This window comes from Rhineura floridana, chromosome 9 (assembly GCF_030035675.1).
Source record: "Rhineura floridana isolate rRhiFlo1 chromosome 9, rRhiFlo1.hap2, whole genome shotgun sequence".
NCBI classification, from domain to species: domain Eukaryota; kingdom Metazoa; phylum Chordata; class Lepidosauria; order Squamata; family Rhineuridae; genus Rhineura; species Rhineura floridana.
In genome coordinates, this window is record NC_084488.1 from 127,752,950 (window position 1) to 127,897,128 (window position 144,179).

The window sequence follows — 144,179 nt, forward strand, 5'->3', positions numbered from 1 at the left end:
GGGGCTTCTGTGGCTTCAGGGAGCAGCAGAGCTGCTATTGCCAGTCTGAACTTTGGATACTGCAGCTGATGCCCAATTGCAGGCTGTACATTTTACAGACTGTCTGCAAGCAATGGTTGTTTACAGTAATCCACCAATCAGCTGCAAACTTAAAATGTGAAAAATCAGCCCGTCTATTCATAGGACTGAGATTGAATAGAAAAGCCAGTGGGCAACAGAAGCTATCAATACTCCATTGAAATCAGGACCCGTTAAAAATGCTGAGGAGATCTTAACTGGTTCAAATATAAAACCATTCTTGTCTTCAGTCTGCTACTGAAATAGAAAATGTTCTATATTCCCATTTCTAAATTGAAAAAGGAAAAAAAGCCCACCCACCCACCATCATTGAAGGGAAACATTTTTAACTGCACAGTCTCATGCTGCCTTCAAAAGCTCACAAATGGGTTCCTTGGCTGAAGGAAGAGGCGATGCTAGCGGTGATGCCGGGAGCTGAGGGTCTGGATTTGGCTTGGCTCCCTGGGATGTTTTTCACCCATGAGTGTCCCAATATCAACAGCTCTGGGAGGGCCTGGAATGCTTGGCTAGCAAAGAGACTTTCCTAAAGAGATACCTTTATGGCCAATGGTCCACCTGGCTCAGGTGAGCACCTGCATGCTGAGGGCTTTGCTTTCTCTCAGCACTGGGGTCCTTTCTGGAAGTGGAGATCCCAGCTGGAGCTTCAACTGGATGCCGTCTGTTTCTTTCGCTGGACGCACCAGGCTGCTTGCCTATAATAAGTCCAAGTGTGCAGCATTCACATTAAGCCACCCCCACTTCGTCCTTTCCTGAGAGAGACTGGCACCTGAGGCAAGCAAGGGCCACTTAAGCCCTCCCTCCCGGCCCTTTGGAGTCAGGGCCTCTCTGCACTGCAGCCTGAGGCATGTCTGGGCCAGACTCTTGGTCAACTAGCCCTTCCCGAGCAATACCTCGTTCAGTGACCATGCGCCTGGTTCGCCGGGGACTGTGCATGCTCAGAACTTCACTCCCCTCCAGTGCTGGGGATCGTGGCAGCGGGGATTCTGGCGGCAGCAACAGCAGCGGGCTGGGGGCTCTGCTTTCACACTCGCTGAGCTGTTTCTCTTTGGGGTGGGGGAAACACACAGTGTTAACCTCTCAGTCTACACACACACACACTTTTTATGGCCAAAGCAGCCCCACCCCAGCCAGGCATACTCAACCATAATGCCTAACTTTGTGCCAGGTTCCTGGAAAGGGACAAATCAGGGCCCATCTCTGTGAGGTTAGTACAGATCTGGAGAAGGGGCGGGAGGGTGAGCAGGGCCACCCAGCAACCTCCTAACTGTGACAACTGTCAACAGTGACGTGCCACCATATCTTCATAAGGGAGCAGTGCCCTGCCAGTCTGCTTCCTGCCCCCGTGTTGGCAAGCAGGGAAGGGCGCCCTCAGCCACAGCTAGAGAGCCCTTGGTCCACCAGCTCAGTAGAAAGGAAACAAAGGAGCCCCTTCCCAGTGTCTGGTGCTTGTGATCCTGCAAAAATAAAAAAGGCCACCTGGGCTCTTCAGAGGTCTAAAGGGTGCCCCTTCTCTTTGGGCAAATGCTGTGCCCCTCCAGTGGCCCAACAGAGTCTTTGGAGCACAAGCACTGGTAGCCTGTGACTGCTTTGGATGGCTGCTAGGATGGGTGGGCTCAGTCCATGTCCCTGGCAGACTGCTCGTGGGGTGGGGTGGAGGTGCCTTCTTCACAGCATCTCACTGAGGTGGGGGTCTTTGTAGCTTTCTCCACCCTTTCTGTGCTTCTCTTCTGAGGTGTGCTCTGTATGGCACCCAGATACATTCAATGTACAGGAGCTCTCCCTCGCACGTGCGCGTGTGGGCTCTCTCAGCGCTGACCAGGTTGCACATGCTGCAGCCAACTGGTATCTGGTCTCAAAGCTGCAGAAGGTGGGCTCTGCCGAGTGGGCAAGGAGGCTGAAGGCCTGGCCCTTGTCATGGAGCTTTGGTGCTGGGCCTTGACTCTCCCCAATGCCTCTTGCCACTGGGCTTGTCGTCAAAAGTAGGAAGGTCTTCAGCCAGCCTTCTGTCTCCCAGATAGCAGCCTAGTCTGCAGCCCTGGCTGGCTGAGCACTTCTATTGGTTAGGCATATCATCTGTGTGTCTTGCTGCACCTGGAATCCCCGGGGGCCTATACAGGTGGCCCCAGGCAGTCCTCAGCAGCACCTCAGGTCTGAGCTGCCTCTCAGGCTCACCTCCCAAGCCCACACCCTTTCGGGAGACACCAGTGGCTTGGCTTCCTCAGTGATGGAGGATGCAAACCAAGTGTCTGGCTCCCCCTCAGGGGGCCTTAAACCCTCCCCAGGTCCTGCCTCCAGTGTGGGGTGGGAGGTGTCAGCAGTCACTAGAGGGCCTCCTTGGCCCAGCCAGAGCGCCATCTGAGCAACCCCCAACAGGTGGAAGGAATGGGGTGCAGCTGGGCGGGCTCAAAGGGGCAGGGGCATGAGCAGGGTCTCACCTCCACGGCTGCTGTCAGTCACTTCAGCACTCTTTTCTCCAGCTCCAGTGAGCCTGTGGAGGAGACACCACTTCACTCTCTCCAGCAGTCCTCTGGAGAGGAAGGTGCTGAGCAGGCTTCTCTGGGCACCTTCCCTGTTCTTTCAGGCCTCTCATGCAAGTCTGGAACTGTGGCCCTTGGCAGCCTAGCCCTCCTCCTCCTCCAAATACAGTTTACTAATCCCCCCCACATCCACCAGAGGTGGAACCAGGCAGAGTGCCCTCATGTCACGCCTTGGGCAGTCCCCTGCAGTCATACCTCTGTGCCCCCCCCCCGGGACAGTGTCATGTTTGTGTCTGCACAAGCACACACCATTGTGCAGAGCCCTCAGGCTTATTGAAGCTCCCCACATTTCCTCAGTAGCTTTCCTTATACTGACTAAGGCATTATTTGGACCTGGAGGGGCCCCACCTGCTTTCCTCACTGCTTACCTCCGTTTCACAGACAGTTTCTGCAAAACCACCCGATACGTTTTTGCAAAGTGTACCATGCTGGGATCTGGGCTTGCTTCCATCTCCTGGAAAACTAGAGCAAAGAGGATGGCAGGTGATAAAGTAGGATTGTGTTGGTCCCTGCAAGTGCTAATAACCCCCAATCACTTTGATGTTGCCAACCATATCAACAATTATGGCCCCATCTCCCCATAGCAACCATAGAATGGCCAGCCTCGCGTACCACATACCCTCTTGGAGGCTCATGCTGTCAGTCTGTGTATAAGGGACTCACTTTTGTAGACCCTTCATAGATGGGAAAAGCCTTCCTCCCCATTGCGTTCCACCCAGGACCACCCATCCAGGGCCAAGCTCAAGCCCTTTTTTCATGTCTCAAGCTGCTTTCTCTGTGAGGATATAACATGTGGTGCCTCCTCCAGTGCAACAGCCCCTTCCTTCCACTTGGTGGCCAGAGATGGCCTCTGGGCATGCTTCTGGGAGCAACAACAGCAATCCTTTCCTCCACACCACAGTTACACTGGCCCATTGGCTTTCCATGAAGAAGCAGAGGAAGGTGTGACTCACATCCCACAGCTGCTGGACCCCACCTCTTCCCCTGGTTCTTTTATTGCAGAGATCTGTGGATCTAGAAGCTCAGGGTGTCCATCCCTGCTGCCTCAGCTGCTAGTGATGCCAGGTGAACTGGACTTCTCCAGTGTCTCACCTCCTATTTTCAGGCTAGGAAATTATCATGGCTCTTGGGAATAGGATGCAAAACCTTGCCCTTCTCTTCTTCAACTAAACACCCTGCTGTCCTTCCCCTAAAGCAGAGATAGGGAGCCATCGCCCTCCAGATATTGCTGGACTACAACTTCCATCACCACCATCATCATCCCTGACCATTGGCCATGCTGGCTGTGGCAGCTGTTGGGAATTCAACATCTGGTGGGCCACAGCAGGACCTCCAGCCCAGCCCAGCATGTTGCAGACATTAATTTTTATTTAAAAGCATTTATAAACTGCTTGATATTTAAAAATCTCTAAGCAGTATAAAAAATTACCACATAAAAATAAATGATACTGTGTATTGTTTTTATGTGGTAATTTTGTATACTGCTTAGAGATTTTTAAATATCAAGTGGTTTAGAAATGCAGAAATACAACATAGAAAACTCAGTTGTTATGTGCCTTCAAGTAGATTACGACTTATGGTGACCCTATGAATCAGCAACCTCCAAGAGCATCTGTCATGAATCACCCTGTTCAGATCTTGTAAGTTCAGGTCTGTGGCTTCCTTGATGGAATCAATCCATCTCTTGTTTTGGCCTTCCTCTTTTTCTACTCCCTTCTGTTTTCCCCAGCATTATTGTCTTTTCTAGTGAATCATGTCTTCTCATTATGTGTCCAAAGTATGAAAACCTCAGTTTTATCATTTTAGCTTCTAGTGACAGTTCTGGTTTAATATCTTCTGACACCCAATTATTTGTCTTTTTCGCGGTCCATGGTACGCGCAAAGCTCTCCTCCAACACCACATTTCAAATGAGTTTGTTTGTCTCTTACCCGTTTTTTTCACTGTCCAACTTTCACATCCATACATAGAGATTGGGAATGCCATGGTCTGAATGATCCTGACTTTGGTGTTCAATGATACATCTTTGCATTTGAGGACTTTTTCTAGTTCTCCCATAGCTGCCCTCCCCAGTCCTAGCCTTATTCTGATTTCTTGACTATTGTCTCCATTTTGACTGTGCCAAGGTATTGATAATCCTTGACAAGTTCAATGTCCTCATTGTCAACTTTAAAGTTATATAAATCTTCTGTTGTCATTACTTTAGTCTTCTTGACATTCAGCTGTAGTCCTGCTTTTGTGCTTTCCTCTTTAACTTTCATCAGCATTCGTTTCTGGTGACTCGGCTTTGACCATTCCGCCTTGGGTGCCCCTGCTAGGACTCTAGCCTCTTGGTCTAGACTCCTGACGCCATCGCTCTCAGCTTGTTCAACACTCTCAAACCCCCTCTCCATGTTAAGGTGTGCATCCTAGAGGATGCCATAGAACACAGAATCATAGAATTGGAAGGGGCCTATAAGGCCATCGAGTCCAACCTCCTGCTCAATACAGGAATCCAATCTGTTATCATTTTGCCATCCTCTCTGAGTAGCTGTGCCACTGTTTCTTTTATCTCTCTTTTACTATGCATGTACTTGAAGAAAGCTGTTCTGTTGCTTTTGGCATCTCTCACTAACCTCAGCTCATTCTCAGCTTTAGCCTTCCTGATGTCATTCCTGCAATTCCGTGCTACCCATCTGTACTCTTCCTTTGTGGTCTGGCCGTCCTTCCACTTCCTGTATGTGTCCTTTTTTGTTTTCAGGTGATCTCTATGCTTTCTGTGAAGCCACATTGGCTTCTTCTGCTGTCTTCTCCCCTTTTTCCTTGAGGGAATTGTTTGCCATTGTGCCTTTATAATTTCCTCTCTTAGAAACTCCCTTCCATCTTGGACTCCTTTTCTTGCTAGGGTCACTTGCCACGGAACCTTACTTACCATTGTTCTGAGTTTATTAAAATAGGGTTTCCTGAAGTCCAGGGTACGCATATTACTCTAAGCTTTTGCTTCCTTTAAAATTAATTGTTGTAAACCGCCCAGAGACCTTCGGCTATGGGGGAGGGGGGTATAAAAATGTAATGAAATAAATAAATAAATAAAATAAAATCAAGAACTCTAGTACAGCATAGAGAGCCAGTGTGGTGTAGTGGTTAAGGTGTTGGACTACAACCTGGGAGACCATGGTTCGAATCCCCACATAGCCATGAAGCTCACTGGGTGACCTTGGGCCAGTCACTGCTTCTCAGCCTCATGAAAATCCTATTCATAGGGTCACCATAAGTCGGAATCGACTTGAAGGCAGTACATTTACATTTAGAATAGCATGGTCACTTTCCCCAAATGTTCTTGTAAATGCCACTTCATCCACCAAATCATCCCTATTGGTTAGAATCAAGTCATGGAATCATAGAATCATAGTGCTGAAAGGGTCCTATAAGTCCAACACCCAATGAGCTAAGCGGAAGGCACATCAAGCAAATCCTCATTGTGACCACCTTCCATCTGGAAACCTATGTCCTCACTGTGGGAGGCTGTGTGGATCCAGAATTGGCCTCCACAGTCACTTACAGACCCACTGTTAAAGACCTTACCCTGGAAGACAATCTTACTCGGCCACAAGTGATCGCCAATGAATGAATGAATGACCGCTTGAATGCCTCCAGTGTTAAGCCCACCAGCTCCCTAGGAATTGGTTCCACTGTCATACCGCTCTAACAGGAAGTTTTTCCTAATGTTCAGTCAAAATCTGGCTTCCTGTAACTTGAGCCCATTATTCCATGTCCTGGACTGTGGGACCATCGAGAAGAGATCCTGGCCCTCCTCTGAGTGGCAACCTTTCAAGTACTTGAAGAGTGCTATCATATCTCCCCTTAGTCTTCTCTTCCCCAGGCTAAACATGCCCAGTTCTTTCAGTCTCTCCTCATCGGGCTTTGTTTCCAGTCCCCTGATCATCCTTGTTGCCCTCCTCTGAACCTGTTCCAGTTTGTCTGCATCCTTCTTAAAGTGTGGTGTCCAGAACTGGACACAGTACTCAAGATGAGGCCTAACCAGTGCCGAATAGAGGGAAACCAATACTTCATGCGATTTGGAAACTATATTTAGTCAAGGATAGCTGAGCCTCTAGTTGCTGCTTCCATTTTCTGTAGGAGAAAGTTATTTCTAACACAAGCCAGGAATTTCTTGGAGGGGCTGTGTTTGGCAGAATTTGTCTCCCAACAGATAACGGTGTAATCCCCATTACTACTACATCATGCCTCCTCAAAACATTGGCAATTTGCTTTACAAAGTTTCATCCTTGTCTTCTCCTTGATTGGATGGTCAGTAGTAGATGCCAACCACCACATTCCTTTTATTCCTTGCCCCATTTGTTTTAATCCAGATACTCTCGGTGGAGCTACCAAGCTCATCCTCCTGTCATTCTGTGCAGGGATATATATTTTTAACATATAGCACGCCTACGCCTCCCTTTCTATTCCTCCTGTTCTTTCTGAATAAGTTATATCCTTAAAATGCTGTATTCTAGTCAAGGGAGTTTTCCCACCAAGTTTCAGTTATACCTATAAAGTCGTATTTACTCTTCTGTATTAAGTTTTCAAGTTCATCATGTTTGTTTCCCATACTCGGGGCATTAAATACATCAAGGACTATGTGATTTATGGCTTGGCTTCCTTCCTACATTTTTATGAAGAGCATTACTGGGCTCCAGTAGAGCCTTTCTGTCATTCCTGTTACTGTGCACAAGCCTTCATCATTTGTTTCTGCCAAGTGCACATCTCCCTTCCCCTTAGGATTCAGTTTAAAGCTCTCCTGATGAAGTTCTCCATGCTATGGCCAAACACATTGCTGAAGAAGGGTGATCAGGTAAGTGTCTGTAGTAGTGATCATAAGAGTTAAATCATCTAGTCCAGTGTGTGGACTTTGCTTCCCATATAGCAGAAAGTCTAAGGCCAGCACTGCATTTACAGAGGCAGCTAAAACAACTCTCTCAGAATCACTCGTGAATATTTGGTTCCTCTTTTTCCCCAAAGCCCGCCATGAGCAACACTGAAGGGGGCCCTCTCCAACCTTACCTTTGTTCAGGTAGAAAATGTCCTCCTGTTCAAGGTTTTTTGACAGCTCTGAGCTGTAATTGTTGAGAGTGTGACCTATACAGAAATGAACATAATGAAACAGTTTTGGCTTGTCCTCCGAGTACCACTAAAGACTCCTCGGATCATAGAATCACAGAACAGTAGAGTTGGAGGCGGCCTACAAGGCCATTGAGTGCAACCCTGCTGGACACAGGAATCCAACTTAAAGCATACCTGACAAATAGTTTGCAAATGCAAACACACACACATGAGTGTGTTGAAGGCAACATTTCAAAAGCAAAGTGTTCTTTTATTCTCATGTGGCTAATTTTCATATTAAGGCAGGAAACCAAATAAATGTTGGTGTCAATTACGCATTTCATAGGAGTTTGCCAGGACTGAAGCACATGATGCCTGGCCTTGCCCTGTCTGAAGCTCACTGCAACTTTCACAGGACAGGGCCTTGCAACTGCCTGGACCCCTTGCTGGGATAGGCTGCTGCCCATAGCAGCCTGTTGTGTGCACCGCAGGTACCCACAGGGATCCATTCAGTGGCATCTGCACACACCCTTCAGGTAGTCCAGGATGTCCCATTGTGCTCCCTTTTTTACCCTGCTGTGTCCTCACTTGTATTTGACTGCCAATGCATGACCCTTCAGGGCAGGACTTTCCAATATGTATTTCAGGGAGGAAGTCCTTGGATGCTTATTAGGAGTTCCTCAGTGAGGAGATCAGTAATGGCAGACAGCCTGACTTGAAAGACAGCTGGGCTCCCCCTGCAATATGTAGCTGCAGAGGGAGAGCGGGCATATTCTTCAAGGCAGGACAGATATGCACACACAGAGCTATTGCCTATGGAAACAGAAGCATATATATATATATAATTCTTGGTAACTCTATTCAAGTTTCATTCTCTGTGTAATTCCACAAGCAGAAGGCAGCTGAACTATTACTGTCTTATAGTTATTCATAGCTTCAAATGTCAAAATGCAGTTGCAATAACCTAAAAATTGCATGCATGCAGTTGCAAAATGCATGGACACTTTTTGCATATTTGTAAGGAATAAAAGTCTTCCTCTCTGTTGAGACATTTCCCCCAGCCCCAGTCTGCTTTGATGTTCTTGCAAAGAAAGGAGCTGCAACGTTGTGCAATGGCCTCTTCCCTTTAGCAGCTTCTGCTGACCACCTGATGGGTGGGAGGGGACCAAGAGGGCCAGAATGGGGCCCCAAAGGCCTGGCCAAATGCACCTCACAAGCCCTTGTAACACTCAGAGGTTCTCTGGCAGACAAATTTATTTATTTATTAAATTTATATCCTGCCCTTCCAGGAGGAAACCATCGGCCGAAGGTAGAATCAAAATCACTTCTCTGTGCCATCACCAAAATTCAGGGCAAGAAGTGACAGAAGTGCGTCTCTAGGCTTGAGAACTTTCTATCGTTAGTAAGGCCACAATGATGGGAAGGGAAGAATGTTTCTGGGGGCAGTGAGGCACCGGGGCACAGCCCTCCTAAGGATTGCCAAGCAATTCTTTTAACTCCCCACCCAATAAAAATCTCAAAGCTACACACTCTTTACTATTCCACACACATTTTACACTTCTATGTGAACTCACTGAAGCAAACATTTCTGTCAATCTACTATTCTCTGGCTAATCAGCTTCTTGTTTCCTGGCCAATCAGGTCTCTGCAACCAAGTATAGCTATGGCAAAGAGGTCCCTCCCATATGTCTCTAAGTGGAAAACCCATGTGAGCGACATTAGAATTTTAAGGGGACTGCCTGTTTTCTGCCTGGTCTTGGAAGGCTCTTACTCCATCTGTTGCTATGAGGAGTAACCAGCAGTCTCTGTATAGGCCTAGTAGGGCTGTCTTGATGGGCAGTCTGAGCATACTCAGAGCTGTTCTCTTGAAGCCAACACCTCAAAGCACATTCTTTGTAGTTAGCCAGGAGAAGGGTGTGGTTGCTAGTTGAGCAGATTTTTTAAAATTAGTAATTGTTAAGAGAGAGCAATGGTGGACAGAGTGTATGAGTATTTTTCTATAATATCTATTTTTACTTAATCATTTCCATTAATTTTGTGAATGGGAGAGAAATTGTTGCAACTTTTAACACGCTAGAACTGTAGAGTTTGTGTATCTAGGTCTGAGAGAAATATGGAGGTTCTGCATTCCTGTTTTCTTCAAGTTTAAAAATGCTCTGTGTGCCTCTGTTGGTATTTAATTTGGAACGGTAGCTAAATATGTGTCTTTAGGTTTGAGAGAAGTGCAGAGGTTTTGCATTCCTGGTTCTCTTGAGATGAATTTGTTTGGCTGGCTACTGTGAGAACAAGATGTTGGACCAGATGGGCCTTTGGCCTGGTGCAGCTGCCTCTGCTACTGTGGTGATTTTATAAGAGGTATTGTTTAGGCAAAAGATACCTGTTGCGGAATCACCTTATTAAAAACAAACAGAGGTTCCCCATTGGTGAGGCAGGGGCACCCTGTGCATGTTTATGCCATTTATCTCTGCTGATTATAGTTCCTAATCATGTCTCCTCAGCACAGGTCTGTGAGAGGAGGCTATGTTTGCGAGAAGGAGTTGGTGGTGCTCATAGTTAAACCCCTTAGGTTGCATCACACTTTGATTGGATAGAATAGTGCCTGCACATTTGTCCTTCTGAGTAAGTCAATTGGCAAGAGCCTCCTTGTCTTTATACCTTTAAAAAAACAAGCACACCAGAGGACTTGGAGACTTAGGGTGCAATCCAGCTTGCCTTTATGCTGGGCTGAGGGGAGTTGGATGTGGTGGATCTCCAGCTGAGCCAGCTGGGTCCCTCAGCCTGGCCTGGCTCAAGTGGAGCTGGTGTAAGCAAACGTAAGGCCTGAAAAAGCGGTGTGCCTGAGGTGTGTCAGGGGAGGGGCCGCAGGAAGGGTGACAGGCCACATCCAACTTGTGTTCAGAGTGCTCCTGCAGGTCCCAATCTAGGTAAAAGTTACCCTGGGGAAAAGGTTGGTGTAAGAAGATAATTGCAATAGAAGTCAATGAAGAGGGCTTACTCCCTGGTAGGAGTATTTGGGAGAGCAGGCTTTTACTTTCTGGTTCCTATTTGCAGCTGCTGGCTGTGCCAGTGTACAGCCAACCCAGAGGCTCCTGAATAGTAACTGGATGCAGTGGAACTTTGTGCCAGCATCTCTGTCTTGCTCCAACACAACTTAAGCTGACTTCCCCTGAGTTGGATTGCTCTGTTAACTTAGAAATCCTTCTCTTTGTCACTGGCTGATTGTGTGGTGTTGGGTGCATTACTCTGGTATCTTTTCAATCAAAGGGGCAGCCAGCCAGCCATGGCTTACAACAGAAATGAAACGATACTCAAGTAGCACTTTAGAGGTTAGCAAATACATTATTCCATACACTTTCATGGATTACCAAGAATGATACATCTGATGAAGTGGACTGCGGCCCCCAAACATTGTTGAAGGTGGTAGCACTGTTCTTTTTGTTGTTTTGCTAAACTTGTACTGCTTTACAGGGTTGTTGTGAGGATAAAAAGACTATAAAACACTTTGGCAAACTTAAAGTATTATTACAAACAGTAGGACGGTTCAGAGGAGAACTCGGTGTGCAGACCTTTCTGTAGTAGGAGATCATGGATTGCACCCTGCCTGCACATCCCATCCAGGCAAGCTTGTCCTAGCAGACAGCCACACACTGGATTTGCGAAGGACCTACATGTGAAGTCCAGTGCTTGTAGGCCTGAATATCCTAGCTGTGTTCCAGATTCTTTTTTCTTTGATTTTTAGGTAAAGCTTTTTTCATGAGTGCAAGCCTGGGTCCCTTCTACTAATTCAAAATTGGGAGCTGGCAGACTGGAGGGAAATTTTTTAATTTTGTTTTTTCCTTATTTATCAGTATTATGTTTATATCCATTCCACCCTTCTTCCAGGGAGCTCAAGATGGCATTCATGGGTCTCCTTTCTCCCCATGTTATCCTCACAGCAACCCTGTGAGGTAAATTAGACAGCAACAGTGACTAGCCCAAGGTCACACAATGAGTGTCATGGTTTTTAATCCTGGTTTCCCAGGCCCACTTAATATCCCTGAACCTTATTCCATATTCTGGAAAAAAGATGTAGAAGTTAATAAGTTGGGGAACGGGAATAATCTTTTCCAATAGGCCTGGAAATTTATGTTAACTGTCCTGTGCAGCACTTTTAATATTAACCAATTCAGGCTGCAGTCCTGTACATACTTATCAGGGAGCAATCCCCATGGAAATCAGTGGGGTTTACATCTGAGTAATGTACAGTTGCATTGACATGAACCCACATTAGAAATTATGACAGCAGGGAGCCCTTTTGACACAAGTGCTAAGTATTAATAAAACTCCAATCTTTAAGTGTCCACTGTTTCTTTACAAAGGAGGAGGCTAGGGAAACAGGTGGGGGGCATGCAACATTTCTCCCAGAAGAGAAGCAACTGTGAAAGGAGGGCCCCTTCTGAACCAAAGTAAGACACCTTTCAATTTAGGAAGCTTCTAACTATTTGTAAAATTGTAATACTTCAGTGTTCATAGTAGCTTTGTGAGGAAGGAGGATAGGGAGAAAGCCTCAACAACTTGACCGCGCCCCTGTGGTTGCCATTGGCCACACCCCTGTGACCTAGCAACCAGACCAGGTCTAGTGTGCACAAGCTGGAATTGACTAGAGGACTCTGGTAGTTGATGCCCATCTGATCCTGTTCTCTAATTGAGCTGAAATTCAATCTTTCTCTGTGTGTAATTTTGATGAATTACAAAATTCACAATTCAGTTTTTGATGTTGATGTTTTATCCCAAAATTAAACTCCTGATTTTTTAAATTTGACATCAAAGTACAACTATTTAAAAAAAAACCTCCCCCAATTAAGGGGCAATTCCAGATTGATTAAATGAATGGATGAATGCGATACAAAATTTACTAAGGCCTATAATGTCCTATGGCTAGACTCATAGCAGGGTCACCCAAGGCGGAATGGTCAAAGCTGAGACACCAGACTAAGATGCATCCAAACTCAGAGGAAGGCAGTGGTAAACCACTTCTGAATACCTTTTACCATGAAAACCCTATGAACAGACTATCCAAAATGCAACATGAGATAATGCTGGAAGATGAGACCCCCAGGTCAGAAGGCACTCACCGAGCTACTGGGGAAGAACACCAGACAAGTACGAGTAGTGCTGTGACTAATAACACCACTGGGTCAAATCCGAAAGAAGTTGATATACACAGATGCGAAAGGAGAGTCTGGAGTTGTACAGTGTACACAATAGGAACATGGAATGTGAGAAGCATGAACCAGGGAAAGCTAGAAATTGTCAAGCAAGAAATGGAATGCATCAACATTACAATACTTGGTGTGAGTGAATTAAAATGGACGGGAATGGGACATTTTCAATCAGGCAGCTACAAAATATTTTATGCAGGAAATGAGAAATTAAGAAGAAACAGAGTTGCTTTAATTGTGAGAAGTGATGTAGCAAAATCAATTAGGAGCTACAACGCAAGGTCTGAGCAAGTTATATCAATGAGATTTAATGGGAAACCTATTAACATAACCATCATCCAAGTCTATGCTCCAACAGCAAATGTAGAAGAGGAATTGGAGAGATTTTACGCAGAAGTACAGGAAGAAGCTGATCACACACCAAAACAAGATGTTCTGATAATCATGGGGGACTGGAATGTAAAAGTAGGGAACAGAAGAACTTGGAATTGTGGGGAAATTGGTCTTAGGAGATAGAAATAAAGCAGGAGAAAGACTTACTGAATTCTGTGAAGCCAATAATTTGTTTCTTGCAAACACATTTTTTGAGCAACCAAAAAGATGACTGTACACGTGGACATCACCAAATGGTCAATACAAGAATCAAATTGATTATATAATTGGTAGCAGAAGATGGAGAAGTTCCATACTTTCTGTGAAAACAAGACCAGGAGCATACTGCGGTACAGATCATGAACTGGTAATGAAAATCAGAGTAAAGCTAAAGAAGAACAACAAAGCAATCATAATACCAAAATACAATATAAATAACATCCCAGAAGAATATAAAGATCAAATACAGAACATATTTGAGGCTTTAAACTTAGTTGACAGAGAACCAGAAGAACTATGGAATGAAGTCAAAGACATTATCAGGGAAGAATGCAAAAAGACAATACCTCCAGTTAAAAAGAGAGAAAGACTTCAATGGATGACTGAAGAAACTCTTAAAATGGTTAAAGATAGAAGGAAAGCAAAAGAAAGAGAGAAACATGGTTAGAATCCTAAATGCAATAATACAGCAACTAGTACGTAGGGACAAAGAGAATTACTAGAATAATTATTGTACAGAAATAGAAGATAATAAAAAGGTAGAACAAGAGCCCTATTCCAAAAGAGTAGAGAAATCAAAGGGAAATTCAGACCAAGAGTAGGGATGTTGAATAATCAACAGGGGAACACACTGACTGACCGAGATGAAATAAAAGGAAGATGGAAGCAATACACTGAAGAACTCTATAAAAGAGATGCAAGGATGACAAATTCATTCACGGAGGAACAGTATGAAGAAGAACCAGAAATTTTAGGATGTGAGGTGAAAGCTGCTCTTGCAATACTTGGAAGAAACAAATCACCAGGAATAGATGGAATACCAACTGAGCTGCTATAAGTTACTGAGACAGAATCTGTCCAAATTTTGACAAAAAATTGTCAACAAATAAAGAAAATAAAACAATTGCCCACAGACTGGAAGAGTTCAATATACATCCCAATTCCAAAGAAAGGGGACCCCAGGGAATGCAGTAATTATCAAACTATTGCCTTAATATTCTATGCAAGTAAAGTAATCCTCAAGATTCTACAACAAAGGCTCTTACCATATATGGAGTGAGAAATGCCAGATGTCCAAGCTGGATTTAGAAAGGGAGGAGGCACCAGAGATATTGCAGACATATGCTGGATCAAGGAATTTCAGAAGAAAATCACCCTGTGTTTTATAGATTACAGCAAAGCCTTTGATTGTGTAGATGATGAAAAACTATGGAATGCCTGAAAAGAAATGGGGATGTCATAGCATCTGATTGTTCTGATGTGCAACCTATACTCTGGCCAAGAGGAATATGCAGACACCAACTAGTTGTCCATCGGAAAGGGTGTGAGACAGGAGTGTATTTTATCACCCTATTTGTTTAATCTATACACAGAACATATCATACGGAAAGCGGGATTGGACCAAGATGGAGATGTGAAATTTGGAGGGAGACATACCAATAATTTAAGATATGCAGACGATACCATACTACTAGCAGAAACCAGTAACGATTTGAAACGAATGCTGATGAAAGTTAAAGAGGAAAGCACAAAAGCAGGAGTGCAGCTGAACATCAAGAAGACTAAAGTAATGACAACAGAAGATTTATGTGACTTCAAAGTTGATAATGAGGACATTGAACTTGTGAAGGATTATCAATACCTTGGCACAGTCGTCAACCAAAATGGAGACTATAGTCAAGAAATTAGAAGAAGGCTAGGACTGGGGAGTGCAGCTATGAGAGAACTAGAAAAGGTCCTCAAATGCAAAGATGTATCACTGAACACTAAGGATCATTCAGACCATGGTATTTCCTATCTCTATGTATGGATGTGAAAATTGGACAGTGAAAAAAGTGGTAAGAGAAAAATCAAATCAATTGAAATGTGGTGTGGGAGGAGAGCTTTCCACATACCATGGACTGCGAAAAAGACAAATCATTGGGTGTTAGAACAAATTAAACCAGAACTGTCACCAGAAGCTAAAATGATGAAACTGAGGTTTTCATACTTTGGACACATAATGAGAAGACATGATTTACTAGAAAAGACAATAATGCTGGGAAAAACAGAAGGGAGTAGAAAAAGAGGAAGGCCAAAACAAGAGATGGATTGATTCCATAAAGGAAGCCACAGACCTGAACTTACAAGATCTGAACAGGGTTGCTTACAACAGATGCTACTGGAGGTTGCTGATTCATAGGTTCACCATAAGTCATAATCGACTTGAAGGAATATAACACACACATAATGTCCTATAAACATTTACCCATTGAACTCAAATAAACATGTAAAGCACTGCACTCAAAATTTGCCAACTTCAGCCTCAAGATAAAGTCAAATAACAAAGGTTTGTTGGGTATTCATGCATTCAGAAACTTTGTGAAGAATATTAAGTATTCAAATGGGAGTGATGGCAGTGGAGGGGGGCAGAGAGAGAGAGAGATTAGTTCTGACTGTATTGCCAGAGGGACTGACCGGCAGTAGAGCCATTCCTCAGAAGGGGTGAGGAACATCATTTCCTACATACCTGTAAATCGTGCTGCTGCATGCCTGATTTCTACCAGGGGATGATGGAGGTATCCCAAGGCCTGGGATATGAAAATGTGTATGTTATCGTGGTTGTTCCTCATCTGCAGAGGAAGAAAAAAGAGGCAGGCACACATTACAAGTGAATGTTTGCTTCCTTGGCCGTTTTGGAACTATCCCTATAGACAGGTTAAACTTTAATTTAATTTAATATTTAATTTAATTTAATTTAATTTATGTCCTGCCCTTCATCCCAGAAGGATCCCAGGGCAGCAAACAAAAACACTAAAAAGCACTTTAAAACATATTAAAACAAAACATTTTTAACGACATATTAAAACAAAATATTTTTGAAAACATCTTTAAAAAACGTCTTTAAAAACATATTAAAAAGCAATTCCAGCCCAGACACAGGCTGGGATAAGGTCTCTACTTAAAAGGCTTGTTGAAAGAGGAACGTAGCATTTGCTATGCATTGGTGACTTGCTTGTTAAACTTAAGCACTACAGCAACAGTGGAAATGCCTTGAGGGCTTTTGCAGAGCGCATCTTGGGTTCTGCAGTTGCAGGGGAGCCCAGAGATAAGTAGCACTTTTAGGGAGGCTGTTAGGCCAATGGGGCAATGCACAGCATCAAATGACCTTCCACTGACCAGGCTGCTATAGAGCAATTGATGCCTGGCCACAAGGAGGGCCAAGCAGCCATTCTCTTCCCATGCACTAAATCTAATCAAAGTCGGGGCTTCTACTGCTAAGTCTCCAACCTCATACTCTGTGCCAGGGATGCTCCTCGCTTCAGTGGGAGGAACCAGCCACACATATAAATTCAGAGCACCCTAGCGAGGGAGCCTGCTCCACGAGCTAGAGGGAGCCCCAGCTGACGAAGCATCAAGGCCCCAGCTGACAAAGCGTCAAGGTGAGTTAAGCAGCAGAGCGAGTTCAACAGCAGGGCGAGGAGGCCAGCCCCCCCCACTCTGCCCGTCTGTTCCCTGACCTCAACTAAACTGCAATTTCCAACCCATTGACGTAATAAACCTTAAACAAAACTATGCAGGTAAGAAGCCAGCAGGGGTGTGGGGGCTTTCCAGTGTTTTGCACTGCCTGCAGCATGTACGACTATCTGCCTGTTGGACAGAAGTCGTGGGTGTGCTCTCCGTGCAATGAGCTCCTGGCTCTCCAGGACCAGCCAGACAGGCACAGCTTTGCAGTCTCAATGCGTGGATGAGACAATGGTGTCGGGTGGAAGGGTTTGGATTTGTTAGGCACTGGGGAACATTTTGGGACAAGCCGGGCCTGTACAAAAGGGATGGGCTCCACTTGAACCAGAATGGAACCAGACTGCTGGCACTTAAAATTAAAAAGATGGCAGAGCAGCTTTTAAACTGACTGAGGGGGGAAACCCGACAGGAGCTGAGGAAGGTCTGGTTTGGAATAAACCTCCCCCCAGGATAAAGACCAAAGAAATGATGAAGTTTTAAAAGGGGTAGGCCTAGAAGTAGGCATTGTGAGAGCAGGGGCACAGGATATCAATTCAGAAGGGCAAAATTACCACAGGCCAAACCACAAGTGCCAAAGACACTTGAAGAGAGACACTGCTTACAAGTGCCTGTATGCTAATGCTAGGAGCCTCCGAACTAAGATGGGAGAACTGGAGTGCTTGGTCTTAGAGAAGAGCATTGATATAGTGAGCATAACGGAGACCTGGTGGAATGGAGAAAACCAGTGGGATACGGTTATCCCTGGATATAAACTATATCAGAAGCACAGGGAAGGACGTATTGGTGGCGGAGTCGCTCTATACGTGAAAGAAGGCATTGAATCCAGCAAGCTCGAAACCCCAAAAGAGGTGGACTCCTCCACAGAATCGTTGTGGGTGGTGATACCATGCCCCAGGAGGGATTTAATACTGGGAACGATCTATCGTCCCCCTGATCAAAATGCTCAGGGAGACCTTGAGATGAGATATGAAATTGAGGAAGCATCCAAACTAGGAAATGTGGTAGTAATGGGTGACTTCAACTACCCAGACATAGTCTGGCCGCATATGTGTTCCAGTCATGACAAAGAAGCAAAATTTCTAGATATTCTAAATGACTGTTCCCTAGACCAGTTGGTCATGGAACCGACCAGAGGGACGGCAACCCTGGACTTAATCCTCAGTGGGGACCGGGACCTGGTGCGAGATGTAAGTGTTGTTGAACCGATTGGGAGCAGTGACCATAGTGTTATTAAATTAAACATACATGTAAATGGCCAATTGCCAAGAAAATCCAACATGGTCACATTTGACTTCAAAAGAGGAAACTGCACAAAAATGAGGGGATTGGTCAAAAGAAAGCTGAAAAACAAAGTCCAGAGGGTCACATCACTCGAAAATGCTTGGAAGTTGTTTAAAAACACTATATTAGAAGCTCAACTGGAGTGCATACTGCAGATCAGAAAAGTTACCGCCAGGGCCAAGAAGATCCCAGCATGGTTAATGAGCAAAGTCAAGGAAGCTCTTAGAGGCAAAAATGCAAGAAGACAATAAGGGATGCTAAGCACATAGAAGAACAAGCCTTGCTGAAGCAGAGCCAGCATGGCTTCTGCAAGGGAAAGTCCTGTCTCAGTAACCTATTATAATTCTTTGAGAGTGTCAACAAGCATATAGATAGAGGTGATCCAGTGCACATAGTGTACTTAGACTTTCAAAAAGCGTTTGACAAGGTACCTCACCAAAGACTTCTGAGGAAGCTTAGCAGTCATGGAATAAGAGGAGAGGTCCTCTTGTGGATAAGGAATTGGTTAAGAAGCAGAAAGCAGAGAGTAGGAATAAACGGACAGTTCTCCCAGTGGAGGGCTGTAGAAAATGGAGTCCCTCAAGGATCGGTATTGGGACCTGTACTTTTCAACTTGTTCATTAATGACCTAGAATTAGGAGTGAGCAGTGAAGTGGCCAAGTTTGCTGACGACACTAAATTGTTCAGGGTTGTTAAAACAAAAAGGGATTGCGAAGAGCTCCAAAAAGACCTCTCCAAACTGAGTGAATGGGCGGAAAAATGGCAAATGCAATTCAATATAAACAAGTGTAAAATTATGCATATTGGAGCAAAAAATCTTCATTTCACATATACGCTCATGGGGTCTGAACTGGCAGTGACCGACCAGGAGAGAGACCTCGGGGTTGTAGTGGACAGCACGATGAAAATGTCGACCCAGTGTGCGGCAGCTGTGAAAAAGGCAAATTCCATGCTAGGGATAATTAGGAAAGGTATTGAAAATAAAACAGCCGATATCATAATGCCGTTGTATAAATCTATGGTGCGGCCGCATTTGGAATACTGTGTACAGTTCTGGTCGCCTCATCTCAAAAAGGATTCTGCATTTAGGCCACAAAAACAAAATGCACGGGTACAGGATGGGAAATACCCGGCTTAGCAGTAGTGCGTGTGAGAAGAACCTTGGAATTGTAGTGGATCGCAAGTTGAACATGACCCAGCAGAGTGATGCTGCGGCAAAAAAGGCAAACACGGTTTTGGGATGCATAAACAGAGCTATTGTTTCCAGGTCGAGGGAAGTAATAGTCCCACTATATTCTGCATTAGTCAGGCCTCATCTGGAATACTGCGTTCAGTTCTAAGCGCCTCATTTTAAGAAAGATATAGACAAGTTAGAGCGGGTTCAGAAGAGGGCGACGAGGATGATAGCCGGTATGGAGAACAAGTCTTATGAGGAAAGGTTGAAGGAACTTGGCATGTTCAGTCTGGTGAAGAGAAGGCTGAGGGGCTACATGATTACACTCTTTAAGTACCTGAAGGGCTGTCACATAGAGGAGGGTACAGATTTGTTCACTGCTGCCCCAGAGGTAGGACTAGGTCTAATGGTTTTAAGTTGCAGGAGCGTAGATTCTGATTTGACATTAGAAAGAACTTCTTGACAGTAAGGGCAGTTGGGCAATGGAACCGACTGCCTAGGGAGGTTGTGGGATCCCCTTCGCTGGATGTCTTCAAACAGAGGCTGGACAGCTATCTACGGGAGATGCTCTAGCTGTGGATTTCCTGCTGTGAGCAGGGGGTTGGACTCGATGGCCTACAAGGCCCCTTCCAACTCTATGATTCTATGATTCTAAGGATATTATAGAGTTGGAAAAGGTTCAGAAGAGGGCAACCAGAATGATCAAGGGGATGGAGCTACTCCCTTACGAGGAAAGGTTAAGAACATAAGAAGAGCCTGCTGGATCAGGCCAGTGGCCCATCTAGTCCAGCATCCTGTTCTCACAGTGGCCAACCAGGTGCCTGGGGGAAGCCTGCAAGCAGGACCTGAGTGCAAGAACACTCTCCCCTCCTGAGGCTTCCAGCAACTGGTTTTCAGAAGCATGCTGCCTCTGACTAGGGTGGCAGCATTTGGGGCTTTTTAGTTTAGAGAAAAGGCGGGTCAGAGGAGACATGATAGAAGTGTATCAAATTATGCATGGCATTGAGAAAGTGGATAGAGAAAAGTTCTTCTCCCTCTCTCATAATACTAGAACTCGTGGACATTCAAAGAAGCTGAATGTTGGAAGATTCAGGACAGACAAAAGGAAGTCCTTCTTTACTCAGCGCATAGTTAAACTATGGAATTTGCTCCCACAAGATGCAGTAATGGCCACCAGCTTGGATGGCTTTAAAAGAAGATTAGACAAATTCATGGAGGACAGGGCTATCAATGGCTACTAGCCATGATGGCTGTGCTCTGCCACCCTAGGCAGAGGCAGCATGCTTCTGAAAACCAGTTGCCGGAAGCCTCAGGAGGGGAGAGTGTTCTTGCACTCGGGTCCTGCTTGCGGGCTTCCCCCAGGCACCTGGTTGGCCACTGTGAGAACAGAATGCTGGACTGGATGGGCCACTGGCCTGATCCAGCAGGCTCTTCTTATGTTCTTATGTTCTTATGTTAGATGGGCCACTGGCCTGATCCAGCAGGCTCTTCTTATGTTCTTACGCCCTTGTACTGGCCTCCAGAGCCGCAAAAGCTTTTGCTGTGCAATCAAGATGAGCACATTTTGACTTGAGTGCTTAGGTGGCCTATATGAGCAAAGGGGAAGTGCAGCTTTTGAGGCTACTTTGGTACTGGTGTGTGTCTTGCCATTTTTATTGCAGAGAATGAAAACAGAAGATTAACATAAGCCTTCTCTTCTAACAAGTACTCCCTCCAAGATCTCAAACGGTATCTAGATTAAGATATTGGTCAGCAATGCTATCAGGTATGGCTTTGTGTCACTCTGTCATTTATTTACTTGCTTTCTAAACCATCCATCAGTTATGATCCCTGGTTGACAATATAGGGCAATAGGGATGGGAGGCATGTGGCCCAAGGGCCGCGAGGCATTTTTCTCACAGTCATGCCCACCAGCCCTGCACCCAACATCCGTCCCATGCCTGCCACCTGAGGCAGCTGCCTCATTCTGCCTGATTATAGGGCCAGCACTGGAAGGCAGGAAGGAAGAAAAGGAGAGAGGGTGGCTGAGAAATGATGCTGCAGAGAGACCTATGGTGATGCCAGGAGAGGAGGATGTTATGAAGTGTGTTCCCAGCCTTGTACATACTCTCTGTTCTTTGCTGTTCCCAGGTGCTGGTGCTCCTTGCCAAGTGAGGCTCTGTTAGGCACAGGTGCTTTTCTTCAGACAGGCCTTGGGCCTCATAAGCTGAGTGGTTATGGCCACTGAAAGTTTGCTGAAATTGTTTTCCCTAGTTGTTGATTTTAACAGTTTTATTTATGCATTTTACCTGTTTTGCTTTTATTTTTTTAACGTTTTTATTCTGTGTTTCACTGACGTTTAAGAAACAGATTAATAACAAATGCCATCTGGTTTCTCCATGATAGCTGAGGGCACCTTGCTATAGACACACACACAGAGTGTCCTGTGCTGAAGATATGCTTTCAGCAGGTCAGTGGATGACATGATCTCTTTCTCCAAGACTGCCTGCATGATGGAACTTGGAGTCTCCACTATGAAGCGTTTTTTCCTCAAATACTTGTTGAGCCTCTTCAAGCCTAGGATGCATCTGGTGTCTTCGTCATTTTTTTTTTTTTTAACAAAGCACAATATGGAGCAGACCTCTCCACTGGTGTCTGAGGCTGGAACTGTTCAGTGGAGTGCAGATCATTTGCAGGTGTTCAATTGCCAAAGAAACTCTTGGGGTGGGGGGCTGCAAGAGACTTGGATGTTGGGGAGGCTATGAATATATTCCTGTGGTGATGTGCAAATTCCAAGGCATAACCCCTGAGTCATCACCTCCTACACCCACTGGCCTGATGTATGTTGAGTCTACACATGCAAAGTGTGGCAGCCCCTCCCCCTGCCATCTAATGTTGAGCATCAGGTGGACGGGTGTTGCTTTGATTCCTTGCTGAGGGTTGAGGAGGAGGAGGAGAAGAAATATCTGGAAGATGGATGAGAGACTCTGCAGTTCCACTGCAGTTTACCGCCACACAAGGATCAGGGCCTAAGGCTGGTTTTGGTGGTTCTAAACAGATACTGGGGTATGACTTGCAGGTTCTCTTCTTCGCTATTGGAATGGTTTCCCATTCTGTTCTCCGCACCCTCTCAAATTCCTCTGGAAACGGCATTGTCATGGAGTTGGGGGGAGGCTGTGGGAAGGCAGACGTAGCAGGCTGAGCCTTTGGCATGGGCTGATCTTCCCCAGGCTGGAGCACATAGCACATCTTAGTAGCTGGAAGAGCAGGGTCATGATGACCCCAGAATCCAGCAGCAACAAAGACCCACAGTTGGAGACTGCAGAGGCAACAGCTAAGGGGCCAGACCAGGCTCAGGGCTCTGACCCGGCTCAGGGCTCTGACCCGGTTGCTGGAGATTGGGCTACCACTGAGGCTGACAGACAGGAGCCCACAGAACAACCTCCCAGACTACCAGGGCTGGTAGAGCAAGCAGCAGGCACTCCTGGGCACCTTACCCTGTGGAATCAAATGACTTCCACAGTATCTCACCAGTCCAGCAGTGCAGGAGCACACCAGGCGGGAAGCCTTGGAACGTAGGAAGAGGGCCTGTCTTCAGCCCAGAGGGATGGCTCTTCCAGAAACTTAAGTTCTTAGCAAGGGTTAGTAAGCTTGAACCTCTGTATGCTTGCTTGGACATAGCACCCACTGAGTGCCCCCTGAATTCAGTGGCATTTACTCCTACATAAATGTACATAGGATTACAGCCTTGGCAACTGAGCAACTTATTCTGGACTGGGGCCAGCATTAAGGGTACTTTTAAAAAAATAGTTTTATTTGTGCATTTTCAATAATAAATACAATCTTACTCAAAAGAACCCCTAGCTCTTCCCCTCCCCCCAGGCATTCCATGTATATATCATCATAGGCGATCACGCGTGGCCTACTAAGATTGTCTTCCAAAATATATATCATGTGTATATATATCATTCACAAAGAGGTAAGATTTTTAACAAGTTATGTGTAAGTATTGTGGTCAGTTGCAGGCTTTAGTTAATGTCATGTTCATTGTCTCAGCAGGTTACTCCAGCAATTGCCATGAGTTGATGGTGGTGTCCTAGACATGTTGCCTCTAATATGTTGAATAACAATGTACCACATTTCCGCAAAGTCATCTTTGTCTGACGTGTCTTTTAGAGCCTTAAGTTGCTTAGAGAGTTTTCCCATAAGCTCAACAGTCCACATTTTTTCATACCAAGCCTCCAGTGTCAGGTTAGCAGCTGTCTTCCAATTTTGAGTTAAGACCAGTCTGGCAGCTACCATAAAAGGGTTAATAATTCTTTAAACAATATGTCCTTTAAATCTCCAGTAAACAAGTTCAGTAATGTTAGCCTGGGATCACAAGGAAACTTCTGACCTGTAATAAGTCTTACTTCATCTATTATTAAGGTCCACAATTGTTGGACCTCCTCACAGGTCCACCACATGTGGAAATAAGATGCCAGTCACTGGCAACCTCTCCAACCTAGTGGGTTTGAATTTGCATGAATGGTACTTGACTCCATATAAGTTCATAAAAAATACACGGCAGAGAAAGTGCTGGGAGTGTACAGATATGGGAATGAGATAATACAAAAACTTGAAACATTCAGGTTCAATCCTGTTACGAGATCCTTATATGTAATCTTGAGCAGCACAGGCCTAGCATGTATGTTATGTTATCTGACTTCCACTAAAATGAAGTGGAGCCCAAGGCTGGCAAAAAGGAACCTCCAAGGACATTCAGGTGCTTTCTGTGTGGTGTACCTGTGAAGCGCCACAACTCAATGGAAAGAAGTGCACATAGGTGGGCATGTGGTGGGCATGGGTTGTGTGTGTGCGGTAGTGGTAGTCACCAGGGCAGATGGCATCAAAAGGGGCTCAGAGAAGTTTGGTATATCAAGGGCTGTTAGCCCAGAAAGCTGTATGGAAACCCTAAGTTCAGGGGGTCTATGCCAGCCTCCAGAGGGCAAAGTGGCGAAGGGCCAGTCTCCATGCTCTACTTGGGGGGCTTCACAGAAGCATCTCTATTTTGGTCTTGGTGGGAAAATGGGTGCTGGACAATGATGGGCTCCATTTGGTCTGGTCCAGCTGTTGCAGCATTCTTGGGGCATTTCTATATATGACTATTATAATGATAATTTACATTTTTTTATAATCAAAAATTTGTTATTTGTTGGACATTAAGAATTTTATAATTGACACATTAATGCCAGTCATTTTGTACTCTTTAAAAACTAGTCTATAGACCAAAAAACCCACTAACCAAGTACTTCCACACATTCACCACACAGTTCCGGATATCATCCCACGCCATGCTGCGGAACATCAGCTTCAGGTGAGGCCATCCGAGAAAGACCCCACAATGCAAAAGGGTCAGTTTGCACCTCTGCAACCAAATGGGAAGCCAGACAAGGTCACACAATGAGACACATGAAGGAGCGGCTACTGTGTGTGATCCAAAGAGAAGCTTCAGGCGATGGAGGTCCTAATCCTAGTTCTCCCCAGCAACAAGTCTCTCCTGTATGACAGCCTCCCTCCCTCCCTGTAGCCTGCCCAGATTCAGGCTGCTTGATCAGGAGAGATGCTAGGAACCTATACCAGTTGTTGGTAGCCACAGGAAGGGAGCGGGCTCCTTGCACTCAGGTCCTGCTTGTGGGCAACTGGTTGGCCGCTGTGAGAACAGGATGCTGGACTAGAGGGGCCCCCTTGGGCCTGATCCAGTTGCAGGTGCTTCTGATGTTCTTAATTCCCCTGGGTTCCAGGCAGCACCCTTTCTGAATACTACTAAGAGACACCAAGGCTGCACCCAGGACCCTCTGCCTGCCAAGTGTGTGACCACTGAGCTATGGTCATTTCCCTAAATATAAGGGATATTCCACTATTTATTACTCTGGAAAAATAGGAACATTTTTTCAGGAATCCACCTTGCACTGAGTCAGACCATCAAGCTCAGTATTGTCTACACTGACTGGCAGCCGCTCGCCAGGGCTTCAGGCAGGGAGTCTTTCCTTGTCCTGCCTGGAGATGCTGCTGGGGACTGAACCCAGGGCCTTCTGCATGCAAAGTACGTGCTTTGGCCCTCCCTCTGTGCTGGGCAGGTGGGTTCGAGGAAGGTGCTCGGCTCCTCCCCCCAAGGGTGCAGCTAGACTTGCCATGGCCACAGTGCTATCCCGGTCTTTCAGATGAAGCAGCAGAGGAAGCAGGCTGTATACAACTTCCTTCTTTAGGAGGGCCTTGTCAGCTTCTTTGGCTCTCATCACCAGCTGCCCAAACAGGGAGACGGCAGTCGCACGGACACTGGCTCTCTCCTGATGGCGACAGAGAGAACAAGAGGCATTGAGCTGCAGTGCCCTGGAGCATTGCTATATGACACCCCGAGAGAGAGAAAGGACACTCCTGAGGCCACTTTGCTCTGACATTGTCATACTGGCTAGGAAGCTACAATCCTGCCCAGAGCTAGATGTACTGAAGGCCACTGAGACCAAGGGGCCAAATTAAAATTATTACTGATTAGACTTGTTACACAGTGGTCTTCAAGTGCCTTACAGCATATTTAAAAGCATAAGCACAAGTAAAAATATGTCAACATATTCACCCCAAAACACATGCAGTACATTAAAACACACGCACACACAGAAGAAGAAGGAGAAAGCATTTGATAGCACACTAATAGGAAAACATCATCACTGTAGTCCATCAAATGTCTGGGCAAAAGGTGATTTTTTTAACTGGTGCTGAAAATATGCCAGTGAAGGCACTGGGTGGACTTCAATGGGGAGACCAACTTAAAATGCCCTCTTCCTTGTCATCACCCTCTGAGCCTCTCTCAAAGAAGTGACCCAGAGAAAGTCCTCAGATGAAACCTGAGGGTCTGGGTAGGTTCATATTGGGAGAGGCGTTCCAGAAGATATTGGGGTCTTGAGCTGGAAGAGCTTTATAGGTCAAAACCCGCACTTTGAACTGGTCTTGGAAGTGTACACCCAGGTCTGTGCTGGACTGGATTTCCAACATCCACAATGTGGAACAGTGAAAAAAGATTGCAATAAGGACACATGAATTCAGGTTTTAGACAGCCCTCCTGGATTGGCTGAGAGTGAAAAATAGAGCATGGAAACTATCCCTTTACTCCATGCCTTCCAGTGGCGTCATATCAATTTTCACTATTATGGGTGAGAAAGTGAACAACCCCCAACACACTCACATACCCCCTGCCCAGGTTGCTCCCAAAGTACAGAATAATGGTTCTTCCCTATCTCCTGGTAGCATCTTAACAATAATGTGTGGAAGCCCATATTTACACAGGCGATGGGGTAAAAGTGTGTTCTACCATGTTAAATTGAAATTACCCTACCATGCCCTTCTGATGGTTGGCATAAGCACAAATTGCAATGGAAAATAACATTCCTTGCACCATTCGACTCAGAAAAACTTGCTTAACAAGCAAGGTAATTTCAGAAAATCCAGGGAGAATTCAGTGGTTAAAGTAAAAACATCAGTCTGAGACAACCACTTTCTTTCCCAAGCACAACGGTTGATTTTTACTTAATTAAAAAAAATTAACATAGGACCCTGTGACTATGCGCCACATGTGCAGATTGATCTGCTCCACCCTTCACTTTCCCCCTCCTGGTGATCTAAAAGCACAGACAAATGGCTACTGGATTGCAAATGTCTGAGTTTCTGTTTCTGTTGAGTGTTTGTGAGTTGAACAGTATAGTTTTTGTAAGGTTGCCTTGTGAGTTGCGCTTTGTCAGCTCTTCACTGAGACAGCAGTGTCGGTGGGGGTGCAGGCAGGGCTGGAGATTCCTTGGTAATTGCCAGGCCATAAGTCCTCAGCCGGCAGCTTGGCTATAAATCTGCCAGGCTAGCAAGGAGGAAGCAAGATAAGGGCAGAGGCCGTTCAAAGCTTACGTGCCAAGCCAGAAATCCAGAAGAGACGTCAGTGAAGGTCCGGGTCTAGTTTGCCGAGATATCAGTCCAAGTCAAGGTTCAGGGGATAGGAAGACACACAGTGGTCACGCCTGACGTTGTAGTTAGCAACAAGCTGAAGCCAAGGTTTGACTTTTAAGGAGCAGGTTTGTCAGCAGGTGTGAGCCATCAGCGTTTTGGCCTTAAGTGGACAGGCCTGCCCCTCTTCTGCCTGACCTTCTGCTGTCTACGTTCTGCAGGTGAGGGGGGAGTATCCTGTTCACTGACTGCGTCTGGCTGAAGGGCTTCAGCTGTGTCTGGGGTGCTCTGCAGCTGAGGGGGAGAAGGAGCTGGGTTCTCAGGAGTTTCCTCCGTTTCTCCTTCTGGGTCTGCTGCTTCTGGGTCTGCTGCTGTTACTCCTGAGTCATCCTCGTCTGATGAGTCCTCTGACGGGGCCATGACACGCTTATGCAAACCCCTAGAAGAGTGGGGGTGGGGATTGGTGTTTCAAATTGACTGAAGAAGATGGAGGAGCTGGCTGTAGTTTGTCACCCTATAGCACAATGGGGAGGAGAGCCTGGCTGGGAGTCCAGAGTCCGTGAGTTCAAATCCCTGCATGTGTCTCCTGGGTGTCAAAGGCCAGCTAAAGATCACCCCACAGTGAGTGGCTCAGGGGTTACGTGCCCTGCCACTTGTGCAGCCCAAGGAGCCCAGTTGCCCCCCAGCTGGCAGTTGCGGACAAAGAAGGGGCTGGCTTGTGCAGCTGTGGCAAGCTGAGCAGGCCCTAGCCAGCCAGGGAGGACTAGCCTCAGAGGGAGGCAATGGCAATCTCTGAAGGAGCTCCTCCTCCCACATTGCCCTGCCCAGGTGGGCAATGTCACTGCCACCCTTTGTCATTCAAGGGGTGGTGGCACAGGAGAGGGCCTTCTCTGTGGTGGCCCCCAGGTGGTAGAATATCCCTGTTTGGTGCCCCTGGGGCCATCATCCCTGTGTGCCTGGTTTTCCATGCTTGGCCAAAGCGTACCTCTTTCCCCAGGAGGCTGTTGGCTCAGCCTGCTGCGGTTTTTGTATTTTTCAATTTTAATATTTTAATAGTACATTGTACTTATTTTGCTATATTTTTGTAACTAGTCCTTGGGACCATTTGGTGTAAGGGTACCTGTTTAAACTCGTGCCTGGCAAGGGCGTGAGCAAAAGGGCTCCCGTCCCACGGCTCTCAGGAGGGGGTGACAGCCTGAGCACAAGATTCTGGCCCATAAGGCCTGACAGGAGTGTGCCAGCTTACTGGTGGGGAAGAAAAGTATAGTCGCTGGATGGTTTCAGCATGATGCACCTTCAAATCCCCATCCAGGGACATACAAAACTTTGTGCTACTGCCAATCACTTTGTGCATTATCCTCGAGGATGGTGCTACCCCTGTTGTTATGCGTGTTGTGTGCGGGTGGAATGATTGTGGGTCTCCCTGGTGAGAGGAGGGAGCTCCAGGGATGGGGAGTGTGTAGTGTTGCCCCACCTTTGGGTGAGAGCATACGTTTGGGTGGTAGCAGCAGAAGTGGGAGTGATGCTGCGCCCTGTACACACACATTCGTGTGGCTGGTGGGTGGGGTGGCTTTATCTTCCTGGTATATTTGTGTTTTAACCTGTTGGTAGTGATTATGATTTATTATGTTAGTTATTTTAAGTTTTATTAATATGTAAGATTTTTTAAAAAAATGTTTTGTATTGTCTTAAATGTGTAATTTGGTTCTTATGATGTTTATTGTTAATGTTAAGATGTTAATGTTTAAGATGGCTTCTTTTAAACATTTTGTATTGTTTTAAATGTGCAATTTGGTTTGATTTCCCCCCCAACACTGTAAACCACTTTTTGCAAGTATGACGTGGTATACAGTACAAATAAAATAAATAAATAATAATAATAATACCCCCCCCGAATACCGCTTACCATGAAAACCCTATTCACAGGGTAGCCATAAGTCGGGATTGACTTAAAGGCAGCCCATTTCCATTTTTCATAAAGTCAATTGAAAGGCTCAACAAGCTGACACTTTTAAATACCTCATGCAAAGTAACACTATAATAACAATGTTTAATGCAAGCCACATTTAGTAAAGGTTGAAAAGGGATGTGTTTAAATTGATTGACTGTGGGGTGGTGGGGTAAATCCTTCTTCAGGCTTCTAGCGAAGGGAGAAAGCACTTCAGTGGTCTAAAGCACTGGATTAAAGGTCCAGTCTCTTCAGAAACGTGGGTTTGAATCCAAGTGCTTCCAGTTCATGTTTTTCCCTATTCTTAATTAATTTAATTGAATTTCTTCTTATTTTTGCAGAGGGGAAGATATTAGTCCATTTATTTATGGGATTTTTTTAAAAATAACACCTTCTTATTGGGAAGAAGAGAGGAAAGGGAACCCCCTCAATGTGCCTACGATGGGCTGCTATCTGTGTTTCATTGTCAGTTTAAAACCTCAAAAATATCTCAACCAAAATAACACTAGAGGAATTAGTTTATTTTGTTGTTGTTATGTGCCTTCAAAGAATTGCACTGGCTGCCCATTTGCTACCAGGCCAAGTTCAAGGTTCTAGTCTTGGTGTACAAAGCCCTATACAGCTTGGGACCAGGAATCCTGAAAGACTCTCTTACCCCTTATATGCCCAGTTGATCACTGCGCTCTGCAGGTGGGGCCTCCTGCAGATACCATCATATCAGGAGGTCCGTTCTGCACAACATAGGACATGGACCTTTAGTGTACTGGCACCAACCCTGTGGAATTCTCTCCCCTTAAATATTAGACAGGCACCATCTCTGTTATATTTTCAGTGCGTATTGAAGATCTTCCTCTTTCAACACGCCTTTTAAGTTGAGACCTTATCCCAGTCTGCGTCTGTGATAGAACTGCTTTTAAATATGTTTTTAAACTTTTTTAAAAGTTAACCTTTTGTTAAGATGTCTTGAAAGCTTTTTTAAAAAATGATTTTAAAGATGTTTTGTTTTAATGTATTTTAACATCTGTTTTATTGTGTTTTAAAGTGTTTTTAGTGCTTTTGTTTGCTGTCCTTGGCTCCTGCTGGGAGGAAGGGTGGGATATGCTACCGGTTCCACGCGCAGGACCAGCCAGCCAGGCACAGCTTTGCAGTCTCAATGCGTGGATGAGACGATGGTGTCGGGTGGAAGGGTTTGGATTTGTTAGGCACTGGGGAACATTTTGGGACAAGCCGGGCCTGTACAAAAGGGATGGGCTCCACTTGAACCAGAATGGAACCAGACTGCTGGCACTTAAAATTAAAAAGTGGCAGAGCAGCTTTTAAACTGACTGAGGGGGAAAACCGGACAGGAGCTGAGGAAGGTCCGGTTCGGAATAAACCTCCCCCCGGGATAAAGACCAAAGAAATGATGAAGTTTTAAAAGGGGTAGGCCTAGAAGTAGGCATTGTGAGAGCAGGGGCACAGGATATCAATTCAGAAGGGCAAAATTACCACAGGCCAAACCACAAGTGCCAAAGACACTTGAAGAGACACTGCTTACCAGTGCCTGTATGCTAATGCTAGGAGCCTCCGAACTAAGATGGGAGAACTGGAGTGCTTGGTCTTAGAGAAGAGCATTGATATAGTGAGCATAACGGAGACCTGGTGGAATGGAGAAAACCAGTGGGATACGGTTGTCCCTGGATATAAACTATATTGGAAGGACAGGGAAGGACGTATTGGTGGCGGAGTCACTCTCTACGTGAAAGAAGGCATTGAATCCAGCAAGCTCGAAACCCCAAAAGAGGCAGACTCCTCCACAGAATCGTTGTAGGTGGTGATACCATGCCCCAGGAGGGATTTAATACTGGGAACGATGTATCGTCCCCCTGATCAAAATGCTCAGGGAGACCTTGAGATGAGATATGAAGAGGAATCTTGGACTGGCTTAAATGTTCTCCAAGGTATAGGAGAACCGATCAGATTTTCCACAAGACTTCGTTGAGCTGTCGGCGGCTGGAATTGATCAGGAAATCCCTGAGATAAGAAGGCATGCCGATCGGCTGAAGACGGAGTCAGGATTTCCACGCAAGCTGTACTGGAAAAAAGCGAAGCGTTTTTTTTTTCCTCTTCTTAAAAAAAACGTTCTTAACCAGCGAGCCTACTTCTGTCTAAATCTTATCATTTGGCTTAAATTACTACAATAAAAGGGATTTGTTTACGAATCAGCAACTGAGAAACCTGGGTGAGTCATACTTTTTCTCTTTTAAATATAATTAAGGAAGAAAGAAAATGTAAACAACTTATATACTTTTTTTACGACAAAAAGCTGGCCTGAATTTGGAGTTTTAAAGTTTAAAAACGGATGAGAGGTAATTATTATATTTTGGACTATTTTTCTCTTTGGACTATTTCTTTTTGGACGAATCTGCTGCTCGTATATGTTACTAATTGTTTGGTGTTGGCAACCAGAATTGTTTTGCATTCTTGGATGTAGATAAGAACTGTGCTGTGCTGGCTGGACTTCAATAACAGGCCTGGAATATTAACTTTTTTGTTGGTGGAGGAAAAAAAAAAAGAAATAGACTGCCTCTAGGTTTTGGAACAGTGATTAATATCAGAAATTAAAGGCTTTTCTTGAAAATGACAACTAAAAAAGCAACTAAGACCCAGGAGCGAAGAAGAAGTTCTACTGATCCACAGGAAGGGGTTATACCCCCAGATATGTTTCAAAAAATGATGGAAGGGATTAATGATATAAAACAGGAAATGAAAACTGAATTGACAGATATAAAAGACTATATTAAAACACAAGTGGATGAGATTAAAGGGACAATTGGGCAAATAAAGGAGGATGCAAAAAACACTAAAGAAAAGGTACAAATCTTGGAGAATAGAACAGATATATTAAATCTGGAATTAGAAAAAAACTTGGACTATATGGCTGTGACTGAAATGAAAAATAAAGAACATTGTTTGAGATTCCGTGCAATTCCTGAGGAAACAGGTGAAGACATCAGAGATAAAATTGTTAATGCTCTAGTAAAATTTCTGGATTTGAATGAAGATCGGATGGAATTTGAAATAGATAAAGTGTATAGAATTAATTCCAGATATGCAACAATGAATAAAATTCCAAGAGATGTGCTTGTTCATTTTATAAAGAAGACGACCAGAGATATGGTATTACAGCAACACTTTAAAAATACCTTTAAAATTGATGGTAAGGAAATACTGGTGATGAAAGAAATTCCTATTAGACTTTTACGTAAGAGAAAAGAATATGCTTTCCTTACAGAGAAACTTAAGCAACGCAAAATTCAATTTAGATGGGATGTTCCAGAAGGAGTGATCTTTACATTCAGACAACAGAAATATAGATTGAATACTGTTCAAAAAGCAAGGGACTTCTTGAGAAAAGCTTCAAAAGATATGGATGAAGATAAACTCAAAGATATGGATATAATTCCTGGGGAACAAAGTCAACAAAGATATGCAGAGGAAGGAAAGGAAGATGATGGATTAAAAGGAGCATCAGGCACATTTTAAAATACACGCTTAAAGATGGATTACAAATATCTAACTTGGAATATAAATGGAGCTAATACGGCGCAGAAGAGAAAGAAAGTGTTTCACTATTTGAAAAAATTAAAATTGGATATAATTTGTTTACAAGAAACTCATATTAAGAAGAAAGATTCCAAATATTTGATTTGTAAAAATTTGGGTGAAGAATTTATTTCGGCTGGACCAAAAAAAAAAAATGGAGTTGTTCTTTACATTAACCCACAATTGCTTCCTAAATTGGTATTACTGGATGATAGTGGTAGATTTGTGGGGGTTGAAATTACTCTACAGGGTACAAACATTTTGATAGTGGGTATCTATGCCCCCAATGAAGATAAAACAAGGTTTTACACAGGACTTATGGAAAAATTGTCAGAGTTTTCATATGACCATTGGTGCGTTATGGGTGATTGGAATGGGGTAATCTCACCAAAAATTGATAGGCTTTCTGAAAAAAATATCAAAGAGACACAGGGTAAATTACCGAAGATTTGCTTTGAACTGATGGAACATTTAGAATTGGTGGATACCTGGAGATATATAAATGATAATGCAAAGGAATTTACTTATTTTTCAGAAAGACACAAAACATTCTCGAGGATTGATATGATCTGGATGTCTAAAATTTTAGCGAAGGACACTTTTAAAATGGATATATTACCAAAAACTTTTTCGGATCATAACCCTGTGATATTAACTTTAAAAAAGAAAAATCTTGGATTTAGATGGAGACTAAATGAATCTTTATTACAGAATGACAAAGTAGTACAAGAATGTTAGAAGAAATTAAAAGAGTTTTTTGAACATAATTTACATAAAGGAACAAGTGAAAATATCGTTTGGGATACAAGTAAGGCATTTATGAGGGGATATCTTATTAAATGTAACTCTGAATTAAAAAAAAAGAAACAACAGAAAATGCAATTAATTTTGGAAGAAATAAAACAAAAAGAGGAAGAATTGAAAAAGAATCCAACTAAAGTTTCTACTGTAAATCAAATCAAAATGTTACAGAAGCAAGTATCAATGCTGACAGTTAGAGAAATTGAAAGAAAACTAAATTTTGCTAAACAAAGGACTTTTGAATTTGCAAATAAACCTGGGAAATGGTTAGCATATAAATTAAGAAAAGAACGTCAAAAAAATATCATTTTAAAGATACAAGAAGGAGATGAGACGTTGACAGATAATGTAAAAATTAAAAAGATTTTTCATCAATATTATTCAACATTGTACAAATGTCAGGAAATTCCATCTGAAAAAATAGAAGAGTATATATCTAAACAGAATTTGCCTAAAATTACAGACTTTCAGAGACAAGCTATTAATGGCCCTATTACGTTAAGAGAGATATCTGAAGCTATAAACAAAATTAAATTAGGAAAGGCACCAGGACCAGATGGGTTATCTGCAATGTATTATAAATGTTTGGAGGAAGAACTCTTACTACCTTTACAGTCTACAATGAATCTTACTCTGCAAGAGGGAAAGATACCGGATAGTTGGAAAAATGCTAATATAACATTAATACCTAAAGAGGAGCAAGATTTAACTAAAACAAAAAATTATCGACCAATATCTCTATTGAATAATGACTATAAAATTTTTACAATGATCTTGGCAGAAAGATTGAAAATAATATTGCAACAATTTATTCAGGAAGATCAATCAGGGTTTTTACCTAAAAGACAATTACGTGACAACGTCAGGAATGTCTTGAATGTCTTGGAATATTTAGAACAACGAAATGATAAACAAGCAGCTTTGATTTTTTTAGATGCTGAAAAAGCATTTGATAATTTGAATTGGAAATTTATGTTTCAGGTTTTGGAGCAAATGGATTTTGGAGACAATTTTATAAAATGGATTAGATCGATTTATACATCTCAGAAGGCTCAGATAATTGTTAACGGAGATTTAACGGATTCATGTGAAATACAAAAGGGTACAAGACAGGGATGTCCTTTATCTCCTCTTTTATTTATTCTGGTCTTAGAAGTGCTGCTTAGAGATATAAGGCAAGATAAAAGAATTTCGGGATTAAAGATAAAAAAAGAAGAATATAAATTGAGAGCATTTGCTGATGATTTGATAATTGTACTAGAAAATCCTTTGGAAGGAATTAATGTATTGATGGACAAATTAAAAGAATTTGGACCGTTAGCAGGATTTAAGATCAACAATCAAAAAACAAAGATGTTGGTGAAAAATTTAACTTTAAGGGAACAGAAAGAGTTAATGGACAAGACAGATTTTACAATAGAGAAAAAGTTGAAATATTTAGGTATCATTATGACAAATAAAAATTCAAAGTTGTTTCATAATAATTATGAAAAATTATGGACAGAGATTAAGAAAGACTTGCTAAGATGGGATAAACTACAACTGTCATTAATGGGTAGAATATCTGTGATAAAAATGAATGTATTACCGAGAATGATGTTTTTGTTTCAAACAATACCTGTAATATCCTCTGATTTACCTTTTAAACAATGGCAAAAAGATATCTCTAAATTTGTATGGCAAGGAAAAAAACCAAGAGTCAAATTTAAATTACTACAAGATGCCAAAGAAAGAGGAGGACTGGGATTACCAAATCTGAGACTTTATTTTGCTGCCTGCTGTCTAGTCTGGATAAAGGAATGGATCTTATTGAGGAATAAAAGACTACTGGATTTGGAGGGCCATAATTTGAAGTGGGGATGGCATGGATATCTATGGTATGACAAAGTAAAAGTAAATGTAGACTTTAACAATCATTTTATAAGACGTCCTCTGTTGAAAATATGGAATAGATATAAACCAAGGTTTTATTCGAAAATACCATTATGTGTCTCAAGCCAAGAAGCATTTTATAGAAGAGAAATGGCTGGAAAAAAGAAATGGTTAACTTATCAAGAACTATTAGAAAATGTACATGGAGAATATACAATGAAAGAGAGAGAACAACTGACAAAGGAAGGATATAGTTTTCAATGGTTTGCCTATTTACAATTGTTAGAAAGATATAAAATGGACAAGAAAATGTATGGGTTTGAAATAAGTAAATCTGATTTTGAAATAGGACTGTGTACAAATGATGAAAATATAATTGCGAAAATGTATAAACTCTTATTGAAAATGGATATGGAGGAAGAACAAGTAAAAGAGTGTATGGTAAAGTGGGCAAAAAATTTTGGTTATAATATACAAATGGATCAATGGGAAAATATGTGGAAAAAAGGTTTGAAATTTACACTATGCTATAATCTTAAAGAAAATTTTTATAAAATGATGTACCGTTGGTACATGACTCCAGAAAAGTTGTCAAAAATGTATAGTAATGTTTCTAATGTTTGTTGGAAATGTAAACAACAAGAAGGATCATTTTATCATATGTGGTGGTTATGTAAAAAGGCAAAATCATTTTGGGCACAGATAGGTAGGAAGATGCAAAAAATTCTAAAGATAAATATTCAGTCAAAACCAGAATTTTTTTTATTGGGTTTTATGGATAAACAAATAGAAAAGAAATATGGAAGAATAATATTATATATGATTACGGCAGCAAGATTATTATATGCACAAAAGTGGAAAATGGAATCAACACCAACAATGGAAGAATGGCTATTGAAATTAATGGACTTAGTAGAAATGGATAAATTGACATGTTTACTTAGAGAAAAATCGACGGATACATTTCTTAAGGAATGGAAGCCTCTCTTGGACTTTTTGTTGAAAGATCAAAATAAAATGATGATACTGGGATTTGACGATTAATTAAGACAGCCTATGGAGAAAAGGGATTCTGTATGTATATATTAAGGGACAGGTTTGATGTATATTATATACTTATAGCTGATCTGTGACAAATCGGAAGTCAACTATTTTATTTTCATTTTTTGTTGTTGTATTGTTATGTTTTTTTGACTTTGTTTTGTTTGTTTTTGGAAAAATTTGAATAAAAATTATAAAAAAAAAAAAGAGATGAGATATGAAATTGAGGAAGCATCCAAACTAGGAAATGTGGTAGTAATGGGTGACTTCAACTACCCAGACATAGTCTGGCCGCATATGTGTTCCAGTCATGACAAAGAAGCAACATTTCTAGATATTCTAAATGACTGTTCCCTAGACCAGTTGGTCATGGAACCGACCAGAGGGACGGCAACCCTGGACTTAATCCTCAGTGGGGACCGGGACCTGGTGCGAGATGTAAGTGTTGTCGAACCGATTGGGAGCAGTGACCATAGTGCTATTAAATTAAACATACATGTAAATGGCCAATTGCCAAGAAAATCCAACACGGTCACATTTGACTTCAAAAGAGGAAACTGCACAAAAATGAGGGGATTGGTCAAAAGAAAGCTGAAAAACAAAGTCCAGAGGGTCACATCACTCGAAAATGCTTGGAAGTTGTTTAAAAACACTATATTAGAAGCTCAACTGGAGTGCATACCGCAGATCAGAAAAGGTACCGCCAGGACCAAGAAGATGTCAGCATGGTTAACGAGCAAAGTCAAGGAAGCTCTTAGAGGCAAAAAGTCTTCCTTCAGAAAATGGAAGTTTTGTCCGAATGAAGAAAATAAAAAAGAACACAAACTCTGGCAAAAGAAATGCAAGAAGACAATAAGGGATGCTAAAAAAGAATTTGAGGAGCACATTGCTAAGAACATAAAAATCAACAACAAAAAATTCTATAAATACATTCAAAGCAGGAGACCATCTTGGGAGGCGATTGGACCCTTGGATGATAAGGGAGTCAAAGGTGTCCCAAAGAACGGTAAGGAGATTGCAGAGAAGCTAAATGAATTCTTTGCATCTGTCTTCACAGTGGAAGATATAGAGCAGATCCCTGAACCTGAACTAACATTTGCAGGAAGGGATTCTGAGGAACTGAGACAAATAGTGGTAATGAGAGAGGAAGTTCTAGGCTTAATGGACAATATAAAAACTGACAAATCACCAGGTCCGGATGGCATCCACCCGAGAGTTCTCAAAGAACTCAAATGTGAAATTGCTGTTCTGCTAACTAAAATATGTAACTTGTCCCTCAGGTCCTCCTCCGTGCCTGAGGACTGGAAAGTGGCAAATGTAACGCCAATATTCAAAAAGGGATCCAGAGGGGATCTTGGAAATTACAGGCCAGTTAGCTTAACTTCTGTCCCTGGAAAACTGGTAGAAAGTATTATTAAAGCTAGATTAACTAAGCACATAGAAGAACAAGCCTTGCTGAAGCAGAGCCAGCATGGCTTCTGCAAGAGAAAGTCCTGTCTCAGTAACCTATTAGAATTCTTTGAGAGTGTGAACAGACATATAGCTAGAGGTGATCCAGTGGACATAGTGTACTTAGACTTTCAAAAAGCGTTTGACAAGGTACCTCACCAAAGACTTCTGAGGAAGCTTAGCAGTCATGGAATAAGATGAGAGGTCCTCTTGTGGATAAGGAATTGGTTAAGAAGCAGAAAGCAGAGAGTAGGAATAAACAGACAGTTCTCCCAGTGGAGGGCTGTAGAAAATGGAGTCCCTCAAGGATCGGTATTGGGACCTGTACTTTTCAACTTGTTCATTAATGACCTAGAATTAGGAGTGAGCAGTGAAGTAGCCAAGTTTGTTGACGACACTAAATTGTTCAGGGTTGTTAAAACAAAAAGGGATTGCGAAGAGCTCCAAAAAGACCTCTCCAAACTGAGTGAATGGGCGGAAAAATGGCAAATGCAATTCAATATAAACAAGTGTAAAATTATGCATATTGGAGCAAAAAATCTTCATTTCACATATACGCTCATGGGGTCTGAACTGGCGGTGACCAACCAGGAGAGACACCTCAGGGTTGCAGTGGACAGCACGATGAAACTGTCAACCCAGCTGTGAAAAAGGCGAACTCCATGCTAGGGATGATTAGGAAAGGTATTGAAAATAAAACAGCCGATATCATAATGCCGTTGTATAAATCTATGGTGCAGCCGCATTTGGAATACTGTGTACAGTTCTGGTCGCCTCATCTCAAAAAGGATATTATAGAGTTGGAAAAGGTTCAGAAGAGGGCAACCAGAATGATCAAGGGGATGGAGCGACTCCCTTACAAGGAAAGGTTGCAGCATTTGGGGCTTTTTAGTTTAGAGAAAAGGCGGGCCAGAGGAGACATGATAGAAGTGTATAAAATTATGCATGGCATTGAGAAAGTGGATAGAGAAAAGTTCTTCTCCCTCTCTCATAATACTAGAACTCGTGGACATTCAAAGAAGCTGAATGTTGGAAGATTCAGGACAGACAAAAGGAAGTACTTCTTTACTCAGTGCATAGTTAAACTATGGAATTTGCTCCCACAAGATGCAGTAATGGCCACCAGCCTGGATGGCCTTAAAAGAAGATTAGACAAATTCATGGAGGACATCAGTGGCTACTAGCCATGATGGCTGTGCTCTGCCACCCTAGTCAGAGGCAGCATGCTTCTGAAAACCAGTTGCCGGAAGCCTCAGGAGGGGAGAGTGCTCTTGCACTCGGGTCCTGCTTGTGGGCTTCCCCCAGGCACCTGGTTGGCCACTGTGAGAACAGAATGCTGGACTAGATGAGCTCTTCTTATGTTCTTATGATAGAAATCAAATAAATAAATAAATAAATGTGCCTGTTTACTTATTGCAAATCCAAGATGGACCTTCAAGCTTCCCTCCCTTTCATGGAGATAAATCAGAATAGTAGAGTTGGAAGGGGCCTATAAGGCCATTGAGTCCAACTCCCTGTTCAATGCAGGAATCTATAAAGATGATAGAATACACCTGTGAAACATTTCCTAAGCAGATATGTGCTGTCTGAAGCACTCTCTTCTCTTCTGTCAACAGTGGATAGCTGGAACCAGCAGCAGCAGCAAAGGTAAGTAGCCAGAGGAAAAGGGGGGGTGACGTTGCCTCCCTCTTCTCCATTACCCTATCATGCTGGCTAACAACATCCTGGGCACTGGGAACAATTATAGGTGATGAAGTACTCCAAAGGAGCTGGTTGCTGTGAAGAATGACCAGCTGACCTAGAGGGATGTTTGTCCCATCCACCAAGGCAGTCTTGTGCTTTTTTGAAAGTCCCCCTTATCCAAAAATCCCAAACTTACATCTTCAAAAAATGAGCGAACATTCAGAGCAAGGTCAATACAGAGAGGCCCGATCCCTTGGCCATCCATCTCATAGATTGCCATCATTATATCCTTCAATCCCTCCAGGATGTTTTCTTCTTGTCCACTGAAGACAGAGTCAATCAGTGCTGGTAGCTCCTCTCGCAGAAGCTTGACCTGAGCAAGAGGAGAGAGAGCAAAGGTGGGGGCTAAGGTACCTCGCCATCAGATCGTGCGAGTAAGCTGTACCTGTGAAGGGTGTCAAGACAGCCGCTGGTGCCTCTTCCTGTGCCCAAAGGGGGTGTTGTCGTTACTTTTGTTAAATTGACTTTTACATGGCTTTACAAATCTTCCCCATGCAGCCTCAAACATCCCCTCCCAATAGGGCGTTATCCTTGTTTAAATTATTTATTTCCTCTGCTTGCATGCCTGGGGCTTTACAGCACAAGGAAATAATATATATATATTGGCTGCCACATGGAGCCCCCCAATGCATGACAGTCGGTAAAGAAAAGAGGGTGAGTGGCCGATTTCTGGCCTCAACATATGTTGAGCTGTGTGTCTATCCAGGCAGATAAACGCACATCCAATCCACACTTCATGTAACTAAAATCTTCAATTTTATTCATAAGCAATCTTGAACAGCAACTAATAAATTCACCAAGGAAACACTTAACTGCACAAAGATGATAAACAGAGGATTCACTTGAGCAAAGGAGGTAGAATGGATGCATGATGGAAAGATAATGCACAGCCAAGCCCTCCAAGCTGTGGAGAACCAGGCCTGAGGGGGGACGTCTGCCTTCTGGGAAGAACCACCCCAGACACAGAAGTGAGGAGTCTTTCCAGGAGCCAACTGGGGCATGATAACAGACAATAAGACCTGATCAGTTGCTAACATATTTGCTAAAGAGGATTCTACCTACAAGCTTGCAGACAGTATATTAAATTACATAATGCCCAGTTGGGACTGAACAGAAACTATATTGATTACTTTCTCAGTGCAGCTGCTGTGATGGGTTCATGCAACTTATATCACATTAAGGTGTTGGACTACGACCTGGGAGTCCAGGGTTCAATCCCCACATAGGCACGAAGCTCACAGGGCGACCTTGGGCCAGTCACTGCCTCTCGGCCTCATGAAAACCCTATTCAGAGGGTCGCCCATAAGTTGGAATCGACTTGAAGGCAGTGCATTAACATTTTTTAAAATTTTCATAATATTTGAGTTGCTTCATTTTCTTTAACTTCCTAAGATCATTAAACTTTGTACACCAAAAAATCTAGGATTCTACCTGCGTGCTTGCAGACAGTATATTAAATGACATAATGGCCAGTTGGGGCAGAACAGTCGAGGAGACATGAGAGAGAGCAAAGGCAGCAAGACTACGCTGGGCAGGCCTTGAGCAAAGGCCTTGAGGAGGAGGTGGAATCCGAGAAGGGAGAGAGAATCCTCCTGACGCCTGACCTGGCTGAACATGAAGGTCCCTCACACAGTTAGTGAAGCCATTGTGTTTGCTGTGGCTATGCTGCAGTTATGCCAGTAAAGACACAGCATGAAAGGCAGACAAGCTGCTCCTACTCACTGAGGAGCCCCCAACTGGCTGCACCTCCCAACCAGCTTTTCCTCACATGTTTAAGATCTCACCTCTGCCCTTTATATGTTGACAGCATGTGACTCAATTGGTAGGTAACATGCAAAGACAACTACCCTCCTTTTGGGCTGGAATTTCTTTGCACCCCATCTCAAAAGGGGGCACATTCTCTTCCCCCCTCATTTCTCTACAATAAGGATATGCTCCAGGGAAGCCCCACCTGAGCTGATAAACAGAGGCCAACATGGCTGCTTGCTGCCCCTGAGCGGAGAGCAAGCCCATTTCATTCCCTGGGCCCTCTTGAGGGCAGAGCATTCAGCAGCAGTAGTGCCTCATGGCTGAGGTTGTTCTCCAGTGACCTCTTTGGTGCTGGGAGCTGATGCTGCTTCTCACTGAGTGCCTCAGTACTCCTTTGGCCCTCACCTTCCCATGCTGGAAAACAAAACTGCTGAGCCCTTTCAGACAAAGGTCTTTTATGACAGTGCTGGAGGCTTCAGAGCCTTCCTCGAGATGGTCTTTGAGGCTGAACCTGTTCATCATCTTGACAGCAGATGGACTCTTGAGGAACTGAAGAGGGAAAGGCAATGACCAACAGTAAGATAGACTGTTTTTTACAAAATGGCTGTATATGGTGTACAAGGGCCACCAACCCACAAAGAGAGAGAGAGAAAGAGAAAGGGCATCAGCAGAAAAGTGAAGAGGGGGCCCAAGGAAAGCGGAGAAGGCAGGTGGCAAACATTTCAGTGGCAGGTGGGAAAACTCCTCATGCAAGATGCAGTTCCACCAAACCTGCTCTGCACTCAAAGAGTGCCCTTGCCTAGGAGCATCCTCCACAGACTCTTTCCTTATTCAGGATTTCTTTTGTGCCGTTCAGGGATTCTTGGGGTGCAAGAAGCCGGTGGCAACCTTTTCAGACTGGCTCCCTCCCTGCTTCTTTCTTACCTCAATAACTAGAGCCAAAGCTGTCATTTTCTTCATTTCGTCCTCCTCACTGTTGAGAATGAGAGCTGCCTCCCCAAAGATACCAGGGATTTGAGAACTGTCACACTCAGTCATGGCCCTGAGGAATTGAGCAGAGCCCATTGGTGGTGCATGATTTCAACGGAAGAGAAAGATCCACCCCTGTTGCCAGAATGTCCACAGTAGCCTTGAACAGGAGGCTGAACAGCCCACCGGGTGACCCAGGCAAGGTTTCCCAGTCATATCAGCTAGGACTGAGTCATTGCATGATACATGAAGTCTGTGATCAAAGCTCCCACAGCTTTTCCTTTAAAACAGCTGCAGGTGGATCCTATTTTGAGCAGAGCAGACGCTACTACCTGGGAAGGAGACTTTAGCCTTTCTCAACTTTCCTGGTTACTATTAGTCCTGCCATGAAGAAAATGCCAGCATGGTGCAGGCACCTGCATTTTGTCCCTCTGCAGGGCTAAAAGCTGCTTGCAGAGGAATGCGTGTACAATTTAGATCAGGAAAATGGTGCAGCTGTTTACTTTAGGAGAAATTTCAACCTTTTCATCCAGCTCCACTGCTCTGATCAAAATCACTGCCCTTCCCCACCAGAGCAGTTTTTAAAGAAAAGCAAACAGACCAGGGGAGGTGATTGCAGAGCTTCTGCCTCATGTGTCGCTAGAGGTTAAGCAGAGAGAGAAGATGAGGCCACCACTACCGCTTCTGCTTGCTCAATGTAGCTTTAAAGTCTATCTAGTGCAAGCCACATGTGGCATTGTGCCAGTGGGTGCCTCCTGCCCCACTGTGCATCTCCAGCTGATGGGAGTGGGTGATGGGCTGCATGAGACCATTTGTATTAGACAGACATTTGTGGGAGCATCTCCATTCATGCCCAAATGGAATGTTTGCAGCCCTGAAACACACATTACTTTCCAGTGGTGCCATCTTCCACATATTCACCAAAGAAAGAGCCATAAATTCTTCCGTTCATTTACTCAGAGTCACCAACTTAACATGCTTCTCCACGTAAAAAAGACAGGGCAAGGCCCCATGGAGCGCAAACTGTAAATTTCAATGGAGGGCAGAGCCCCCAAAAAGAAGAGAGGGGAAAGAGTGGCAAAAGCAAAACAGAGGAGGAGGAGGAGAGGGAATGGGCAGGTGGAGGGGAAGCAGAGCTAACGAGGGAGGGAGGATGGAAGCAGGAGGGCCCACAAGGAGGCGCTTCAGATGGGCATCTTACCTTGCAATCAGGCGTGTGCCTTGTAGGAACTGCTGCGGAGTGCTCAGCACCAGCCATCCTTGCTGGAACTCGATGCAGGCATAGACTGCCCAGTCCCCAGCCACAGAGAACAGATTTTTCATGATCTCTACCGAAGTGCTATTAATGTAAACCAGAAGTCAGACCTAACAAATACACACCCGAATTCTCCTCCCACAAGAAGTTGCCACCAGCTCTGAGAGGAGCAACGTGGCAGGCATCAAAGGCCAGAGGCATCCTCCAGGCTCCAGTGAGCTCCACCAGTGCCCTCCTGCCTCTGGGTCCTGAGGCCAAAGGCTCTCTTCTGCAGCCATCTCTTAGAGGAGGCCTGTATCTGAGGCTGCATTTTGCAACAGAGGTACCGTGCTGCTGTTGATGTGGCATCTGCAAGGGCAGGCAGGTAAACGTAAACGCACCAATTCAATAACATTGCACAGGTGAAGATGGAGCCACTCTGCTTTACTTGTAAACCCCTTCCCCTTTCTCATGCTAAGAACTACTGAGCACCTGATCCACACAGAAAGAAGGAAAGAAAGATGGAGGCACCTTGCTAAGAATGAGAAGGTTAATGGGATGCCTCCTCCTTTCCATTTTATTTGGGGATGAGATTCTCTCTCCCCTATCTTACAACTGGACCACATGACTATAATCACAGTGACTAAGATTTGCCCACTTGGCAAAAGGGTCACTGTAAAATATGCTGAAGGTTCCATTAATATTAACTGTGATGGAGGCTCCCGGCCTACATAGTTCAGCCTGAGTGTGCTCTTGGAGGCTGTTGGACCGTGCTGAGGTCCTGTTTATTCATTTATTTATTATTTGATTAATATCCCACCCTTCCTCCCAGCAGGAGCCCAGGGCGGCAAACAGAAACGCTAAAAACACTTTAAAACATCATAAAAACAGACCTTAAAATACATAAAACCAAAACGTTAAAAACATTAAAAAAGCTTTAAAAGCATCTTTTAAAAAAGGTTAAAACATATTTAAAAAACACATATTAACAAGAAATTTTAACACAGACGGAGACTGGGATAGATCTCAGCTTAAAAGGCTTGTTGAAAGAGGAAAGTCTTCAAAAGGCACCGAAAAGATAGCAGAGATGGTGCCTGCCTAATATTTAAGGGGAGGGAATTCCACAGGGTAGGTGCCGCCACACTAAAGGTCCATTTTCTATATTGTGCAGAACGAACCTCCTGATAAGATGGTATCTGCAGGAGGCCCTCACCTGCAGAGCGGTGATCGACTGGGTATATAAGGGGTAAGACAGTCTTTCAGGTATCCTGGTCCCAAGCTGTATAGGGCTTTGTACACCAAAACTAGAACCTTGAACTTGGCCCAGTAGCAAATGGGCAGCCAGTGCAATTCTTTCAGAAGCAGGGAGCCATGTTGCCGATACCCTGCCCCAATGAGCAGTCTCGCTGCCACATTTTGCACCAGCTGCAGCTTCCAGACCAACCTCAAGGGCAGCCCCACATAGAGCACATTACAGTAATCCAGCTGGAGGTTACCAGTGCGTGGACAACAGTGGTCAAGCTATCCCGGTCCAGAAACGGCCGCAGCTGTCTTACCAGTTGAAGCTGGTAAAAGGCACCCCTAGCAACGGAGGTCACCTGGGCCTCTAGCAACAAAGATGTATCCAGGAGCACCTCCAGACTATGGACCTGCTCTTTCAGAGGGAGTACGACCCCATCCAAAGCAGTCAACTGACCAATTATCTGAACTCGGGAACCACCAACCCACAGCGCCTCTATGTTGCTAGGATTCAGACTCAGTTTATTGGCCCTCATCCAGCCCACCACCGAGTCCAGGCAGTGGTCCAGGGCTTGAATCAGAGGTTACAGAGAAATAGAGCTGGGTATCATCAGCATACTGCTGACACCTCAGCCCAAAGCTCCTGATGACTGCTCCCAAGGGCTTCATATAGATGTTAAACAGCAGGGGGACAAGATGGAACCCTGCGGCACCCCACAGCACAGTTGCCAGGGGGCAGAAAGACAGTCACCCAATGCTATTCTCTGAGAGCAACCCTGGAGATAGGATCGGAACCACTGTAAAACAGTGCCTCCAATACCCATCTCACCAAGTTGGCCCACAAGGATACTATGGTCAATGGTATCAAAAGCCGCTGAGAGATCAAGTAAGAATAACAGGGTCTCACTCCCCCTGTCCTTCTCCCAATAAAGGTCATCCACCAGGGCGACCAAGGCCGATTCAGTACCATAACCACTCCTGACTGGGATGGGTCAAGATAATCTGTTTCATCCAAGAGTACTTGCAGTTGTTGCGCCACAACCCTCTCAATCACCTTCCCAAAAAAGGGGGTATTTGCAACTGATTGGTAGTTGTCACAAACCAATGGGTCCAGTGTGGGCTTTTTCAGGAATGGTCAGATCACCGCCTCTTTCAAGGCGGCTGGGACCACTCCCTCTCACAATGATGCATTGACCACACCCTGGATCCACTCAGTCAGACCCCCTCGGCAAGCTTTAATAAGCCAAGAAGGGCAAGGGTCGAGAGGAAACGTTGCTGGCCGCATCATCGCAAGCACCTTGTCTACGTCATCAGGCCGCATCAACTGAAACTGTTCCCAAGAAGTTGCAGCAGACATTGCACTGGACACCTCATTGGGGACTACAGTAGATGTGGATGAGGCATCAAGACTGCTATGGAGGCAAGCAACTTTACCCTCAAAGTGCCTTGCAAACCATTCACAGTGGGCCTCCGAAGGGTTTAAAACTCCATTTCCTGGAGTTGATGTCAACAGACCCCTGACAATATGGAAAAGCTCCACCAGATGGCTACTTGAAGATGCGATGGAGGCAGAGAAGTGAGCCTTCTTCGCCACCCTCGCAGCCACACAGTAGGCACAGTTATGATGTTTTACTCGTGCCCGATCAGCCTCACAGCACATCTTTCGCCACTTGCACTCTACCCATCGTCCAGCCTGTTTCATTGCCCTTAGCTCACTGGTGTATCAAGGTGTAAGCCGGGCTCCACAGTTCCGGAGAGGGTGCTCAGGGGCAACTGTGTCGAGAGCCCGATGCGCCTCGCTGTTCCACAGCGTGACAAGGGCTTCGACAGGGTCACCTGCTCTATCTACTGGGAACTCCCCCAGGGCATTCAGGAATCCAGTGGATTCCATTAGGCTCCGGGGGCAGACCATCTTAATCTGTCCATCATCCTTGCAGGGAAGGATCGGAGCCATAAATCTAAACTTCACCAGGAAGTGATCTGACCATGACAAGGGGGTCACATCCACCCCTGCTATCTCCAGACCACCCTTTCCTCCATCTGGAGCAAAAACCAAGTCGAGGGTGTGCCCTGCCCTATGTGTTGGGCCAGTAATAAGTTGAGACAGCCCCATGGTCGTCATTGAGGCCATGAAGTTCCATGCTGGAACACTAGAGGCAGCCTCCGCATGGACATTGAAATCACCCAGCACTATCGTTCTGGGCTCTTCCAACACCACAGCTGAGACGGCCTCCGCCAGCTCAGTCAGAGAAGCTGCCAGGCAGCAGGATGGACAGTACACCAGCGACAACCCTAGTTTACTGTCTGCTAGGCCCGACACCAGGTGCAGGCCCTCAGAGCCAGCTCCAAGACAGAGTGGTTTCCTGGTGACAGAGATGGAGGTTCTGTAGACCACAGCAACTCCTCCCCCCCCCGTCCTTTCAGCCTGTGCTGGTGCTGCAGAGAGTATCCAGGTGGGCAAATTTGAGTCAGATCAACTCCTCCAGGCTCACCCACCCAGGTCTCGGTAATGCACACCAAATTGGCACCCTCATCCACAATCAAATCATGTTTCCCCTGAAGAACCTCCCATGTTGAACTGATCCTTCCAACAGACTAGTCATGATGTGAAACAAGTCAAGCTCTGCACACACACCCTACATTTAAAACACATTCTCTCTCCACAAAAAAACATGGGAACTGTATTTTATTAAGGGTGCTGAGAACTGTAGCTATGTATGGGATAAACTATAGTTCCCAGGTTTCTTTCGGCATGGGGGACACTTGGCTCAGCAATACGACATGTGAGAAGGATCTTGGAATTGTCATTGATCACTGAATATGAGCCAACAGTGTGATGTGGCTGCAAAAAAGGCAAATGCTATTTTAGGCTGCATTAATAGAAGTATAGTTTCCAAATCGTGTGAAATATTAGTTCCCCTCTATTCAGCACTGGTTAGGCCTCATCTTCAATACTGCGTCCAGTTCTGGTCTCCGCACTTCAAGAAGGATGCAGACAAACTGGAACGGGTTCAGAGGAGGACAACAAGGATGATCAGGGGACTGGAAACAAAGCCCCATGAGGAGAGACTGAAAGAACTGGGCATGTTTAGCCTGGAGAAGAGAAGACTGAGGGGAGATATGATAGCACTCTTCAAGTACATGAAAGGTTGTCACACAGAGGAGGGCCGGGATCTCTTCTCGGTCGTCCCAGAGTGCAGGACATGGAATAATGGGCTCAAGTTGCAGGAAGCCAGATTTCCACTGGACATCCGGAAAAACTTCCCAACTGTTAGAGCCACATGACAATGGAACCAATTACCTAGAGAGGTAGTGGGTTCTCCGACACTGGAGGCATTCAAGAGGCAGCTGGACAGCCATCTGTCGGGAATGCTTTGATTTGGATTCCTGCATTGAGCAAGGGGGTGGACTTGATGGCCTTATAGGCCCCTTACAACTCTACCATTCTATGATTCTATGTGTGTGTTTGTGTTTGTGTGTGCATGCGTTGCGTGCTGTAAATGTATGGTTTGTACATAGCCTTCTTCAAGGAGCTCCCATGATTGGAATGCAGCAATTGAAAGTTATAACTTGTTCAAAAAGAATAGGGGGAATAGAAAGGGAGGTGGAGTTGCACTATATGTTAAAATATATATATCCCTGCACAGAAATACAAGACGATGAGCTTGGTAGCTCCACTGAGTATATCTGGATTAAAATAAATGGGGCAAGGAATAAAAGGAGCATGGTGGAGTCTACTACATGGTGGAGTCTGCTACAAACCACCCAATCAAGGAGAAGATGAGGATGAAACTTTGGAAAGTCAATTGCCAATGTTTTGAGGAGGCATGATGTCGTAGTAATGGGGGACTTCAATTACCCCAATATCTGTTGGGAGACAAATTCTGCCAAACATGGTCCCTCCGAGAAATTCCTGACTTGCGTTGGACATAACTTTCTCCTACAGATAGTGCAGGAAGCAACCAGAGGATCAGCTATCCTTGATTCTAACCAATAGAGATGACTTAATGGATGAAGTGGCAGTTACACGAACTCTGGGGGAAAGCGACCATGTTATATTTGAGTTCTTGATTTTACAAGAAGCAAAAGCTGAGAGAAGCCATATGTGTACCCTGGACTTCAGGAAAGCTTATTTTAATAAACTCAGAACAATTGTTAAGTAAGGTTCCATGGCAAGCGAACCTAATGAGAAAAGGAGTCCAAGATGGATGGGAGTTTCTAAAAGAGGATATTCTAAAGGCACAACAGCAAACAATTCCAGCAAGGAAAAAAGAGGGAAGACAGCAGAAGAAGCCAATGTGGCTTCAAGAAAAGCTCAGAGATGACCTGAAAACAAAAAAGGACACATACAGGAAGTGGAAGGAAGGCCAGACCACCAAGGAAGAGTACGACAGGTAGCACAGAATTGCAGGGATGGCGTCAGGAAGGCTAAAACTGAGAATGAGCTGAGAAATTGTGTTCTGCCCATTCCATGATGCCCTGTGCCTCCCAGCTGTAGAGAGCGAGATATCAATCCTCCATGTTTGTTCAAATGACATTTGGTTGAAATGTCAGTTAAGCCTAATACATGTTTGTGAAGGAGTATATGCCTGGTGTTTGAGGGCAAGGCCTCTGCCCTGAGCTCCAACCAATTTGTGTTGTAGCCTCTCTCCCCCATGCCCCAAGTTCCCTGGGCCGTAAGATGCAGGCAGAGGGTGCCCCACCCATGAAGGCTGGCGTCCATCATGAGCAGAAATCACTGGGGGGAAATTAGTGGAATTCCTTTCAGGGGGTGTCTGAGGGGCAACCACCACTGAAGAGATTGTTTGAGAGCTGCAGCCAGCCAGATCGACTTGTGCATTTTAGTTGCAATTGCATCCTAGTGGGGAAGAAGGAGCCACTGTAGCTGTCTGGTATGAGCTCAGGCCCACAGAATTATGTCTATGCAAGGTATCAGGAGGCCAAGCTAGTCTGGACTGTGGCCTGGATCTTGGCTATTCTATCTGGTGCAGGGGTGATATTCCCTGTGGAGGTGTCTGTCAAGGCTCCTAGGTGAACCAGATGGTGGGAAGGAACCAGATGGCTCTTCTTAACATTGATGAGGATCTGTGACTCCTCAGACAGTGCAGTGTTTGCTGAATATCACTTTGTGCCTGAAGCAGTGACAGGAGACCTGATCAAGTGATTGTCTAAGTATGGATAAATTGCTTGTTTTCTGTTGTGTGAAGTGTGCCATGAATGCTGTCATGAGCTTGGTGAAAACTTGAGGTGCTGAAGCAAGCCCAAAAGGCATGGCCTTGTACTGAAAATGTCTCTGTGCATAAGCAAACCAGAGAAATTTGCGATGGTCTGGAAAAATTGGGACATGTAAATAAGCCTCCTTAAGGTCTATGGAAGCAATGAAGACTCATAACTGCAATGCCTCCATGATGGACTTTAATGTTTCCATCTGGTGAAGGGTTTTTGTTTGTTTGTTTGTTTCTTGTTTTGGTATGAAGAGAGGAATAAAGGCTGGATAGAGATAAGATAATAGCAAGCCAGAAACAAAAGACAGAGAAGGAGTAAAGACATCTGCATGCGCTGGCAGGAATTCAAAACTGAGGAGACGCTGAGAGGGAAAGGAGGAGGAGGAGGATTCAGATTAACAAGGGAGATTTCCTGCCTGGCTAGAGAAGGCTGATAACCCAATGTGGGCTATGTGGGTGAGTCTCCCAGGAAAAGGGCCAATGGCCTGACCCAGCAGGGCTCTTCTTGTGTTCTTATGTTATATTTCACCTTTCTTCCACCATGGAATCCCAGGTGGCATGCATCTCCTTCCCAAGAGGTCTCCCATCCAGGCCCTGACCTGATTCAGACCTGCTGGGCCTCAGCAAGGCAATGGCCTCCTGTGCTAAATCAGATCCAACAGGATGACAGCAACACAGTTCCCAGGCTGCCAGACTACCTTTTCTCCAGAGGGCATTGTGGGAAGAGTCTGGTTGCCTGGCCAGTCGTGGTGCCAGAAAAAAGGTATGGAGAGAAGCCTAGCCTGTTGTCCCATCTGAAAGAGACATATCTAGATATTTCAACAAATTCCTGACATGCCTTGCTGACAACTTCCTCTTTCAGAAGAAAAATAAAACACAGCATGTCATTGTGCTGCCCCATAAGAAAAAAGAAAGAGAAAGACTGACCCGAACCTCTTCCTGATGTCTTGCAGAGCTGCTGCCAGTCAGAGTAGACGATACTGAGCAAGATGGACCAACGGCCTGGCTCCGTCTAAGGCAGCCTCCTCTGTTCCTGCAGAACAGCCTCTGCTGCAGCCACTGTGGCCTGATGCCGGGATGGACACAGCAGCAGATGCAATCAGCACCCGGAGGCAGGGAGCCGGGTTGGCACTGCGGGAGAACTGGGTCCTGCTTTGGTTACAAATCCCCAAAAGGAAGCCCTGCAGATTCCCACCTGCCCTGCATCCCCTTCATGCCAATCTCCGAGGTTTCAAGAAAGCCCCCGTCATAAGTCATGAAAAAGAATTAAAACTTATCTTCTTAATGAAGACTCCACCTTCAAGGGAAAAATCTGAACACTACAAGTGTGGTTGTGTCCATGGAGATGTCCAAGTCCGGCATATGAATACCACACAGCAACCCAGGAGGCGGCCTGAGAGATGTTTCTGTGTGGAGCAGGGTCCCAAATGTGCCCTCCTCCCCATGCTAGGGCTAATAATGTCTTTAAAGGTCTTGTGCACCATTCAGACAGCAATCCTTGCCTCTGTTTGTCCCTCCCTCCTGTCAGTCCTTCCTGCTCCGCGGGAGAACCAGCCCTACCTCTCTCTCATGAACAGACTTGCTCGCCCCCCTTCCTGCCTCTTTTTCACTGTCAACAGAGTCAACCTTCCAGCACTGATAGTTTCTGGTACCTCTGGAAGCTGAGTGCGCTGGAGTTTTCTCTGAGGATGATTTCCTGTCTGGCTTTTAAAGAATCAGGAAGGTCCAGCTGCATCACGTAGAGGACTTGCTTGAGCAGTGGGATGAATAACTGAAGGTGCATCTCTGCCAAGGCCCTCCGATATCCAGGGATGTGGAAGGTCTCATAGATGACGTTCATTGCCTGGAGGAGAGAAACCACAAGACGTCAGTCTCAGAGAACTGTTCCTCACTGGGTCTTTACACGTAATACACTTTTAAAGTGGAGTAGCTTATTATCTTAGGCCATTCTGTGGCTGACCTTCTGTGGCTGACCTTAAGGTCAGTATGATTCAAATGACAAACCAAAGGAACCTCCAGCATGAAGTACTCAGTTAGAATTAATTATAAAACTGATCCTGTTGCGCAATGGTCCATTATGAGGTGGAGGAGTTCATCACACCAGGTGCCTTGGCTACAAAAGTAAAGGAGCATCTAGTCTCTGCTTCTTCACACAATCCATAGTTAACCTCTGGAATCCATTACCACAAGATGCAGTCATGGCCACCAACTTGGTTGGCTATAGAGAGGGTTTGGACAAATTCGTGGAGGAGGAGGAAGGTGTATCAGTGGCTGCTAGAGAAGGCATGTAATTATAAGAGGACGGGGTGGTGCAAAGAGGGTCCTGGACAATAATCTGTTGGCCAAGGGCCCAGAAGAACCTGGATTTGGCCTTGCACATTGCCAACTCTAACCCCCCCCCCCAATAAGACCATTGCGTCCAGGGTCTAAAATGACCTAGCTGTACCATTGTTCCCGAGTGACATTGTTCTCCCCCAAGAGAATGAGGAAAAGGTTGTGCTTGGAGGTTTTCCTTTCTTGTCCAGAGAAGAAATTCCTCCAGCATGCCACACAAATGCAGCCAGTCAGGAAGACAGACAAGAGGCAGCAGGAAGGCCAAGCCGGGGGGGAAAGGCGCAGGTACTTACAGCTAGAGACATGGTGGTGCTTTCCTCATTGCCTTTGAAAGGATCCTTGACCTGGAGGTTCTTCAGTAAGAGCTGCAGGACTTGAATGGCCACTTGAGGGCCTGAAGCCATTGCTGCCCAGAGCTCACTGGCGTGCCTGTTAGGTCAGCAAGGTGAGACACAGGGATCGGTCATTGGGTTCACCTTGCCTTGGGACACGCCAGACTCCCAAAGGCTTTTAAAGAGGGAGGAGCAGCGGGGGAAGGACCAGGATAGTCAAGCAGCCTACCTGTTAACGGGTATTGAAAAAGACAGGCAGCTCTGCAACACCTCCTCCATGTGATAAGGGAGCATGAAGGCCAATGCCCTCAGCACCACCTTCCGGGTCCAGTAGGAGGCTTGGCGGAGCTGCAGGCACATGTAGATGGCTCCAACAATGTCTCTCACCTGGATGGAACAGAAGAAGGACTGAAGGCCTTTTGGAAGCTTTGCCTTTGGCCTTCTTCCCAGTAAAGAGTAGTGGGCAAAGCCAGGGCCATGCTGTGGCTACAGGGGGTGTCCCATTAGCCCTCCCCATGGCTTGGTGGAGGACAGCAGAAGGCTGCTGAGGGAAAGCACTGCTCATTCATTTGGCCCATGGCTCGAGATTTCTGGGGGCTCAATGTGGCTTTAGACCAACGTGGCTGGATACATCCCCCTCCATGGCCCATGCAGTTCTTGGTGAGGCTGAATTAGCACTAATGAGCCAAATTCATTCTTGGAGGTGCTAATTAGGCCTGGAAGCATTTCCCTCCTGCTAACTTCGCCGCTCAGGCACTGACGGAGGGACAACGTTGGAAGGCTCGTGCTGAGCCCACTGTGGGCTGAATAACAGCATCCAGCACCATGATGGAATGGGGAGGAGTGGGAGGGGACTGCAGACCCCCAAAATGGGGCCCAAGCATCCTGTGGCCTCAGATGGGTGATCAGGTCCCTGTTTGTATCTGGAGCAAGTATGACAGAAACCCAATTCTGACTTGCAATAAGAGGGGGGTCCATTTGGGGTCCATTGCAGATGTGGCTTTCCCACCAACCAACCCCCCCCCCGGAAAAACCTTAAGCAAGGCAACTGCCCTTGAAGGCCTTTCGGATGGAGGCCAGCTATGGTGCACAACCCCATGGGCAGCCCAGTGGCACATGATGCTCGGCTGAGTATAATGGACTTCGGTGTCATCATGGCCCAGCCCCTGATGGAGCTGGAGGGCATCCCAAGGGACCTTTTAGAACAGAATTACACGACTGGCCCACTGTCAGAAAGGAGAGGCCCAGGACAGACATGGTAAAACAGCTATGGGAGCTTACAGACTTCTACAGACGTCTAGTGCAGAGGTTATTTTTAAATATATATTTACTATATTTAGCATGCTTATTTCTTTGGATGCAAAATGTGATCCTCCCACAGAACCCCCTTCCCTGTTATTGGCTATTGCATTTTTGTGGGATTAATCTACAACCACAGAACAAAGCTAGCTCCTAAGCAGGGGTTGTTTAACAAGCAGGAAAGAATTTCAGAACTGAGTACATCTCCCCACCGGCCGAGAGCCTCTTACCCTTTCAACCTTCATGGCATGGTTCCTCAGAATTGCATTGAGCACCTCTTCTGCTGACTTCAGCAGTTCTGTGTTGGAGCCTCTCAGATGATCCAGAACAGACAGCAGGAGATTTGTTAGCTGAGCTGAGAAAAGCTGGTCGCCACAATGCTGCAAAGAGCAGGCACAAGAGTTGGGGACCATTGCCCGGGAAGGGACCATAGCCCAATGGTGAGAGCACCTGCTTTGCATGCAGAAGGTCCCAGATTCAATACCCAGCAGCATCTCCAGTTGAAAGGATCAGAGAACAGGCATTGGGGAAGATTCTCCTCTGCCCAAGATCCAGGAGAGCTACTGTTGCTGCTGTCCAGGCTACACCAGAGTGAGCTTGGTGAACAAGAATGCTTGGACTGATATAAAGGCAGCTTCCTATATTCCAAAGTACCAGTTGTTGTTGTGACACCTTATAAAGGAATTAGACTTTACTGTCCTGAACTGCTTGTATAGACTGCTGTGTAGTGTGTGGGGACATGTTCTTCCTGTCTGTTTGGGGTTAACCTGTTTAAATGACCTGCCCTGGGGCTCACATGAGAAGGCAGTAGAACTCCGTTGTGTACTTGAGAATGGCATGTCTCTTATCTGAGGGTGGGAAGGTCAGAGGCTCTACAACTTCCTGCTCCCTGTAACCTAGGCTCCAATGCTTCCTGTTGGCTGAATCATACTGGGCAGAGCTTGTGATTGGCAGGGGCAAGTAAACAGAGATAATATCTACAGGCGTGCAGTCTGGAGGCAAGTTAGTTCAAAGGTAGAACTCAGCACGGTAAAGAATAAAGAAGCAGGGGTTGCAACCCTTGAGAAGATGCTGCAGGGTATGTAATTAGGACAGAGGATCGTGTAACTCTATTTTGCCTTTTTGCTCCAAAGGGAATATGCTGGTTTTCTGTAACTTTTGCATTTCATATCTTTCTCTTGAACTTTGTATTTTTCTGTTCTAGTTAACTACAGATCTTGTTTCATAAACCTGGTGTGGTCTCTCCTTATTTTAACAGCCCCACATCCAGAAGCTACAAAACTGCACTACTTTGAGAGGCTTCAGAAAGATCCAAGGGAGGTTTTTTCTCTTTTTATTGTTAGGCTGATTAATAAGGGGCAGTCTTCTATTCCAATTCCACCCCATCTGGTGATAGCAAGTTCTTTAAAAGGGGAAGGGTGGGTCAAACAGAGGCCTACACTCTGTATTCACTCAGAACTCCCTTCCCTCAGACAGCATGAGATCCAGGTTGGTTGGGAGGCAGCCATCACACCTATGGTGTGTGTGTGTCCAATCCCTGGTGTGCTTTGCAGAGGTCACTGCATTCTGAAACATTTCCCATGGCTTGTGCAGAGGCCTTGCTTCTCAGGAATTGTCTGGGTGACCCATGGAACTGGACTCTGAAACCATACTGCTCCAGCCTGAACTCACAAATCTGACGGGGAGATCTGCCTGCAGTAGAACCTGGCAACAATCCCAAGACTGAGCTATCAGTCTCAATATTTTACAACCCCAAGCATCCCAGAGGCTGTTACAGTACCATAGCCATGCACCAGCTGCTCTCCAGCATCAAAAAAGAAAGGCCATCCTCTTCTTGGGGCCTTGAGTTCCGTTTCACGGACCACTTCAGCCTCTTTTGCTTGCTTTTGTTCAGCCCTGTTGCAGAAGAGAATCACTGTGCTATTCCCCTTTGGCAAGATAGGGAAAGGAGACTTCATTCAGACATAACAGAGAGCAACATTAAGTACCAGCCACCCTGCAGAGCAGAACTGAGGCATGTTACGCCTCATCTGGGTGGGAATGACGAGGGAAAAAGGAGAGGGATGATGATATTCTTATTGTTGTTGTTGTTGTTATCCTGCCCTTCCTTCCAGAAGGAGCCCAGGGCAGGAAACAAGGGACAAAACTCTTGGAGGAGTCTGCTTCTAAATACCAGTTGCTGGGAAACATACGTGGGGAGAGAACTGCTATTACACTGCTTGCATGCCAAAACCATGATCTGTCATGATAAAAACATGGATTGGACTCAACTGGGAGCATTTATCTAACCACAAAAAAGGCAAGAAATCAGCTATGCACTGCCAAACCCCTGTGCTTAACAAAAGCACTTGTAGGCATGATGGGTTCCTGTGGCATCTGGTTTATTCACTGTCTGCTAGCAGCAGAGAGATGTGATGGCTGATTTCAAGTATTGTGGGCCTTACCTTTCCGGCGCAGCAGGATCTCGTAGAGGCAACTGACTCCTTGCACAGCAAAAGAACTAATATATTGCACTGGATCATTGCACAGAGCAATCAGAACAGCAGTCAGGTGGGCAAACTTGCTGAATTCCCCAGAGAGCTGATGCAATAGAAGTGGAAGGAAGGAAGCATTCATTATTGGACAGTGCTTTTCAGCTAACACTGCAACTGCATTAAAGTTCTTCCCACTCTGCCAGGAGCTGTGATGGATGCCATGTGGTGTTGTTTCAGGTGCAAACAAAGAGGGGTGATGAGAGGGAGGGCTTGGCACTGTAAGAAACCCAAGCTGATCACACTGAAGGAACTTGGCAGGCAACACAGAGAGTCAGTGTGGAACCGAAGGTTGTCACTCCCCAAACACGCAACTCAGCCGAGTGCAGGACTCAGTCCTCTGCACATAGCATGTGTGCTCCCATCCTTGTGCTATGCAGACAAGAGCCCCAAACCACACAGTCCCCTCTCCCAACAGAGTTTGCAGGATCCCTGTCTCCTGCTGTCCACACGGTTCCAGTTCTTTTACAAGCTACCAGCCAAGAAAAAAACATCCCCCCTCTTGCCTTCTATGGAGGAGGCAGTGACCCACGTGATGCAGCAGTCTGGGGAAACCTCAACATGGAGCCTCCATGCTCAGAGGCAGCAAACATCTGATGAGCAGATCTGGGACAAACAACAAGGGCCAAGCATCACTGTGGGTGAGCTGTGCTCCCAGAACCTTGGCTAGGGGCAGGTGCTGAGCTGTGGAGCTCCTTTGGGGGAAGCAGTGCAATTACAGGACTCGGCCTGAGGCTCTAGGCTACAGAGCTCTTAGGAGAGGCCCGTTCTGGGCACAGGGCAACTCAGTGGCCCCTGTACTCACATCAAACTGGGAATGTCCTGCTACAAATGTCAAGACCTTCATGGCTGCTTCCACTGCTTTCTCTCGCACTTGATTTACTTTTGATTTCATCCATGGTTCCATAAGCTATAAAACAAAGGAAAGAGTCTGAAAATGTGTCCTGATATGGTCTGGGGCTGAATTCTAATTTCACATGTGTTTTTCCCCCCATTCAAATTGTGCAGAATTATCATAAGAACATAAGAAGAGCCTGCTGGATCAGGCCAGTGGCCCATCTAGTCCAGCATCCTGTTCTCACAGTGGCCAACCAGGTGCCTGGGGGAAGCCCGCAAGCAGGACCTGAGTGCAAGAACACTCTCCCCTCCTGAGGCTTCTGGCAACTGGTTTTTAGAAGCATGCTGCCTCTGACAAGAGTGGCAGAGCACAGCCATCATGGCTAGTAGCCATTGATAGCCCTGTCCTCCATGAATTTGTCTAATCTTCTTTTAAGGCCATCCAGGCTGGTGGCCATTACTGCGTCTTGTGGAAGCAAATTCCATCGTTTAACTATGCGCTGAGTAAAGAAGTACTTCCTTTTGTCTGTCCTGAATCTTCCAACATTCAACTTCTTTGAATGTCCACGAGTTCTAGTATTATGAGAGAGGGAGAAGAACTTTTCTCTATCCACTTTCTCAATGCCATGCATAATTTTATACACTTCTATCATGTCTCCTCTGACCCACCTTTTCTCTAAACTAAAAAGCCCCAAGTGCTGCAACCTTTCCTCGTAAGGGAGTCGCTCCATCCCCTTGATCATTCTGGTTGCCCTCTTCTGAACCTTTTCCAACTCTATAATATCCTTTCTGAGATGAGGCGACCAGAACTGTACACAGTATTCCAAATGCGGCTGCACCATAGATTTATACAACGGCATTATGATATCGGCTGTTTTATTTTCAATACCTTTCCTAATTATCCCTAGCATGGAATTTGCCTTTTCCACAGCTACCGCACGCTGGGTCGACATTTTCATCGTGCTGTCCACTGCAACCCCGAGGTCTCTCTCCTGGTCAGTCACTGCCAGTTCAGACCCCATGAGCGTATATGTGAAATTAAGATTTTTTGCTCCAATATGCATAATTTTACACTTGTTTATATTGAATTGCATTTGCCATTTTTCCGCCCATTCACTCAGTTTGGAGAGGTCTTTTTGGAGCTCTTCGCAATCCCTTTTTGTTTTAACAACCCTGAACAATTTAGTATCGTCAGCAAACTTGGCCACTTCACTGCTCACTCCTAACTCTAGGTCATTAATGAACAAGTTGAAAAGTACAGGTCCCAATACCGATCCTTGAGGGACTCCACTTTCTACAGCCCTCCACTGGGAGAACTGTCCGTTTATTCCTACTCTCTGCTTTCTGCTTCTTAACCAATTCCTTATCTACAAGAGGACCTCTCCTCTTATTCCATGACTGTTAAGCTTCGTCAGAAGTCTTTGGTGAGGTACCTTGTCAAACACTTTTTGAAAGTCTAAGTACACTATGTCCACTGGATCACCTCTAGCTATATGTCTGTTCACACTCTCAAAGAATTCTAATAGGTTACTGAGACAGGACTTTCCCTTGCAGAAGCCATGCTGGCTCTGCTTCAGCAAAGCTTGTTCTTCTATGTGCTTAGTTAATCTAGCTTTAATAATACTTTCTTCCAGTTTTCCAGGGACAGAAGTTAAGCTAACTGGCCTGTAATTTCCAAGATCCCCTCTGGATCCCTTTTTGAATACTGGCGTTACATTTGCCACTTTCCAGTCCTCAGGCACGGAGGAGGACCCGAGGGAGAAGTTACATATTTTAGTTAGCAGAACAGCAATTTCACATTTGAGTTCTTTGAGAACTCTCGGGTGGATGCCATCCGGGCCTGGTGATTTGTCAGTTTTTATATTGTCCATTAAGCCTAGAACTTCCTTTCTCGTTACCACTATTTGTCTCAGTTCCTCAGAATCCCAGGACCAATAACCATGCATATATGTGAATATATATATATAGGGCTCCTTGGCTGTGAGTTTATTTATTTTATTTATTTATAATTTGATTTATATCCCGCCCTAGGGCGGCAAACAAAAGCACTAAAAACACTTTAAAACATATTTAAACTACATGAACTACATTAATATACATTAAAACAAAACATCTTTAAAAACATTTTTTAAAAAGCTTTCAAGACATCTTTTTAAAAAAGGTTAAAAATATATTGTTAAAAAAAGATTTAAAAACACATTTAAAAGCTTATCCACATGACGGTTTATTGTGTGTTTGCTGCTCCTCTCATGGTCTCTTAATTCTCACTGTTTCCATGATGCTACCTGCAAACAGAACCTATCACACTGTTGAGACTCCACTCAGCTCCACACACGGGTGCAGAAGACGCTTTGTTTTGATGCTTTTTGGTGGGTGGGAGAATTGTCATTCTCTGCTACTCCCTCTTCCCCAACCACTATTCCCACCCTCCGTGAATTCCATTTTCTTTCTTGTGGTTTATCCAACAACTTCCTGCAGTTCTGCTCAGCAGAGCAATGCCATTATTTTTTATGTTGGCTCCTTGTAGTTTACACAAATCTGTAACGCACCAAGCAATAGAATTATAAACTCTATTCACCCCACATTTGCCATCTACTGAGAACTGATCTTTATGCTGTGAGTTTCCATGGCTGTTCCCTAATTCCGGGATTTTATAAAAAAGTAAATAGCAATTTATTCGCTATTTATTTAATCTGATATTTAATCTGATATCAGTTTAATCTGATATTTATGTAGCAAATATCAGATTAAACTGATGTCTTTGTTTTTTTTTTACAATAATTTTTATTCAAATTTTCATAAAACATACAAAACAAAATCATAAAACATTCAAAGACAAAAAACAAAACAAAACAAAAATGATTAAACAAAAAAATAAAATGTTGACTTCCCATTTGTCGCAGATCAAATCAGTTGTAGGTCTACAATATATAACAATCCTGTCTCTTAAATTATATTATAAAATCACTTTCCTCCAGTAGTTATCTTAATTAATCATCAAATCTCATAAACATTACTTTATTCTTTCCACAAAAAGTCAAAGAGAGGTTTCAATTCTTTAAGAAATATATCTATCAATTTTTCTCCAAATAAACATGTCGATTAATCCATCTCGTTAATAATAATAATAATCTTATTGTCATAACCATAGTCCAAATAAACATATCGATTAATCCATCTCATCAAAATCTGTTAGGTCCAATAATTTCAATAGCCATTATTCCATTATCCATATTAATTCCATCTTCCATCTTCAATAGTCCTGTTAAGTCCAGTAATTTCAGTGTCCAATCTTCCATTATCAGTATTCCATAATAATCTTGCTGTCATAGCCATAGTCATATAATTAGAGTCTGATGGGAATTTCCTCTATCCCAAATATTTTCTTGCCATCAATTCTGAATAAGTTGCTGAAATATTGTTGTAAAGTCATATCTGTGTTCTTCTTTTTTACAAAATGCACTGGCTCATCTCTTGAGAGTTTTTCCATTGTCACATGGCTGCAGTTAATTCCATAGATTTTCTCTATATCAAGCTCCATCACGTCATTCCAGTCCAGAAGATTATCCAAGCCATTGATAACTTTATCTCTAATATCTTCATTAATTTCTTCAGAGATAACGTTAAATTCCAAACAGTAGATTTTATTTCTAATATCCATAAACTCCAGATCTTTTTCCAATTCCACATTTGTTCCAATCTCCAGGGCTTGTATCTTCCCTTTATTTTTTCTTTTCTCATCTCTGATCTCATTCTCCTCTCTCACAGGATCCCCTATTTCTTTAAGCTCCTGCGTCATTTTGCTCAGTTCAATTTTCAGCTCCTTACTGCCCTGTCGCAGGGTTTGTTTCGTTATCTCAATCTCATCCATTATTTTCTGAAACATAATTACTTCCAGATTCTCAGCCACTTTCTTGATTGCCATTTTTAAAACCACGAAAACAAAACAAAACAAAAATAAAGAAGAACCACTTCTTATTTCAGCAACAATTGGGTTAATATTCCAGGCTTGATGACATCACAGTATAAACAGAGCAGCCTGCCTTATCTCTCTGTGTTCAAGAACACAAAACAAATTTAGTTCCCAGCATCAAAACAGTTAGTGGCGTCGTGAAGAAGCAGATTCGTCAAAATAAAATAGACCAAAAAGAGAATAGTCCCAGACAATATAATGTTCCTTGGAATAGAAATCCCTCTTCTGTTTATATCTTTAGAATGCACTTCCAGGACAGCTTTTTGCAATAGAAACAGAGATAAGCTGTTAATTTCGTGAATAACAGAGAAGAGTTATAGCTCACCCAGAAGTTCTTTAAAGCTGATTCATTTGACAAATCTCTTTTTGCTGCAACAATTTAAACCAAGTAAAAAAAATAATAGAAAGAAGGGTGCTTGCCTGTTAGTCCGTTTTCTCTTTGAAGAAAAGATAAACGTATCACATTAATCAGATAGAGCTTGTTCAGAAGTCCGTCCGGCATTGCTGGCTGGACCTTTTCTCATAAATTAATGAAATCCAGTCCTCCCAACAAAAACAGGCTTTTGAGATTGATCTCTACGTTTCTCCCTGCCCGGGATAAATTTCATCAGTCAAAAAAAAAATGTTCTGACTGATTTATATCTGAATAAGCTTCTTTTGAGGCGGGAGCCCGTCTCAAAAGCAGGCACAAGCGAAGTCACCCTTCCCGGAAGTCAGATTAAACTGATGTCTTTGCTTTCTGCTTGCTTTACTAATGTGATGGAGAAACTGACTAGTGTGCTCTTTGCTCTATGTGTTTATGGGGATCAAATACTAGCTAACAGGGAGGGGGAGGCAGAAAGAGAGATAGGTGAGACTGACAGCCAAAGCCAGGGCCTTCAGCATCTGCACACAAGAGGTGCCTGGTCCTTTGCTTTGCTAGAGTGTAACTGACCAGGCGGGCAGGTGATCCCTGGCTTTCTCCCATGGGGCGGAGGATCCAAAAACAATTCAGAGAGGAGGCGAAGGGTGGGGTTATGGGGGGAGGGGGTTGATCTCTCATCTGCAGACTCTGCTGATGTCCTTCCACCTTCCTAGCAAGCTCAGGAAAGGATGTCAAGATTGTCCTTTAAAGATTCTCATTCATTTCCCCTCTCCACTGACCTTATTTGCCGTCTCACACACACAAACACACACCTCTTTTTCTTTCAGCTCCACCACTGCAGCCAGGGTCATTAAAGTAACTACTGTGAGATTGTTTAATGGACATTGCCATTTCTTTGTGTTTGTTTGCAACTGAACTAAATGCAAATCTGCAGAACCAACAACTTCACAGCAGGGCCCACTCTCTGCAGGCAAAACAAGCTGACCATACTGGAGGCTGACGGCTCTGCAGACTTAGGTTCAATTGCAATACAAAGAAACAGCAATGATGTCCATTCAACTTCAGTATTGATTGTACTTTCTTTCCCAAGTTGCATTGTGGCTTTGGGGGGAGGGGTCAAGGTGTATACTGCACATGCCCAGTTCCCTAGCAACAGCAAGGTGTGTAAATGCAAAACCAGAGGGAAGAGCCATTAGGAAACCGCGTGATTGGTCCTTCATGGAGGAACGCCTGCTGTGTGAATGGAAAAAAAGTGTTTACAGTTAACATTGAACTTGAACTGTGGACGGTGCAAATAAATTACTGCAGTAAAAGCAGTTTCTTTACTATGAAGAAATGCGCCCATGTGGCTTAGCCCCGTGGTTTTTTGCCTCCCCAGGAATAGCACTTATGCTTACACAACAACTTCATAAACACATCAAAAAAAATCTGGATGAGGGAGGAGATCCCGGAAGACTTTAGGGACACCATAATTATCACCCTTTTGTGATAGAACAAATTGTGGGAACTATCGAGGTATCTGTCTTCTTGCTACCATAGGTAAAATCCTTGCAAGGATCCTCACAAATCGCCTTCTACCGATCTCAGAGGATGTCCTCCCCAAATCTCAAAATGGTTTCCACCCTTCCAGGGGGACAGTGGACATGATCTTCACTGCACGACAGCTTCAAGAAAAATGCCAGGAGTAGAATCGACCTTTATATAAGGCGTTTATTGATCTGACTAAGGCCTTTGACACTGTGAGTTGAACCGCTCTCTGGACCATCCTTCTGAAAATTGGATGCCCTGATAAATTTGTTTTTTTTTTCAATTAATTTTTATTCAAATTTTCAAAACCAAAACAATACAAAAAGAAAAAACACAAATCAATAACTAATACAATAAAAAAAGAAAAAAATATTAAAATATTGACTTCCGATTTGTCGTAGTTCAGCTATAAGTCTATAATATATAACAAGCCTGTCTCTTAATAGATTATAAAATCACCTTCCTCCAGCGGTTACCTTAATTGGTATCAAATCTCATTAACATCATATCATTTTATTCTTCCACAAAAAGTCAAAGAGAAGTTTCCAATCCTTGAGATATATGTCCATCAATTTTTTTTCTAGATAAACATGTCAATTAATCCAACTCATCAAGTCTACTAAGTCCAGTAATTTCAAATCGCTCTTCTTCCATTATCCTTGTTGGTTCCATCTTCCATCTTCCATCTTTACGCACCCAATAATCTTGCTGTCATAGTCATATAATAAGAGTCTGATAGGAATTTCCTTTATCACAGATATTTCCTTGCCATCAATTCCGAACGTATCACTGAAGTATTGTTGCAAAGCTGCATCTCTGTTCCTCTTTTTTACAGAATACACTAGCACATCTCTTGAAGATTTTTCCATTGACACAAAACAGGGATTAATTCTGTTAACTTTCTCCATTTCAAGTTCCATCAAATCCTTCCAGTCCAGGAATTTTTTCAAACCGATAATATCTTTATCTCCAATCTCTTCATCAATTCCTTCAGGGACAGCGCTGAGTTCCAAACCGTAATATTTGTCTCCAGGATCCATCATAGCCAGGAAATCCAAATCTTTTTCCAGGTCCATATTAAATCCAATCTCCATAGTTTGAACCTTGCCTTTAATTTTTCTTTCATCCTTTTTTGGTTTTCCAGATCTATCTTTATTCTCCTTTCTCATAGAATCCTGAATTTCTTTCAGCTCCTGTTTCATTTCGTCAAATTCAATTCTCAACGCTTGACTATTATTTCTCAGTTCTTGTTTTATTGACTTAATCCCATTCATTATTTTCTGAAACATATCTAAAGATAAAGTCCCTTCTTGTACATCCATGATCTTCTTAATTGTCATTCTTAAAACCAAAGGAACAAAACTCCTTCAATTTTCAATGTCCCAAGCAAAGAGCAATTTATTTTTTTATCCAGTTACAAAGGAGTTAATCTTTCAAACCAACTGATGTCACACTCTAGACAGCCCTTATCTCTTATATGCCCAGAAGTGCAAAAACAGCTTTAGTTCGCAGCGTCCAAATAACTAGTAGCAGAAAGAATGAGCAGATTCATCAAAAAAAAAGTAGACCAGAAAAAATAGTCCCAGACATATATTACACAAAAGTCTTATAAATCAAAAAGATTTTTCTTTTCTCTTCCAATCAGAAACCCCTCATCCGTTGTAATCTTTATAATGCTAATTTCCATGTCAGCTTTTTGCAATAAAAAAAAGATAGGCTATTTTTATCTTCTTCCCCCTTAGTTCCGTGAGTAAAAGAGAAAGTTTTGACTCACCCAGGTTTTCTTAATTGCTGGTTCTTTGACAAATCTCTTTAGCTGTATAGATAACAAAATAATGAGCGTAGACAGGAGAATGCTTGCCTGTTAGACCGTTTTTTTTTGAAGAAAAAAAAACGGCTCACTTATTCAGCTGAGCTAGCTAGAAATCTTAGCTCCATCCGAGCTGCTGGAAGAACTTCTTTCACAGGCAATTCTGACGAATTCCAGTCTCCAACAAACACAACAAAGCTGTGTGGGAAATCTCACGTTTCTTCCTTATCCGGAAGAAATTATCCCCAGTCAAAAAAACCCCTTCTGACTGGATTTAAAACTGAAAAAGTTTCATCCAAGACGGGAGCCCGTCTCAGAGGCTGCACAGGCAGAGGGATCCTCCTGGGAAGTCTCGATGCCCTGATAAATTTGTGAACATTTTGCGACTCCTTCATGACAACATGACAGTGACAATTTTGGATAATAATGGCTTTCACAGCGATCCATTCAGAGTCGGATCAGGCATAAAACAGGGATGTGTCATTGCTCCTACCTTTTTTGCTATCTTATTGAGGGGAATTATTATTAACACCTTATTGAGGGGAAACTTCCTAGGTGGAAATCATATGTTGAAAAGATGGAAAGCTTTTTAATCTCAGTATGCTGAAAGCAAAAAGTAAGGTAATGTCAACCTCTGTTGTAGAACTTCAATATGCCGATGATAATGTAGTCTCTGCACATTCAGAGAAAGATCTTCAAACTATCCTAAATGTCTTTGCAGAAGCATATGGAAAGCTTGGGCTGTCACTTAATATTAAAAAAACCCAAAGTGCTTCATCAACAGGTGCAAACTAGTCCCTCTGTAGCTCCATCAATCCAACTTAATGGTATGACGCTGGAGAACGTTGATCACTTCCTCTACCTTGGCAGCCATCTCTCTGTAAAAGCTGACATTGATGCTGAAATTCCACATTGTCTGAGCTCTGCAAGTGCCGCATTCTCCCGAATGAAGCGTAGAGTGTTCGAGGATTGGTATATTCGCAGGGAGACCAAAATGCTTATTTACAAAGCCATTGTACTACCGACCTTACTGTATGCCTGTGAAACATGGACCATTTGTAAACTCCACTCCCAACTTCTTGAAAGATTCCACCAACGCTGCCTTTGAAAAATTCTGCAAATTACTTGGGAAGAGAGATGAACTAATGTTAGCGTATTGGAAGAAGCAAAGACTACCAGTGTTGAAACAATGACCCTTCAACATCAACTTTGCTGGACCAGCCATGTTGTTTGAATGCCTAATCACCGTCTTCCAAAGCAGCTACTTTACTCCCAACTTAAGGATGGAAAACAGAACATCGGTAGACAGCAAAAGAGGTTTAAAGATGTTCTTAAAGCAAATCTAAAAAAAAGTAACATGAACATCGACAACTGGGAATTCTTGGCCCATGAACGTCCCAAATGGAGGTCTGCTATTATCAAAAGTGCTGTGGACTTTGAAGAAGCATGAATACAGGATGAACGGGACAAACGAGCTAAGCGGAAGGCACATCAAACAAATCCTCATCGCGACCATCTTCCATCTGGAAACTGATGTCCTCACTGTGGGAGGCTGTGTGGATCCAGAACTGGCCTCCACAGGCACTTACGGACCCACTGTTAATGACCTTTTCTTGGAAGACCATCTTACTCGGCCACGAGTGATGGCCAATGAATGAATGACAAGGGCACAAATCTTAGGTGCGACCTGAAGGGCGAGAGCAAAAAGGCTGTTGTCCTGCGGCTCCCAGCCAAAGGCGAGCAGCTGCAGCAGAAGACAGAGTGGATAGCAATGGTGTGTCTATCCAGCCAGGAAGTGTATGGAAATGGAAAAGAAGACCTGAATGGCTCCAATATGTGAGTGGTGCCTCAGTTTTTGGTATACCGGCCTTCTGGAGGCATAGATGGCCGTGTAGTTGCTGGGATTTTACTGTTTGATGGAAATGTGCCATTGGCACATAGTTTTATTATTGATATTGATATATTATGGTTTTATATTTTATAATTGATGTTTGTTGATATTTAATTATATTAATTGTGATTTTATTTGTATTTTGTAATAATGTGGGCAATTTGTAATGATGTGACTTATTTGTATGTAAACCATTTTCACAGAATCATAGAATAGTAGCATTGGAAGGTGCCTAAAAGGCCATCTAGTCCAACCTCACACTTTGAGCTCACTTGTGACAAAAGCAGTATATAATAATAATAATAATAACATAATATAAACATCCCCTGGGATTTTCATCAGGACTCTGGTGGAGAAGAAAGAGCTGACTTCCTCTGTCTGCCAAGGTTCCAGTCCTGGTTATTCCCTTTGCTGCTGCTGCTGCAACAGTGAGTGAAAGAAGTAGGAAATTCGAGTGCTGCAATAATTGTGCCAGTTGCTAAATGGCGAACAGGGGCTTGAGCAGGAACACTGGTGCTCCTTTGCAAGCTCCTTCTGTGCAGCCTCTTCTTTCACCTCCTGATTGCATTGTTATGGGTTCGGGGTTGAGATGGATAATTTCTGTGAGTCCCCTTCCAGGCTCTGATTTGGAGACTTGCTCCTGGGGGTGAGAAACCCACTCTGCTGGTCAGATGAGTTTCTTTTGTTAATCAGAGTGGCCAGGTGGGTTAATGGGTCTATCAAGTGCCCATTACCTGGTTAATGGGCCAGGGAGATCCTATTGTTATTGAAACTCTTCAGGAAAACCCCTCCCCTCCTGGGGCCTAGGAGAGGTTTGTGTTTTTGGTGTGTCTGAGAAAGGCTGGGAACTGGAGGCAGGCAGAGAGACTGGCTCTCTGCACCATGGCTTTGGGGTGCCTCCTGTAACCCTGATGGAAAAGCTGGATATTGGACTGCTGATGCCTTGAACCTCTCCATCCTAAGCTCAGGTTGGAATGTGTGTAAATCAATAAACCATATTTCATAAAGACACCACAGTCTCCGCTGACCTTCCCAAGGCAACCAAGCCCAGGGCGAGCACAGGAACCCCTGGAAATCTTACCACTCAGAGATTGGGGTGGCACGCAACAGCATGTTTAATCAGGCTTTAACCCCTCATTAAATAAGCAATCATAGGGCAGGGCAGAAAGAGGAATTACAGCCTGTCCTTCTCCCACCCCTTTCTGATTGCATGCTTAATCTGGGTTTTAAACCTTGATTAAACATGCAATTTTAGGGAGTGGAGGGGGCTGCGTGCAGAGACACTCCTTTCCTTTGCCCCCAAACGGAGTGCAGAGAGGGGGGTTCCATCCTGTGGATGCTGTGGCAGGCCACAGAATGGAAGCCTCTGCAGAGGCTTCAGGCTGCTGCGTCTCAAAAGCCAGCCCTGCAGGGAAGGCTCTTGTGACGCAGCAGCCGACAGGATTCCTCTCTCCTCAGCCTTCCGTCCAGTGTGTGTGGGGGGGAAGGAGATGCTCCGTCTTCTTCTCCCGTTCCGCTTCCGACCATATATGTAATTAAGGTTTTAAAAATCCTAATTAAATATAAGCTCTGTCCCCAGATTGCTTTGAGGAGGGCTCTGGGTTTGCCCTGGGCAGGTTGGCCTGATCCAGGGTCCCCAGATCAGGGCCCTAGGGTGGATTGGGGGGGCTGTGTACAGCTCTGATTTATATACTGCTTAATACTGTAGTTTCTAAGGTGTGTACAACAGTTACACAGAACACATCATAAAATATGCCCCGGAAGTTGTGTGTGCATTCGGCATCGCAGGTCCTTTGGCCTGAGTATCAAGAACACTTTGGAAAAGCATGAACCTTCCTTCCATCGCCATAAAAGGAAGTGGCGCTGCCCATGAATTGACTGCATGCACACAGCAGCCACATTGCCCAGTCGCGGGGGTGGGGGATGGGGCCCTTACACCAGCTCCCTCCCATGCCTATGAGCCTGCAAAGGGTCACAGATCTGGCCCCAGCCATCCTCTATAAAGCCTGCCCCCCCACTCCTTGGCATCCAAACTCCCCAGCCTCCCCAGCATACCTCCATCATGTGCTCAAGCTCACTTGGGTGTGGATTCTCCAACAGCAGCCCCTGAAGCATCTCTTCAAAGCTGTTTATGGTCTGATGGTGGAGCCCCTAAAGCAGAAAGAGGCAGCAGACATTAGCAAGCCTTTTAATTAGCGACCTTATCCCAGTCTACGTCTGTGTTGGAACTGCTTTTAAAGATGTTTTGTTTTAATAGGTTTGTGGAGAAACATATTGTTTTAATGTGTTTGAAAGTCTTTTGTCTTTAAGATGTTTTAAAATACTTTTATGGTTTTTTGTTTGCTGCCCTGGTCTTATTCTGGGAAGAAGGGCAGGAAGTAAATCTAATAAATAAAATAAAACAAACATCACACAGCCTAACAGGAGGAAAAGGCAAGGCAAAGCTGTGGGGTGTGAAGTCTCACAGCCTGACCCAACCCATGTGGTTGAGGGCTTACAATTAACTCAAGGAGCCTTTTCTTTGCCCTGGGCTAGCCTCCAAGGGAGGCCCTAGAGTAGAGTAGAGTAGAGTAGAGTAGAGTAGAGTAGAGTAGAGTAGAGTAAAGGAGATATTCACTAAACTGCTGGGCAGGAGAAATCTTTCATGGTCAGTTCTTTGGCTAAGGAGGAAGAGTGAGCTGGAGACAACCCTCCCTCCCACACATGAAAAAATGACAGCTCCACACCTCCCTTGTTTAGATCAGTCTAGTGGAAAAGGAGTTTCTGGCACTAATGGCTACTGAACCAGTTTTATGTGCTGGGCGGGGGGTGGGTGGAGCAGTGGGGCAGATAGATGTGTGGGGGAAGACTGAAGAGCTCCACAAGGGTCCTTGTGTTTCACCCCCTACACCCATGAGCACTTGGAGAAAAATATTGATCCAAATGACAAGTTCTAAAATGACAACATTGCAACCCACAACAAAATTGCTCCAAGGGCTGTATCCAGAGGGTATGTCAAAGTCCCCTTCCCTGCTCCCACAGCAGAGGTTTGTTTTTTATTAAGGCATTGCTATAATACCCAATCAACTAAATGATAAATTTTAAATTGTAAAATACAGCTAAAGCAATCAATATACAGAAAATACAAATGTGAACCTGTACAAAAAAAGCACAAGGTCATCACTAGGCAGTATAAAATCAAAACAAATGAGAACAACCCTAAAATTTAGCCTTGAGAAGAGAAGACTGAGGGGAGACAGGATAGCACTCTCCAAGTACATGAAAGGTTGCCACACAGAGGAAGGCCAGGATCTCTTCTCAATCATCCCAGAGTGCAGGACACGGAATAATGGGCTCAGGTTACAGGGAACCCGATTTCGACTGGACATCAGGAAAAACTTCCTAACTGTTAGAGCCATACGACAATGGGACCAATCACCTAAGGAAGTGGTGAGCTCTCCAACTCTGGGTGGCTGCCCAGCTATATATTCAGATATAAATATCTTAATGAGCTGAATACACATGTGGTAATGCTCAATCCTGTAAAAGTAAATGTCAGCCTCTGTGACACACTGCCTGGAAACTGTGATATTTGAATGGCTATGCATAAATTTGCATTTCCACACTTATTCTCATCTAAACTATAATCAGAAAAATATGTTGCTGTTTTAGTAAGATACATAAAGGAGAAGGGCTCACTTTGATATCAGCTGCCTGCTCATCTACACAACATTGCTGTTCCAGGATCTCCACTGGGGCCAGACAAAACACACTTTGGAAGGAGGCGCAGAGGAGGTTGGATTTTTTCTCTCGCTCAAGGAGAGGTTTCAGTTTGCTGATGAAAGAAAAGTACACCCGAGATTTATCTGCAACAAGAAATGATGATTGTGCCCAGGTGGTTTCAGCCTTGTCTCAAACTCAGAGCTAACTTCAGTCCCTTAATGAGAAGCAAAGGCCACACCGGGTGAGGATTTATAAGAATTCTGGGGCTGTAAAGTTGAATGACGTTGGCAGGTAAGGGAACTGTTCAACTCTGAGAGCAACACAGCTCAGTGGTAGGGCACATGTCTTGAGCTGTTGACCTCCAGCATCTCCTCTTAAAGATTCTCAGGACCCTCCTCCCCTCTGCCCAAGGCCACACAGTAGTTTCCTGGGCTACTACATGGGCTAGACAGACCAATGATCTGTGTAAAGGCAATTTCAAGAATCTGTGTGGGTGGACCAATTCAATGCATCTCCCTGCCTGCAGGAGGCTACTGCTGCTGTTAGCTGACATCTCACCGGAGAATGATCCACCCATGAGAATGGGCTTACCAGAAGCCCACCTATCAAAAGATTCCCTTTGGTCTGCTCTGTGGCAAAAACCAGGTCAAGTTTTTTTGGTAACAATTGTGAACCTATGAACCGACTGGTGAAGGGTGGGTAATATTATCACCATCATCATGATTATCCCTGCTAATTATTATCATTAGCCCTTTTATTTTTATAATTATTAGCCCTACTAGGTCAGGCCAAAGGCTCATCTAGAAGAAGAAGAAAAAAAAGGTGGGGGGGACCCAAAATGCTTGAAAAATATATTTATTATGACAAAAGCCCAACGTGTTTGGGCCACTCTGTGGTTTGGCCTTTGTCAGGGGCTGTAAACAAAATCATGATTTGGCCAAAACGTATTGGGCTTTTGTCATAACAAATATATTTTTTCAAGCATTTTGGGTCCCCCCCGGTTTTTTTCTTTCATTTTGCTTTTGGATGCTTGCCACCTTTTGCTGTTGCAAAGGCTCATCTAGCCCAGCCTCCTGTTCTCCCATTGTCCAACCAGATGTCTCTCCTGGGATGCTCGCAAGCAGGACTTGAGCATGACAGCACTCTCCCTATAGTCCTCTGCAGCAACTGGCATTCAGTGGTGTATTGCTTCCAACACTGGGGGTGGAACATAGACATCATGGCTAGCAGCCAATGAGAGGTTTACCCTCCATGCATTTCTCTTTTAAAACCACCCAAGCTAGTGGCCATCACAACATCTTGTGGGAGCATATTCCATAATCTAACTATATGCTCTGTTAACTGTATTCAAACAAGTACTTTTTGTCACTGACTCTTCTAACATCCAGCTTCAAATTCTAGTGTCCAGATGTCTCCAAATTCTAGTACTATGAGAGGGACAGGGAGAGGATCCCTGTCCCCTTTCTCCACACCATCCATACTTTATACACCTCTGTCATGTCCCTCCTTACTCACCTTTTCTCTAAACTAAAAAGCCCCACATGTTGTAACTCAGGGGTCCTCAGTGTGCCTCCCAGTGCCCCCTATAAGCACCTGTGAAATGTCTCCATAAATATTATCTCAAAAATCCGCAACACACAAGGCATTGTTTGCTATTCTTGCCTCACTCCTGGTTGTATTGGCTCAGCATCTCCTACATTAAACACACACCCTTAAAACATGCCCACATTGCCTTGGATGCCAAGTTTGGAGCCCATCCTCCCATTCTGGGCAGAGGAGCTTCTATTTGTGCATGCAACAGTGCCTGAGGAAGCCCCCTTTATGCCACTTGGGCTCCCTTGGGGTGAAGGTTGGGATATAAATTCAATAAATAAATAAATTCCCCACATTTGATGGGGTGGATGATTGGCAGGGGGGAATGCCCATGCCATTTTGTGGTCCTGTTTCTTGTTCTGCTCTTCTTGGTGTGGCAGCCATTTTGTGTTACACCAAGCTCCCTTGGTAGCCATTATGTCATGGGTGCCCGTTGTATGTTCTCAAAATTCCAAATGTCCCCTATGTCCCAAAAATGTTGGCAAACCTTGTTTTATTCTTTCCTCATAGGGGAGTTGCTCCATCCCCTGGTTCCTTTTTGTTGCCCTTTTCTGAACCTTTCCGTACAATATTATTTTTGGGGTGAGGTTACCAGAACTGAATACAGTATTCCAAGTGTGGTCGCAGATTTGTACAATGGCATTATGATATCAGCAGTTTTATTTTCAATCCCTTTCCTAATAAACCCTAGCATGCAGTTAATCATTTTCACAGCTGTCATACGTTGGAGCAGCATCTTCATCAAGCTATGGACTATGACCTGCCCCAAGGTCTTGTTCCTGGTCAGTCTCCACCAGGTCAGAGCCCACAAATGTGTATGTGAAACTAGGCTTTTTAGCTACAGTTTGCATCACTTTACACTTGCTTACACTGACTATCATTTACCATTTTACTGCCTATTCAATCAGTTTGGAGTGGTCCTTTTGGAGCTCCACACAATCCTTTTATTTTAACCATCCAAAACAATTTGGTACCAACAACAAACATGGCTTACTTGCTACTTAACTCTAGATCATTTATGAGCAAGTTAAAAAGCACAGGTCCCAATGCCAGTCCTTGAAGGATTCCACTTTCCACATCCCTCCTTTGGGAGAACTGCCTATTTATTCCTATTCTCTGTTTCCTGTTTCTTAACCAATTCCTTATCCACAAGAGGACCTCTCCTCTTATTCCATGACTGCTAGGCTTATTCAGGAGTCTTTGGTGAGGTACTTTGTTGAAAGCTTTTTGACCTTCCAAGTACACTATGTCAACTGGATCACCTCTATCTGTATGCTTGTAAGAACTCTAGTAGGTTAGTGAAGACTTATCTTTGCAGAAGCCGTGCTGGTTCTGCTTCTGCAAGGCTTGTTCTTCTATATGCATGATAATTCTTTTTGCAGTACCATTTGAGGAAGACAGAGGTAGGAAAGGCACTTTCTCAGTTTTATCTCTCATGCAATTACTACTTTGCACTTTTGAGACCTCTGACTGGCTAACTCGTTTTGCACACTGTGCAATCCCTGGCAGTAATCAGCTTTCCCATGGTTGGAAATGGTGTTGGGCATTTGTGCCAAAAGCACAATCCTCTTTGCTCTAATATGAGGGCAACTCTGATTTGTCTTGATAAGATGAAATACGTATCACTACAACCATAGGCACACAAAAGCTACCTTATAGCAAGACAGACCATTGTTTTGTCTAGCTTGATATGGTCTATGCTGACCAGCCGTGGCTCTCCAGGGTTTCAGGCAAAGAAAGTTCTTTACCAGTCCAACCTGGAGATGCTAGGAGGGATAGAACAAGGGATGTTCTTCATGCAAAGCAGATGGTGTCATCACTGAGCTACAGCCATTCCCATAAGCCAATCCCCTTAGAAGACACAATATTTTTTGCAATGTGCTCTTGAATACAGCCAAGAGTGTACCGTTGACTTTTACTTCCCCCAAATTAGAAATGCTGCTAGTCCTGCTCCTGACCTGAGTTCTTTAATGATGTACATTGCATCCTGACGCACCGTGTCAGCCAGTGTGTGGACGGGTTCTCTTTCAATCAGCACCTGCCAGTCATTACAGGGACATAGTGTGAGTGTAGCTGGACAGGAGGCTCAACTCATCTTTGCAGGCATCCTAGTTCTGTACAGATTGACCAGCAACTGAGCTGTTACCTAAAGAGACCAGCTCCTGTGTCAACAATTGTCCACCTACCACTCAGGTTTCTCGTATGCCAACATGGGGAGTGTGAGGGAAGACAAGCTTCCTCTGCTTGCCATGGTTGCCTTAGGAGTGAGGCCAGCTGTGCAAGTGGCACATTCAGTAATCTGCCACCGCTTCCCTTTTTTCCTGTAACCTTGGCAAGGAGAAATTCCCAGGGGTACCAGCCAGGCAGTTGCCTTGGATGAGGGAGCAACCGTCAACAGGACCCCAGGGTAGCTTGCTTTCCTAGTGAGTCCCTGTAGGCACCATGGGGAGCCAACTGGGGCAACAAAAGTCCCTTCAGCTGGTCTTAGAATGCACTTCAACCCCAAAGCAAAGTTCAAACAAGGCTTTAATAAGAATAAGTCTAAGAGACTGAAAGGAAAAGACAGGTTGGTACTTTAGGGAAAAAAGCAAACAAGCATGGAAAATATACCCAACCTATGAAAGGCCAGTGCATTACTCAAACAGGCAGGCCGAGTCACTTCAAGTGGAGAAGCAGCAAGAAGCTGTGGCCAACGGTTGCAGGTGTGGGACAAGGACTAGAGGCAAAACATTCTCTATTTGTGGTATTTTGTGCCCAGGTGACCTCAAGGAACAGCTTGCTTTGTGCAGCCAGGTTTGGCTTGCATGTACACAGGAAAGCACTCTTAACATGATCTGCAAAGTTGGGAGATGGGCGCTTAAGGTGTTGATGAACACAAACAGGATATCACAAAGGATTGCTGAGCTTACAGATTCAGAAGTGCAGGGAAGATGCAGCATCCTCACTTAGAAGAAATGCAGAGAAGGACTTTGTTCACAGGAAGGTTCTCAAAAAACAAGGCCTTGAGTTCCTCCCCTCCCTGCCTATTTATATGAATGCACTTATTGCTCAGGTCAGGAGATCAGCCACTGCGTGGCATCCAAGGTCTTCTTCACTGATGTTGGGCTCCACAGAAGCTGAATCTGTGTTTGGAGGATGTGCTGCTTCTGGTAGACATCAGATCCAGGCACATGCACACACACTCCCTCCCTGCCTCCCTCCCTGCCCCCGACTATGAGAGTAACCAAGCACAGCCAAAGCCGGCTTTTTCATCATTCTACATGTAATTTTGGTGATATGTAAATAGTGCAGGGGTACCCAACCTTCTTTGAGCCCATGAGCACATACGGTAATCTAAGAAAACTTCATGGACACCAATTTCATAGAAGGAAAAAGTGATGCTTAGATACCCCTCCCCCAAAAACAGTCAAAACATCTAAACCTTCCTAAAACAGACCAAAAAAAAGGCAATGTCTCCAAGCAATGAAAGAGGCAAACAAACCCACCAACCCACCCTCAATGTAAAATAAAAATTAGAGCTGGGTAGGGCCTTGCCGTGTGCCGGGGGAGGTGTATTTGAGAGTTTCATGGTGCCCTTGGGTGCTACTTAGAAGGACCCAGATGCAGTGAAAAAGCTGAATATCTAATTCCCCTTTTATATGGACTAGAAGTTATACTCAGATTCCTCTGTAAAAATGGGGTAGATTACCATTTTAGGACTTCATCCACAAGAGTGGCAAGAGTGTGCAAGTTACACAAAGCAGATAAAATGGAACAGCAGAGCTTTCACAGTTATAGACAAATCAATACTAGTTGTTAATGGAAACAGGAGGCCACTTTAGGTAGCTCTTTCAAGGGAAACATGTATTCCACTGTAATTGTGCTGTAGACGAATTTGCTAATTTTATCTTTGCAACAACCTGTGAGGTGGATTGAGCTGGCCCAAATCTACCCAGTGAGCTTCATGGGTGAGGGTTAGATCCTACCCCCAACTGGTTCTGGATAAGTGGCTGGATACTGAACATAGACACAGTTCGACCAGCAGATGAGGGCAGACCATTCTAACAACCAGAAAAGGGTGGGGGAGTATGCTTATTCAGATCATTATCTTATACATGCAGCAAGTCCCAGAGGCACAGTCAGATTAGCCTATGGCTGGGTTCATTTGCAACAGGTTTCTCGGCACAGAGTGAGCAGCATACTTACTACCAGGCATCCCACAAGTGGTGTTTTCATGCGCAGCCGTATGTCTTGCGCTTTACCTGTTGCAGAAATGGCCTCAAGGAACATCAGCACAGCAATCAAAAAGTTTTTCTTCAGATTCATGTCCTAAATCCAACCCCAGAGCAGAAAACAGACCCACTTTACCAAACAATGCTAGACCATTTTGTAAAGCTTTATAGGCAAATCTACCACTACAAATTCTTCTTGTGTACTAAGTGCCATGAAGCTAAAATGATGAAACAGAGATGATCATACTTTGGACACATAATGAGAAGACCTGATTCACTAGAAAAGACAATAATGCTGGGAAAAACAGGAGGGAAGGCCAAACAAGAGATGGATTGATTCTATAAAGGAAGCCACAGAGCTGAATTTACAAGATCTGAACAGGGTGGTTCATGACAGATGCTCTTGGAGGTCACTGATTCATAGGGTCGCCACAAGTCGTAATCGACTTGAAGGCACATAACAACAGCAACAGAACTAAGTGCCAGGTATGCAAGGTTCAAGTGACCATTGAATCTAACAAAACAACTTAAGCTCAACTAAAAGGGTGCCCTTCCAATTAACCAGTGAGCAGATTTTTAATTTTTTTTAATGCAACCACTTTAAGAAGTTCAGATCCAAGAACCATTTTAAAAGAGGAATTTATTGTCAGTTCTCACACATAGCATGGATGTCTGTTACTATTTAGATAGCAATTTAAAACATATTTGTTCACCCAAGTATTGAATCTTAAATTGGCTCTGGTATTCAACAGTTCTGTTGCAGTGCGCCTTTATTATATTGTTTTTTCATGTCATTTCTAGATGGTTATTTATTATTTAAGTATTTATATACCACCCACTTGCAGAACATCAGAGCAGTGTGAAGCAACATAAAACATTGAAACGTGATACAAATTGATTCTGTTTTGTATGTTGTGCACCACCTTGAGTTCCTTGAGGCTATAGCTAACTAACTAAAGTCTCTTTTGAGATTATGCCTTTTATTACACACAAACTATGCCTTTTGCTTGAGGATGCAATCTCAATTGATTTATTTGATCAAATAAGATTAACAATTGGGTCAGAACCTTAAAAGCCTCACTGAAGTAAAGGGAACAAGAAAATGTATTCTTCAAAAGCTCCTGTTCATTTGAAATGGACAAGTGTCCAGGGTGGGTAATGAAGAGGCTACGTTTGTGGCTGACACACCCAGTTATTCATAGTAGTGAACAGACCCCCATGGGCACTGCAAAGGACTCAAAAGCAACTGAGTTTTGAGTTTAGGAAATATTTGACACTTAACCTGCTTTGCAATTTTGAGGCCCATTGTCCCAGTTGGCAGAGATCCTTTTGGAGATCCTTGCAGTTTGCTTGTGATTTAATAAAGACCTGACCATTGTCATCCACTGCCTCTGTGACTTTGAGATTGTTATTATCATGTACTGTACTTGGAGTTGCCGTTAAGAGACAGTGGGCAACTCCAGCAAAAGCAGAACGCTGCTGCCCAACTGTTAACTTGCACCTGCCAGCTCTGACTCCTATGGCATCCATTTGGTAGCACAGGCACTGGCTGCCAAACATTTTTCAGGATCTATTCAGGATGCTGGTTTTTATCTATAAAGCTCTCAAAGCTCAGGCAATGCCTCCTCCCATGTGACACCCCCCTTCCCAGATTTAAGATCTACTGATAAGGCCCTGCTGAAAATGCTGTCCTATGTGGAAGCCAGTTTGGCCTTCATACTGTAGCTCCAGGGCTCTGGAATAGCCCCCTGATGGGCAGCCTCCATGGCACCTTCTCCTTTGCCACCCTTCTGGAAGCAGACCAAGAGCTTTCCTTGCTGTGGAGCTTTGAGTGTACAGGAAGGCCCTGCTTTTCGGCATTCTGCTGATGGGGCAGCTTTCAATTAGAGTAAGGCCACACTCATATGGCGCTTGTTCTGCTTTTATGGCGTTTTTCGGGCGTCAGGCGCCATTTTATTGATGGAGTTCTGCTTTTCCGTGGGTTTCACTTTTAGGCAGGGGTCTGGAACGTAACCCGCCTTATGAGTGGAGCCCTACTGTACTAATACAAATTTCTCTGCTTAGCTGTTCATTGGCTGATGTTGCTGTTATTTCATTTTTGGTTTTAGGAACATAGGAAGCTACTTTATACTGAGACAGGAATTTTGTCCATCTAGCTCAGTATTGTCTACACTGACTGACAGCATGCAACATCACTATTGGATATCTGTATTGTAAATGGTTAAAACAGAGTTCATAATTTAAAAAAAAAACAATTTGTTGTCTACAACTCCACCCCACCCCACAATAACATAATGCTCTGTCAGCCTTTCTCAGAGGAATTTAACACATGGGGGGAGCGTGTGCTGTTCCCTTGGGAGACTGGAAGGCACTCTGCTGCTGCCGTTCCCTTGAAACACACTCAGAAACCAGGCTCTGAGCCACAAAGGCATAAGAACACAAGGAGAGCCTGCTGGATTAGGCCAGTGGCCCATCTAGTTCAGCATCCTGTTCTCACAGTGGCCAACCAGATGCCTTAATTGGAAGCCCACAAGCAGGACCTGAGGGCAAGAGCAGCACTTTCCCCTCCTGCCGGCTACCAGTAACTGGTTTTCAGAAGCATTCTGCATCTGACTATGGTGGCAGCGCTCAGCCATCAGGGCTAGTGGCCATTGATAGCCTTGTCCTCCATGAATTTGTCTGATATTCTTTTAAAGTCATCCAAGCTGGTGGCCATCACTGCCTCCTGTGAGAGTGAATTCCAGGCTTCCTCCCTCAACACTTCCTCAAGCCTTATTACAGAGACTGCCTCCAACATCAAGAACTTCCATATGGGTTTTGCACACAGACATTGCATTTGTCACATATCTTCATTCCATGGGGATATTGTGGAAAATAAAACCTCTGGGAATGAGCTCCAGTAGTCTCCACCACTGCTTTGGAGAGATTTCGAAGCTCTTGAGCAAATTTAGGCTTCTGACCTAACTGAATCTGTCCGTTTCTGTTTCTCCCAGTTTCTCGTTTTTCTAAAGTTCAATTCTCCACATCAGTTTGTAATTTTTTTAAAAACAGTCCTTATGAACATAGTCAGAGGCAGCAAATGCCAGTTGCTGGAATCCAGAGGAGGGGAGAGTGCTGTTGTGCTCAAATCCTTCTTTAAGGTTTCCCATTGTTGGACTAAATGAGCCACTGGCCTCATCCAGCAGGTTGTTCTTATCAGCATTTCCCCTCATATATACATTACTAAATGCAATTTTCCCTCTCACACACATTTTTGCAAACCAATTTACCCTGATATGATGCATTTTTGTACGTTATTTTCACTAAGATATGCATTTTTATACACATTGTATCCTAGTATATTTTTGTACATATTACTTCGCTGGTGAACTGCAGTGCAAAATTCAGAGAAGTGCAAATTTAATAGGAGGGCTGTGTTTCAGTTGGCATATTGTTTAGGAAAGTGCAAATTAGATAGCTTCCCTTTTACATGCAAACTATATCCAATTTCTCCCCCATACGTAGCCTTGACTTTGGGCGGACAGATCTGTCAATATCAGTTCTCTCAGTTTCTCATTTCTCCAAACCCAAATTTGGTTCACCACATTTCTGCAGCAGTTTGTGATTTTTTTTAAAAAAAAATCCTCATGACAATTCACCGTTTTAGTGTGAATTTCTCCTAATAAGCATGCTTTTGTATGCAGTTTTGACTAATGTACAAATTTTGTAATCAATTTATCCTGATATAATGCTTTTGAATGTTATTTTCATTAATATATTCATTTTTATGCACACTTTCCTGTAGTATATGCATTTTTGTAAAAAAGTGTTTTGCTGGAGAACTGCATCACAAAATTCAAATAAATGTGACTATTAAAGGATGGCTGTGTTACAGTTTGTATATTGTTTTGGAAAAGTCAAATTTTATAAATTTGGCTTTAAATGTGAACTGAATTGAATTTCTGCCCCGTCCCTAGCCTTGATCCTCCAATCCTTTGCTAAGTGTGCTACTTTGGACTGTTTCTTATTTTGTGATGTTGAGTTCTCATAGCAATTGCACACTCAGCTTGAGAGATAACTTCTTGCAGGCCTCAGGATGACCACAATATAAGCACCCTTCTCCAGCCCTTTTCAGTGATAAGCCGCGACTCTTGATTAAGGATGAAGGAAAAATTCCATTCCATTCACACTTTCCGAAACAATAGAAGGATCAAAACACAGCCATTTTTCAAAATAAATAAATAAATAAAACTCACACTCCTCCGAATATCGCCATGCAGTTCTCCAACAATGTTAAGAAAAACACATTATATTAGGGAATATTGCTTGCAAAAATATGTACGTTAGTCAAAACTGTATACAAGTTTAAAATGTGTTTATTAGGAGAACTATGCACTGAACTGCTAACATGTTTTCATGCGGATGTTTTAAAAAAATATAATTGCAAATTGCAGAGACTTAAGATTGCAAAAATGAGAAACAGGGAGAACTGAAATTGACAGATCTGTCCATTCCTACTGTTGACACACAAACATGATACAGTTTTTCCCTCTAACATAAAGGCAGAAGTGTTCGCTGTACCATTGGGTTGATCATGAAATACTCAATCATTTTGGACAGGATAAATTCCACTCTAGGGAGGACTTCGTCTTTAATCCCCAGGGCTACTCGACCATAGCACAGGAGGAGGGTGTTCCACTTGCAGTACTGTGAGAAAAGACAGACAGTGTTGCCAAGAACCTGTTCAGCATCATGGAAAAGCCAGTATCAGTTGGAGGCATAAAGACAAGAACAAACTGGTAAAAGTTATTTTAAACCCATATGCAGAACCATTTTAAAACTTGCACCTTGCAAATAAGCCCAGAAGACTGCTTGGCTTGGGCAGAGACTGAATAGGACTAATGTTGGATACAATGCATTTAAAAAAAAAAATGATTTGCACAATTTCACCAGGGTGAAATTGCTTGAGTTAGGTTGTGATCCTAAGCACCCAAGAAGGCAGCTGACAAGGTTGGGCTGCTGGATCCTGAGAAGAGGGAAGGTCACATGTGGAGAATGTGATCAGAGCCTCCCTGGTGTGGCTGCAAAAGTTCTGCAGCTGCTGCTCTGAGCGCAGGGGGGGGAGCAGGAATGTGATGGATCTGCAGGACTCCAAGTTTCCTCAGTCCCCAGAGATGCCCCCCCCCAAATGCCTTGGAAATATCCCAGCCGAGGAGCCAGCATATTTAATTCCCTCTAACTGCAATCAATGGGAGGAGATTTTGGAAGGGAAAAATATGTGGGAAGCAAAAGCCCCTCCCCCTCTGAATGCAGGAGTGGCTCCACCAGTCAGGCAGGACAAAGTGAACCATAATTTGCATTTGAGGAAGGCAAAACTGGCAAAAAGCTTGTTGGGTTTCAATAACCTCCCTTTGAGTCTGTGGAAGAGTTTTAATATGTATCACTGCGGGGCGCAGGAATAACTGGACTGTTAAGACTGGTATTTGAAAGAATAAAGAAATGTAAGGTTCATTACTACAAAGAGGTAAAGTCATATATGCTGATGCAACCATGCAGCTTCCACGCAAAGAGCCATTGCTGAGAACAAAGACAGGAAGAGAAGGGAGGGACGGAGGGAAGGAGCAAAGCCTGCAAAAACAAGAAATGCTTTAGAGGAGGTATCAGCAAAGGGAAGAATAGATTGCCTTTCTGTCTAATGCCCCCTACTGGTTCAAGTCACTTGTAATATGCATTGGTGCTTTATTCCCAGCAGTCTGAATTCTACCTTATTTGGGTTTGGTACTGAATTTTCCATTAACTCACTTGTCTTTTATTGTTGCAGATTGGATTTTTATGTAGTGATTTTCCACTGCTATTTCTGAAAATGGATTTTTATTTTTTTAAAATCCACTTTTAAAATATTGATATTAAAAACAATAGTTTATTGATATTTAAAGTTATCAATATTTCCTTTACAAATCAATATATCAATACTTTTTTGTGAGGGAGAAAAATGGATCAGTAACAGCAGCAGCTGGCAGAGAAAGAGCGGATTCCAATTGATACCAGCTTGTATTGGTGATGGAATGCTTTTTCACTGGCACCGGCCCATAGATCCCATCCCTAGTCTGGCACAATGGCACTTATTACCTGATGAAGCAGAGAGATCCTGCCAAGCATCGCTGGGCAGCAAGTGCTGTACTGTGGGCTCCATCAGAAGTGGGAGAGACGCAGCCAACGATTACAGAGGGACAATGACCCAGCTGGAACCAAGCATTCTTGCCCCATAAAATGAACAGGCTAATGCAGAAGACACTACTCTCCAAGGGAAACCAGAGAGAAACACCAGACTTGGCTCATCATTATTAGTCTCACTGGTGTCACTTTAACAGGCTCCAACAATGGGCCAGTCATTTTGGAACTTCTCTAACTTGTTAGAAGTTAGAAGTTGTCTAACTTGAATCCCATCCAAAAGGAAAACATAACCTTCATGTGTACACTTCTGAATAAAAGATGTCCAAGTTCAAGAAAACATTGGTTTTGTCAAAACAGTAAAAAAAAAGGGGGGGGGGGAATGCAGCCACATGGTAATTTCCCTCCCCTCCCATTATAATTCTGAAATTATACCTGGCTGGTGTTTGGCATCGAGGTTTCATTGGTGGAATAAGCCTTGCTGAAGTTCTCCAAGACTTTAAAAACCTCATCGAGGTGGCGAGATGCAGCCAAGCCAACTGCAGAAGCAATGCCCTGAGGAGGAGGAATCGGCAAGAAGAAGAAATGATGAGAGGCTGTGTGTGTGCGCACGTGCATCCACATGTGCATGTGTGTGACTCCATCTCTGCAAGTAGGTGAGATGGACCAACCTGTATTTGTACAGCAAGCATTGTGAGTTACACTGAACTAACCCTGGGGCAGAATAGAAAGGAGGATTCTCTGAAAGGTTTCAGATAAAAATATGTTAGACACTTAGAGGCATGAAGTGGTAATTACGTGGGCACCTAAGTGGGCAAAGACATCTTCTCTGAGAGTACAGAGTTCTCTGTAACTGTGTGTACATCTGCCTGCCCACTGATGTGACCACCTGGTGCATCTGACAATGAAACTCTGGCCCACAAAAGCCTCTGCTACAAGAAAATATGTTAGCCTTTCAGATGCCACAGGACCCTTCACTGTTTTTATTGTAATAGAACAAACAAAGCCCTCCAGAATTGTTTTTAAAGCTTTTCAAGAGAGTTTCCTGAAAACTTTCTTTATTGCCCACCCCCAATCAAAAAAACCCTTTACTCCTCTTAGCTCCAGGGACTGGGCTGCATCATTCTGCCCTCTCATATGATTTTGCTTGCCATCCTGTTCCATCTGCATCAGGCAGCTGCCACAGGGAAAGCTATTTAAGTAAACACTGCACAAAGGACTCCAAAAGCCACCGTAGTCTAACCCATATTTTAAGAGCTCCAGTTGCTTGCCCTCACCCCCAAGTCTGTCATTAACTGCTTGAACATAAGAGCCTGCGGCTGGATCAGGCCCAAGGGGGCCCATTTAGCTCAGCATCCCGTTCTCACAGTGGCTGACCAGATGCCCCAATGGGAAGCCCACAAGCAGGACCTGAGTACTCCCAGTTTGTGACCTCCATTGGATATTCAGAGGCGTAAGTGCCTCTGACAGAGAAGGCAGAACATAGCCATTGTGGCTACAAGACACCGATAGCCTTATCCTCCACGCATTTGTCTAAACTGTGTTCATGGCTATTGCTACATCTTGCAGGAGTGAATCCCATAGTTAACTATGTGCAGTGTGAAGAAGCACTTTCTGTCATACATCCTGAATCTTCCCTTCTGCAGTTTCATTAGATGATCCTGAGTTCTACTGTTATGAACTTGGGGGCACCAGATATAATTTTATGCAGTTCTATCATGTCACCTCTTACCTTTTCTCTAAACTAAGAGGGCCCAAATGTAGCAACCTTTCCTCAAAGCGGACTTGTTCCATACCCTTGATCATCTTGTTGCCCTTTTCTGAACCTTTTCCAGCTCCACAATATCCTTTTTGAGGTGAGGCAACCAGAACTGTACACAAAATTCCAAATGCGGCTGCTGTCTAACCGCATTGTGATATCAGCAGTTTTATTTTCAGTCCCTTTCCTAATGATCCCTGGTATGGAATTCACCTTTTTCACAACTGCTGCACACCAGATCAGCATCTTCATTGAGCTATTCACTATGATTCCAAGGTTTCATTCCTGGCCAGTCACCACCAGTTCAGGCTCCATGAGCATATATGTGAACTTGGGGGTGGGGGATACCCCAATGTGTATCACTTTATACATTGACTTTCATTTGCCATTTATGTTACTGCCCATTCACTGAGGGCTCATCCACACGGTGATTTACTGTGTATCTGGTGCTACTTGCATCCTCTTTTAATTTGCATGGTTCACATGACATTGCAGGCAAGCAGAAGCTATTATGCAGTTTTCCCCTTTAAATCCATATTAACCCAATCCTGATATAATCTGAAAAGGGAAGGAAAAAATGTTTCCACTTTGTATCTTTAGGGCTTGCAGATTGCACGCTCAAAGCCACTTTCCTCTGGGACTAGGGAAGCTCACATTCTTCAGCTATATATGAAGATAAAATGTGCACAAGTTGCCTAATCCATGGAGAAGTGCCCTGATTATGGGAGCTTCTCTCCATCCTCTGGACCTGCCCACCTACACCCTCCCCTCAGCATCCCAGCCCAGGAAAGTGCTCCCCTTAGCTGCTTCCCTTCTCTCTCTCTCCCATATCCCAACTGGGCCAGGAGGGATAGCACTAGGACATGGGGCTTGTCCACAAATGGAATGACAATGCCGCCTTTCCCAGGAGAAGAACAGCTCCCTCCTCTCACCTTGGCTTCCCAAGGTCCTCTGTGAGACATGCCCAGGATATTGCAGAGCTGCTCCTGAACTAACTGAGAGTCATCTGAGACACGGAGGATGGCCCCATAATATTGATAGAGAAAGACCTGTTGGAAGAAGGAGACAAAGAGCCATGAGGGGCGCAGGGTGAGCCAATGAGAACTATGTGTATGTGATGTTGCCCAAATCCTCTTGATGTCATCTTTAATGGACACCTTTCTCCAAAGCATGTTACAATACACACACTTATCTAATGTCACCCATACAACCAACCAGCAGGCTCAGAGCCCCCAACTTCTCAAGTTCATGAGAGGATCTTCTTGCTCAGCAAAGCAAAGGTTTGAACCTGAGTCTCTCCTCCCCATCCAAACCCACCACCACACTGAGAGGGGATCATAGATTCATAGAACCATAGAATAATAGAGTTGGAAGGACCCTGTAACGCCATCAAGTCCAACTGCCTGCTCAATGCAGGAATCCAAATTAAAGCATACCTGGCAGGTGTCTGTCCAGCTGCCTCTTGGATGCTTCCAGTGTTGGAGAGCCCACCACCTCCCTAGGTCATTGGTTCCATTGTCATACCACTCAGTTCAGAAGTATTTCCTGCTATTCAGTCAAAATCTGGCTTCCTGCAACTTGAGCCCATTATTCTGTGTCCTGCACTCCGGGACAATTTAGAAGAGATCCTGGCCCTCCTCTGTGTGGCAACCTTTCATGTATTTGAAGAGTGCTATCATATCTCCCCTCACTCTTCTCTTCCCAAGGCTAAACATGTCCAGTTCTTTCAGTCACTCCTCATAGGGCTTTGTTTCCAGTCCCCTGATCATCCTTGTTGCCCTCCTCTGAACCCATTCCAGTTTGTCTGCATCCTTCTTAAAGTGCAGCGTCCAGAATTGGATGCAGTACTCAAGATGAAGCCTAACCAGTGCCGAATAGAGGGGAGTTAATACTTCATGCGATTTAGAAACTATACTTCTGTTAATGCAGCCTAAAATAGCATTTGCTTTTTTTGCAGCCACATCACACTGCTGGCTCATATTCAGCTTGTGATCAACAGCAATCCCAAGATCCTTTTCACATGTAGTATTGGTGAGCCAAGTATCCTCCTTCTTATAACTGTGCATTTGGTTTCTTTTTACTAGGTGTGGAATTTTGTACTTATCTCTGTAAATTTAATTTTGTTGTTTTCAGCTCAGTGCTTCAGCCTGCCAAGATCCCTTTGAATTTTGTTTCTGTTTTCCAGGGTTTTAGCTATCCCTCTCAATTTTTTATAATCTGCAACTTTGATAAGCATTCTCTGCAACTCCTCATCCAAGTCATTAGTAAAAATGTTGAAGAGCACTGGGCCCAGGACCGAGCCCTGTGGTACCATGCTCATTACCTCTCACCAGTTTGAGGAGGAATCATGGATAAGCACTCTTTCAGCACAATTCTGTAGCCAACTATGGATCCACCAGATAGTTGTTCCATCCAGCCCACATTTATCTAGCTTGCTAGTCAGAATATCTTGGGGAACTTGGTCAATCTTTGCTGAAGATGAGCTATATTATGTCCACAGCATTCCCACAGTCTACAAGGGAGGTTGTTGTTGTTGTTATGTGCCTTCAAGTTGATTATGACTTATGGTGACCCGATGAATCAGTGACCTCCAACAGCATATGTCATGAACCACCCTGTTCAGATCTTGTAAGTTCAGGTCTGTGGTTTCCTTTATGGAATCCATCCATCTCTTGTTTGGCCTTCCTCTTTTTCTGCTCCCTTCTGTTTTTGCCAGCATGATTGTCTTTTCTAGTGAATCCTGTCTTCTCATTATGTGTCCAAAGTATGACAACCTTACTTTCATCATTTTAGCTTCTGGAGACCATTCTGGTTTAATTTGTTCTAACGCCCAATTATTTGTCTTTTTCACAGTCCATGGTACGCGCAAAGCTCTCCTCCAACACCACATTTCAAAGGTGTTGATTGTTCTCTTATCCGCTTTTTTCACTGTCCAACTTTCACATCCATACATAGAGATTGGGAATACCATGGTCTGAATGATCCTGATTTTAGTGTTCAGTGATACATCTTTGTATTTGAGGACCTTTCCTAACTCTCTCATAGCTGCCCTCCCCAGTCCTAGCCTTCTTCTGATTTCGTGACTGTTGTCTCCATTTTGGTTAATGACTGTGCCAAGGTATTGATAATCCTTGACAAGTTCAATGTCCTCATGGTCAACTGTAAAGTCACATAAATCTTCTGTTGTCATTACTTTAGTCTTCTTGACGTTCAGCTGTAGTCCTGCTTTTGTGCTTTCCTCTTTAACTTTCATCAGCATTCGTTTCAAATCATTACTGGTTTCTGCTAAGAGTATGGTATCATCTGCATATCTTAAATTATTGATATTTCTCCCTCCAATTTTCACACCTCCTTCATCTTGGTCCAATCCCACTTTCCGTATGACATGTTTTGCGTATAGATTAGACAAATAGGGTGATAAAATGCACCCTTGTCTTACACTCTTTTCTATTGGGAACCAATCGGTTTCTCCATATTCTGTCCTTACAGTAGCCTCTTGTCCAGAGTATAGGTTGTGCATCAGGACAATCAGATGCTGTGGCACCCCCATTTCTTTAAAAGCATTCCATAGTTTTTCATGATCTACACAGTCAAAGGCTTTGCTGTAATCTATAAAGCACAGGGTGATTTTCTTCTGAAATTCCTTGGTCTGTCCCGTTATCCAACGTATGTTTGCGATATGATCTCTGGTGCCTCTTCCCTTTCTAAATCCAGCTTGGATATCTGGCATTTCTCGCTCCATATATGGCAAGAGCCTTTGTTGTAGACTCTTGAGCATTACTTTACTTGCTTGGGATATTAAGGCAATAGTTCGATAATTACTGCATTCCCTGGGATCCCCTTTCTGTGGAATTGGCATGTATATTGAACTCTTCCAGTCTAAACATAAGAACATAAGAACATAAGAAGAGCCTGCTGGATCAGGCCAGTGGCCTATCTAGTCCAGCATCCTGTTCTCACAGTGGCCAACCAGGTGCCTATGAGAAGTCCGCAAGCAGGACCCGAGTGCAAGAACACTCCCCTCCTGAGGCTTCCATCAACTGGTTTTCAGAAGCATGCTGCCTCTGACTAGGGTGGCAGAGCAGAGCCATCATGGCTAGTAGCCATTGATAGCCCTGTCCTCCATGAATTTGTCTAATTTTCTTTTAAGGCCATCCAAGCTGGTGGCCATTACTGCGTCTTGTGGTTTAGTTTTCCATATTTCTTGACAAATGTTTGTCAAAATTTGGACAGATTCAGTCTCAATAGCTTGTAGCAACTCTATTGGTATGCCATCTGTTCCTGGTGATTGATTGATTGATTTGATTTATATCCCACCTGTCCTTCCAGCAGGAGCCCAGGGCGGCAAATAGAAGCGCTAAAAACACATCAAAACATCATAAAAACTGACCTTAAAATACACCAAAACAAAACAACTTTAAAAACATTTTTTAAAAAAAAGCTTTTAAAACGTCTTTTTAAAAGGGTTAAAAAACATTGTTTTAAAAAAAATATTAAAAAGCAATTCCAACACAGATGCAGACTGGGATAGGTCTCAACTTAAAAGGCTTGTTGAAAGAGGAAAGTCTTCAAAAGGCGCCAGAAAGATAGCAGAGATGGCGCCTGCCTAATATTTAAGGGGAGGGAATTCCACAGGGTAGGTTCCGCCACACTAAAGGTCCCTTTCCTATGTTGTGTGGAATGGACCTCCTGATGAGATGGTATCTGCAGGAGCTTCTCACCTGCAGAGTGCAGTGATTGACTGGGTATATAAGGGATAAGAGAGTCTTTCAGGTATCCTGGTCCCAAGCTGTGTAGGGCTTTGTACACCAAAACTAGAACCTTGAACTTGGCCCGGTAGCAAATGGGCAGCCAGTGCAATTCTTTCAGCAGCAGGGTGACACGTTGCCGATACCCTGCCCCAATGAGCAGTCTTGCCACCGCATTTTGCACCAGCTTCAGCTTCCGGACCAACCTCAAGGGCAGCCTCACATAGAGCGCATTATAGTAATCCAGCCTGGAGGTTACCAGTGTGTGGACAACAGTGGTCAAGCTATCCCGGTCCAGAAACGGCCGCAGCTGTCTTGCCAGCTGAAGCTGGTAAAAGGCACCCCTAGCAACGGAGGTCACCTGGGCCTCTAGCAACAAAGATGTATCCAGGAGCACCTCCAGACTATGGACCTGCTCTTTCAGAGGGAGTACGACCCCATCCAAAGCAGGCAACTGACCAATTATCCAAACTTGGGAACCACCAACCCACAATCCCTCCATGTTGCTAGGATTCAGACTCAGTTTATTGGCCCTCATCCAGCCCACCACCGAGTCCAGGCAGCGGTCCAGGGCTTGCACAGCCTCTCCTGATTCAGATGTTACGATAAATAGAGCTGGTTATCGTCAGCATACTGCTGACACCTCGGCCCAAAGCTCCTGATGACTGCTCCGAGGGGCTTCATATAGATGTTAAACAGCATGGGGGACAAGATGGTACCCTGCAGCACCCCACAGCACAGTTGCCAGGGGGCAGAAAGACAGTCACCCAATGCTATTCTCTGAGAGCAACCCTGGAGATAGGATCGGAACCACTGTAAAACAGTGCCTCCAACACCCATCTCACCAAGTCGGCCCACAAGGATACAATGGTCAATGGTATCAAAAGCCGCTGAGAGATCAAGTAAGAATAACAGGGTCTCACTCCCCCTGTCCTTCTCCCAATAAAGGTCATCCATCAGGGCGACCAAGGCCGATTCAGTACCATAACCACGCCTGACTGGGATGGGTCAAGATAATCTGTTTCATCCAAGAGTACTTGCAGTTGTTGCGCCACAACCCGCTCAATCACCTTCCCTAAAAAGGGGGTATTTGCAACTGATTGGTAGTTGTCACAAACCAATGGGCCCAGTGTGGGCTTTTTCAGGAATGGTCAGATCACCGCCTCTTTCAAGGCGGCTGGGTCCACTCCCTCTCACAATGATGCATTGACCACACCCTGGATCCACTCAGTCAGACCCCCTCGGCAAGCTTTAATAAGCCAAGAAGGGCAAGGGTCGAGAGGAAATGTTGCTGGTCGCATCATCGCAAGCACCTTGTCTACGTCATCAGGCCGCATCAACTGAAACTGTTCCCAAGAAGTTGCAGCAGACATTGCACTGGACACCTCATTGGGGACTACAGTAGATGTGGATGAGGCATCAAGACTGCTATGGAGGCAAGCAACTTTACCCTCAAAGTGCCTTGCAAACCATTCACAGTGGGCCTCCGAAGGGTTTAAAACTCCATTTCCTGGAGTTGATGTTAACAGACCCCTGACAATAGGGAAAAGCTCCACCGGATGGCTACTTGAAGATGCGATGGAGGCAGAGAAGTGAGCCTTCTTCACCACCCTCACTGCCACACAGTAGGCACAGTTATGATGTTTTACTCGTGCCCGATCAGCCTCACAGCACATCTTTCGCCACTTGCACTCTACCCATCGTCCAGCCTGTTTCATTGCCCTTAGCTCACTGGTGTATCAAGGTGTAAGCCGGGCTCCACAGTTCCGGAGAGGGTGCTCAGGGGCAACTGTGTCGAGAGCCCGATGCGCCTCGCTGTTCCACAGCGTGACAAGGGCTTCGACAGGGTCACCTGCTCTATCTACTGGGAACTCCCCCAGGGCATTCAGGAATCCAGTGGATTCCATTAGGCTCTGGGGGTAGACCATCTTAATCTGTCCACCACCCCTGCAGGGAAGGATCAGAGCCGTAAGTCTAAACTTCACCAGGAAGTGATCTGACCGTGACAATGGGGTGACATCCAGCCCCGCTATCTCCAGACCACCCCTTCCTCCATCTGGAGCAAAAACCAAGTCGAGGGTGTGCCCTGCCCTATGTGTTGGGCCAGTAACAAGTTGAGACAGCCCCATGGTCGTCATTGAGGCCATGAAGTCCCATGCCGGAACACTAGAGGCAGCCTCCGCATGGACATTGAAATCACCCAGCACTATCATTCTGGGCTCCTCCAACACCACAGCCGAGACGGCCTCTGCCAGCTCGGTCAGAGAAGTTGATAAGAGTTCTTCAGTGTATTGTTTCCATCTTCCTTTTATTTCATCTCAGTCAGTCAGTGTGTTCCCCTGTTGATTATTCAACATCCCTACTCTTGGTTTAAGTTTCCCTGTAATATCTCTAATCTTTTGGAATAGGGCTCTTGTTCTTCCCTTTTTGTTGTCCTCTTCTATTTCTATACAATAACTATTTTAATAGTTCTCTTTGTCCCTACGTACCAGTCGCTGTATTGTTGCATTTAGGGTTCTAACGGTGTTTCTGTCTCCTTTTGCTTTTGCTTTCCTTCTCTCTTTAACCATTTTAAGAGTTTCTTCAGTCATCCATTGAGGTCTTTCTCTCTTTTTAACGAGAGGTATTGTCTTTTTGCATTCTTCCCTGATAACGTCTCTGACTTCACTCCATAGTTCTTCTGGTTCTCTGTCAACTAAGTTTAAAGCCTCAAATCTGTTCCTTATTTGATCTTTACAGACATAAGGAAGTAAATTAATGGAAGAAAGACAAACATTGCAGGATTATACAAAACAATCCTTTGCGTATCAGCATGACTGGTGTATGTACAACTTCTCTTGCATTATGTTGAATAGCCGATAGCCTAAGGAATTGCTGTTAAGTTGAAAGTCACCCGATCCCTGCTCAGAATATACCTCATGGACTGCTTTTCCTGATAAAAGCCTACCTGGATCCTGATATCATCACCCAGAACCCTTCTCTGTGTGTCCTCTCCGAGAGATGTTTGGAGGGTAGTAATGAGAGAATCAGCCTTTTCAGCTGCAGCCTTTTCCCACTGTCCCTCACTTATGGGATGCTCCTCGTGTAGAAGGTCACTTGGTGCTGATGTGGTAATCTTTTCAATGCTACGTGAAGAGGTTTTGTTCTCCCAGGGATCTGGGGGGTGATAGGGCTGTGGCTTCTGTGGCCAGTTTGGTTATATCTTTGTGTTCTGTTATTGAGTGTAGCAGGGTATTTTGTTTTTAAATTGATTATTGTGGCTAAACATGGTGTGCTGTATTGTTATTAAATGTGGTGTTTGTGATAGCTACATTAGAATGTATTTTTATTGTTTCAAGTTGCTTTGAGACTTTTGTAGGAAGTGTCAAAGTAATTAAGGCAAAGAAATATAAAAAAATGAACATGGATCAATGAAGGTACAGACTAGAGTAAGAATCAGATAGCCTTATCTGGAATTCCTTCCCCCAGATGTATGAGAGCTGACTGTGGCCTCTCAGTGATAAGGGGAAGGCACTCTTCACATGTTCAAATGCACTATTATTCAGAATTAATAATTCTGTCATAAGCCCCTGGACCAAAACCTGATGCCAAGAGAGAGTCCAGGACTAAACCAAGGTGAGCCTTGGTGTATCCTGAAAGGTAACTGTATTCTACACCTTAGTCTTGGGATTATCTGGCACTGAGGATATGTAAATATAGGAAAAGCTAGGAGTTGTGACAAGGGTGAACTTGAAAAGCTCTATAAAAAAACTCCTTCTGCAGGTGTAACCAATGGAGCTGACTTGACTGTGTCACCCCAACTCCATCAGGACCCTGCTTACTCCAGTGTGACCAGCAGAGATTAGTGTGACCAGCTGGGAGGAGTCTGGGCCCTTGGAGAAGCTCCCTGGGCAACAGGAGCAGGCCCTCCTCCTCCTCCTCCTGTTCCATTGCAGGACACTTCATGATTTTACAAACCTTCTCAGGGTTTTGGCTGTTCTTCTGGGTCTGGTTCACTTTCATTAACTCATGACTGAGCTCCTCAAAACATGCCTTGTCTGTGACATCAATCAGGAGTCGCTCCACAAACTGTCAGAGTACAAATGGAAGATTTTTTTAAAAAAACATACTGATTGTTCCTAAAGGTCCACCACTGCGATGCCCAAGGTTTTTTTGTGGCCTTTCAAGGCCCCCCCACATCTGTCCACTTTTTTGAAAGCTAAACAGTTCCACTAGCACAAGCCCTTTGGGTTATGCAGCAGAACTACCCTTCCATCTCTTCTCCGCATCCACTCCCGAAATATGCTCTGGAGTATTGGGGGACCTCCCAGAACATATTTAGGAGTCATGTGGGGAAAGAAAGTCCTGTGGAGCAGCAGTCAGAAGTAATTGTGCTAGCAGCACTGTTTAGCTGGATGCCATCCTTCCTTATTATTTTAAAATGGTTTTTATTAACCACTCTTGCAGGTCTCCAGGAGTGCTTCTGTGACCCCAAAAGGTTTTTACGCCCACCCTCAGACTGCCAAATGTTTTTTTTAAATGGCCACTCCCATTTGTACAGTTTGGCACATGGAGGGTTGAGGAAGGGTCACTGTGGCTCTTGGTCCCCAAAAGGTAAGCCGCTGTTGGCCTGTAGGAAGCAGAGGAAGAGGAGGTAGCCTTCATCATATTTGTTTTTCTCCCATCACAGAGGAGGGTCCTTTTGGGCTCAGATCATTGGCCATGAAAAGGCCATGAGACAATACTGCATGTCATGGCCATGGTGGCACAGGTGGGTTTTGGATTTTATTGAATTATTATTGTTGTTATTACCCGCCCTTCACCAGCAGGTCTCAGGTGGGTCAAAATAATATAAAATATATTATTAAAATAAATTTAAAACAAATTACTATCACAAGTAGATATCTATATCTATATATCTATATTTATTTATTTATTTATTATTAGATTTATATCCCGCCCTTCCTCCCAGTAGGAGCCCAGGGTGGCTATATATATCTCCAATGTCAAAGGCCAGGGTTAAGAGTTGCATTTTCAGGGCACAGATAGTTGTACATTGAAGGCAGCCAGACAAATCTCTGTTGGGAGAGAATCCCACAACGTAGGGGTTGCCACAGAGAAATCTCTCTTCTGGGTCACCCTCCCCAAACTTCAGAGGGCAGCAGAACAACCAAGAAGCCCCCTTCTGCCAGTCACAATATCTGAGAGTGTCTGTAGGGGAGGAGAACGACTTTCAGATATTTGGGGCCTAAGTCATTTAGGGCTTTAAACCCAAGCATGAACACCTTGAATTAGCCCCAGGCATGAACTGGCAACCAATGCAGCTGTTCTAAAATAAGTTTGTTGAGATCTAAATGGTAACCCAGCCAATAATATGGCTGCTGCATTTTGGACCAGTTGTAGTTCATGAGTTGTCTTTGAGGGTAGACCCATGTAAAGCACATTGCAATAATCCCTTCTGGAAGTTTCCAGAGCATGGAGTACAGTGTCCAAGTAATCTCTGTTCAAAAGGGACCAAAGCAAACCAGCTGGAGCTGGAGCTGGAAAAAGGTCACATGAGCCTCCAATGATAAGTTGAATTCAGGAGCAACCCCAGTGTATGAACCTGACCTTTCCAGGTGAGTGCAACCCCCTCCAGGACAGACCGTCTCTCCACCACCCAGACTCGAGAATTCAGTACACATCATAACCTCTGTTTTTTCAAGATTTAGCCTCAATTTATTGGCCCACATCCAGCCCATCTCCTGAAGGCATCTCCCAGTGGCTACATAGAGATGTTAGAAAGCATCAGAGCTTGGAAAAGTTACTTTTTTGAACTACAACTCCCATCAGCCCCAGCCAGCATGGCCACTGGATTGGGCTGATGGGAGTTGTAGTTCAAAATAGTAACTTTTCCAAGCTCTGGAAAAGCATGGGGGACAAGATGGAACCTGGAGGGACACTTTATAAACTGCATTTTCATAGGAAATATAGCAAGGTGGTGTATAACACAGAAACATAACATTGATTAAAACATAACATTGATTAAAAACATCAATAACATATCATTAGAAACTGGTTTGTAAAAAAGTGACATTCCGAAGGTCTGCCTGAACAACACAGTCTTAAATATGATGTCTTTTAAAAAAACAGGAATGACTCTTGGTGGACTTCTATTGGAGTTCCACAGGGCACGACCTGCCACACTAAAGGCTTAGTCCATGGTAAAGGCTAATCAAACCTCAGGGGAGTGAGAGCCACCAAAAGTGCCCCATCAGAAGATCTCAGTGTTTGAGGTGGAGCATCAGGAATCCTTAACATACTTTGGACCCAAGTTGATTAGGGCTTTGTGAATTAACATTACAACCCTGAGCCCTGTCTGGCCACAAATTGGCAACCAGTGCAATTGTTTCAGAAAAAGAGTACTGTAACAGTGATCACTATTGATCACTGAAGGTTTTCACCTTGCTTCTGTGAAGACTTGGCTTCTGAAAAACACTCCCTTAGTTTTCCCCTGCCTTTTTTCTCCAGTCTTTCCCTTCAATTTTCTGCTTCGACTAGAATTTTTTTTTGGGGGGGGGGGAGTTTCTTCTCAAAAGTACAATGCACTGGATTTCTTGTCCATTTTGCTCTTCTCCAGTTAAAAGTCAGGGTTGTTTTGTGTTTGTTTTCAGTCAGACTATATATAGATCAGCTATAAAATATTTAACCTTTTTTTCCACATCTCTCTGCTTGGAGAGAATCCAGTCTTGCCAAATAATTAGCCATCCTTATGGGAATACCCGACAAAGATGTATGTATTTTTGTCCCATGTGTAATAAGGAAATATTTATGCGTCATAAAAGATTTTGTGCTTTTTGTGCAATTTATTATTAAAGAGAAACTGTAATCTGTAAGATGTTAAATGTTTAGTTAAAAGCTTGAAGAGAAAAATACTTTTTTGTGTAACTGATTCAGTCAGGGATAGTAACAAGAAGTTTTTTGTTGAAATTTTATTGCTTGGTATTTGGAAGTGCTTTAAATATTATTGGACCATGGCTGTCTCGCTTGTATTAAGATTAAGTTGTTATACAGTATGCTATGAGAGTGTGCAACTAGATAATATATGAATTGCTTTGCTGCCCTGTGATCCTACTGGGAGGAAGGGTAGGATATAAATCTGATAAATAAATAAATAATGTTGCAAGTAATCTGCCCCTGTGTTCAGTCTGGCTGCTGCATTCTGCACTAGTTACAGCTTCCAGACCGGATGCAAGGGCAAACCCACATAAAGTCTTGAGATTAATAATGTATGGGCCAGTGTGGTTAGGATATGGGAACTGCCCACTCAGAAGGCTTCCATCTTTGCAGGATTCAAGCTCAGCTTATTGACCCTTGTCCACTCCAGTGCGTCCAGGTACCCATCCATAGCTCAGGTATCTCTTGACTCAGATATAATGGAGAAATAGAGCTGGGTATTCTCCATGTACTGATGATACCTCACTCCAAAACTCCAAATGACAGCTTCATACAAATGTTGAACAGCATTGGGGACATCTAGTGCCTCCATAGTGTAAATGCCAGGGGGCTGAAGAGCACTCTCCCGATGATGCCTTCTGGATACAACCTGCCGTTAGGAGTGGAGCCACCATAATACAGTGCCACCAATGTGCTTTCATCCAGAAGTTCATCCAGAAGGATACCATGCTCAATGCAATCAAAAGCCACTGAGAGGCCAAGCAGAAGGAGCAAAGTTACATTCCCTGTGTCCTACTCTTTGTAAAGGTCATCCATCAGGGTGACTGAGGCTGGTTTGGTCCCAAACCCAGGCCTGAACCCAGACTGGAATGGTTCCAGATAATAAGTCTGGTCCAGGAGTGTCTGTAGTTGTTCTGCTGCAGCACTCTTAATGACCATCCCCCAAAGGGGGTATTTGTGACCAGGCGATAATTACTACAATCCATTGGATTCATGACTGGCTTTTTCAGAAGTGGCCACACCATACCACCTCCTTTAGGGTGCCGGGCACCACCTTCTCATGGAGTGAAACATCCACCATGTCCTCAACCCACCTAGTAACTCCCCCGGCTGGATTTCAGGAGCCATGATGGGCAGCAATCCAGAGGAATTCATGCATCACCCATGCCTCTTTGATTAGTCATAGTCTCTCTTCATTGGAGACTATTCCCTGTGGCTGTTCAGGCACTGCTTAGATCCCCCCCCAAATTCTTCTTTACAGAGGCAGTACCACCATCCTCTTCCCCTCTGCTGCCCCCATTGCTCCCCCTCCTCCTCCCTGCTTCATTTTATTTTGCTGCTGCCCCATTAGCAGTGGATGTGCTGGCTGTTTCCCCACTGCTCCTCCCCTCCCTGCCTCAGTGCCTGGCTCTGAGGAATGGTCAAGGGGATCCTTCTTCAGGCGGTTATTCTGGGCAGAGTGGCCCGGAGAATGCCTGCACTGTGGCAGCAGCAGAGAAAGGTTGTTGAAACTTAGATGAAGAATGAATTTACCTTAAAGTAATGTTAGCATTTCCCCTTAAGTTTAAACAACCTTTATGTGTCACACAGGCACTTTCCCAGCTGCTGCATACTGGCCCTTTCTCAGAGCCAGGCAGGAAGGAGGAAGGGGAGGAGGCGGAGGCGGAGGAGGCAGATGCCTTCACCTTGAAGCTGGCTGGGTAATTAGTGGCACAAGCAGCAGCAGTAGCAGCAGTGGGACCAGTGGCCAATAATGAGGCTAACAAGGGGGGCTGGGGTGCATCAATTTGCTGCTCCCTCTGGCTGAGTCTGTTGCCTCATTTCACTTCATTATTTGGTCAGGCCCCTGATTGAGGAAAAAGAGCTCTCATCTTACCTCCACCAGCTTTCGCTCCCACATGTCAATCTTTAAGGCGTCACTCTCTGTAAAGGCTGCATAGGAAAGACAGGCAGCTGATCAGGCCCAACGTGCTCCATTAGTATTATTGGCTGCTTTAGACTCTAAGGTCTTTGGAGCAAACAGGGACCTATCCTTTTGGCCTATGCTAAAAGTGATGGCACTCAATAAGATATTAGGAAGAGCAGTATCAGCACTCCATACTTTCCAGATGCATGACATTTGAACCTAACTGCACTTATTTAGCCCTTTTGAACTGAGTACAATTTACTTCTGATATGGTTAGGATTGCACTGTCACACTCTGCACCAAAATAGGCACAAGCTTACTAAAGATTTAGTGAGTTAGCACTGTAAACATACATATCAAGAGCATTTATGGGCATTTCCTTTTTGCAGACAGGTAATTTGCGTATTTTGTTAGCAGCCAAATAGAGGTGGTTTCCCAAACTTGCAGCAGTTTTGGCATAGGTCGACTCTGAGGCAACATTTGTACATGGGAGGGGCAGGAGAGATATCTGGGGGAGGGGGAGAACAATGAGAGACCACAAGGAAGACACACGCAGGGTTAGCCATGTGGGACCACTGTTGGAACATAGGAGCTGTTAGCAGCAATCAGGCCTGTGCGTTTCCACCCCGCCCCCTCCAGGTGACCATTTTCTGTGATGATCAGCTAGCAAGCCAGGCACAGAGCAGAATTCCAAAAGAACTGTACACAGTTACTATTCCCGCTTAAAAATTTGGACAGGCTAGTGTTTCTAGCTTATTTGGCTACACAGGCATTTTACACTCCCTCCCGCCCCAGTTTTCTTGAGGTGATGCCCTACCCCAAACATGCAAGAGCTCTTTGGATCAGGGCAAACTCTGTTCTGATGACAAGGAAACAGAGATGAAAACTAAGCTCTGGGAGAAATGAGACCTCTCTACCTTTGTTTGCCAGTTTCCCCAGAACACAGAGGATGCTACGATATGGGAGCAGCCGGCCTTGGAAGCCATCCAGGAGCTTGGTCAGAACTTCTGCTGGGAAGTGATTCCAGAGGGCCACCAGGATGTCACCAGCCACATCTTGGTACCTGTCCTGAAGATCCTGCAGGAGCAAAGAGGCCATAAATGTCAGGTCAGGAAAATCCATCGGATGGTGGCAGTTCACGATCACTTTCTCCCCCACACTTCCCATGTGTGCTCTGCCAGGCTTGGCTTTTCATGGGAAACAGAGCTGGCATGGAAGCGTCTGGCCATACAGTGACAACCCTCCAGCCAAGCCAGCTTGGCTCTTGCTGTACTAGAACTGCTGAACCACACTTTATGTGTTGTCATCTGTAGCTGTAAGGTGACATTCACAACTGAGGTGATCATAAAGCAACTAAAGAATGTAACCTGCAGAAGCACACTGAAATAAAAAAGGATTTACTGCCTGTCAAAACTGAGTGGTGATAAGACACAGGTGGACTTACTTTAAGAGGTATTCCATCCACCCACTGTATTTCTGTGTGGGGTGGGGGAAGCAAATCATAGCTGATGTTTCATAACAATGTTTTTAGTTAGGGTAATATGGAGGAAAGGCAGTCACCAGCAATTCTGGTCCCAGGCAATTTAAAGACAAAAATAGCTCCATGAATTTAGCCTAGAAAGAAGCTGGGAAAGAGGAAAGCTTGTGCAAGTTTGATAGGATATGACCAGATTGACTGGCTATGGTAAAAACTCTGGCAGCTGCATTTTGAGCCAAGTGAAGTTGCCAGAGTTCCTTCAAGGGCAGCCCCATGCAGAATGCATGACAGAAATCTAATCTGGACTGCAGCATTATCTAGAGCAGCCTTTCCCAACCGGTGTGCCTCCAGATGTTGTTGGAACACAACTCCCATCAGCCTCAGCCATTGGCAATGCTGGCTGAGGCTGATGGGAGTTGTGGTCCAACAACATCTGGAGGCACACTGGTTGGGAAAGGCTGCTCTAGAGTGTGAATGGCTGAGGCAAAGTGGCTTCTGCCAAAAGAAAAAAAAAAGAGGACGTGAGAACATAAGAAGAGCCTGCTGGATCAGGCCAGTGGCTTGTTTAGTCCAGCATCCTGTCCTCACAGTGGCCAACCAGGTGCCCTTGGAAAGCCCACAAGCAGGACCTGAGTGCAAAGATCACTCTCCCCTCCAGCGGTTTCCAGCAACTAGTATTTGGAAGCATACTGCCTTTGACTATGGAGGCAGTGCATAGCCATCATGGCTAGTAGCCATTGATAGCCTTATCCTCTATCAATTTGTCTAATCCTCTCTTAAAGCCGTCCAAGTTGGTGGGCATCACTGCCTCTTGTGGTAGCAAATTTCATAGTTTAACTATGCGCTGTGTGAAGAAGGACTTTCTTTTGTTCTCCTGAATGTTCCAACACTGAGTTTCACTGGATGTCCAAAAGTTCTAGTGTTATGAGAGAGGAAGAAAAGCTTTTCTCTATCCACTTTCTCTGTGCCATGCATAATTCTATACACTTCTATCATGTCTCCTCTGACCCGCCTTTTCTCTAAACTAAAAAGCCCCAAATGCTGCAACCTTCCCTCACAGAGGAGTCGTTTCATCTCCCTGATCATTTTGGTTGCCCTTTTCTGAACCTTTCCCAACTCTACAATATCCTTTTTGAGGTGAGGCAACCAGAACTGTACACAGTATTCCAAATGTGGCTAGATTTACTGTATATAATGGCATTATAATTTTGGCAGTTTTATTTTCAATACCTTTCCTAATGATCTCTAGCATGGAATTTGCCTCTTTCACAGCTGCTGCACACTGGGTCAATATCTTCATTGAGCTATCCACTATGACCCCAAGGTCTCGTTCCTGGTCAATCACTGCCAGTTCAGACCCCATGAGAGTATATGTGAAATTAAGATTATTTGTTCCAATATGCATAACTTTACATTTGTTTATACTGAATTGCATTTGCCATTTTACCATCCATTCAGTCAATTTGGAGAGGTCCTCTTCAAGCTCTTTGCAATCCCTTTTTGTTTTAACAACTGTGAACAATTTAGTATCATCAACAAACTTGGCCACCTCACTGCTCATCTCTAACTCTAGATCATTTATGAACAAGTCAAAAAGCACAGGTCCCAATACCGATCCTTGGGGGGATTCCTCTTTCTACATCTGTCCATTGGGAGAACTGTCCATTTATTCCTGCTTTCTGCTTCCTAGCCAGTTCCTGATCCACAAGAGATCCTTTCTTCTTATTCTGTGGCTGTTAAGCTTACATAGGAGTCTTTGGTGAGGTACCTTGTTGAAACCTTTTTGAAAGTCCAGGTCCACTATGTCCACTGGATCACCTCTATCTGTTATGCTTGTTAACACTCTCAAAGAACTATAATAGGTTAGTGAGACAGGACTTACCTTTGCAGAAGACATGCTCATTAACAATACTTTCTACCAGTTTTCCCCAGACAGACGTTAAGCTAACCAGACTGTAATTGTTGGGATCCCCCTGGATTTCTTTTTAAAGATAGGTGTTACATTGGCCACTTTAAAGTCCTCAGGTGTGGAGTTAGTATTAAACCAGTAAAAAGCACCTCTTGCCACTGTTGCTGTCACCTGACCATGCAGAAGCCTGACTGGACCCAGGGAATCCTACTTCCCATGCAATGCACCTGCAGCTTCAGGTGGAGTGCAACCCCATCCAAAGTGGGTTATACACCTGTGTGCTGACTCATCAGACTCCTTGATCAACAGCATCTCCATCTTGTCCAGGTTAAGTTTCAGTTTCTTCACCCTCATCCAATCCAAACCTGGCACAAGACACTGGCTCAGAACCTCTGTTGCCTCCCCAGAGTCAGAAGACGGAAATGAGAGATAGCACTAGGTGTCATCCACATACTGATAACACCCAGGGCCAAATCTCCAGGTGTCCTTTGCCCATGATTTCATCTAAATGTTGGAGAGCATGGGAGAGAAGGTGGAACCTTGCAGAAGAGCCCCATAGACCAACAGCCATGGTCAGAGCAGTATCCTGCCAGCACCACTTTCTGGAACCTGCCCACCGGGAAAGCTTGGAATCAGCTGCTTTAGCTTCTCAATCCCAACCTGGTCAGGCAGCCTAGAAGGATACTAGTTGTAAAAGTCACTAAGAAGTCAAGAACAACCAGCTGGTTCACACTTTGCTTCTCCATCTTCCAGTACTCAAAGGTCAGAAGTGAGGCAGTTGAATGATACCATTATTACAGAGCCTGGTTTGCTGTCTGACACAACGGGCTTATCCAAACAGAGCGGGATAATCCACCGTTTCCATATCCGGTTTTCAACTAAAGAGGGCTGAGGAAGGGATCCAGGGGGCTGCCATTAGTGTTGTGAAGGGCAGAGGGAGATACAGAGCGGGGAGACAGTTATGTCATCAGGGGAGATGGGTGTGCAACAGGGTGCTGGGTGCCCCCAAGCTGTCTCCCCACCCAAGTAGTCTGGATAGCTGGGGTGATAACCCCCCTGGGTTGAAAATGCTGCTTATGAATGCCAGGTCGGTGAATGGTAAAACAACAGCCATTCAGGATCTGATACTGGATGAGCACGCCGACCTGGCTTGTATGAAGTATGGTTGGATGAAGATGGGGGGGTTAATCTCTCTCAGCTGTGCCCGCCAGGTTTCTCTGTACAGCAGCAGGCAAGACCTGGGGGGCAGGGAGGTGGAGTTGCCGTGGTCTATCGTAATACCATTCCCCTGACCAGGTGCCCTATCCCACAGTCTTCAGGATTCGAGTGTGTGTATCTGAAGTTGGGCGGCCGGGACAGAATAGGGATTCTGTTGGTGTATCGCCCACCCCGCTGCTCAACAGTCTCCCTTCCTGAGCTAGCCAGGGTGGTCTCGGGGTTGGTGTTGGAATATCCAGTTTGTCAGCTGATAGTCCTCACTTTTCGCCTTTTTGTTCGCTGTTTCCCAATGAAAAAAAATGTCCCAATGAAATTCCCGATTTCAAACAGCAAATCACATTTTTGCTGGTATTGGAAGGAGCGGATTTAACCCACAAAAATGCGTGACACCGCGCGACGTCATTTGGACAACTGAAAAATAATAAGCACACATAGCGTGCGTGTCACATATTTTGCAGTTGTCTGGATGAGCCCAACGTCTTGTCTGGTCTTACAGGATCAGTTTCAGCTGATGAGGTCTGAGGATGTGGACAAGGTGCTTGCAGCAGTTCAGCCCACTACAATCACACGTACATACATACATACATACGTTTATATTCTGACCTTCCTTCTAGAAGGAGCCTAGTGTGACAAACGAAAACACTAAAACACTCTAAGACATCTTACAAACAATGCTCCCTCCATCCCTGCCATTCATTGCTAATTTGAGCTATCCAAGGGGGAGTGGGTGGGTCCAGGGAGTAGTTAATGCATCTTTGCGTGGGGTGGTGGTGCCTGGCACCTTGAAGGAGGTAGTAGTGTGTCTGCTCCAAAAGAAGAACTCCCCACACCTTCAGGTACTTAACAACTGCTGCCATGTCACAAATACCCCTTCTTTTGGGATAAGGTGCTTGAGAGGGTGGTAGCTGTCCAGCTGCAGAAACTCTTGGAGGAAACGGATTATCTTGACACATTTCATTCTGAGTTCCAGCCTGGCTTTGGGATGGAATGTGCCTTCGTTGCCCTGATGGATTACCTTCTTTGGAAGAGGGACTGGGGGAGTGTGGCCTTGTTGCTGTTGCTTGATCTCTCAGTGACTTTCAATTCCATCGACCACAGTATCCTCCTGGACCATCTCCACATGTTGGGAGTTAGTAGTACTATGCTGCAGTGGTTCCTTTCTTGCTAGGCTGGCTTCAGAGGACAGCATGGGGGTGTTAGGTGTCCACCTCATGGCAGAGCAACACTTTATTCTCAATGCTGTTTAATATATGCCACGACTGTTTTAAGCCGGTGCCTGGATGCAGTGGTGGGTTGGATGAGGGTCAACAATTGAGACCGAATTCTGGTAAGATGGAGACTCTGTGGCTAAGCAGTTCCTGGGTCTGAGAGTTGATCACTTCTGGACAGGGTTGCACCCTTTTTGAAGGAACAGGTGCGCAGTTTGGAGGTGCTTGTGATGATCCTGTATTAGTGTAAATAGGGTAAGTGGAGTTAAGGAGGAGGGGGAGTGAATGGGCAGTAGAATACTGGATGATTGGCTGAATGTTTAAAATGGCTGACAGTATAAAAGGAAGAATGTCAGGTAAATCTCGGTGGATGTGGTGTGGACGTGGGTGGACGTGGGTGGACTTGAGAGGGTTGTTTTGGTGGGTTTTGAGAGGAGATTGTGTGGAGAGTTGGTGGATGTGAGGAGAGGGTGGAGTTCGGATTAATACTAAGATCAGTACCTCAGGAATAGATGTAACCATATGCTTAAGTGCCTTTTAAAGAAATCTTGTTATCTCTGTTATTTAATAAATACTTAATTTGGTTTACCAAAGGCCTGATCCTTGGCTGGGGTTTCACAGACCAGAAGGGAGGGTGAGGTAAATAACCAAGGCTGAAGAGTGACAAATGGTGGCAGCGGGTGAAGGGAAGAATATAACACCACAAGTATTCAGAGCAAACCAGAATTATAAGCAGTCTGAGTAAGTTAAAGGGATTGGGACAGCTTAAGCACACAGTCACAGAGGTAACCTAATTGAGGGAGACTCAGGCAGAGTCTCTGGGACTACTGGTTATAGGACGTGACTGGTGGTGCTGCCTAGCAGGGGGATCTGTTGAGATCCGTGCTAGAGCGGGGAGAGAAACCATATAAAGGACAGTCCGGACTGGTGGAGTCCCTGGTGGTGCCTAGAGACAGGCAGTAACCACGAGCAGGTAGAAACCTGACAGGGAGAGCCAGGGAAGGGCGTCACATGTGGTGGCAGTAGCGGTGGGATACGAACAACAGAGAATCCAGATACGAACCAAAGAGAGTCCCAAAGACACGTGGTGACAAAGGAGACTACGTCACAGGTGTTGGCTGTAGCGGTGGTACGGATACTAGAGAATCCCTAACAGTGGTGTGGCAAACAGAAATAGCAAAACAAGATTACTTGTGAGAGTGACTGGCAAAGAGTGTGTGGCAAAGAGTGAGTGAACTCAAACACCATGGCTGAATATATAAAAATGAAAAAAGAGGAGCTGGTGGAGAAGTGCATAACATTCAATTTACCTCACGAGGGTAAAGGGGTAGATGAATTGAGGGTAGCACTTATAGGATTTGCAACTGCCCAGCAAAAACAACCTGTCAGGGAAGAGATCCCAGAAGGATACTTAAGCAATCCCGCTTATATAGAGTATTTGAGAGAGAAGTTGAGGAGGGAGACTGAGGAAAAAGACAAGCAGAGGGTCTTTGAAACGGAAGAAAAGGATAAGCAGAGGGAGCTGGAAATTGAGAAGTTGAAGATGGAAACTGAGAGATTGAGGATGGAAGGTGCAGAGAAGGAAAAACAGAGGGAGTTGGAATTTGAGAGAATGAGAGTGGATGCGGAATTACAGGCAGAAAAGTTAAAATTTGAAAGAGAGAAGTTTCATTCTGATGAGACAAGGAAAGACAGAGATGGAGCAAAAATAAAAATTACTCCAAAGGACTTTGCTGTCTATGAGCCTGGTCAAGATCCTCAAATTTATCTCATAACCTTTGAAAAGGCAGCTCAGTTGTGGGGGCTACCTGAAGATAAATACATGCAGTATTTATCAAACCTGATTAAAGGGGAATTGGCAGAGGTATACCAATATTTCCCCTCAGACAGGCCCGTCACCTATGCTGAGTTTAAAGAGGCAGTCTACAAAAGATTCAGACTGGGACCTGACTATTTTAGAAAGCTTTTCAGAAACTGTCAGATCCAAGCAGGGAGGTCTTTTGTGGAACTGGGAGCAAAATTGATGGATATATTTGGAAAGTGGATGAGTAGTGCCAAAGCTCAATCAGTGGAAGAGGTGAAAAGCCTCATGATACTGGATCAATTATACCATCAGTTACCACCAGAAATAAGGCTCCTGGTCAAAGACCGTTCCCCTACATCTGTGCAGGAGGCCGCCGAGATGGCGGATCACTTCGCCTCCAATAGAACTGGCTGGGTGGGGAAAACATCAAGAGATTTTAAACCCAGACCATATAATGCTGGCAGAAGGGATGTGGTACCACAGCGAGTGAGTCCTCCAGTAAAATCTGAAGGGCACAGGACACCCCAGAGTGGATCTGTGTACCCTAAAACAGAGGAGAAATTATGCTACAAATGTGGTAGACCGGGGCACCTACGTTTCAATGTGAGGTTGCCAACCCCATTAGTAATCGTGCTCAGACAAGGGCAGTGAAAACAGAGCCCAAGGCTTTAGAAACAGCGAAAAAGGTTCAGTTTTGCCAGATAAACTGGACAGAAGTAACAGACCTTGATTCAAGTCTGAGAGAGGAAGTGAGTGTACAAGGGGCAAATTATTGGGCATTGCTTGACACTGGTGCCGCTCAGACGTTACTGAGGCCAGATTTAATAAAATCTGAAGAAATATTACCTCAGGAAACGGTGAATATCCAAGGAGTGAGGGGTCAACCAGAAAGCTTGCCTGTGGCCCTGGTGAAAATGACGTGGAGAGGCCGAGAGGGCAGATATAAAGTAGGCATTAATGCCCAGCAACAAGAACCAGTAATACTGGGAAGAGATGTTATGGGAGCCCAAGGGAAAATATATGTGGTGACCAGACTTGGCAGAGAAAAAGAAGCCATGTTAAGGGGGGCTGAAGCAAACAGGGTGGAAACTGTTAGCGAGCCTCAGGTCGCCATACCAACCACTAGCAGGCCTGCTGAAGGAGACAAACTGTATCAGCTGGTCTCTGGGGAAGAGACAGAGCATTTCAGAGAAGAACTGAATAAGGATACCAGTTTGAATCAAATAAAGGAGCAAGCCCTGACCCAACAGATTCCTTTCACTGACAAACTGAGGAATCAAGTTGTGTGTGAAAATGGGATTTTATATAGACTGTGGATGCCTGCTGAGAGAAAGGATGAATGTGAACCAGTGAAGCAATTGATAGTACCTAGCAAATACAGAACCAGATTGCTAGAGGTAGCCCACGATGTCCCATGTGCAGGACATCTGGGAATAAAAAAGACCAAGAGGAGATTGGCTGCACACTATTATTGGTCAAACATCTCCAAAGATGTAAAACAGCATTGTCTATCTTGTGGTATATGCCAAAAGGTGGGAAAAAGTGGAGTAAAGACTAAGGCACCCTTAAAGCCCCTTCCTATAATTGGACAACCCTTTTATAGAGTGGGAATAGATTTGGTGGGCCCTTTTTCCAAACCCACAAGGCATGGCAAGAAATATCTAGTGGTGGTGGTGGATTTTGCCACCAGGTACCCAGACGCAGAAGCACTAAGATCTGTAGAAGCCCCTGTAGTGGCAGAGGCTTTATTAAAAATCTTTATGAGGCTGGGTTTCCCTCATGAAGTGCTGACAGATCAAGGCAGTGTATTCATGGGAGAAGTGATGCAATGTATGTGGAAATGTTGTGATCTAAAACATCTAAAGACCACTACTTACCATCCCGCCACTAATGGGTTAACAGAGAGATTCAATGGCGTTTTGAAGGGCATGATCAGAAGCTATGTACAAGATCACCCACAAGACTGGGATGAATGTTTGGGATGCTTCTTATTTGCATACAGAGAAGTCCCTCAAGAGTCAACAGGCTTCTCACCCTTTGAACTCATGTTCACTAGAAAAGTGAGGGGACCTTTGGGACTATTAAAAAATTCATGGGAAGGAACCCTGGGAGAGTACAAAACATCTGTAGTAGATTTTGTATTGGAATTCCGCAATAAATTAACATCAATGATGGAGGTGGTGAAAAAGAATTTGGGTCAAGCACAGCAGAAGCAAAGTTACTGGTATGACAGAACAGCCAGGGAACATGTGTATGATGTGGGAGATATGGTTATGGCGTTCATACCCAGGAAACATGACAAATTACAGGCTAACTGGGAAGGACCATATACCATCAGAGAAAGGCTTGACACAGTGACGTATGTAATCACCACAGACCAATTAAACAAAAGCAAAGTGGTTCATGTAAATATGTTAAAGCCTTACCATACCAGGGATGCACAGGTGTTGCAAGTTACCTTATTCCCTGAGGGAAGTGGGCCTGAACTTCCGGATTTGGTACAGGAAAGCAAAGACAATGGAGGGGTAGATCAAGTGGAATGGTCAGAAGAGGTGCAGGAGGAAGTAAAGGAAGAGATTCTGAGAGTTTTGAAAAACTATGGGAATCTCTTTAGTAATAAACCTGGCCGAACCAGTATAGCCAAACATTCCATTAATACTGGAGATCATGCCCCAATCAGATCTATGCTGTACCGTGTGAATGGGAAAGTTTTGAGTGAGATCAAAAAGGAGGTGGAAGATATGCTGGAATTAGGAGTGATCAGGGAATCCATCAGTCCCTGGGCCTCAAGTATTGTCCTGGTTCCGAAAAAAGATGGAACGACAAGGTTTTGCATTGATTATCGGCTAATCAATAAAATCACGGTCCCAGATGCGTATCCTATGCCCAGGGTAGATGCAATGTTAGAGTTATTGGGGGTAGCAACCATTATCTCTACGTTAGACCTCTGTAAAGGATTTTGGCAAATGGAACTAGACGAGCAATCCAGAGCCAAAACTGCCTTCAGTACACCAGATGGGTTATATGAGTTTGTGACCTTACCCATGGGACTAAGGAACTCACCAAGTTCATTTCAGAGGCTAATCAATACTGTGTTGCGAGGCATGTCAGATTTTGCAGTGGCCTATATCGATGACGTGGCCATTTTTAGCAAATCGGTGCCTGAGCATGTCCAACACCTGACAACAGTATTAGAGGCCTTAAGAAAAGCAGGCCTCACAATAAAAGCTAAGAAATGCCAGTTTGGGCTAAAGGAAGTAACCTATTTAGGACATAAGGTGGGGAGTGGGAAAATCACCCCTTTATGGAGCAAGGTGGAGGCAATACAAGCGTGGCCTATCCCCTTAACCAAAAAACAAGTAAGGGCATTTCTGGGTGTGGCTGGTTTTTATAGGAAGTTTGTGCGAAATTTTAGGGAAATAGCAACCCCCTTGCATGAATTGACCAAGAAGAAGTGTTCTGAGCGTGTGGTATGGACGGATGAATGTCAGAAGGCTTTTGATCTACTGAAGCAAGCCTTGTGCCAAGGACCCATATTAATAGCACCAGACTATGAGAAACCATTCATCGTGGCTACAGATGCGTCGGACCTCGCGCTGGAAGTCGTCTTGCTGCAGGAGAGAGAAGGCACCAGACATCCAGTGGCGTACCTGAGTCGCAAGCTGACACCGAGGGAGAAAAACTATTCGTCGGTCCAGAAGGAGTGCCTAGCGGTCGTGTGGGGACTGAACAAGTTGCACCCATACGTGTGGGGACGAAGATTCACAGTGACTATGGATCATCGGGCCTTGTTATGGTTGCAGACTATGAAACACCATAACACTGTGCTGCAGAGGTGGTCCTGGGCCCTACAGGACTATCAAGTGGACTTCCAGTTCATCAAAGGCAAGGACAATGTACTGGCCGATGGACTTTCCAGGCAAGTGGCTGGGACTGCAGTGACGTGACCAGACGGAGGAACAAAGAAAGACATTTTCCCCATAGAGACTTGTTATATTGTTAACACGACGTATAAATCCTGGAACAGGAATAATACTCTGCCGTTGTTTTAAGGGGGGGGAAATGTGATGATCCTGTATTAGTGTAAATAGGGTAAGTGCTGTTTGTATAGGAGATACATGGTAAGTGGAGTGAAGGAGGAGGGGGAGTGAATGGGCAGTAGAATGCTGGATGATTGGCTGAATGTTTAAAATGGCTGACAGTATAAAAGGAAGAATGTCAGGTAAATCTGGGTGGATGTGGTGTGGACGTGGGTGGACGTTGGTGGACTTGAGAGGGTTGTTTTGGTGGGTTTTGAGAGGAGATTGTGTGGAGAGTTGGTGGATGTGAGGAGAGGGTGGAGTTCGGATTAATACTAAGACCAGTACCTCAGGAATAGATGTAACCATATGCTTAAGTGCCTTTATAAAGAAATCTTGTTATCTCTGTTATATAATAAAATACTTATTTGGTTTACCAAAGGCCTGATCCTTGGCTGGGGTTTCACAGACCAGAAGGGAGGGTGAGGTAAATAACCAAGGCTGAAGAGTGACAAATGGTGGCAGCGGGTGAAGGGAAGAATATAACACCACAAGTATTCAGAGCAAACCAGAATTATAAGCAGTCTGAGTAAATCAAAGGGATTGGGACAGCTTAAGCACGCAGTCACAGAGGTAACCTAATTGAGGGAGACTCAGGCAGAGTCTCTGGGACTACTGGTTATAGGACGTGACTGGTGGTGCTGCCTAGCAGGGGGATCTGCTGAGATCTGTGCTAGAGCGGGGAGAGAAACCATATAAAGGACAGTCCGGACTGGTGGAGTCCCTGGTGGTGCCTAGAGACAGGCAGTAACCACGAGCAGGTAGGAACCTGACAGGGAGAGCCAGGGAAGGACGTCACAGTGCTCTTAGGTCCATATCTGTTACTGAAGGCTCAGGTGACCTTTGTAGCAAGGTGTGCCTAATATCGGCTAAGGCTGATACACCAACTGCACCCTTTCCTGGACAGGATAGCTTAGCCACTGTGATATAATATTATATATAATTTGACTGTTTTGTTAGCTGGATAACCTGGTGTTCCACCAGTGCCCTGGGCTCCTACTGGGAGGAAGGGAGATAGATAGATAGACAGACAGACAGACAGACAGATAGATTTTCTGACTGTCTCTGTCTCTCTTAGATGTATTAGTTGCTTGATACCCAAGTGACTAACACAATATGTTTTATGTTATGTTATGTCATGTCATGGTATGGTATGTTTCTATGCTGCCTTTTGGCCAAAAAGGCCCTCAAGGCAGCTCACAAAGCAACAGCAACATCTTTCAGTAACAATACAATAACAATCAGCACTTTTCTAATGTTTTGACAATGTCTACTAGTTCTAACATTAATGCATCACATCAAAGTACAGCAATACCTCAGTTAACCAACCCACAAGGAACCAAGCTCCTTTTAACAAAGGTTTATTATTTTATTTGTTTGTTTGTTTGCTTGTTTATTAGATTTATATCCCACCCTTCCTCCCAATAGGAGCCCAGGGCAACTTTTTATAAGATGAAACTGATTAGCTTTGCTTTGCTATGGATAAACTTTCAAGCCTGTGCCTTTAAGGTGAAACTGACCAGCCTGTGTCTGCTTTGCTATCAATAAACTGACAAGCCTATGCCTTTTCTTTAAGGTAAAACTGACCAGGGTGTGTCTTTGCTTTGCTATATATAAACTTTCAAGCCTGTGCCTTTGCTTTGCTAGGGTGAAACTGACAAGCCTGCATGTTTACTTTGCATTAAAGAGATCTCTTACTTTCTCCCAGGGCTGGGGAGGGAAGGAATGGGGAGGGAAGGATTCAGTATGATTCAGGAGAGAGGAAGGGGAAGGAGGGGGAGTGGGTGGGTGCAGAGTAGACACCCTTTAAAGCCCCTGCTGAATCTGCCCCCATAATCTATGAGCGGGTATAGGAACCCATCCCTATTCGTTCCATGTTAATCCTACCTCTAGTACCAAAGTTTTGTTAAAGAACTAATGTCCAGGAACTCATCTACTTGGTTAAATATTAGGGGTTTACTCCATGCACTTTGTGCACCAACCCCCCAGGGACCATCAGGGACTCCCAGCCTGTCCCCCAAGGACTCCTAAACACACACACACACACACACACACACACACACACACAGAGGCACTTGTCAACACTTTTTAGGCAGCATACTGGCCTCCCTCCTGCCCAGGCTGCTGCATTGTTGCTCCTGCCTGCTCATCCATCCCCATGCTCACTCGCGTGCCCACCCCCGCACTCACATGCTTGCCCACTCACTCGTTTGCCATCCTTGCCTTGCTTGCCTGCCATCCTTCCTCATGCCGGTCCCGCAGTGACCTTGGCTTGGCCTCAAGCATGCTGGCGGGCCAGTGGCGGCAGAGGCGGCCACACCAACTCAGTGAAGAAGGAGGAGGAGGCGACACCAACAGCAGCAGGTCTGTTTCTTCAGGAGCCTTGCCTGTGTGTTCCTTCAAGACTAATCTGACTTTTGCCTTCCTGAGCTGCTTCAAGGAGCGAGTTAACTACCAGGAAGGGCCTACTGTAGGCACCAAGCCTCCTTCCATCAGGGGACTCAAGGCAGCGTGCATGAGGTTTCTTTGCAGATATCCATCTAGGCCTGACATACCCAGACCTGCTTAGTTCCAGCTAGCTAGCTAGGTAGTGGACCCATGGACTTATGTGCTTGGGGCCAATTTTAGCGCTGCAAGTGTTAAGTTGGAAATGTACTAGCCGTGATGGCTGTGCTGTGCCACCCTAGGCAGAGGCAGCATGCTTCTGAAAACCAGTTGCCGGAAGCCTCAGGAGGGGAGAGTGTTCTTGCACTCGGGTCCTGCTTGCGGGCTTCCCCCAGGCACCTGGTTGGCCACTGTGAGAACAGGATGCTGGACTAGATGGGCCACTGGCCTGATCCAGCAGGCTCTTCTTATGTTCTTATGTTCTAGATTGTGATGCTTATTGTTATTTAACTCTTGTAAATTGTGTTTGTAAATTGTATTGCTTTATTGTTTTATTGATGTATCCTTATATTGTATTTTGATATTTGTGTTTTCTGTAAGCCACCTTGATGGCCTTGGGCCGAAAGTTGGGGTATGTATGTATCATGTATGTATGTATAAGTCATCATCATCATCATCATCATAATCCTGCTGCCAAGCCCCACCCCCATGCATGAGGGCTTACAAAAATATTACATATAGTTAATTATATACAATGATTAAATGCTGAAGTGCTCAAGAAGTAGGTGTGAGAGAGAGAGTGTGAATGATGCTTGTTCATTCAGCTGTTTCATTAACTATATAATTAACATCTACAGTATTTTGTCAGATTTGTTCTTACTGTGGTCCTCAGCATATCTTCAGCAGCCAGTTTGATTATGACATTAGCCAATTTGTAGTCTATGCTACTTGCCAACCTGATCACAGCCTGAAGGATTTCATTAATGCGCAATCGATGTTTTGGTGAGATCTGCAGAAAAGAAGGAAATACAAAAAGACACCAACAGTCTTGTGTCAAGTGCTGAAGGTGGTGTGTGTTGAAAAGTATCAGACGCTGTACTGTATGGATGTATCTGAAGAACGTTTTTTTGTTGCTTTTAGCATCCTTCGCTAGCCTCAGTTCATTCTCATTTAGTCTTCCTCATGCCATCCCTGCAATTCCATGCTACCTGCCTGTATTCTTCCTTGTATTCTACCTGCCTGGCCTTCCTTCTACTTCCTCTATGTGTCTTTTTTTCTTTTCAGGTAATTTCTATGCTTTTTGTGAAGCCACATTGGCTTCTTCTACTGTCTTCTACCTTTTTTCCTTGATAGAATTGTTTGCACCTTTAGAATTTCCTTTTTTAGAAACTCCCACCCATCTTGGACTCCTTTTCTTATCAGGAAAGGCTCCATTGCCATGGAACCTTACTTATTTCCTGAAGTCCAGGGTACGTGTATGGCTACTCTCAGCTTTTGCTTTCTTTAAAGTCAAGAACTCAAGTATAACATGGTCGCTTTCCCCCAGAGTTCCCATAACTGTCACTTCATTCACCAAGTCATCTCTATTGATTATAATCAAGTCAAGGATAGGTGATCTTCTACTCGCTTCCTCCACTTTCTTTAGGAAAAAGTTATCTCCAACATGACAGGAATGAGGGAGGATTTGGGACAGTAGGAAAAGTTTAGTTCTAAAACCTGGTAAATTTGCTACTAAAACAGAGTTCCAAATATGTAAAATGGCAGACAACATTTGTTAAGACAGAGAAAGCCTCAGTTCTAACACAATGGGAAAAACTATGGTTTCCAGCAATGAAGGTGAGCTGTGGCAAGCCCCAGGACTCATGACCTCCCCCATTCTCCTCTTGAATCAACAAGGAGAAACGTTCAATTTTATACTAACTCGGCTAGCTTAGCATTATAAGAAAATTCTATGAATAGTTCTCTCTGGTAACATGATACAAACTTTGGAGCTAGATGTTTCAATGCATTCATAGAAACGGCAGTGAAAGCCAATTCATCCTAGATCTGACTAAAAGCATGAGTGCCAATGCTCATGCCACTGTCCAATGCCACAAACCACAGTTGAAGTGATGGCTGATTCAGACCATAAGAACCTAAGAAGAGCTTGCTAGATCAGACCAGTGGCCTATCTAGTCCAGCACCCTCCTCTCACAGTGGCGCACCAGATACTCCAATGGGAACCTGCAAGCAGAGCCTGAGCGCAAGAGCACTCTCCTCTCTTGCTGTTTCCAGCAATTGGTATTCAGAACCATGCTGCCCCAGCCACTGAGGAAAAGCATAGCCATCATGGCTAGTAGCCATTGATAGCCTTATCCTAAGTGTCCAGAGAGATTCCTTCTAAAAAAGATTCCATTCCATAACTATGTGAATAGCTATACTACATGGTGGCCAAGTGGAGTAACTTCTGCTGAACCAGGGCTAAATCAAAGATGCCCTTTCCACAAAGTATGGAATACTAACTAGCTCAAAGAAATTAGAAAATAAGAGCATATACGAATGATGGTTCAAAACACAACACTACTGCTGTTGTCTAGCCTCCCACTCACCTTTGCGTAGCATAAAACATTTTGTTCAAACAAACAAACAAACCCAGAAGCAGCAAAGGTGCCACAGTTCTGAAAATTCCTACCTACCTTGTGGATGCTCTGGCGATACTTGCAGATGGCCCTCAGAACCCCTGCCAGCTTGGTCTCTGCCAAGGCACAGAGATTGTCAATGGAAGCCTGCACCAGGAAGGGGCCATTTCCTTCCCTGAGATTCCTCAAGTTGCAAAAACAGATCTGTGATTCTGGCAAAGAGAAAGTGTGAACCCTAGAGCAACTGGTCAAAGCAAACAACCATTTTAAGCACATGAGTTATGTATTTTTATTAACAACATCCTAGTTCTGTTGTAATACATGAAAAAAGGAGGGTTGGGTGTGGTGCCTTTGTGCTAGCTGGACCCTCTCTTAGCAAAGCAGCTGTCTCCTTGTTGAACAATAGCAAAAATATGATCCTGGACGGTGCTCCTCCTCCTTTCAGAACACCCCTTCTATAGACACAGGGAAGCTATGGTACACACAGCCTCTCTCTCTCTCTCTCTCTCCACCCACTACTGCTCCACTTCTAAGGGTGTCGCACCATTTTCATCCAGCTCCTCCTTTCGTGGTTCTGCCTTTGCTTTCTGCCAGGGAATGTCTCTGCTTCCATTGTGTTCCTCTTCTCTTAAAGGATGGGCACGAACTCTATTCTTCCTAGGACTCACTCTCTTGCAGACGGAGCAGATCCTGGAGCAAAATGGAGAGATGAGACAGGTGGAAATACACGTCCTACACACACCACATTGTAATATGAAGCTAAATATTATTACACGTTTTCTCACAAGAAGGCAGAAGCCACAGTAGGCAGGTATTGCAAGGATGGGAGGAGAACCATATTTTGAAATATTTTTTGAACGGTAAATTATTTTATAAGGAGCTCATTGTTCAGATGTACAGCATTTAATATTGGACTATGATTTGAACTGGGTGTGGACTAGCAAGGATTAATCAGCTGTAGCATCTCCAGGTTTTGAGGGCACTGTCACTGCACATAATGCTGGTTTTGGTTTTTGAAGTTCTTGTCACCATTGCTAATTCCCTCACTCCCATTAGACCGATTAGGGCCATAATTCTACCCATATTTTCTTCTTTTTAAAAAAAACAGTATTATCCTTCTAACTAACATTTGGCTTATAGGAGGATTTTGTCCAGACTGCTAACTCAGTTGCTACTGGAGAAACAACTTATAATATTTAAAAGCTGAGAAGGTGCAAAAGGCTCAACATCTAAACTATTGCAGACTTTATGTACTACAGACCATCAGCTATCAAATGTAAGAGATGACATGTTTCTCTTTCACAGAAGTTATGGGTACTGCCCCCACCACACAATTATATGCATAAGAACATCAGAAAAGCCTGCTGCAGCAGGCCAATGGTCCGTCTAGTCCAGCATCCTGTTCCCACAATGGCCAAAGCAGGGTGTGATCACAACAGCAACTCTCCCCACTAACGCCACACTAACTGTATGCTGTAGTGGAGGCAGAACATAGCTACCACAGTCTGTAGCCATTAATTTAAGTCCCACTGAAGCCAATGGGCTGTAATGATACTGGATGGTGCCCTTTTGCTCCAAAGTAGCTGTAAAGGGGCAGGCACACACAGGGCCCTATGAGAAAATTTGGCCAATAGTATTAATAGGAGAGGAGAGGAGGAGGGGGCTGAGTTTAATGCCTCCCCCCAGATGAATTGCTGACTGGTGTGACTGCTGATTGCCTGAGAGGGCTTCATGCACTTACGGTTGGACTGAAGCCTTTGCTTTTCACAACTGCACAACAAACAGATGTTCAACAGATATAGCTCTCTTAGTAAGGAGAATCAATTATGGAAACATCTTTGCCAATTGAACTTCTGGCTGACATGCACCTGTTAAAATTACATCCAGGTTTTGGGCATGTGGATGGGGAGCTAGCAACTCTATAGAGAAGTAAGTTTCATTCATTGACTGCTTGCACATTCCCAAATGCAGAACATATATTCAGCTGTGGTCCTGTTTGTGCCAGTAAAGTGATCTGTTGCCCTACAGTATGTACTCATGTACGCCCAGACATGCCTCCAAGAAGCAAACGCCATTTTCCCTAGCATAGCCAGGAAAATGCTGCCCTTCACCCTCCCCACTGCCCTGCCTGCTCCTCACACCCATGGTCCCTCCCATCTCTTGCCAAACCCATTACTCCAACAGTTCTGACTGTCGTCTAGAATAAGTTCCCAACATCTGTCCACAAATCACCTTCCACAGAGAGTCATGTTCTTTGGTGAATTTTGTCTGACTTAACTTGGCTGACATTTTCCAGACATTTGCGGACGACTCTGTTCTCTAGTTCACCACAATGTACTTTATGTCATATGTGACATCACAATCGCGGATTGCAGTCATCCCAGTCTGTGTCAGCGACATCACCTCAGGCCTGGATGCTCTGGAGTTTCTGCCGAAGGCAACGCTCTACTGGATGTGTACATGTTTGTGTCCCAATGTACACCTTATCAACAGATTTGAAGGAGGAAGGGCAAAGTTTGGCACTTTAGTCTGTCTGGGGGGCTTCCTTTGTAACAATAACCTCCCCCCCTTAATATTTTCCACTGTGCAGCCTTATTGTTCTAAATAGTTTATGGCTGTCCTGAACTAGTTGTAGGTTCAGAGATCCCATATAATAGAACACCTCCTTTAATTTATTTCATTTTGTCTTATTTGTATTACATTTCCTCCTACAAACTGGTTTCATATTCAAATGCACAGGGAGTCTGTTTCTGACTTTTCCCCCAAGCGAAAGCCTGCAGCGAACCATCTCATTTCTAATGGTGTAGCTCTATAATGTAACAGTGCCAAATAGAGATAATTTGTGAACCCTCTGGTTGTATAAGACTTTGTGTCATAGATGAATTCCATTTTCTGCTAGTCCATTAAACTGGAAATATTCTGGAAGTGACACAATGAAACCTTTTTTTTGAAAAAAACCCTATTTTTAATTCATTTTAAAGAGAGTCATAAAACATAAAAATAAACCATTTAAAATAATATGAAATAATTTACAGAATATAAAGCAGGGTCAGAGACAGTTACAAATAAATCATATGCTATTACTAGAGGGGCTCTGCCCCCCCTGCTCACTTCTCTCACCAACCCCCAGCCCCAAACACACACATACACCCCATGCACCCCCAAACACACACATGGACTCTGAAACACACTCACAAATTCACATATAACGTAGCTATAGAATATGGATCAGCAACCAGCAGCTTCTGGGCAAAATCTAGTCCCTTGCTAGGCAAGTTCCCCTCAGCTGTGGACCAAGAATCAAAACTGAACGGCATGTGACTTCAAATGGCAAAAATGAGACTTGCTGGCAAGGTACTCTAGATGGTGTTTGAGCATTGGATCATCATCCCCTCTTTGCTTAAAGCAGCACTCCAGAAAAAAAACAAGTTGCCACCCAACAGTATCTAACATCCTGTTAGTTGAAAGTTCAAGACAAGATGACATGTTAGGAAACAAGGAAACAAGTGTTTTTTAATAATTCAGACGTACCTTGTTCTTTGCTATCTCTGCTGAAATAACCTCAATCTGCTCTTGGAATGATTTTATAGCTTCATTCGCAGCCTCAATCCGTTGTTTATAAGAATTTTGTTCCCGTTTTAGCTCTTTAAGTTCCAACACTAGAGCTTCAGCCTCCTGAACAAAATAAGAAAAAGAACCCACAGATCTATTAAGGTTGAAATCCTACGCACTTACCTGGGAGTAAGCCCGTTTGAACTTAGTGGAACTTGCTTCCGAGAAAGCATTCACAGGATTGTGCTGCATGGGTGATATGTATTTGGATTTAATCTAATGGAATGGTCCAGTTCAGACTTCACCATAAAACCACAGTTCATAGCAATGGCAACAAGCCACAGTGAGCCTTGGGCTCACACATTCCTTCTCTGGAGCAGCTGAAAGGGGAAGATCAGAAGCTTTCACTTCCATTTTTGATTAATCCCAGCTTCACATTACATCTGAATCCTATGTGATTAAGAATATATTTTTTGCAGATTTAACCAGGAAAAAAATAAAAATATCAACATAATCATTTTAATAATAATAATAATAATAATAATAAGTAGTAGTAGTAGTAGTAGTAGTAATATCTGAATTAAGAATCTCAACTAAGGTTTGTTGAAACAAGCCAGCTTCATACGCTGGTTTGAAGCTGGTTTATTTTAAACAAGCCATAGTTAAACTCTTAACCAGTTTGTCAGGTTTGAACAAAAACAGCTAGCTATGGATAACCAAAAACAGAAGTGAAAGCTTCTCATCTTCTCCTTGCTTGCATGCCAGGAAAAGGGAAAAGATGGAGCAGACAAGCCCAAGGCTCACTGTAGCTTGTTTCCATCATGATAAATCATAGTTTATCACAATACCCAAGTCAGCTAAATAAGTTATCATCTGAAACTTGCTTTATCTTTAACTAGTAAATGCCTCAAGAGATGACACAAGCACTGAAGTAAAGCTAGTGTGCCTCTTCAACCATAAACAGCTAAGTACTTTCTCAAATTACGTAGTTTAAGGACGATCACAAATTTCAACTAACTTTAGTGTTGACCCTATTTCAATTTTTTTAAGAACATAAGAAGAGCCTGCTGGATCAGGCCAGTGGCCCATCTAGTCCAGCATCCTGTTCTCACAGTGGCCAACCAGGTGCCTGGGGGAAGCCTGCAAGCAGGACTCGAGTGCAAGAACACTCTCCCCTCCTGAGGCTTCCGGCAACTGGTTTTCAGAAGCATGCTGCCTCTGCCTAGGGTGGCACAGCACAGCCATCATGGCTAGTAGCCATTGATAGCCCTGTCCTCCATGAATTTGCCTAATCTTCTTTTAAGACCATCCAAGCTGGTGGCCATTACTGCATCTTGTGGGAGCAAATTCCATAGTTTAACTATGCGCTGAGTAAAGAAGTACTTCCTTTTGTCTGTCCTGAATCTTCCAACATTCAGCTTCTTTGAATGTCCACGAGTTCTAGTATTATGAGAGAGGGAGAAGAACTTTTCTCTATCCACTTTCTCAATGCCATGCATAATTTTATACACTTCTATCATGTCTCCTCTGGCCCGCCTTTTCTCTAAACTAAAAAGCCCCAAATGCTGCAACCTTTCCTCGTAAGGGAGTCGCTCCATCCCCTTGATCATTCTGGTTGCCCTCTTCTGAACCTTTTCCAACTCTAGAATATCCTTTTTGAGATGAGGCGACCAGAACTGTACACAGTATTCCAGATGCGGCCGCACCATAGATTTATACAACGGCATTATGATATCAGCTGTTTTATTTTCAATACCTTTCCTAATTATCGCTAGCATGGAATTTGCCTTTTTCACAGCTGCTGCACACTGGGTCAACATTTTCATCGTGCTGTCCACTGCAACCCCGAGGTCTCTCTCCTGGTTGGTCACCGCCAGTTCAGACCCCATGAGCGTATATGTGAAATGAAGATTTTTTACTCCAATATGCATAATTTTACACTTGTTCATATTGAATTGCATTTGCCATTTTTCCGCCCATTCACTCAGTTTGGAGAGGTCTTTTTGGAGCTCTTCACAATCCCTTTTTGTTTTAACAACCCTGAACAATTTAGTGTCGTCAGCAAACTTGGCCACTTCACTGCTCGCTCCTAATTCTAGGTCATTAATGAACAAGTTGAAAAGTACAGGTCCCAATACTGATCCTTGAGGGACTCCACTTTCTACAGCCCTCCATTGGGAGAACTGTCCATTTATTCCTACTCTCTGCTTTCTGCTTCTTAACCAATTCCTTATCCACAAGAGGACCTCTCCTCTTATTCCATGACTGCTAAGCTTCCTCAGAAGTCTTTGGTGAGGTACCTTGTCAAACGCTTTTTGAAAGTCTAAGTACACTACGTCCACTGGATCACCTCTATCTATATACTTGTTGACACTCTCAAAAAATTCTAATAGGTTACTGAGACAGGACTTTCCCTTGCAGAAGCCATGCTGGCTCTGCTTCAGCAAAGCTTGCTCTTCTATGTGCTTAGTTAATCTAGCTTTAATAATACTTTCTACCGGTTTTCCAGGGATAGAAGTTAAGCTAACTGGCCTGTAATTTCCGGGATCCCCTCTGGATCCCTTTTTGAAGATTGGTGTTACATTTGCCACTTTCCAGTCCTCAGGCATGGAGGAGGACCCAAGGGACAAGTTACATATTTTAGTTAGCAGATCAGCAATTGCACATTTGAGTTCTTTGAGAACTCTCGGGTGGATGCCATCCGGGCCTGGTGATTTGTCAGTTTTTATATTGTCCATTAAGCCTAGAACTTCCTCTCTCGTTACCACTGTTTGTCTCAGTTCCTCAGAATTCCTTCCTGCAAATGTTAGTTCAGGTTCAGGGATCTGTCCTATATCTTCCACTGTGAAGACATATGCAAAAAATTCATTTAGCTTCTCTGCAATCTCCTTATCGTTCTTTAGTACACCTTTGACTCCCTTATCATCCAAGGATCCAATTGCCTCCCTGGATGGTCTCCTGCTTTGAATGTATTTATAGAATTTTTTGTTGTTGGTTTTTAATGTTCTTAGCAATGTGCTCCTCAAATTCTTTTTTAGCATCCCTTATTGTCTTCTTGCATTTCTTTTGCCAGAGTTTGTGTTCTTTTTTATTTTCTTCATTCGGACAAGACTTCCATTTTCTGAAGGAAGACTTTTTGCCTCTAAGAGCTTCCTTGACTTTTCTTGTTAAACATGCTGGCGTCTTCTTGGCCATGGCGGTACCTTTTCTGATCTGAAGTATGCACTCCAGTTGAGCTTCTAATATAGTGTTTTTAAACAACTTCCAAGCATTTTCGAGTGATGTGACCCTCTGAACTTTGTTTTTCAGCTTTCTTTTGACCAATCCCCTCATTTTTGTGAAGTTTCCTCTTTTATTATTATTATTATTTATTATTTAGTTGCATTTCTAAACCGCCCTATAGCTCGCAGCTCCCAGGGCGGTGTACGACATGATAAAACCACAATATTTAAAATACAGCAAGTGTGTATTGCGCAAACAATATAAAACATTATATAAACAAAGTAAAAGAAAACTAGAAATAAAATAAGTAAGATTAAAAGCATAAAATACATTAAAATGCCTGGGTGAAGAGGTGGGTTTTTACCTGGCGCCGGAAAGATGACAGGAAAGGCGCCAGGCATATCTCATCTGGGAGGGCATTCCATAATTCGGGGGCCACCACCGAAAAGGCCCTAGATCTTGTTACTGTTCTCCGGGCCTCTGTATGGGTTGGGACCCGGAGAAGGGCCTTAGACGTCGAGCGGAGTGAACGGGTAGGAACATAGCGAGAGAGGCGTTCCATCAGATATTGCGGTCCAGTGCCGTTAAGGGCTTTATAGGTAAGGACCAACACCTTGAATCTGGCCCAGAAACATATTGGAAGCCAGTGCAGTTGGGCCAGAATAGGTGTTATGTGGTCAAATTTCTTCGTCCCAGTAAGAACTCTGGCTGCAGCATTCTGCACTAGCTGAAGTTTCCGAATCGGTTTCAAAGGTAACCCTACGTAGAGAGCATTACAGTAATCCAATCTAGAGGTTACCAGAGCATGAATAACTGAGGCTAGGTTCTCCCTGTCCAGATAGGGTCGTAGTTGGGGTACCAGCCGAAGCTGGTAAAACGCATTTCGTGCCACCGAGGCTACCTGAGCCTCCAGTGACAGAAGCGGATCTAATAAGATCCCCAAACTACGGACCTGTTCCTTTAGGGGGAGTGTAATCCCATCTAGGGCAGGTCTGACATCAACCATCTGAGCAGAGGGCCCTCCAACTAACAGCATCTCAGTCTTGTCAGGATTGAGTTTTAGTTTGTCCGCTCTCATCCAGTCCATTATCACGGCCAGGCAGCGGTTCAGTACAGCAACAGCCTCACCTGAAGAAGATGAAAAGGAGAAATAGAGCTGCGTATCATCAGCATATTGCTGGAAACGCACTCCATAACTCCTGATGACCTCACCCAGCGGCTTCATATAGATATTAAAAAGCATGGGGGACAGAACTGAGCCCTGCAGGACCCCATACTGGAGCACCCAGGGACTCGAGTAATGTTCCCCAAGCATCACCTTCTGGAGACGATTCTCAAGATAGGAGCATAGCCACCGCCAAGCAGTGCCTCCAACTCCTAAATCCGCGAGTCGCCCCAGAAGGATACCATGGTCGATGGTATCAAAAGCCGCCGAGAGATCAAGGAGAACCAACAGAGTTATACTCCCTCTGTCTTTCTCCCAACAGAGGTCATCATACAGGGCGACCAAGGCTGTCAAATGTGACCGTGTTGGATTTTCTTGGCAATTGGCCATTTACATGTATGTTTAATTTAATAGCACTATGGTCACTGGTCCCAATCGGTTCGACAACACTTACATCTCGCACCAGGTCCCGGTCCCCACTGAGGATTAAGTCCAGGGTTGCCGTCCCTCTGGTCAGTTCCATGACCAACTGGTCTAGGGAATAGTCATTTAAAATATCTAGAAATTTTGCTTCTTTCTCATGCGGCAAGTCTATGTCTGGGTAGTTGAAGTCACCCATTACTACCACATTTCCTAGTTTGGATGCTTCCTCAATTTCATATCTCATCTCAAGGTCTCCCTGAGCATTTTGATCAGGGGGACGATAGATCGTTCCCAGTATTAAATCCCTCCTGGGGCATGGTATCACCACCCACAACGATTCTGTGGAGGAGTCCACCTCTTTTGGGGTTTCGAGCTTGCTGGATTCAATGCCTTCTTTCACGTATAGAGCGACTCCGCCACCAATACGTCCTTCCCTGTGCTTCTGATATAGTTTATATCCAGGGATAACCGTATCCCACTGGTTTTCTCCATTCCACCAGGTCTCCGTTATGCTCACTATATCAATGCTCTTCTCTAAGACCAAGCACTCCAGTTCTCCCATCTTGGTTCGGAGGCTCCTAGCATTAGCGTACAGGCACTTGTAAGCAGTGTCTCTCTTCAAGTGTCTTTGGCACTTGTGGTTTGGCCTGTGGTAATTTTCCCTTCTGAATTGATATCCTGTGCCCCTGCTCTCACAATGCCTACTTCTAGGCCTACCCCTTTTAAAATTTCATCATTTCTTTGGTTTTTATCCCAGGTGGGAGGTTTATTCCGAACCAGACCTTCCTCAGCTTCTGTCGGGTTTCCCCCCTCAGTCAGTTTAAAAGCTGCTCTGCTACCTTTTTAATTTTAAGTGCCAGCAGTCTGGTTCCATTCTGGTTCAAGTGGAGCCCATCCCTTTTGTACAGGCCTGGCTTGTCCCAAAATGTTCCCCAGTGCCTAACAAATCCAAACCCTTCCACCTGACACCATTGTCTCATCCACGCATTGAGACTGCAAAGCTGTGCCTGTCTGGCTGGTCCTGCGCGTGGAACCGGTAGCATTTCAGAGAAGGCCACCTTGGAGGTCCTGGCTTTCAGCATCCTACCTAGCAACCAAATTTTGCTTCCAGGATCTCACGGCTGCATTTCCCCATGTCGTTGGTGCCAACATGCACCACGACCACTGACTCCTTCCCAGCACTGTCTACCAAACTATCTAAACGACGGGCGATATCCGCAACCTTCGCACCAGGCAGGCAAAACACCTTGCGGTCTGCATGCCCATCACACACCCCACTGTCTATGTTCCTAATGATCGAATCACCCACTACAAGGATCCCTCCACCCCCTGGAGATATATCCTCGGCATGAGAGGATAGCTGCTCATCCCCCAAGGAATGGGTTCCTTCTAAGGGATCATTTCCCTCTTCCTCAGCTGGATGCTCTCCTTCCCCGAGACCATCATTCTCCATGATAGCAGGAGAGCTATCATCCTTGGAGTGGGACACAGCTATAACGTCCCTGAAGGCCTCCTCCACACCCCTCTCTGCCTCTCTCAGCTTTTCCAGGTCAGCCACCTTGGCCTCAAGGAAATGAAGTCGTTCCCGGAGAGCCAGGAGCTCATTGCACGGAGAGCACACCCACGACTTCTGTCCAACAGGCAGATAGTCGTACATGCTGCAGGCAGTGCAAAACACTGGAAAGCCCCCACACGCCTGCTGGCTTCTTACCTGCATAGTTTTGTTTAAGGTTTATTACGTCAATGGGTTGGGGACTGCGGTTTAGTTGAGGTCAGGGAACAGACGGGCAGAGTGAATGGGGGGCCCCCTGGCCTCCTCGCCCTGCTACCGCACTCGCTCTGCTGCTTAACTCGCCTTGACGCTTTGTCAGCTGGGGCTCCCTCTAGCTCATGGAGCAGCATTTACATTGCTATTAGAAGTTTAACCTGCTCCTTTTCTTTCATCTTTTTGCTGGAAGCAGCCTTTTTCTTGGCCCCATGTGGCTTCTGCTGGGTACTTTTCAATTCTTTTCCCCTTTCTGCTTCAGCATTTTTCATTTTGTTTTCCATGACTTGGAGTTTCTCCTCTGCTTTTTTCTGAACCTCTTTTGTTTTCTTCATGAATTTTACAGTTGTGTGTAATTGCAATTGTGTGATTGCAATTAGTGTGTCCATCCCTTAAAATTTAAGTAGTAACCACGAGTAAGACTAATTAAGACTGCCACAAACTAATTAAGGGTAATTAAGGGTAATTAAGATACTCAAAGACTAATCAAAGCTACTCGTGGCTAATTAAGACTGATTAACACTATGAAATACAATTTATGAGTAATTAAGGCTAATTAAGAGTGCCACAGACTAAGAATAATTTAGGCCAATTAAGGCTAATTAAGTGCCACAGACTAATTAAGGGTAGTTAAAAGGTAATTACGATTCTCAAAAACTCATCAAAGCTACTCGGGGCTAATTAAGACTAATTAAGAGTGCCACAGACTAATTAAGGGTAATTAAGATTCTCAAAGACTAATCAAAGCTACTCAGGGCTAATTAAGACTAATTAAGACTGTGAAATACGATTTAGGAGTAATTAAGGCTAATTAAGAGTGCCACAGACTAAGAATAATTTAGGCCAATTAAGGCTAATTAAGAGTGCCACAGACTAATTAAGGGTAGTTAAGGGTAATTAAGATTCTCAAAAACTCATCAAAGCTACTCGGGGCTAATTAAGACCAATTAAGACAGTGAAATAAGATTTAGGAGTAATTAATGCTAATTAAGAGTGCCAAAGACTAAGAATAATTTAGGCCAATTAAAGTAAAGTAAAAGTAAAGTAAAATTTGATTTTTGTGTCGCCTATCTGGCCGAAGCCACTCTAGGCGACGTACACATTGAAATTGATAAAATACAATATAAATACAGAACAAAATACAATGCAGTCAACCATAACCACTCTTAAGGCTAATTAAGAGTGCCACAGACTAATTAAGAGTGCCACAGACTGGTAACCTCTAAATTGGACTACTGTAATGCACTCTACATAGGGTTACCTCTGAAGACTGTTCGGAAACTTCAGCTGGTGCAGAATGCTGCGGCCAGAGTTCTTACTGGGACAAAAAAATTTGATCATATAACACCTGTCCTGGCCCAGCTGCACTGGCTACCAATATGTTTCCGGGCCAGATTCAAAGTGTTGGTTCTTACCTATAAAGCCCTTAATGGCATCGGACCGCAATACCTGGCGGAACGCCTCTCCCGCTATGTACCTACCCGGTCGCTGCGCTCGACGTCGAAGGCCCTTCTCCGTGTCCCAACGCATAGGGAGGCACGGAGAACAATAACTAGAGCTAGGGCCTTGTCAGTGGTGGCCCCCGAACTATGGAACGCCCTCCCTGATGAGATACGCCTGGCGCCTTCTTTGTTATCTTTTCGGCACCAGGTAAAGACCTACCTCTTTGCCCAGGCATTTTAAAAATTTTAAAAATTTAAAAATTTGAATTTAAAATTGAAAATTTTTAATTATGTTTTATTGTATATTGTATTTACATCCACTTGTATTTTAACCTGTTTTATTATGCTGTACACCGCCCTGGGAGCTTATTGCTATAGGGCGGTCTAAAAATGTAATAAAATAAAAAAATAAAAATAAATTAAGGGTAGTTAAGGGTAATTAAGATTCTCAAAGGCTAATCAAAGCTACTCGGGGCTAATTAAGACTAATTAAGACTAATTTAGGAGTAATTAAGGCTAATTAAGAGTGCCAAAGACTAAGAATAATTTTGGCCAATTAAGGCTAATTAAGAGTGCCACAGACTAATTAAGGGTAAATTAATCACCTTCCACACACAGTTGGCCAGAGACAATCACAGGAGCACATGGCAGGCTTCTATAGATTCAGGTTCTCATCTTTAATGTGTTCCAAATATTTCACTTTTGCGGTGATTGACTTCCCTACAGCATATGGCAACCAGCAAGTTCTCATAGGTACTAGCAGTCAGGAGGTGCCTTACAATCTATGGCTCCCATCCAGGTCTGGCTCCAAAGGGAGGCGAGGTGGGGCCCTGGCCAAGGGCCCCACGGCCCACAGGGGCCCCTAAAGGGCTCCTTGTTATGGTGGGGGAGTAGCACAGGGAGGGAGCTGCCCGCCCACTAGCCAGCCTGCCCATGCCTGCTTGCTCGCTCTGCCCCCACCTGCTCCCTCGCATTCCCTCTGCCCCCACCGGCTCCCTCACTCCCCCTTCCCTCGCCTGCTCGCCCTCCCCTGCCTGCTCACTCATTTGCCCTCTCCCCCTGCTTGTTCACCCTCACCCTGCCCCCCACTCATTTGCTTGCCCCCATCCCATTCGCTTGCTTGCTCACCCACTGTCCCACCCCCCGCCTGCTCGCTTCCCCGACTGCCCGATCTCCTGCTCCTCCGCCTGCCTGGTAGGTAGGTAGGTGGGGTGTGCATGCATGCGAGTGCCAGGGCCCAGAGCAGGCTGGTGCCCAAGGGCCCTGGCATGCTTGGGGCCAGCCCTGCTCCCATCCTACAGAATGTGGTCTCCCAGCCATGTGGGGTGGAGAGGTGGGAGGGAGGTTCCAGGACAGTCCTCCATCAGCAAGCTCAGGAGGGCACAGAGGCCCTGAGCCCCCGCAAAACAGGCTAAGCCAATATATAGCTGTATATGCAGATGCCTGCACTCAGACTGACACTAAATCACATATATGCTCTCCAAATATGTTCTTTGCTGTCCTGAAAACTCAGTAGGTGGGTGATGGTGATTTGGTCACAGCTGTATGGGAGGGTGAGGAGGAAGCACCATTTCTTTGGCTTTACCACGGGGGTCCAAATGGCCTTGATCATGAACACCTGAAATATTATGGCGGAGGGATGCTGATGGACTCCCAACTCCCATTAGCCACATTCAGCAGTGCATGATGGGAGTTGTAGTCCAGCAACCCGTTACAGGGCTACAGGTTCCCCATCCCTGGTATAGAGGCTTGTGGTAGATTAGTCCTATCCCTAATTAGCCTAATTAGGCCAGTCTCTTGATTTACATTGTTACTATTTATGTGGCCCATCCCCTTTCAATCTCACAATTTTTTTAAAGAATGCATGCAGAGTGTGTGTGTGTGCGTGTGTGCATGTGCAGTGGGTATAGGTGAACTGAAGATTTGGTCTGCCACCAATTCGACTACCCTCAATGGCCCTGCCCTCAAAGGAGGCTGATTAGGCGTAACTCCTGACATCCTATCCTTATGTACCATGGGATTAGCTATTTGGGCTAATTAGGATACGTATCTCTCACCAAACCCCTCAACCCCCAAACCAAACCACCCAAACAACACATCCAGATATTTTTAAAGTGGAAAACAACAACAAAAGTTACTGTTTACACAACCAATTATAGTTCATACATATATGAACTATTCATTTATAATTTCTTGATTACATTATTCCCCAGCTACTCCGTGCTACCCACTAATATTTATTAGAGCTGCTACCTCAGAGGGTAGTAGAGGGTAGCAGCTCTGCTTTGCTCGAACATCTATTCTCTAATTTTTTAAAAATACATTGAGTTTAAGAACATTCCTAGATCTGCACATCTATTCCTATCAAACTCTGAAAAGCAGGGAAACTGGGTCGGTATAGTTAATGCACCAGCGGTGAGGGAGACCACACCTCCCCCTGTTTGCGCTACAAAAAATGCAAACACAATTTGAAACACAATCTTTCACAGTCCAATCTACTTCCTGTGCAGGTTGGATTGATTTGGTAGGGCATGCCTCCGAGCATATGGTGAGTGCTGGCAACATCTGCAATGAGCCCAAATAACAGAAACAAGACATGACACAACACAGGAAATGGATTGTGCTGTAGGGTTTGATCTGGAAAAACACATTATGCCCTATTGGTAATAGAGTGAAACTGCACACACTCAGATAAGGAAGGGAGGGGGAAATGAGTGGCGATTGGGCCTAGTGGAAAGTTACTGAGTTATCTGCTTATGTAAGTTGGAGCATGATGCAGCTTGAAATTTTCTGATTGGACTAAATAGGTCACGTGGTGTGTTTGCAACAGGGAATATAAGGTGGAGCACTGTAAAAGCTTGCAGCTTGTTGTTTTGTTCCTGTCGGAATTTCTCTCTATTGAGATGCGTAGCAGAGTTGCGTAGTGCTGCGGAATGGAGAGTATTGAGCGAGCTTAGTGTGTGTGTGTGTGTGAATCTTTGCTAAGATTCTACCTTCTCTGCAAATTAGTCAGGCAGAGACTTTAAGCTTTAAAATAAGAAACAACTACTTTATTCTGGAAGTACATGCTGGATAAGAAAGAGTTCTATATCTAGCTAACTGGCTATGCTGGAGCAGCCTGCACTGGTCCCAGTACTTGCCCTCATCCTGGTTGAGAGGAGAGACAAAGAGAAGATGTCTGCTCCCCTCTTGAGAGAAAGAGAATGCTGAGAAGGTGGGAAGGAACTGGGATCAAACATCCTGTTGTTTATCAGTCTAGCAGGAAGGGAAGAGACGGCAGGATCAAAGGGATAGGTATAGCCTCAACCAGCAAGAGGTCTAGCTCTCTAGCTACCCTTATTAACCCCATGCAGCCTTGACCCACCAAGTTGGAGTTGAACCTCATACATTCCAACACCCCTTCTCAACGAGAACTTGGTTCATTCTACAAGGTGCATCTTGCCTCGTAGTTTCTGGTGTCGGACTTTGCCCAATGGTTTGGTCAAAGCATCAGCTGTCATCTCTTCTGTTGGATAGTAGGTCATCTCTAGAAGTCCTTTCTCCCGTATGTCCTTGAGGTAGTGGAACTTCATATCAATGTGCTTCATGCGAGAACTTTGCCCTTCTGATTCTGTGAGTCTTATGCAGGCTTGATTGTCCTCAAGTATTCTGATAGGCTCTGGTTCAGATATGCCCAAGTCTCCCAGAAGCTTGTGTAGCCACAGCATTTCCTTGCATGCCTCATCATCTGATACGTATTCAGCCTCAGTAGATGAATGTGCTACAGTCTCTTGCTTTCGACTTGTCCAACAGATAAGTGACTGCCCATAGTAGGACAAGTTTCCACTGGTTGACTTGCGATCTTTGGTATCTCCAGCCCAGTCAGCATCAGCATATCCTAGAAGGTTAGGATCTTGAGTAGCTGATAGCTTTAGTTTTAAGTTTGCAGGGCCTTTCAGGTATCTTGCCACTCTCTTGACTGCTTCCCAGTCTTTCTTGTTTTGGCAAGCTGGTTTTTCTGCAAAGGTATCCCACTGTTACTGCCACATCTGGTCTGGTTATTGTGCTGATGTACAGGAGTTTCCCTATAGCTTGTCTGCACCTTTCGTTGTCTTCCCAGGGTTGGTGGTTCTGGTCTGGTTTCAAGTATCCTACTTCCATTGGTATAGGTGCTGGATGTGCATCCTTCAATCCTAGACTCTCTAGTAGGTCTTGAATCTTTTGTTTTTGTTTTAGAAGAAAGGATCCATCGTCCTCTCTTTCAATTTGTATTCCAAGGTAGTCCGTGATGTCGCCTAGACATTTCACTTCAACTTCCTTGCTTAGATTATTTACTAACTCTTGCTTGTCTTGTGGATTCTCATAAGCCAGTAGTAAATCATCTACATAAATCAAAATATAAGTCCATTTGTTGTTCTTGAATCTGCTATATAAGCATTGGTCTGCTTCGCCTCTTTTATAGCCTTGTTTCAAGAGCATTTGGTTCAGTTTGTCATTCCATGCTCTTGCAGCTTGTTTCAGTCCATAGATGCTCTTTTGCAGTTTGCATACCAGGGTTTCCTTTCCTGGTATTTCAAAGCCTGGTGGTGGTTGCATGTAGATTTCCTCTTCTATTTCCCCATGCAAGAACACTGTTTTTATATCCATGTGTTCCACCTGCATTTTCTTGTTAGCAGCAACACTTAGGAGAGTTCTGATTGTTGTATGTTTGACCAGGAGCAAAGGTTTCATAGTAGTCTTGTCCATACTTTTGAGAGTATCCTTTGGCCACTAGTCTTGCCTTGTATCTCTCAATGTTCCCTTCAGCATCTGGCTTTTTCTTGAATACCCACTTGCAACCTACAGCTTTCCTTCCTTGAGGAAACTTGGTAAGTGTCCAAGTTTTGTTCTTGTGTAGAGCTTCCAGCTCTTCCTTGGCTGCCTGCCTCCACCTCTCAGCTTCAGCTTTGGGTAAGGCTTCAATATCTTTCCAGGTCTCAGGCTCTGGAAGTTCATCAGCTCTTGCCAGGTAGGACAGTCTCAGCGGAAGTACACCTCTGTTGGTGCGGTTAGAGCGTCTTGGTGCAGGACTCTCTGCTGCCCCTTCTGGCTGTGCAGGTTCCCCTTCTTGCTCTGATTCCTCACTGTCCTCCAGTGCTGGCATGTTGCTGTAATCTGTAGTACTGTATGGTATTTCTACTTCATCTTCTTCACTGTTGTGGTCTTGGGATGGTGCCCCTTCTGGTTGGAATGCACCTTGACCTTCATCAAAGTAAACAGCTCTTTGGATTTCAATCCTTCCGTCTTGGGATTTAGGATTCTGCATCCCTTTTGTTTTGAAGAATATCCAACGAAGATTCCTTCCTTTGTAGTGTTGTCTAATTTGGTTCTCTTCTGGTGTGGAATGTGACCATACACTTTTGATCCAAACACCTTTATATGAGCCAAACTGGGTATGCGCCCATACCATAATTCGAATGGAGTCTTGTTGCCATTCACCTTTGTTGGCAAACAATTTTGTAGATAGGTGGCAGTATACACTGCCTCTCCCCAATGCTTCTGTGGGAGATTGGCATCTTCTAGCATGGATCTCACCATCCCAATTAGGGTTCTGAATTTTCTCTCCAAGACTCCGTTCTGCTCTGGGTTGTGGGGTACAGTGGTTTGATGCTCAATCCCATTTTCAAGCAGAAACTGCTGGGTAGCATGTGACATGTACTCTCCCCCATTATCAGAACGTAGAATCTGTGGTTTTCTCTGAAATTTAGTGGTCACCATTGCCACATATTCTTTGAGTTTCTGAAGCATTTGCCCCTTCTCCTTCAACATATATATTACAGTGAATCTTGAAAAATCATCAATAAAGCTGACAATATATTTGTTTCCACCAGTTGAAGTGATTGGCATTTCACAAATGTTGCTGTGAATCAACCCCAGGGGGCGCTTAGTCTTCCTTTCACTCTGCTCAGGAAAACTGGGTCGGGTCCCCTTTGCTTTAACACAGCAAGTACATCTCCCCTTTTCTTGGCAGGGTTCAATTTTCATGCCTCTTACTAAATTATTCTTTTGAAGGGTATTAATCTTTGCAATGTCTCTATGCCCTAATCTCTGATGCCATAAATGTAAACAAGACTTGTTACAGCATTCTTTCACAAGATTAGCTTGTGGACTTTGCTGATCCACTTCATACATGCCTTTTCTCTTGGTAGCGGTGCATAAAATTTCACTATCTCGCTTCACTAACAGACACTAGGTTGTTTGAGATCCCTGGGGTCCATAGCGCATTCCTGAGATAAATTTCCTCAGTGCCGCTTGGAGTCTGGCAAAACAGCTTAACATCTCCTTGTGCCTTTATGGGCAGGACTCTCGAGTCAGCCAATTTAACTGCTTTCATATGGGGTTAAATCTCCAAACAATTTTTTTTATTTATTAAATGAGCACTTGCTCCTGAATCAATATAGAATTTATTGTCATAATATTTTTCAACATGAGTTACTTGAAAGCCCTTTGCACTTTTCTTTTCTGTCCCTTTAAATTCTTTATTTCTTTCAGGCTTCCCTTTCCTGTCACATTGGTCTTTAAGTTGTTTTTCTGAATTGCATAGATAGCAATGCTTGGCTTTCACACCTTTGTATTCCCTTTGTTCCTGAAATCTGCATCTGACTGGCTGTCCAGCAGCTTCTTTGCTAGCTTCTTTACTTAGGAAAGAGGAGAGCTGTTCCTTTTCGGTAGCTGCTTTCTGAGAGAACTGCTCTCTCACTTCTGAAATAATCTCGTTTAGAGTTTTGTTTTGTTGTTGCATTATAAGTATGAAAGTCTCCATATATTTTGGAAGAGAGTTCAGAAATAATGCAACCTGTACATTTTGGTCCAGCTGCGTTCCTGCCTCTTCTATCCCTTGGATTAACACTATAAATTTAGTAAGATGTTCCTCAAAAGAACCATCCTTCATTTGCAAATTAATAAGGCTTCTTAACATTGCAATCAGATGTCCCTGGCTTTTCGGATTATGATGGAACTCAAGAGTTTTCCACATCTCTCTGGCATTTTTAGAATTCATAATCAGAGGAATCTGTGCATTACTCACACATTTAGTGATGAGGTCTTGTACCATTTCATCCTTCTCAGTCCAAATTCTTTGTTCCTCCCGAGAAGCACCTTCTCCTTGTTACGCCAAAAGGCTCTTTACATCTGGAGGAAGCTCTGAATAACACACCAGATGAGAAACCAGGATATAAAACAACACCTTTATTGATTATCTTTTGCAAAAGAGAGACGAAGCATTCGGCTATCGCCAGAATACTAGTCTAAAAGCATAGCTACACAGATACATTGATATATGGCTCTCAAGTCCTCCTCACACACAGCCCCTCCCATCTTGTTTGCAACACTTGTCAGTGTGCTTCATTGTCTTGCATTTAGAGCGTTCTAATCTTGAGTGCTCCTTGTGCCCTACCTCCCCCAGGCACAACATATTCTTAACTTGAATGTATCTTGAATGGGTAATTGAATGGCCAGTGGCCCATCTAGTCCAGCATCCTGTTCTCACAGTGGCCAACCAGGTGCCTGGGGAAAGCCCGCAAGCAGGACCCGAGTGCAAGAACACTCTCCCCTCCTGAGGCTTCCGGCAACTGGTTTTCAGAAGCATGCTGCCTCTGACTAGGGTGGCACAGCACAGCCATCACGGCTAGTAGCCATTGATAGCCCTGTCCTCCATGAATTTGTCTAATCTTCTTTTAAAGCCGTCCAAGCTGGTGGCCATTACTGCATCTTGTGGGAGCAAATTCCATAGTTTAACTATGCGCTGAGTAAAGAAGTACTTCTAACAGCTTCTGTTGCCTCAGATGTTTCTTCATGTGAAATTCCAAGTTTCCATCCTCCAGGTTCCAGTCTCTGGAGACCTTGCCGCTCCTCCCCTTACTAACCCCATGCAGCCTCAACCCACCAAGTTGGAGTTGAACCTCATACATTCCTACAGTTCCTGTAACACTTTAGCTCCTTACTATAGTAAGTAATGAAAGACAACTGTTTTGACTTTCAACCTGTTTATCATCTTGTTCCTGTAAAAGAACCAAGTTGGTGGAAAGTTTTTCATGACAGGTTCAAGGTACCTAGTTGGTCAATAGGATAACTTGCCTCAACTCCCTCATCAAACCACCCAACCCTTAACCCCCCCCAAAAAGAGCAAACATTTCTAAAGTGCAAAGATAAAAAAGCCCAACCTTTACTATTTAAACAACCAGTTATGGTTCAACAACAAAAACAAGAGTGTATATGACACACAAACACAATAAAGACACACACACACTACACTCTCTCTACACACACACAATTTCATCACTATAAACTTTTACAATTGAAATAACGTGACAAAAAGGCAATTACTGTGGAAACAACAGGGGATATTAACTTGGGGGGGATTGTGTGTGGGGAAAAGGGTAGGACAGTTCTCATCCTTCTCTAGAGAGGAATTGAAAGAAAAATTGAGCTGAAACAGAAAGCTCTGAGAGAAGGATGGCAGCCATGAGAACCCCTTTGCCCATCCAGTTATTGGCCTCTGGAGGGACCACAACCTCACTGCCTTCAAAGTTGAGAGTCCTCAGGCACACCTGGAGGGACTCTGGGATTTCACTCCCGTTTGATGTGACAATGGAGGGAGGGCAGATAACTTCTACCTTATCTTGGTTCCATGCCGACGGGGACAGCTCCATCCAGACAGTCATGGAGGGAATCTAGGTTCCTGAAACCCATGCCTCCCCTAATGCCCCTGCCTGCCCACAGCCCTCTCCCAACACATCGTCGAAAATTACAAGTTGCGTGTTGAGACCCCTCCCAAGCTCAAAGCCAAGCCACTCCCTGTGCTGATTCACATTGAGGGACACATAAGGAGACAGCCAGAGGCCAAGGAGGTGGCCCATGGTTGTCTTGCCAGTATTATATGGTCCCGCGAAGAGCAGGCACCGCTTCTTAGGCTTTGAGAGCACCAGTGCCCGGAAAACTTTTGTTAAAAAACCCAAAGGTTTGCATGGGAGCCATGCCCTCAGAACCTGAAGGGCCGCTTTCACCCCTTGAAGCTCCTGCTCAGACAGTTGATTGAGCTGGGCAAAGATCCTTTGAAAGTTCCTCAGGGCCATCTGCACCCTAGTCTCCGCCGCCATCTCGATATGCTCCTGACCCAGGAATGTTGTCAAAGCTGAACTTCACTTTGTCCTGGCTGCAGAAGAACAGCCTTGAGTTGTCATTGTGGAGCACGTGCTCAACCCTGTGCAGGTTGTCTTCTTGGCTCCGGGGGCAGTCTGTGACCGGCAGCCTCAGGCTGTCGTAGAGGGCCAGAGCAGTGAGGAAGTCCTTCACTTGGTTCTTGATAACCCACTCGAAGAAAGCAGCGGCATCGAACCTCAACACCTGACCTCTGGCTGCCGCTGCCACCTCAGGAAGGACAATCTCCTGCCCAGACTCCTGCTCGTAGGTTGTCTTGAGCCTGAACAGGAGCTGGTGGTGTTTGTTCCCGAGTAGGGGCTTGGCAAGGTATGGAGAGCAGGTGAAGACCTTCCTGAGGGAGGCAAGCAACGCTCCCAGGTGGTGGCTCTTCCCTGTCTCCAAAATGGTGTACAAAATGCTGCCACCAGAGAACGCGTAGGTCATCTGGTCCCGCCAGTATGACCTAAGCACCTCCATTTTGGAAAGGGGGCAGACCACCAGGAAGAGGGTGAAGGCCTTGCACTTGGCCAGTGTCCTAGAGCAGAATTCGGTCAGGTTGTCAGGGAGTGACACCTCCTGCTGTGAGGGTGTTCCAATGAAGGTTTCCTCAAAGGGGACACCTTTCTGGCTGCTCCTGCCCTCTACGAGAGGACTTCCCTGGCTGTTGATTGCAGAGGAACAAGAAGCCGTTGCTTGAAGATATGCCACTGTGAAGGGAGTGTGGGGGAGAGGAAGAGGAGAAAAAGAGGAAGAAAAAAAGAGTTTCTATCAATCAGTCTATCTATCTATCTATCTATCTATCTATCTATCTATCTATCTATCTATCTATCTATCTATCTATCTATCTATCTATCTATCTATCTATCTATCTATCTATCTATCTATCTATCTATCTATCTATCTATCTATCTATCTATCTGTTATGGGAAAACTACCCGAACCCACTGTCCGTCTCTCGGGTGAGACTGTCAAAACTGGAGCCAAACTCAGCAATAAGGTTGAACCACAACTTCTTTATTAGCTATTGCAATAGCGACATACACTCCAACAACACAAGGGGTTATTTGAGTGAGCAGCCTGAAACAAAGCCGGGGTTTCATATTTATACATTCCTTCTTCCTATTGACTTTTATGAGTTTCATGACTCATCTTTCTTAAGACTTCCCCTTCTCTTATCAGTGTCATCTGCTCTTTCCTTCCACCCTCCTACGTGCTATAGTAAATATCTGTCAACATGTGATAAGGGTACGGTTAATAGTTCACTAGAGCATCCTGATGTGATTAGAATGCAATTAATAGTTTACTGAAGCATCCTGTATTTCAGAGATTTCCATCAGTGCCCCCTTTTTGACAAATCTTCCTAACATAAAGTTTTGTCAAACCAGATTATGGTGGAGAGTGCCGATGTATCAGGGTCAGATAATGTTGCTCCACTGGACAAGAGGCAGCCTTTCGAAATATTGAGCATAAATTAGGTATACATTGTAAGCAACAACAGAAAACAATAGTCATATTATTATAAGAACTCCTATAAACAGCTGTTTTAACCAATTCCAATTTGGAAGCCATCCAGTCAGAAAACCCCAAAGGTAGAATCCCTTCCATTGCTGGTCTCCAACATGAACAATGTACTTGATATCGTGGCTTAAATCTATCACCATTTGGCTGTTATCATCTATCTGGATGCAACAGCCGCTTTCATTTAACAACCCACAAAGTCCACCACTTGATGCCAACAAGTAATCCAGGCCTATTTGATGCTGTAAAACAGTATTACGAATCTGTCTTACTTCATTTGCAAGAACTTCTAGTGCTTGGGCAGTGTTGTTTCCCAGAATTTCAACTACTGCCTGCAACCTTATAAGTCCATTAGTAAGGCTTCTTAATCCTCGGACTCCCATTTCCGACCAAGTCAAAGGTTCGTAATATTTTACAAGGTCTCGGGGGGGGGGGTCCAAATTTGTTGATTCCATGTCTGAGAGGCGCCTACATGAACACCTTGTTTCTGTAAAGCGATATGAAGTGGTTTATGGACTTTTGAGGTTAAAGGATACTTTCATAATGGAGGTCTAAGGGTTCCCACATAACAAGTTCCCCACCAATTGGGATGCAAAACTTTCCATGCCCGATTACCGCAAATAAAATAATGTCCTGCTAAAGCTTCCTTCGTGTGTCCATTGAATGGACCTTTATCAAAAGTACAGATTCCATTAGTTGATGTTTGGGCTGGTGATCGATATGGATCATACCAGCCTCCATAGAAAGGGCTAGGAAACCTGAAGTGGGACCCCAGTAAACTATAATTACATAACAATATATCTTCATATATTTGGCTTCCATTTTTACAAGCCTCATTATTTTGTGAATACCAGCTTCCATTCTGGACCCAACTGCTATTAAATCCTTCATGAGTTGTCCCATTCTGGGACATCCATTTTAGCTTACGTTGATTATCTTTATACAGACCTTCACTTCTATTTTGAAGGTGACACGTGAATGGAGCATACAGAGTCCAGAAAGTAGAAGAACTTAACCCATTACGAAGACACACTACTGATTGTCCTGTCAATTTCTTAAGGAGCTCATCTTCACTAGTGCAATTACAAAAACTATTCCCCAAATGTGTACTATTCCACACATTGCTACCATGGGAACAGTTCAGAGGCGGTTGCCATTCTGGTTCTTTGACCCATTTCACAGTATATTGGCACTGTGAGCTACCCACATACATTGAAGGATTATTGTTGGGTTTCTCCTTTTCAAAGCACCAGATGCCTTGGGTATATTTAACCTGCCACCAATCCTGGATGTTTGGGTACCCTAATCGGTGCCATGTTCTATTTGTTCTTACAGAATCTAGAGGACATGGAACAGCCATTTGAAAGGAATTACATGGAATTGGTTTAAATGGAAATGAAAATGCACTATGGTAGGTAATATCAGTGCATATCCAACAGCTTGTGAGGTTGGTATCATTTACAACCTTCTCTATCATTTTAAGAAAAGTATTCGAGGGGACTGAGGAAACTTTAGCCACATATATTAGAAAGATCAATAGGGAGATCTTAACAGGGGAGTGCATTTTGTTCTTATAACGTTCTAACTCTCCTTGTGTGTGTAAAATATAATATCTTTACGCCTTCCACACCAATATCACTCCCGTAAAGATCGTGAACAAATAAAACAAAAAAATACTACTACTATTATCCCTATAAAATTATAGCAACTATAACGAATACTAAATATTTAATTATATCTGCTAACAATAGAGTTCATTTAAAACGGCGCAGTCGGAGCTTCAGGCCAAAACCTGGAATGGTTTCCGAAAGCCACTTATCTTCAGGTTTTTCACTTTTCACCTCTCCTGCTGCAAGGGCCTTGGCTGCCCCGGGGCCAGCAACTTCTCTTCCTGGTCTGCCGTCATCTGCTTCTCGTCCTGGCGCAGCTTTACATCGGGAATGATGGATCCATGCAGGGTTTTCTCCGACTTTGATTGCTGACGGGGTCACTAGAAGCACTTGATAAGGTCCTTCCCACTTTGTTTGCAAGGTAGAGGGCTGGTAGCTCTTCAAATATATATAATCACCTGGTGAATATTTGTGAGCCATTACATCTAATGGTAGAGGTTGTGCTTCCTTAGCGTAATCATGTATTACTTTTAATTGCTGTTGAAACTGGACCACAATATCTCGTAAGATGGCATCAGTTATATGAGTAGTTGACACTTCAGGGAAACTTTGGTACCATCTTACTGGTGGTCTCCCAAACAGAAATTCAAATGGTGATAATTTGAGGTCCCCTCTGGGAGCAGTCCAAATATTATATAATACTAACGGCAGAACTTCTAGCCAATGGAGTTTGGTCTCCATTGTTATTTTGAGAAGAGAACTTTTAATTTGTGTATTCATCCTTTCAACCTGACCAGAACTTTGGGAATGCCAAGGGGTATGGAGTTGCCATTTTATTCCTAATGCTTTGGTCCAGAGCTTGGAAAAGTTACTTTTTTGAACTACAGCTCCCATCAGCCCCAGCCAGCATGGCCACTGGATTGGGCTGATGGGAGTTGTAGTTAAAAAAAGTAACTTTTCCAAGCTCTGCTTTGGTCACCGACTGTATTATTTGGGCAGTGAAATGTGTACCTTGATCTGAGTCTATACTCCTAGGGGTACCATACCTAGGAATAATTTCTTTTAACAGGATCTTTGCCACTGTCAGCGCAGTAGGGTGCCGTGTGGGGAAAGCTTCTACCCATACAGTAAGTTGATCCACTATTACTAACAAATACTTAAACCCACGACACCTAGGCATTTCAGCAAAGTCAATTTGAAGACTTTCGAAAGGTACATAAGCCCATTGTCCCGCTCTAGGAGGAGATTTTGCTTTCCTTCCTGCATTAGCTTTCTGGCAAATAATACATTTAGAAACTTCCCGTTTGACTACAATATGTACTGTTGGGGCAAACCATTCTCTTGTAATTACATCTGCCATTCACGTTGCTCCCCAATGGGTCTGATTATGTATCAGATGTACCAAGTATTGAAGAGGGAGGGGAGGCAGGCCTGGTCTGCCTTCCGCAGTTCGATATATCTGATCCTTTCCTTCCTGTAAGCCTGCTGAAATCCAGAGGTGTTTTACTTCCTCTGGTAAAGTTGTATGCCATTGTTGTAAAATCGGTTTTGATTTACAACTTCACAGGTCATTAAAATTTTATGTTTCATTTTGTTCAAAGGTAATAGGGCAGCTGCCTTGGCAGCTTGGTCAGTATAATGGTTCCCTTTGGAAATTTCATCTATAGGTTTTGAATGTCCTTTACAATGCATTATAGATATGGCTAGTGGTAACAAGATTGCTTGGAACAAAGAATCCACTAACTTTGCATTACTAATTTGAGTCCCTGCCGAAGTAAGGAATCCTCGCTGTTTCCAAAGTTGCCCTGTTGCCTGCGTTATGCCAAAGGCATACTTACTGTCTGTATATATATTTACAGTCTTTCCTTCTGCTAATTGGCAAACTGTTGTTAGGGCAACCAATTCAGCTGCCTGAGCGCTGTATGAAGACGGTAAGGGTGATGCTTCAATAGTTTCAAATAAGGAGACCACCGAATACTCAGTTCTCCTTTTTCCCTCTATCATCCGAGAACTTCCATCACAAAAATAAACCAAGTCCGGATTTTGAAGGGGGATATCAGATAGGTCAACCCTGTTTTTTTCCGCCATCTGGACTATAGTTTCACAGCAATGTGGCGCTCCCCTATCCCCAGGGAGGAGCAGCAAAGTGGCAGGATTCAGGCAATTACATTGTGCCAAAACAAGATTTTTGGGTATTAACAATTGCATTTCATACTTATTAAGGCATTGGCTGGAGAAATGTTGAGTATTTTTCTGTATCATTAGGGCATGGACAGAATGCGGAACATAAACAGTAAGAGAATGTCCTAGGACAAATTCCTGAGCCTTTTCTACCACCAGAGCAGTTGTGGCCACGGCTCGCAAACATCCTACGGTCCCAAGGGCCACTGGATCCAGAATTTTAGAGTAATAAGCAATGGGTCTGTCCTTATCTCCCAGGAGTTGAGTAAGCATGCCTGAAGCTACCCCCCTTTGTTCATGTACAAACAGAGAAAAAGGTTTCCTATAATCTGGCAGTCCTAGAGCGGGCAATGTTAATAAAGCCCTTTCTAAATTTTCAAATGCTCGGGTCCTTTCTTTAGTCCATTTTATCTCTTCTGGTTTAGCTTTTAATGTAACTTGCATCAATGTTTTACTTAATTCGCCATAGCCTGGAATCCACATTCGACAATATCCAGTTACTCCTAAAAATTCTCTCATTTGCCTCTTTGTATTTGGGTGTGGATAATGCTGAATTACAGCCAGTCTCTCAGTCGATAATAATTTTTCTCCTGGTCTGAGCAGATGTCCCAGATATTTAACTTCTTGTAAATTATACTGAACTTTGGCCGCTGATACCTTATTGCCTTTAAATGCCAATGCATTCAGTAATGCTAGGGAATCTTGTTTATTTGCTTCTTGTGAAGGGGAACACAGGAGGACATCATCTACGTAAATGAGAAACTGGGAGCCTCCTTGTAAAGTTACACCTTCCAGGTCTTTGTGCAGGCATTTACTAAAAATGGCCGGACTTTCGACATATCCCTGAGGTAAACGGGTCCAAGTGAGTTGATTACAATTTCCCCAGGTAAATGCAAAGAGGTATTGACTATCTTTGTGCAAGGGGATGGAAAAAAACGCTGCACATAAATCAACCACGGTATAATAAGTGATATTGGGGGGGATTGCCAACAAAATTGTGTGTGGATTTGGCACCACTGGATGTCTTGGAATTACAAACTGGTTCACCTGTCTAAGGTCTTGCACCATACAAAAGACAGGATTTCCATCTTTATCTGGTTTAGATTTTTTTACCGGTAAGATAGGAGTATTATAAGGTGACATACAGCTTACTAAGATCCCTTGTTGGAGATAGGAATCTACTATCTTTTGCAGGCTGTTTCGAGCCTCTGCCGAAATTGGATATTGTTTCACATTAGGGTAAGGTAAATTCTCTTTTATTTTTATCTGCACTGGTTCTGCGGATTTCAAAAAACCCATATCACAAGTCCCAGTTCCCCATAACCACGGGGGCAGGGCATTTATTAACTCTTCGATGTTACTAGGGGGCTCCTTCTTGGGGTTAAAGTTTTCTGGCTCTTCCATTAATGCCATGACGCATTTCTCCAAATTGTACTCAGGAATATGCAGATATATTCCACTTGGCTTACATTGGATAGTGGCCCCTGATTTGCACAAAATATCTCTTCATATTAAATTTGATGGACTATCCATTAACAAAAAGGAATGTTCCATAGTTAGGGGGCCTATAGACAATTGTAGTGGTCACGAAATAACATGTTGTCTAGGTTCCCCAGTCACTCCTATTACAGTTTTGACGAGGCTGGAGGGCTGTCCAGCAGCTATAGGCAATGTGGAGAGAGTGGCTCCTGTATCCACTAGGCAATCATAATTCCCCCACCCTACATTAATTGTTATTAGGGGCTGTTTATTAGATAATGCATAACTTAGTCCTTCGGATACTTCTATTTCCTCTTTGGAATCACTCTCTCCCTCCTCCCGTCACTGTTGAGATTCTTCTGAATAATCATCGGGAGCATAATCAATTAGAGCTGCAGCTTGTCCAACTTTCTCTTCCATCTCTTCCATTCCTCTACTTCTATTTTGTCCTCCTCTGGCACCTCGGCTTCCCATTCTTCCTCTTCCCCTTCCTCTGCCTCTGAGGAAGGGATTCTCATTCCAACAGTTACGTATCATATGTCCTTTTTCCCCACATCCATAACACACGTAATCCTGTTGTTTTCTCTCTATCTATGCCTTTTGTAAGGCCAGGGCAAACATGTGCACTGTTTTTTCTTCCTTCTTTCTGTCCATCTTATTCTGTTTCTCCCTATTATTATATGCAGCTGTAGCCCAAGTTAAAATCTGTCCCACCTCAGCATGATCATATGTATCTTTGCTATTCAACATCCTTTTTATACTAGGATCAATTATTCCAGCTTTAAACAGGCCTTATAGCAAGCCCTGGGTCTCTGGCTGTTCAGGATCTACTCCACCCCAGGTCCTTAAACTGTCTTTTAATCTTTGGCAAAAATCACCGGAGTGTTCATCGGGCTTCTGTTTAGTATCCTGTACTTTCTGCCAATTCACACTCTTTTTCCCTGCCTCCTTCATTCCGTGAATGAATGCCTCTTTATACTTATTTAATCCCCAATTATAATTTATTGCATTAGGGTTCCACTGTGGATTATGATGAAACACCCGAAATGTTAAGTTGGGAAAGACCACAGTAGTGGGATCTGCAGGTCCCCTCTCTTGTATTCTTTCGAGAACGGGTCCTGCCTTTTGGATAATTTCTGCCTTTTCTGCTTCCGTTAGAAGGGCTTTACACAGGGATTGGACGTCAGCCCAAGTAGGTTTGTGTGTCATAAAAATTGTCTCAAAGGTCATTATTGCCAATTCCGTGTCATCTCGAAATCTAGGAGTCTGGCTCTTCCAATTCAATAAATCACTGGTGGAGAAAGGTACATGGACAAAGGTATGTACTAAGCCTTGGTCTGTTGCTGTGGGAACTTCTCTAAGAGGGCATTGTTGTACTCTTTCATTATTTATTTCCTGTGGTTGAGCCTTTGCCTGGGCTCGGAGTGACACACAGTCCCATCTTTCCACTCAGGAGTTAACTGACTGCTACCCGTAAAGGGTTTTTTTTTTACTACTCCTGAGATTATAGGCGGAATGGGTCCCCATTGTCATTGGCACACTCACTGGAGTGGGGGCTGATGGAGCAGTAGGCATTAAGGCAGCCAATGTCGGATAAATATTTGGAAAAGGAATCGGTTGGGGGGCTGGTACTCCGACCATAGAATTATCTCCTTCATCTTCAGGCGTCAAATAGGGCGGGGGCTTAGTTTTACTAGCCTCCAAAATCTCCATAACCACCATTTGTGCTTTTATCATCGAGGGCCATTATAAAATAACATCAAATAGTCCCATTGTCCTGGAAAATTATCTTCCAAAAAGATTCTTAAAGGTTTCAATCTATTGTTATCAAAGGA

At 44.3% G+C, this 144,179-nt stretch overlaps 1 protein-coding gene across 1 annotated transcript; it reads right to left on the minus strand.

Moving 5' to 3' along the window:
* Window positions 1-615: 615 nt before the first annotated feature.
* On the minus strand, window positions 616-117,228 carry LOC133363705 (maestro heat-like repeat family member 5). The gene is made up of 34 exons (XM_061582974.1): window positions 117,189-117,228; window positions 117,061-117,100; window positions 115,373-115,518; window positions 114,886-115,040; window positions 113,091-113,219; window positions 99,048-99,207; window positions 98,101-98,156; window positions 93,267-93,377; window positions 85,494-85,610; window positions 83,238-83,357; window positions 81,213-81,338; window positions 76,627-76,749; window positions 74,400-74,479; window positions 70,825-70,960; window positions 69,202-69,297; window positions 57,550-57,654; window positions 56,658-56,793; window positions 55,994-56,109; window positions 54,444-54,593; window positions 53,144-53,301; window positions 52,876-53,011; window positions 51,901-52,091; window positions 43,752-43,889; window positions 42,506-42,623; window positions 41,987-42,130; window positions 39,969-40,145; window positions 25,599-25,754; window positions 24,710-24,832; window positions 15,997-16,099; window positions 7,657-7,731; window positions 2,984-3,077; window positions 2,514-2,566; window positions 969-1,121; window positions 616-770 (listed from the first exon to the last, which is right to left on the minus strand). Exons 1-34 carry the CDS (start codon window positions 117,226-117,228, stop codon window positions 616-618), a joined length of 4,116 nt encoding a protein of 1,371 aa, XP_061438958.1.
* Window positions 117,229-144,179: the final 26,951 nt, after the last annotated feature.

Excerpts from the sequence above, each read along its gene's own strand:
- LOC133363705 (XM_061582974.1), bottom strand. The coding sequence starts at position 117,228 with ATGTCGCTGACACAGACTGGGATGACTGCAATCCGCGATT. Across the intron at positions 56,110-56,657 it reads GATCCTGCTGCGCCGGAAAG|GGCTGAACAAAAGCAAGCAA; the intron begins GTAAGGCCCACA and ends CTTCTGCAACAG. Across the intron at positions 1,122-2,513 it reads GACTGACAGCAGCCGTGGAG|AGAAACAGCTCAGCGAGTGT; the intron begins GTGAGACCCTGC and ends CCCACCCCAAAG.